This window comes from Onychomys torridus, chromosome 7, assembly GCF_903995425.1.
Source record: "Onychomys torridus chromosome 7, mOncTor1.1, whole genome shotgun sequence".
NCBI lineage: Eukaryota > Metazoa > Chordata > Mammalia > Rodentia > Cricetidae > Onychomys > Onychomys torridus.
In genome coordinates, this window is record NC_050449.1 from 102073716 (window position 1) to 102212411 (window position 138696).

Here is a 138696-nt window from a genome sequence, read left to right on the forward strand (position 1 = left end):
TGTCTTGACCACGTGTGTTTTCCGCAGGCCTGTTCATGTCTTTCCTATCCTAATAAAATTTTTGTTAGTGGATTCTGTCATGTTTCATGACATTTCCTCACAGGGTAAAAGCACTGCCAAATAACTAACAGTAACTTTGTTGGAGGGAGTGTGTCACTGTGGCGGCAGGCTCTGAGGTCTCATATATGCTCAAGGTGGTACCCAGTGTCTCAGACCACTTCCTATTGCCTGCAAGCCAAGATGTAGGACTCCCAGCTCTGTCTCCAGCACCGTGTCTGCTTGCACCCCACCATGATGATAATGAACTAAACCTCTGAAAATGTAAGCCACCCAAATTAAATGTTTTTCCTTTAAAAGACTTGTCGTGGTCATGGTGTCTCTTCACAGCAATAGAAACCCTAACTAAGACAGTGTTTCTGTGTTGGAATCCTTCAGTCACCTTCTGCTCAGGTGTTCCCCCTTGAAAATGACAGCCTGGTGTGGTGGCACACATCTGTAATCTCAGCACTCTGGATCAGAGGCAGGAGAATCTCTGTCTTAGTCAGTGTTCTATTGCTATGAAGAGACACCATGGCCATGACAACTTTGTAAAAGAAAGCATTTAATTGAGGCTTCTTACAGTTTCAGAGGTTTAGTCCATTCTCATTGAGAGGGCCAGGGAGCCAGACCAGAGCTATGACAGGTTTCTAACAGCCCTGCCGGGACCAGGCCTCAGTTACCGTTTACTGGAACTGGCTGGGGCTGAGCAAGCAGTTCTCAGGAAGACCACAATTCAGGGGCAACCAATTCAGGGGCAACCAATCAGCAGGTGCACCACAGCCTTCTGCTGGCTCAGCAGGAGCCCCCCAGCCTTCTGCTAGCTAAAGATAGTTTTCCCTACACTGCAGCTGGAAGGTCCCTAACCACTAGAGCCTCCCACCAATTAGCCCCCAGACTAATCTTTCCTCCACCAATCAGTACCAGATTAATCCCTCCTCCATGGAATTCCCCTAACTCTGCTTAAAAGGAGCTTTCCACCTCCCTTTGGAGTCTCGATTTGCCACCCCAACATGTTGGAAATGAATGCTCTTGCTAATTGCATATGTGACTGACAGTCTTTCTTGGGGACTTCCCTTGTACCCTAACACTCATCATGGCAGGGAGCATGGTAGCATGCAGGCAGACATGGTGCTGAAGAAGTAGCTGTGAGTTCTCCATCTGGATCCTTAGGCAGCAGGAAGAGAGAGAGCCACTGGCCTGGCTTGGGCTTTTGAAACCTCAAAGCCCACCTCCAGTGACACATCTCCTCCAGCAAGGCCACACCTCCTCATCCCTCCCAAACAGTGCCACTCGCTGATGGCCGAGCTTTCAACTGTAAGAGCCTGTTGCGGGCATTCTCATTCAAGACACCACAGTCTATCAATAGATCTCTCTCTTTTAATTTATAAAATTTAACTATTTTTATTTTATGTGTATGGATGGATGTATGCATGGATGGATGGATGGATGGACAGATGCTTGCCTGCCCGTATGTCTATTAACTATGTGCATGCCTGGTGTCCACAGAGGCCAGAAGAAGGCATTGGATCCCCTGGAACTGGAGTTACAGACCGTCGTGAGCTGCCATGTGGGTGCTGGGAACTGAACCCGGGTCCTCTGGGAGAGCAGCCAGTGCTCTTAACCACTGAGCCATCTCTCCAACCCCGGGTCTCTCTTTCTCTCTTTTTGTGTGTGTGTGTGTGGGGTTCTGAGATGGTTTCACTGTGTGGCCCTGGCTGTCCTAGAACTTGCTCTGTAGAACAGCCTGGCCTTGAACTCAGAGAGATCCACCTGCCTCTGCCTCCTGAGTGCTGGGGTTTAAAGACGTGCGCCTCCACTACCACTGCCCTGCTCCAACCCGGGGTCTCTTAACCAAACTCAATGTGGAGTACTCAGGGCTCTTCCTGGGACTTCACTGTTTTTCTTTATTTACATCATGCTGTCCACCTCAACTTTCATTCATACTGATCTTCAGCTAAATTGCTGGCTCCTTAGCCCCCACTCCCACACCGGGCATCCCCATGAACATAGGAGATGGCCATTCCTCGGCACTCACTCTCTTTTTCACAGGACTTCCTCTAAAATGTCAGCCAGTCTTGGCTCTGTCTTCTAAATATGTGCAAAGTAAAGCACTTGCCTACCGTGAGGCCTTAGATGGATACCCAACACCACAAATATGCCAAGTCAATGCAGTAATTGCCCTCGGCCAGTCATTATTGCATCAGGTTCCACAGGAGTGTCCTGGCTTTATTTTAATTTTACCTCATTAATGTCTGTTACCAGGTGAGTTGTAGCCAGAGGCATTATTATCATTTTAAAATAATCACTGAAAGCCTGGAGAGATGGCTCAGTGATTAAGAGCACATACTATTCTTGCAGAGGACCGGAGTTCAGTTCCCAACACACATCATGTTTTACAACTGCCTGTAAATCCAGCTCACCCGCGCACAGGTGGCATACACACTATGTGCATAATTGAAAATAAGATGTTTGAAAGATTCATCTATTTCTGTGTATGTGGGAGTGCCTTCGTGTATAGGCGTGTGTGCTGTATGTATGTATGGTGCCTTTGAAGGCTAGCAGTTATTGGATCCCCTGGAACTGGAGTTCGAGGCAATTTTGAGCTGCTTGATCTGAGTACTGAGAAGCAAACCAGGCTTCTCTGTAAGGGCAGCAAGTGCTCTCACTGAAATCAGATTCTGTCAGAGGAGTGGAGCACATTTCCATTTGTGCCTTGACGCTGTGGCTAAGAATATGACCTTGTTCATTAAGCCTTGGTTCCACTGAGAAGCAACCACCTGACCTCACACCCAGACCTCTCAGACACTCTGAGTCTAAAGTCTCGTCTTCCTGTGTTCATCACTGGCCTGGCCTCCCAAGGTGTGATGTCCTGTTTCTAACACAAGATTGTGCTAGGAGGTGGTGGTGACTCAGTGACCAGTGCCCTGAATCTAACACCATCTGGGTGCCTAGTCATTGGATCCTTACTCAGACCCCAGAGGTTAGACTTAGTCCCCCAAGACTGTGCCTAATTCAGGCTTCAAGGGGAAAAGTCAGTCATCCTTGGGAGTGGCTGGCTATGAATCTTGGGTACCCATAACCCCCTCCACGGGTTCTGATTTATTAGATTCTAGCCATTAGAGTGGTTCACAGGACCCAGGAACTTAGCATTTACCAGCTTATTGTGAAGGCCATGAAGGGTGAGATTCAGGAGAATCTGGGGTTTTGTTTTATGTTCCTTCTTTCCTTCCCTCTCTCCCTCCTCCCTCCTCCCCCTCCCTCTTCCCCCTCCCTCTTCCCCCTCCCTCCTCCCCCTCCCTCCTCTCCCTCCTCCCCCTCCCTCCTCTCTCTCCCTCTTCCTCCCCCTCCCTTCCTCTGTCCCTCCCGGGACTGGCAGGAAGAAAGCTCTTCTAAAGTGACCCTGTATCCCTCCCATCTGGCTATCAAACTACCAAAGAGCTGCAGTTCCCCAAGAATCTCCTGCGGGGAGAAGAAAAGGTTGAAGGAAGCCTGGTCCTGGCCAGAGCAAGAGATGTCTCTCAGTTCTTTCTGGTAACTTGTCATAGCACCTTGCAAGACACACTTGGGTAGGACAACAACTGGACCCCACTCCTTTTCCCTGCTGTTTAACCCAAAACCTCTCTTTGGTACCTTGAAGATGGATTTGGTGGATTGGGGGTGGGGGATCCTGGCCTTCTTTATTTGTTCCTATTCCCAACATGGCCACACAGAGTAAATCTTTTCTGACTTTAATGATTACTTTTTAACTCTAAAAACTGGTCACATGCTCTATCTAAAAACAAACAAACAAATGGAACCAAACAAAAAAACTTGGGGTTGGGGATTTAGCTCAGTGGTAGAGCGCTTGCCTAGCAAGCAAAAGGCCCTGGGTTCGATCCTCAGCTCAAAAAAAAAAAAAAAAAAAAAACCGTTAAAAAAAAAAAAAAAGCCTTGATGACCTCCAAGCCTGTTGATGTCTGACTAGCTATCCAACCTTGCTCTCCTGTCACACTGATGTGTGTGTGGGGTGTCAGAGGACAACCTGTGGGAGTTACCAGGCCTAGCGGCAAATGCCTTTACATACACCCCCTTCTTTCTTTCTGGAAAACTTGAACCCAGGCCTTGTACACAGCTCTACTAAGCAATATCCCAGTCTCCAAGGGAAATGTTAAGAAAGCAGTAGGTCACAAACCATTTTATCTTGAGAACAGGACACCCCAGTCCATCAGTGGGGAATGCAAAGATCTTTTTGCAGGCTTTGGCCTCCTAGATTTAAAAAAAAAAAAAAAAAGGACCAAGAAGGTAAGTTTGTTGTTGTTGTTGTTGTTTTTTCAAATTTGTGTGGAAGAAAAGGCAAGCTGGGAATCTCAGCAGCTGCCAGGAGGAGGAAGCTGATGGGTAAGAGCAGAAAAGCTCTTCTGAGTCAAGAGAGCAGGCAGATTGAGTGAGAGCAGTGTTGGAGCAGCTGCAGGGGGGGTCCCCCAAAGAGAAAGAGTAAGACTGTCACATGTCTGGGCGAGCAGGTTTAGGATGTTAGCTGGAATCTGAAAAGGGGACATGGGGGAAAGTGAGAAGCTTCACAGAGGGTGCCTGTAAACCACGCTGTCAAGGAAGGGGCTCTGGGGGTACAGAGGTAACTCACTAAGCGGGCAGTTATTCCTCCCATCTTTAACGCTTTTTCTTTCTACATTTGTGGGGTGGCAGGGTTGGCCGTGTCCTGGTGTTCCAGTGGACCACTGTGGGGATTGGTTCCTGACTCATCAGGTGGCCCTGGGGACTGAGCAGGTGGCCAGGCTTGGCTTGGCTGCAGGTGTCTTTACCCAGGTCTTTACTGAACCTGGAATAAGGCTTCAGGTATATTACATTTCTTTCCATCTTCTGCCAGTTTCCGTGAGATTGTAAAACAGGGATTTTCTTCTTATCATGGGAGGCCTGGGCAAGGGAACTTCTTGTGTTTTCATGGAAGGGTGTTATCAACAGGGCCATTTGCACACTGCTGATTAACCGCTGCGACTTCAGGAGGAGCAAGTGTAATATTTCCTCTTCTGTCAAGATTATCTGAGACACGGGAGGTAGGGTCCAAAGAGAATGAAGAAGGGTCTAGCCTTGATGACCTCCAAGCCTGTTGATGTCTGACTAGCTATCCAACCTTGCTCTCCTGTCACACTGATGTGTCTGAGGGTACAGCTCATTGGCTGGGCCTGCAGCAAAAGCCCTGGCTGTAGGTGCAGTGGATGCCAAGGAAGGAGTGTCTGACAGACACCATCCAAAATGGATGGAAGGGCCCCCGGTGCTGGGTGAGAGAACAGCTCCTTGGGCTAGCTGTACAGAATTTACCACCCCAGCCACCCTATCCTCTCAGGCCTTTTGAGCATCACTGGGTGTTGTTTTGGCTTGACAGGCCCAGGCACAGTTTGCAGCTACTAACTGTACACTTTTTTAAAGATTTGTATGTATGAGTGTTTGCCTCTATGTATATGTACCATGTGTATGCCTGGTGACCACAGAGGTCAGAAGAGGGCATGGGATCCCCTGGCACTGGAGCTACAGATGGTTGTGAGCCACCATGTAGGGGCTGGGAACCAACCCATATCCTCCACAAGAGCAACCAGAGCTTTTAACTGCTCAGCCATCTCCAGCCCTGGAACCGCGTTTCTAATTGAGTTGGTGATGCCATCCAGACATGCAAGAATGGGTTCATTTTCTCAGATTCTTAGATTTCCTGCCAATTTAAGAATTAAAAGGCAGGAAAAGTTGGAAAATAAAGCAAAGCCCAAGTTTGTCCGAAGTGGACAATTTTATTATAGTTTAAAAGTAAAACCTGGCTGGGTGTGGTGGCACACACCTTTGACCCCAGCACTGGGGAGGCAGAAGCAGGTGGACCTCTATGAAACTGAGGCCAGGCAGGTCTACATAACGAGACTCACTGAAAACTAACAAAGGAAAAATAAAACTCCTTCTGCATCTGAAGAAAGGGAATGAAGAGCAGGAAAAACCACCATTCCCTTTGAGTTAAACCAGCGTGGAGGGCAGATGCACACAGCCATGTAGTAGAGAGTAGAGCATTAGAGGAAGCCCAAAGTATTAGCAAAAGCATGCTTATGTTCTGAAATGCATCTAAAAGTACAAAACAAGGAAAAAGAGAAAGGCAGACTCAAGAGAACCTCATGGCAGCTTGTAGGAACCTGGTGGCCAGGAATTCTGGGAAGGAAAAGTACAGTATCTCATTAAAGGGATATTTAGTCCACCTGTCCTTTAGCACAGCTTAAGGTGAGCCTGTCATGCTAAGGGTGGCCCTGCCTTGCTGACAGAGTAACCCTGTGGCCTGGCCGCCCTGATGAACTCTTTCACATTTTTCGTAGTTCTTCGTGACCAGAAGGAACAAGTTTTTCCGTATAGCGGTTGTGTGGCTTCCTTTCCTGGCTCCCTTGAATCCTATACGCGGGATAACTGCTGAAGACCTCCCAGACTCTCTTTAGGGCTTGATCTTTGTCTACAGCAGTGGCCCAGTCTCAGATGAGAAATATGTGAAGGCACGGAGCAGAGAACGCTCCACTAGCAGACCGTTCATAGATTCAGTCTTGAGTAGGAAATACTAGCTTTTCCTGGTGCTGGGCAGTACACAAACTCCACACCTCCCTTTCCTGGCCATGCTAGGAACTTTGCCCCACACTGAGGGGAAGAGGCAGCCTGTCAGAACGTTGTCAGGAGGTGGCCTGTTTGTGCCCTGGGAGCTTTTAGTTCTTACCCTTGGGATAGGCGCCCTGGGAGAGAGTGAGCAGCTGTCTGGGCTGGGGACCTGGGTCACTGGGGGATGGAGGTGTCATCTCAGGGCTGGGAAATCTACTAAAAGGGACTTGACTTTGTTGAGCACTGTCCCCCACATCACTCCTCATGGTCCTCAGGTGAATCTGTGTGAGGATCCACTGAACCAGCAAGAAAAATCGCAGCTTCCCTGAGGGTAAAGTTGGGACGGGTGTACCAGCTGCATACAGCTGGCGCTCAAGTGTTGGGATAACGGTGCCCCCAGATCCAATCCCAGCCCCTAAGTCAGCTGCAAGGGGGGTCTCCCCACCAAAGTATCCCGTGAGCAGAACTGGCAACTTGCGTGTACCAATCCCTCTAATCCTGGGAAACCTGTCGCAAGTTTTCGCCGACGGGGGCGGGAGAGCAGCAGCCGCGCTGGGAGGGGCGGCCGCTTCCCTTCCCTCCCACCTCTTCCCCCTCCCTCCCACCTCTTTCCCCTCCCTCCTACCTCCTCCCCTCTGTGGCGGGGGTTCCGGGAACAGGCCGGGGCGTGGCAAGGAGGCTAGGGCCCCGCGGGTCGCTGAGGTTGCGGCGGCACGGTGGCCCTGGGCTTGGTCCGTCTGTTTTTCCGTCTGTCTGTCTCGCCATGGCTGCGCCGGCGCCCTCTCCGCGGACCCTGTTGCTGCTGCTGCTGCTGCTGCTGTTGCTGCCGCCGCCTCCAGGTGGTGAGCCTGGGAGGAGGGGGCGGTGTGCGCTGCCCAGGGACCCGGTCGGGTCAGACACTTCCCCTAGCTGTCTGTGGAACGAGCCAGACAGCACCAGCCCTGGAGTGATAACCGTGGGGGCGTCTGCGAACCCCACCACTGACTCCATCCTGTTACCCCTACCCTCCTGAACTTATACTGCCCTAGAAAACTGCCACCTTTGTTGGGTCCTTCATGGTGGGTAGGTCGTACTTGTCCCAGGGGCTGGAGCAGGATTTCCCGCCTGGGGTTAGTTCCAGGTTGGGCCTCAAGGCGGTCCGGCCCCTCCTGTCGAGGTTGTCCCTCACAGCGTGCTTCCTGGCTGGCAGCCCTCCATCCGCTGACTCTACAGCCCTTGTGTTCTTGGAGAGGCTGGGCCCTGAGGCTGGCTTCTTGTGGGGAGGAGATGCCCTTTCCCTTGTCAGTCCTAGAGGACTGACTCACAGGCTTGGGACGGTAGGCTGGGGACCTCCTGGGGTGGGAATTAGAACAGCCGCCTGCCCAGCCATGGAAGCTAAGGATTCGGTTGGGATGGGTGGCTTCCTAGAGGACAGGGGCTGTGTTTCCTGAAGGCTGACATGAAGTTTGGAGGACCTGGGGTGGGAAGATGTGAAGGGAGAGCCCTGCACCGAATCAGCCTACCCCTGGAGTGAGCCTCTGGATAGGTCTCCAGTCTAGAGAGCCTTGTTCTGTGCCTGGAGTTCAGAGTAGCATTTGTGCCTGGGATCCAGCCTGAAAGACCCACTGTGTGGGCACCAGAAGATGATACTTGGATTTAATCTCAGCACTCCAGAGGCAGAGGCGGGAGGATCCCTGTGAGTTTGAGACCAGTCTGGTCAAGGTTGTGAGTTTCCTGGCCAGCCAGGGCTACACAAGAGACCCTGCCCTAAAAGAAAGGAGAGCTCCCTGGTGCAGGCTGTTGGTCCTGACTGGGAGGCACAGCCTGGCTTGTGGCTGTGGCTGCACTCACTTCAGGGCCCAGTTGGTAGAACTGGGCCTGCAACGGTCAGAAATACCCACTCTACAGTTTTGCCCAGAGCAAGGTTCTGCTTGGTGTTACCAAAACAAAACAACAAAAATGAAGCCCTCCTTACCTCCAAGTTATCTTTTCTCAGAGTCTCACAGTGCCTCTGCCTTGAGCCTCATCCTGATAGCCTTGGGGTGCATGTTCTACTAATCTTGCTGGGCCTTCCCACCAGGGTTTGACCAGGGTTTGTGTGCTGGACCAGGACGGCATCCAGGCTGACACTTAAGCGTTTGTCCGCAGATGTCGTCTGATGGCCTTGATGGCTGAGTGTTTCATGTGGGGTGGTGGTGGGGTCTCCTGTGTGTGGCCTCCAGGTTTGCTAGTGTAGCCTAAGGACACACAGGGACATGGTGTGTGGCATCTTCCCAGAGTGTTGTAAATAAAGCTGTGGGTAGCCAAAGCCCTTTGCCCTTCTCCACATCTCTCAACGTGACCTTGTTTATTGAGATTTGCAAGGGTACCACTTGCCCTTAGGCTGAGAGCTTTGTGATGGTTCCTGGGTGTCTCTTGGTGCCACGAGAGCACGAAAATTCCCTAATACCTGCTGTATGCCTAGCCTAGGGATGAGTAGTGCTTTATGGGTACTTGTGTGGGGGATGGCACTGTGCATTGGTTAGGATTCAGCCTGCTGGGAGTGGGTGATCTATGAGGTTCAGGCGCCTCTCCCCCCTCCTTCCTCCTCTCTTTACCCCCTCTTCCCCCACTCTTCCCCTTCTCCCCCCTACCCCCTCTCTTTCTTTCCTCCCCGCCAGCCTCCCCAACACCCCCCCCCCCCCCGCATTTGTGCCTGGCAGGTGAGGCTGCTGTGGAGTTAATAAGGATTAAATATTGGACAGTCCTGTGCCTACAGGTGCTCAGGTGTGCTTCTGTTCACTGTACAACTGTACACCTTCTGGGCTTGGCAGCTTCTGGGAGGTAGCCTGGAATAGGGCCTTGAAGGAGGAGTGGAGTCACAGGTGAGGGACAGGCAAGAATGGAGTCTGTTGAGGTGGAAAGGGTAATCGCCTAGCGCCTTTGCAGTTGGCACTCTGCCTTGAGGTCTTGATCTTAAGGTAGGGGATTCTGAGAGCATCTAGTAGCCCATCAGACTCACAAGTAGGAAGGTCAGCCTTCTACCAGGAAACTGACAGACCGCCAAGGGATGGAAGGCATCTTTCAGAGCACCTTGCTGTGGCCTCGAGGAGAGGGCAAAGGCTTAGTAGGAGGGGTGGTCTCCTGAGGTGGCCTACTGAAGGCTTGTGCTTGGTAGCTGCACTGGGAAAATCACTGTCATTGGTGGGAGTACGGATGGGACCTGGCCTAAGGGACACAGGGGAACTGGCTTGTTTCTCTGCTCCAGCCCATGGTGAGCTGTGCAGGCTCGTTGACGAAGACAACATGATCCCAGAGTCCTGTCCTGATTTCTGCTGCGGCTCCTGTTCCAGCCAGTACTGCTGCTCTGATGTGCAGAAGAGGGTCCAGTGGGATGAGGATACGTGTACTGCGCCAGAGGGCAGGTGGGTGCAAGGTGGGGAGGCAGAGGGGGAGAAACTTCAGTCCATCCTCTGCAGAGTGCCCTGCCCCTCTGGCCTCTCAAGACAGAGGGCTGAGCATTGAGCCTGAGTGTGTGAGGAGTCCTGTTCTAGACAGGGCTTCCTACCTAGAACTACTCACCCCCACACCCAAATCCTCAAGGATTCTGTTTCACTCAGCCTTGGGCTAGGCCCAATGGCCTCAGCTGGCTTTGGCTCTGGGTGTGTACTTTGACCCACAGGTCCTCAGGGTGGGCACCTGGTTATGTCTGTGCTGTGGTTATGTGTATGCTATGCAAGGCTCAGGGTGTGGATGTGTGCCCAGAGTGAGCTGGGCTGTGTCCTGCCAGCAGAGCTTATGTGTTTATATTCCATCTTTGGTGTGGACTGTTGTCATTGGTGAGGATCAAGAGGTGTCTCTCATCATCAGAGTGTTTTCTCTGTGCTTGGCCACACTTAGAGTTGTAACGGTCATACTCAGCTCATAGCAGGTTGCCACCATTGTTTTGTACAAGTCCAGACCACTCCATCTGTGTTCACTTCCGTCTCTCATGGTCATTTGGTCCCTCCCATCCCACGGACGTCCTAGTCTGGATTTGAGGTACATTCTTTTGTTTGTATTCTTAAATGGTCTATATTGTTTTGTGGGCACTTTTTGGGAGTACCCTTACTTTTTGTTTGTTTTTTCTAGACTGTGTTTCTCTGTGTAGTTTTGGTGCCTGTCCTGGATCTCACTTTGTGGACCAGGCTGGTCTCGAACTCACAGAGTTCTGCCTGGTGCCCTTACTTTTTGAGCTCAATAGAGTGTTAATAAGACAGTTGTCTGTGGTAGGTTTTTCTTTTTGGGCCTTCTTTGGGACCGCCAGTCCCCCAGTAATGACACTGAGACTTAGAATTGTGTAAGCTTGGCCTTGGCTTAGGCTTGTTTCCAACCAGCTCTTATAATTTAATTAACCTGTATTTTTTAATCTATGTTCTGCCGCATGGCTCTTGGCCTTTCCTCGGTACGGCACATCTGACTTACTCTGAATCTGCTGGCAAAATCTGAGCACCTAGGTTCCTCCTCCCAGTTCCTCTCTCTGCCCGGAAGTCCCACCTGTCTTCTCCTGCCTAGCTATTGGCCGTTCAGCCTCTTATTAAACCAATCAGAAGGCGCCTTAGGCAGAGACACATCTTCCCAGTGCAGGACAAGATCATCCCACACAGTTGTTGCAGCTGTGCCATTTGGTGTGAGTCCAAACTTGTTAACGTCAGAGGTGGGAGCAGTGGACATCCGTGTACCCCTTCCTCCTGCTTTTCATGAATTTGCAAGTTCTTGGGGATATGCATGGAACTGCCATGTGTCCCAGAAATACCACACAGTCACTAAGAATCATCATTGGCGTGCTCGCTTCGGCAGCACATATACTAAAACTGGAATGATACAGAGAAGATTAGCAAGGCCCCTTCACAAGGATGACATGCAAATTTTGAAGCGTTGCATATTTTTGACACACCTACACACTATTTGCAGAGGATCAGGACCCCATGCTGTTTTTACAAATAAACTTGAGGCAGGATCTGTTTAAAAAAAAAAAAAAAAAAAAAAAGAGGAGTCATCATTGACTGTCCTTACATTTTACAGATGTCTTTTTATTTTTTTTTGGAAGAGGGTCTCATTATATAGCCCTGCCTGTCCTCAAATTCACAGAGTTCCACCTGCCTCTGCATCTTAAGTGCTGAGTTTAAAGGTGTACGTCATGATGCTTGGCTTAGAGATACTTAATTTTTTTCATCAAGTTAACTTTTATTACTTTTTTTAAAACTTTTTTTTTGGTATGTTTTTTCAAGACAGGGTTTTTCTGTGTATCCCTGGCTGTCCTGGAAGTCCCTCTGTAGACCAGGCTGGCCTCGAACTCAGAGATGACCTTTCTTACTCTCCACCTCCCACCCCAATGCTGGGATTAAAGGCATGCAATAATACTGTCTGGCTTAAAAACTTTTTTTTTTTTTTTTTTTTGAAACAGGGTTTCTCTGTGTAGTTTTGGTGCCTGCCCTGGATCTTGCTCTGTAGACCAGGTTAGCCTCAGACTCAAAGAGATCCGCCTGGCTCTGCCTCCAAGTGCTGGGATTAAAGGCGTGTGCCACCACCGCCGCCGCCGCCGCCGCCGCCGCCGCCGCCGCCACCCAGCTCACAGCAAGATCTTGTAGCAAAAAAAAGAAGAAAAAAAAAAAAAAAAAGATGTTGCTATGTTGCCCAGATTGGTTTCAAACAATCTTCCCATCTCAGATTCCTAAATAGTTGATATTGTGGGTGCCTGCATTAAACCCAGCTTATAGTAATTTTTTTTTTTCCAAGACAGGGTTTTTCTGTAGCTTTGGAGCCTGTCCTGGAACTCACTCTGTAGACTAGGCTGGCCTTGAACTCACAGAGATCCACCTGCCTCTGCCTCCCGAGTGCTGGGATTACAGGCGTGAGCCACCACTGCCCAGCAGTAATTTTTTTTTTTTAAGCAGGTACATTTATTTCATTTAGATGTCATAGATCACCGAGGATGTAGCTCATGTACCCTGGGCCCTGGGTTCAATGCTAGCACCTCAAAAAGGGTCATCAAATGTAATGTAGTTGTTAATATTATGAAATTATATTTCTCATTTTATTTAGCTTTCTGTTAGTCTCTTGTCTTGTACTTTTAAATCCCTTGCATTTTGATTTGGTTTTATTCTCTTTATTTTTCTACCTCTGTTACAGACTTACTACTTTATTTCCTTTTCTTGCCTTACTGCGTTGGTGAGATGTAGATGCCCATGTCTTTAAATTTTTTTACTTTTGTGTATATCTGTTTCTGCCTGCTGTATATATGTGTACCATGTACGTACAATGCCCTCAGAGGCCAGAAGGGGGGTCAGGTCCTTTGCAGATGAAGTTAGAGCTGGTTATGAGCTGCTGTGTGAGTGAGTGCTGGGGACAGAACTCCAGGCCTCTGCATGAAGAGCAAGTGTTCGGAGTGCTGGACCAGCCCTCCAGCCTTTCACCCCTGTTTTCTTTCCAATTTTAGGGGTGGAATGCCAGCTGTTTTAGAGGTATCCTGTTTCATGTTGAGGAAGTTCCTTGTTAGTTCTACTTTTCCTGGAGTTTTAATGATGGAGGGATTGGAATTTTTCGAGATGCTTTTCTGCTGTTTTCTGAGATGCTCATGAGCTTTCTGTTTTTATTCTCTTAATATGGTAGATAATGTGTATCTTATTCTAAAATATCATTTTATTTATTTTTATTTCTTGTGTATGAATGTTTTGCCTGCATGTATGTGTGCCCCCTGCATACCTGGTGTCTGCTGAAGTCAGAAGAAGGCATTATTGGATCCCTTGGAACTGGAGTCAACACACAGTTGTGAGCCAGGTTGGTGCTGGGAATTGAACCCAGGTCCTCTGGAAGAACAGCGAGTGCTCTTACCTGCTGAGCTATTGGTCCAGCCCCTAATGAAGTATTTTATATGGGGCTGTTGAGATGATTCAGTGGGTAAAAGTACTTGCCACCAAGCCTGACAACCTGAGTTCAATCCCTGGGACCCACATTGTGGAAGGAAAGAATTGACTCCTGTAAATTGTCCTCTGACCTCCACATGTGCCTGCATACTAAATATAAAATAAAAAACTAAAATAGTATAAATTAGGTTGGTGGATTTTTTTCTCTTGGCATATAGAAAGTTCCATTCTACAGTCTCTCAGTTTCTGTATTTTCATTGCGATATGAGCTTGAAAGTCGGTTTAATTTTCATTTTAATCTCTCAAGAAATGAGAGGATAAGGGATTATTTTCCTTTTCTGGTGCTAGGAAGCCAATGTAGGGCTTTGGACACACTACTGAACTTCATGCCTGGCCAGTCTTAGCCTTTCTTTACATACTTTTTCAGACAGGATCTCTCTGTAGCTATGAGCTGCTTTGTGGGCTAAGAATCGAACCCAGGCCCTCTGCAAGAGCAGCAAGTGCTCTTAACCACTGAGCCATTTCTCCAACCCTGATGTATAATTTTGTTTTGTTTTGTTTTTTCGAGACAGGGTTTCTCTGTGTAGTCCTAGCTGTCCTGGAACTCACTCTGTAGACCAGGCTGGCCTCAGACTCACAGAGATCCTCTTGCCTCTGCCTCCCGAGTGCTGGGATTGAAGGTGTGTGCCACCAAGTCGGGACTACCAGGCTTGAGAATGGTCTCTGACAGGCCTGCCATTGCAGCCTCCCACCTGTGCAGTCCAAGTCTAGTGGGATGGCCATGCGGCTTCCCTGGGACCTGGATTGTCTTTGAGGTCTTTTCTTTGTCTTGGAGAGAGGTGCACAGTTGCATAGCACTATGGTCAGGTCCCATGGGAGCGGAGTCCTGCAGCATCCCTTCAGATCCTGTTTCTGCCTCCTTCAGTTCCACCTGGCAGCATTCCTGCTGGGCTAACCTGGTGTACACCTGTTCTAATCTCCGTATCAGGTGGTTCTTGGACTCCAGTCCTATTGCCTGCAATATAAACAGGCTGAGAATTTTCCATGTCTTTTTTCATTTTTGGTACTAGGGACCTCTCTCGGCTGTCTTTCTAGGGTACTTCAGGTTTTCAGAGTTGCTCAGTCTTCAATCTCTTTAAGTTCTTCCTGGTAGTTCCAGTTTATTCTTTTATTACATTTTGCTTATTACTTTTGGCATATGTGTATATATGTTATATGCAGCATGTGGAGGGCAGATGTCAACCGTCAGCAAGTGCCTTGACCCTCTCTGCCAGCCTCAATGTTTATTGTTTATTCTTTTTTGGTTTTCCGAGACAGGGTTTCTCTGTGTAGCCTTGGCTGTCCTGAAACTCACTCTGTAGACCAGACTGGCCTCAAATTCAGAGCTCCACCTGCCTTTGCGTCCTGAGTGCTGGGAAGAAAGGTGTGCTCTACCACTGCCCAGCCCAGTGTTTATTCTTTAAGTGCTTTAAAAATGACATTATTTTTATGTGCATGGGCTACACCTGACTTTTCTTTAGTTTTGTTGTTGTGTGTGTGTGCATTTATGGATTTTTTGTTTGTTTTGTTTTTTTGAAGTGGTCTGCTATAGCCTAGTTCATGCTGGCTTTGAACTTGCTAAGTAGCCAAGGATAATCTTAGATTCTGATGTTCCTTCATCTGTGTGCTACGGTTCTAGGTACGTATTATTCTGCCTAGCTCCCCGCCTCACCTGCCCTTCAGCCCATCCAGACAGGGTTATAGTCTGTAACCTAAAAAGACCTTGAATTTTAGACAGCCCCTGCCTCAGCCTCCTGGGTGCTGGGATTATAAATCACCATGCCCAGCTGTGGCTTGCTTATTTTTTGTCCTTGACGTATTCTAGCAATGAAGTTCATTTCCTCCTAGGAACTAGTTAAGCTGTTTCCTGACTGTGGTCTGTTTTGTTTGGGATGGGATTTTCTGGCTTACCCTAACTCCTGATTCTCCTGTCTCTACTTCCTGAGCGCCGGGACTGCGGGTGTGCGGCACCATGGCTCTTGCTTGGTGAATCTTGACCTATAATATTTTCATTCCATTTTGTGAAACCACCTCTCCATGTGTCTCCCTTTCCCCCTAACCCCCTCTTTTCTCCCATTTCCTCCCTCCCTTTCCTTCCCTCCTCAGAAAACATCTTGTCATGCAGTCCAGGCTGGCTTCGGTCTTGTGATCCTCCTGCCTCCGTCTCCAGTGGAAAGAGTTAGTGGTGCTCTTCTTTCCCCTGTCTTTTCTTTCTTAATTTTTTTTTTTTTTTTTTTTTTTTTTTTGGTTTTTCGAGACAGGGTTTCTCTGTGTAGCTTTGCACCTTTCCTGGAACTCACTTGGTAGCCCAGGCTGGCCTCGAACTCACAGAGATCCGACTGCGCACGCCTGTAATCCCAGCACTCAGGACCCTGCCTCCTGAGTGCTGGGATTACAGGCGTGCGCCACCACCGCCTGGCTGTTTTTCAACTTTGTGGCAGTGCAGCCTTCTGCTCTCGGTTTCCACCTCCATCCTGTTGTGGTCAGGGCCCGTATGTTGCAGATCTTAAGTTTGAGATTTATTTCCTGGCCTCATAGGCACTGAACCCCGGAGACTGCCTTTAGTGTGTGAAGAGTGTACGGCTCCTGGTGTGTACACCGTCCATTCTTGGGATGTCCTGTGTGCCTTGAGGCGGTGTGCTGTGGGATGCAGATGGGGATCTAGTGTGTTCTTCAGGAGCTTTCTCTCTTCTGTTAGCAGATTTTCCACCCACCCGGAGACACTGGAGCAGCTGGGTTCGGCGCTGAGATTTCGATCCAGTTTTGACAGTGACCCCATGTCAGGGTAAATAAAGCCTTTGGCTCTGTCTCTTTTCCTGGTGGATGTGACAAGGGCTCAGGTGGGCTGCATACTGAAATGGTACAGCATCATTGGGATGGTATCCCAGTGATGTTGTGATCATGGTTGCCCACTGGGACCTTTGCGCCTCTAGGGAGCTGGATTTCCTCTGTGTTCTGGGAGGGAGATGATGGGGTACCTGGTTGGGGGCTGATAGTTGAAGGTGCAGGGGTAGGGTCCATGTTGACCTGGGCACGGGATGGAGTAGCAGGTACCTGATGAGTAGAGGTAACAGGAGAGGAAGTGACATTTGGTGGAGAGTGCAGTGCTGGGAGGCAGTGGGGCGGAGGTAGTCGTGTGGTCGATGGCTGTGGCATAACCATGGCCATGCTGACGGTGGAAAGGTGATGAGTGTGACGTTGGGACAGTGTCGAGGGGAGGTGCTGAGACAGCAGAAGTGCCTCAGCCATTATGTGAAGGTCTGTGGCTCACACTCCCTGTGCTGGTATCTCCGTGTCTCAGGATCAGGGTGACCCCTTCCTGAAGGAGGGGTGCTGTCCTGATTCTTCCCTCTCACACTCACAGAGACCACTCACTCTCCTAGCCCTAAACTTCTTGGCCAGGCTCCTGCCCTGTTTCTTCCTTTTCTTTCTTCCTTCCTTTCTGAGACAAAGTCTCTTGTAGCCAGGGATAACCATGAACTTGGTATGTAGCTGAGGATGTGCTTGAACTTCTGCTCTTCCCCCACACCTGAATTACAGGTGTGTTTTACCACACTTAGTTTATGCTGGGGATGGAACCCAGTGTCTCTTGTGTGGTAGGTGTGAGAAACGAGATCCTCATTTTATAATAACAAATTCAAGAGCCTAGAGAGAGTAAACCAGTTTTCAATAGATGATTCTGCAGAGTAGGGCACCAACATAGAGAAAGGGCTAAAATGACTGTTATGGTCTAGTCTTCCAGCTTTTCCAGCCTACCCCCTTGCAGGATCCCCCATCCTCTTGGTCCAGAATGCAAAGCCTTATCTAGTGAATAGCTGGGCCTTGGTCACAAAGTCTCAGAGTTCTTGGAGAGAGAGAGGCCTTGCACCCCCTGCTCCTTTGTGACGCTTAGTGCTCCAAGCACATGGCATCCTGAAAATAGACCAGAATAATGTATCTCTTCCATAGGCAAGCTCCCTGTCAACTGCGCTGTATCTCCAGCATTTTGTTTGTTTATTTTGAAACAGCCTCTTGCTCTGTAGCCCAGGCTAGCCTGGAACTCACTCTGTCGTTTGGGCTGGCTAAGAATTTGTAGTCCTCCTGCCTCAGCTCCCTGATTGCTGGAATTATAGGTGTGAGTTTCCGGGTTACCTTCCTGAACTGTCCTCCTGTCACCATCCGAGGCCACAAGACAAGTCACTGAGGAAAAGAACACGTGGTCAACATGGCAGGCAGCCACAGGGAATGGCTGTGACTGCCTGGCCAGAGGTGTTGGGAGGCTAGGCTGGAGGTGGGCTGTTGGTGTTCAGCAGCTGCCTGCCAGCAAGGAGCAAGAGAAGAAAGTGGACAGAGGAACAGGCTTCCTTGGCTCTGGAGACAGAGGTCCAGCCCTTCATAGGGATGCTGGAGAGAAGCAGGCCATTAGTGGAACTGGGGAGGAGGGGCCTTGTCTTGAAGGTTTAGGTGAGAAGAACATGTGGAGGATGGTACCAAGGGACAGCAGTATTCAAGGAACAGTGTCAGGGAGAGCCAAGAGGGAGGGCTGGGGTTGACAGCAAGAAGGCAGCTGGTCGCCAGGCAGTGGTGGCACACGCCTTTAATCCCAGCACTCGGGAGGCAAGCGTATCTCTGTGAGTTCCAGGCCAGCCTGGTCTACAGCGTGAGATCTAGAAAGGCTCCAAAGCTATACAGAGAAACCCTGTCTCAAAAAACCAAAACCAAAACAACAACAACAAAATCCCCCAAAATGAAACAACCACCAACAAAAGGAAGGCAGCTGGCCCAAAGCACTGTGGACTGCACTGCAGGGGATTGGCACCCCACACTGGCACACTTGGCAGGAGCCACCCAGTACAGCTTGTGAAGAGTGAATTGAAAGCATGTGTGATGAGTGTAGACAGTTCTATAGAGACACTCGGGCCTGACAGTGTGAGGAAAGGCTTTTTTGGCCATGGTGGAGACAGCTAGAAGAATGGGGGAAGAGGTCTGTGCTAGGAGGAAGAATGGGTTGCTGGGATTACTTTTTCTCCTGTTCTTCGCAGCCCCAGAATTGTGCCTAACACAGGAAGTTGAGGGGTTAGGCTGTCCGTGACTCTTCTCTCGGGAACATTCTTACGCAGACACTCCACTGGACACCCATGTGCTGCCTCTGTGGCTGAGGGCACTCTCTGTCCACAGAGTGGATTCCATAGTAGGGGATCAGTCCCTGCTGCCTGGCCATGGCTCGGGCCCCCAGAGAGGCCCCCAGAGGAAAGATGCTGGGGCCTGAGGTCTGCAAACTCTGTCTCCATTTCCCACCATCGATCTTCTTCTTTGGTTCTCACCCTCTGAGTCATAGGTCAGAACAGAGGTTCGCAAGAGTGCACACCTGCCAAGCCCTGAGTTGTCACATCCTGTATAGGACGGATCCTCCCTCAGTGTGCTCAACATCGGTTTCTTTCTTTCTTTTTTCTTTTTTTTAGTGTTTTTTGAGACAAGATCTTGTCTCACTGTGTAGCCCTGGCTGACCTGGAACTCATACATAGATCAGGCTGGCCTCGAACCCAGAGATCTTCTACCTGTCTCTGCCAAGCAGGCACCACCTCCTAAGCCATAAGTAGACAGGTCTTTAATTATATAGGAGCCAAGGAGTCCGGTGTTTGCATGGTTGAGGAATGTGTTCCTTGGAAGTGATGCGTTGAACTGAGGTCTGAGAGATGAACAGGGATTATCAGCTGGGATTGAGAGTTGTGGGGGGGGCGGGCAGAACACAGCTTGGTGCTTGGTGAGCTGCCTAGAGCAGAGATAAAGAGGGAGGGCAGTCCTCAGCCCCACCTGGCTTGGTGGGTTCTGCAAGGAGTTTTATCTAATTTTTTTGGTTAGGCTTTTGGGGGACAGAGTTTCTCAATATAGTCCAGGCCTGCCTGGAATTCTCTATGTAGCTCAGGCTTGCACAGAACTCATAATCCTCCTGCCTCAACAGCCTCCTGACTTCAAGTATGACCTGTGTGCTAGCACACCTAGCTAAGTTTTTAAAGATTGAAATTAGCTTTTTTTTTTTTTTTTTTTTTTTTTTTTTGTAAGTTTTACTATCTGTTTAGACAAACCCTAGATCTTAGTTGTTAACTATACTTACACTGCACCCACGGAAAGGTAGGTACACACTATGTCACTAGTAACAACAATCCTGTGGTTGCAGGGGCTGGGGGAGCTGTTGGCATTAGAATCAGGGAAACATGATCAGATCTGGCAGGGTCATGTGCAAGCTTGGGAGCAGTAACAGTGGGAGAGGAGGGGCAATGGGGATGAGCTGCTTCTGTGTCAGCCAAAGCCTGCAGGTCCTGCTTTGCCCATGCAGGCTCAGGCCCAAGGGGTGGGTGAGACAAGCAGGATGGCTCAGGGCTGGGGCTGGGCTGCATTCAGAGGCCCGGATGCACAGGGCTGGGAAAGTGACCTGGGGCCTCTGCGGCCCTTCCAGTCCTTCTCAGTAGCTTTCCAGCTGCTGGTGCTGTGGATGGTGCTTGAGTCATGCTGTGTCTTTAAGAGGGTGGCTACAGGGCCTGTGAGTCTGTCCTTCCGGCCGCTGACGTCAGGAATAGGAAAAGCTAAGGAGTAGATTCGATTTCCTTTTCTTTGAAAGGGGAGGAGATTGAAACTGAGTGGCCCCTGATGAAAAGAGGGGAAGTCCTGGGCTGCAGGAGCCCCTTGAGTGAAGGCCGAGGCTAACATGGGGTGAGCGTGGCACGTTCTGTAGAGAGGCAGAGACACTGGTCCTTCCACTGCATGCCGCCAACTGTGTGAATGTGGTTTTGTCCTGCCTCTCCCTGCTCAGGGAGACACCTATGGGTCCACCATCCTGTCTTAAACGCTTGTCCTGGGCCACATGGTGGTGAAGGCTCCTGTTATGGAAGCCTGAAGTGTGGGGGGCTTGTGCCTAAGTCTGTCTCTTGGCTGAGAGGCCCTGCTGAGGCTTTGCTGTTCCTCTGGGCTGTGAGCTTTGGGAGCCTCATGGTAGGGTGGGGTGGCACCTACATCCTTCCTCTCTGACCTCAGAGGGGCAGACGCTCTGGCGTTTAACATTTTGAATGTACCTGTTGCTGTTGCCAAACATTTGTCTTTTAATTGAAAACAGCATGGGCCCAGGGACCATGGGAAGATAATGGGGGCTTTGTATGCTCTTGGGAGTCATTGTGGGGTGGGGGGGGGATTTCCAGCCTATGCTGTTACTGTCAAAGGGCAGACCCTCTATTTTGTGGATGCCTGGGTTGAGCAGGAAGGTGGCTTCTTCCAAAGAGTACTGCTGCCCCCAGTTAGCCTCCCTGTGATGGACCCATGCTAGTGAACCATGGGGCAGCCCTGGATGTCACACAGCTTGTAGTGAGCTGCGGTTCCTCAGCGCTTGGCAGTCTGTTTTGACTCAGATTCCATCCTGCCCGGCTTATGGCGTATGTCTGACCACCTTACGTGCTTGTTTGGTAGGGGAGACAAGGTGCATGGGTGGATACAGGGAGTGGGCATGGGGGAGAGGAGCTTTATATCAGTTCATGAAGAGCAGCCCTGCTGTGTGCATGAGGAAACTGGGGTTGAAACAGATTTATAACACACTGGGAAGTTTCTTAGAGTCTCTTTTGCTGAGAGGGGTGCCCCTGGGAACAAGTGAGGCGAGAGTTGCTGGTCATTGGGAAGAGTAAAAGGTGGTTACGACTGGTTTTCCGGCAGGTTCGGAGCGACTGTCGCCATTGGCGTGACCATCTTTGTGGTGTTCATCGCCACCATCATCATTTGCTTTACCTGCTCCTGCTGCTGTCTGTATAAGATGTGCTGTGACCGACCGCGCCGTAAGCCTGCCCTCCCCACCTTGCCCGCCTGCTCCCCTCCCTGTGAACATGCTGATCCCAGAGAGGGGATGGTGGCTGACCAGGACCCTGTTTTGGCTAAACTGGAGGGATGGAGGACAGGCCTGGCCTCTCCTGGCCTGGGGAGCCATGAGTTCTTGACTAATCAGGATTCTCTTTGTAGCTGTCGTGACCAACACCACAACCACTACTGTGGTTCATACACCTTACCCTCAGCCTCCAAGTGTGGCCCCCAGCTACCCTGGACCAACGTACCAGGGCTACCACCCCATGCCCCCTCAGCCAGGAATGCCAACAGCACCCTACCCGACGCAGTACCCACCACCCTACCTGGCCCAGCCCGGGGGGCCACCAGCCTATCATGAGAGCTTGGCTGGTGAGTACCACTGTGGATTCAGCAACCCTGCCTGGTTCCCCGTCTCCTGCCTCTGCTCCTAGGGTCCCTTCCTGCTAGCTTGCCTGCCCATGTACACTGCAGCCCAGTGTCCCCACAGCTAACCTATGTCCTCTCTACTTTCAGGAGGTCCAGCTGCACCCTACTCCGCCAGCCAGCCTCCATACAACCCGGCCTACATGGATCCCCCAAAGGCAATGCCCTGAGCCTGTTCCCCACCTCTCTGGCTGCCATTTGATTATGTCATGTGTGAGTGAGTGGTATGCAGAGTTCTTTACTGCTCTCTGTGCTGTGTGCCTTGTCTAGACATGTGGCTTCCTCTGATGCTGAGCAGGTAGGCACAAATCCTTACCAGTGTGGGACCAACCTGTTTTCTTTCTCACTTAGAATTATACTTTCTGAAATCTCAAGTAAATTAAAAACATTGGGGTAGGAAGAATTTCCCAGTTCACCCCAGGGTGACCAGCCGTGGCCTGTCACACTTAGGAGTAAGCTTTTTGTGGGCACATGGCCTGCTCTGGGGAGTAACCAGCTAGCTGCTACTCAGGGCCATGGCTTGTGCCCAGGGCTTGGCTGCATTTTGCAGTGAGGCAGGTAGAACAAGGGGCCCGGCTGCAGCTCAGTGGTGGGTCAGCTCCCCATGTCAGCACACCAGGCAGAGCACCATCTGCCCACCGTCAGTTGTCTAGACTGTCCCGGGGTCTTTCCTGGGACTATGTAGAGGGCCCCAGTGGGGAAGCTCTTCCGCTTTGCTGGCCCGGCTCCTGCCACTAGGCAAGGGGCCTCTGTCCACCACAGGCCCATTTCTCCCTGCAGTGGCTTGTTTTACTTTCAGCCAAACATTTTGCCTCTTTTCTGTCTCCAGATGTGTGTTAGTTGGTATGAGATTGAAATCCTTGGTTCCTGGAGGATAACCTGGCCTCTGATAGTCCATTTCCCTTTACACCAGCCTCATAGAATACCTGAGTCCTGTATAGCAGTCCAGTCCTGGCCGCAGGGACACCGGGGCCAAGGGGCTCTCTGGACCACAGGTGGGGGTGGAAGGCGAAGGTGGTAGTTCTGGCTCAGACATGAATACCTCACCTCGGTGTCCCGTCGGCTGCCGTTCCTCCAGATGTCCTAGCTTTGTGTCTATTGGTGTGGTTCTGAGCATCCAGGCTCTGTGCCCTTGTTTATAATAAATGCAAGTATTTGGACCCACTTCTCTTTCTTCAGAGCCTGGGCTGCTAGCCTTGGCTATACACCAAATACTATTTCTATCTACCTCTTGAACTTGTTTCCCCCTACTTTTATTAGCCTAGCAGGTTTGATTATCCTGCTAAGAGAGCAAGGGGCAGGGACTGTGCCTTGTCCCCCGAGTCCTGAGTACAGGCAGAGGCCCGGGCTATGAAGAAGAGGAGGCGGCAAGTACCAATCAGTGCTGTGGGGTCTTTATTGGTCAGGTTTTCCTTCTTGGCTCACTGCCCAGGTGAGGCCAAGAAGAGTCCATACAGTATGGCTACTGCCAAGGTCAGGAAGGCCAGCAGGCTCAATGGGGCCAGCAACTCCTGTGATGGGGCTTCTGCGGCCTTTGCTGGAGGAAGGTTCTTGGGTCGCCTGCTCCTGCTGTGGCTGGAACTTTTGTTGGTTGTGGCCAAGGATGTAGTGGCTGTGACAGCATGTGGCCTTGGGCTGGTTGTTCTGGCAGTGGCTGCAGTATCATACATGGGCTTGATGGTGCTAAAGGGCCGGGCACGTTTATCTACCCACTGTAGCAGGGCCCGTGGCTTCCACTGACAGATGCTGACCAGGGCTAGAACGTCACCTTCAGCAGTGTGTGAGTCCGTTGGGGCTTGCCCATACAGGCGGGTATAGATGCTGCCCAGGCTGTAGCTCTTCCTTGGACCGTGCTCTGAGGGGCTGTTAGGTTGTTCCAAGGCCTTTAGGGCAGCGATGCTATCCACACAGAAGATACCATCTAGAGGGCTGCTAGTGCTCAGCATAGCAAGCTCTGCCTGGAGCAGGGGAAAGTCATAGCGGTCACCATTGTGTGCCACAAGGCAGCAGGGCTGTGGCTGGCGCTGCAGGAAGGCTTGGAGCAGGTTGGCCAAGTTGTCGTCGAAGCATTGACGTCCATTTACTTCCAGCTCAGCTGTGCTCAGACCTGTGATCTCACTGGCTGCAGGGCTACAGGCTTTCCCTGGAGCAATGCATAGAGAGAGCTTGTCTACCACACGGGGTGGTTTGGGCACTGGAGGTGGCTGCCCCCTAGAGATGGAGGTGTTTTCCAGGGCGTATCTGTGGACAGCCAGCAGGCACAGCTCTGTGATCTTGGGCTGAGAGAAAGGTAGGCCAGTGGCTTCCAGGTCCAAGAAGATGAGGGTCTGCATGGGACCATGGGGCAGGGCCTGTGAGCCCATGCTGAGCCTGGGAAAGAACATGGGGTAGATGAGTGCCATCAGAGTCTAAAGTGGGCCAGGACAGGATGTGGATAGGGTGTGGGCAGAAGCACAGCTCAGACCTTCCCTTCAGTCAGACAGATCCAGGGCCCATTTTCAGAGTAGAAAGCTAGAAGATGGGATTGTTTCCTAGTGGGATGGGCACACTACTATCCTTTTGGGGGAGGAGCCCTTCCCCTAGTGCTGACCACCTTCAGGGTGAGGGAAACTGATCCTTTCCTGTCTTCCCCCATACCCTTAAGGTCCACACTTACCGAGAAGCAGGCAGCAAGGCACTGTTGGTTCTGCTGCTGGCCGCTGTGGCTCAGGAAGTGAAACTGCCTGAGTCCGCCCATAGGCCTGCCTCCTGAACAAGGCCCGCCCAGCTAATCAGCGGCCAGGCCCCGCCCTCATTTGCTAAAGCAATGGGCCTCTCTCTCCAAGCACCCCAAAGGCCTTAGATCTACAGCTGTGTGTGCCCCCACACTGACAACCCTGAGTTGTCTCCAGGATTCAAACATGCCTGCGAGTCTGCCATGACTCTGTGCCTTTCCTAGTTCTTGGTCTTCCTAGGAAAACGCTGCCTTCTCTGCTACACAACCAAGGTTTTCCCATGGCCCCAGCCCAAAGCCATGACTCAGGATAATTCCCGAAGAGGGGCAGGGTTTTTCCTCAAGGCAGATTAGTTACCATGGGGACCATCTCAACTCCAATAGGGGAGGGAAGGAGAGGCATCTAATCAAGCTAGTTCCTAGTCTGCTGTACCCCTCCCTCTCAGTCACACAAATTAGACTCAGGAAACAAAGTTGTTCTCAGCAGGAACTTCAGTTTTAATCAGAGGATACAGCAAAGACAGTGCGGTGGGAGCTGGTGCCACCTTGTGGCCGGATGCTCAAGTCCTCAGCTACAGTCCATTTCAGAGTCTTCCAAATCTGTTTCCACAGCACAGAGGTCATCCAGGGCTGCCTCTAAGCCAAAAGGAAGAGGGTTCTGAGGTTAAACCTGATGGTGCTGAGGCTCAGAGGTCTACCATCCTCCCCTAGCAACACAGGAACTAACCAGTCCCTTCCATGCCCGGGCTTTGCTCCCTCAGCTACTGTGAGCAAAAGTGATACAAAAGCAATTCGGACAGATATTTCTGGAAAAACCATGGCTCAGCTAGGCCAATTCAATAGACATGATCAAAGGACAACCTAGCATACTCAAAGAATCAGAGCAGGAAGGTAATGTCCACAGTGCCAGGAATGGCTCTGGTGGTGGGGAGAGAAGACCAGCAAAGGAGTCTGACCCTTCATGAGCATCAGGCAGAGGCATATGAAGGCTAGCTAGGACAGGCTCCTCTTGCTGGCTTACCTTCACAGTCGGTCACATCAGGAAGGGCTCGAATCAGCATACTGACCCCTGGCATCACCTGGTCATACTGATGCAGGACATCTACACAATGCACAGTAAAGCGCTTGTCCTTCTGAGATAGGCTATGCAGCAGCAGCACAGTGTCCCGCAGACAGCGCACTGTCTGCTTCTGCTGGTGGGTCCTTGGACCCCCTACCTGCCGTACAGTCAGCCACTGTCTGTGCAACATCACGGTGAGCACTCTGACTGCCTGGGGTAAGAGAGGGCACAGACTGAGGTCTACGGACTTATTCAGCCACTTCAGGGAAGCAGGACTGAGCTACCTACCCTGTTGTTGGCCCTGGCCACTCACCTCAACGTTGCATTGACAGTCAGAACCAACGCCTGTGGGGCAAGGGTTCTGCACACTCAGCTTGGCCAAGAGCCATACCACCTGGAACAAGAAGAGATGGTTTGTCCCTCGCAGAGCAGAATAGACAGGTCTCCAGGGCTTTCTCAGACATTTCTAAGTTCTCACTACTTCTCCAACTGCTTGCCTGCACAAGTTTGGTCTGAGTAGTGGTGGTCTGAGGCTTTCCGACCTGAATCTCAACAGCTTACCCACACTTCTGGGACTAGGATCAGCCCCCAAACCTAGGCAGCATTATCAGGCAACTCTGCAGAGTCCATTGTAATCCTGGGTACATTTTTATTGCATCTGTGTGAGGAACCCCTAAATTTTACCTGGTGCTCAAATTTGACAAACTAATCAAAATTAACTGTAGCTCCCATTTTCCCACAGGAGGAAAGGAGACCCTGGGCTCTTAGGAAGGGGTTGAAGGGTACGCAGTCTCTGCAAGTCTCCCAGTCTTACCTCTTGTTCCAGCTGAAGCCACTGTTTGTCTGAGGCCACGTTGTCAGGCCTTGATGTAATGTACATGTACAGCCTCAGGAGAAGGCAGCCTTCTGAAAAGGATGCTCAGCCTTACTCAGGGTCTCTCTTTTCACTGTGGCCTGAGGTCCAAGTACAGAAGCCCTTGAGAGGCTCTGAACCTGTCCCCGCCCCGATCCCTCCCTCCCACTCCAGGATAGTTGAGACCCAGCCTGCTCTACTTTACCTGGATGGGAGCACAGCTGCTGTGCAAGGCTGTCATGATCCGCCAGAACTGAGAGCAGCTCAACAGCCAGTAGCACACATGGCAGAGGCAGCTCTGAGCTGAGGCACTGTGGCAACATCGGCAACACCCAGGAGAACCTGAAGGATGGGCATAGTTAGGACACGCTCCAAAAGGGCACTTAATTCAGTGAGACATGTTCAAATGCTGGCCTGGCCACAGCCTACTTGCTTCAAGACTGTCACAGTAGACAGGTACTAACCTTGACTACGGGACTGCTGTGGCTTAAAAATGACAAGTCTTCAGTGGGAGGTGGGGGGCACGTGCCTATAATCTCAGCATTTAGGGGGCAGAGGCAGAATCCACCAATGAGTTGGAGATGAGTCTGGGCTACATGCAACCAAGTCTCACCACCATATCACAACCCCTCATTCACCCTAAAAAAGAAGACAGGCCCTTATGTGGCTTTTTATCAAGTAAATGGGACAGGACTCCCTAGATCTGGGCTGTATGACCACACCCTAGGCCCTTTCCTGCATCTGCTCTCAACAGGGATGCAGGCCCATATCTTCAGCATGAGAAATGTTCTTTGTCTAATACCACAGGACTGGCCAGGGCTCTAAAAGTAACAAACATGGATGTGGCTACTGCTCTGTCTTATGAGGCCATTCACAGAACAAGGAAAACCATTTTCTCCACTTGTCAGAAATCACTGAAAAGGTACCTACTATGGGTACAGTGTGTGTGTGTGTGTGTGTGAGAGAGAGAGAGAGACAGAGAGAGACAAGGGGGGACGGGGGGAAGGGTGAGAGAAAGAGAATGAAAATGAGTGTTATTTCCCCTCAGGTCTCACAAAGGGATGGCTATGGCCAAGGAACCAGGTCCCAAGGGCTAGATTTGCTCTATCCACACTACTTACGTCAGCATGAGGGAGAATTGGTGGGTGGGAGAGAGGCCACCTAAAAGACTCTGAGGCTTTATGTATGTACCAATCTGTACATATACGGCACCTCAGTGTGTCATTGGAAAGCAAAGGCTCACTATTTGAGGTAAACTTGTTTTTTTTCTTTCCTGAGACAGGGTTTCTCTGTGTAGCTTTGCACTTTTCCTGGATCTAGCTCTGTAGCCCAGGCTAGCCTTGAACTCACAGAGACCCGCCTGCCTCTGCCTCCCGGGTGCTGGGATTAAAGGCGTGTGCCACCACTGCCCGGCTGTAAACTTATTTTATAGCACTTTTGTTTTCTTTTTTTCTTTTCTTTTTTTTTTTTGTGGAGCTAAGGATCGAACCCAGGGCCTTGCGCTTGCTAGGCAAGCACTCTACCACTGAGCTAATCCCTAACCCCTTGTTTGTTATTTTTTTTCTTCTTCTATGTGCATTGGTGTTTGCCTGAATGTATGTCTGTGTAAGGGTGTCAGATCCCCTGAAAATAGAGTTACGGAGAGTTGTGAGCTGCCATGTGGGTGCTGGGAATTGAACCCAGAACCTCTGGAAAAGCAAGTACTCTTTTTTTTTTTTCCGAGACAGGGTTTCTCTGTGCAGCTTTGGAGCCTGTCCTGGACTAGCTTTGGAGACCAGGCTGGCCTTGAACTCACAGAGATCCGCCTGCCTCTGCCTCTCAAGTGCTGGGATTACAGGCGTGCATCACCACCGCCCTGCACAACTAGTGCTCTTAACCACTCAGCCACCTCTCTAGCTCCTGTTCTACAGCACATTCTACAAACAGGCGAGCAATTGGGCATTCTTTTGTTGCCAGGTACTGTGGCTCTCTGCCAGGCCAAGTAGGGAGGGGTATGTAGAGAGACAGTCTCAAAACAAGAAACAGAAACAAGTTACACATCGCAGCAGTATACAGAAGTACATGACTCGTGCTCTCTGGTTCAGGGTTGTCAAGCCTGAAGGGCAGACTGCAGGCTTCCTGGCTACTTCTATCCTGCTTGACAGCCCTGACGGCATCCACCCTGGCCTTCACCAGAAGCTGAAGAGGCAGCTGTGTAGTTCATCTTGAGCACATGAAATCTACAGAGAAGTATTTTGTGGGGGCTGTGTTTGAAAGCGATGGGGCAATGGCTTATTGTAATTACTGGCTCGGAACTGCCCTAACGTGTTCCCTATGGCACTTTTACTAAAGCTTTCCTACTTCAACATAGGGTTTATTTAACAAACACTGACTGAGCGTTTAGACTGAGCCAGGCTCTGTGTAAAGTGCAGAATGCTGAGTCAGGAGTATCACCTGAGCCAGGGAACAAAGCATTTGTATCTGGCCAGGAGAAACATCGTTAGATAAGAGTCTGAATACCCTATGGTCAACAGAACAGGAATAGAGTGAGTGGTCTGCTAACAGAATTGGGAAACTGGTTTCTGGTATTCATTCATTAAGCACATAGGAAATGGGCAACTAGCCAGTATAAATTGGGCCTGTGGACGGCAATCCTGCCCCTATGTATTGTCTATACTGTACTCAAGTGCTATGTTCAATTTCATCACTTTAGGACAGATAAAACTGGCCAGAAAATACTATGTGGTAAACATGATCCAGAAGCACTTTTAAGAAACAGGAATAAGGGGCTGGAGAGATGGCTCAGCGGTTAAGAGCACTGGTTGTTCTTCCAGAGTCCTGAGTTCAATTCCCAGCAACCACATGGTGGCTCACAACCGTCTGTAATGACATCTGGTGCCCTCTTCTGGCCTGCAAGCATGCATGTAGGCAGAACACTGTAAACATAATAAATAAATCTTTAAAAAAAAAAAAAAAGAAGAAGAAGAAAAGAAATAGGAATGTTGGGTGGGTGGTGGTGGCACATACCTTTAATCCCAGCACTTAGCAGAGGCAGATGAATCTCTTGATTTCAAGGTCAGCCTGGTTACACAAGAAACCCTGACTCAAGAAAAAAAAAAAGTGAGGAAAAAAAAAAAAGTTGAGCTCAGATGTAAGACTTTGTTTTTTGCAACAGGGTTTCACTGTATAGCTCTGCCTGGTCTCAAACTCAGAGATCCACCTGTCTCTGCCTGCCACATGCTGAATTAAAGGCATAGGCCATGATGCCTGGCAGAGAAGAGACAGAAGCTAGACCTAGGCAGCGGTGTTATTTTAACATAAGAATTGGCCTCTTACAAGCATGCAGGCTGGGCAGTGTTTACAATTCTCCCTATCTTGCCCTCGATGCTCTAAACTCGTTAGGAATTTATAATTTTTTTTAAAGATACATTTACTTATTTTACTTTATGTGTATGAATGTTTTGCCTACATGCATGTATGTGCACCACATGTATGCCTGCTGGATTGCCTGGGACTGGGATAACAGATGGTTGTGTTACCATGTGGGTACTGGGAACTGAACCCAGGTCCTCTGCAAGAAAAACAAGAGCTTTTAATTGGTGAGCGATCTCTCTAGCACCCCAGATTAGTAATTTATAACAACTGTTTTTTTGTGAGCTAGATTCATTATACTATCATCTCCAACAAACTCCTCTTAAGAAGCAAGTGACCTGACTCATAATAGATGTGGACACAAGGTTGACAGACTCCTGGAAAGGTCACCTCATGGCTGCAGACACTCCTGGTACTCTGCTTCTTTACAGAACTCTACCAAATTTAAATATGTTGTGCCATGTTCTTCACCTGATCCACACCTCAGGTTCAAAGGCCTCTTAACTCAGCCTTTGTCATGGCAGGACACTTATGGTTAGCCTTATTCCATGTGCTCTGCTTACTTGGGCCCCTTCCCATCAGAACTCCCTGAATCAAGCCATAGCTGAATAGTAGAATTAAGTCAAGGTGTGAACAGAGTACAAGAGCCACAGGTCAGACCTCAAGAGGTCAGGGCAGACCCATAGGGAATCATGCCTCCTGTGAGTCTATACCTGGGCAAGAAATCAGAGGAAGCGTTTTCAGCTAATTTCACCAAAACTTTGAGGCACTGGCTCAGGACACTGGCTTGAAAATGACCTGATGCTGTGGAAGAGAAAGCCACCAGCTGAAGAAGCATCTTCAATAGTGGGTGCTGGTTTTGGTCATGAGCATCCTCCCTGGAGGCTGAGATCGTATCTGCACAAGTCTGAACTAGGTTTCCTTCCCTGGCAGCAGCAGCATCTGTCCCCACGCCTGACAGTAACAGGCAGACAACTGTTCCACTGTGGCACACCAGGTGCTGAAGGATGCTGAGTGAAGCCACAGAGAAGCTTTCCAGGTGATAAATCAAGTCCTCTGGGCTGGTCTCTACCCCAGAGCTCACACAGGAGGTATGTGTTGGAGAGTCCCCGGGCACCCCACTCTTCTTAGCCGGGGCTAAATCTTGCAGAGCCTGGCAGTGTAAGCCGATGAAAAACTGTACAAGTGGGAGGAGGTGCACAGCTCCAGGAAGCTGGCAGAGTGGGAAGACTCTTCTGCTTCCCTTTCCTAGGTCTCCATCATGTGAGCTTTCACTCCTGGCAATCAGATTTAATCCAGTGAATGCCAAGTTCTGTGCTTCTCTCAGGGCAGAGAGGGAAAATGACCCATCACGAGAACTGATGGTCCTGAGGCCTGAAATCCCAGTCAAGGTACTGGAAACAAAAGAAAACAGATTAGATCAAGGGCCCCAAATCACCTGTCTGCCAAGTTCTCTAGTTTCCCCAAACATGCCATTAATCTCCCATGTTGGCCAGAACCAGAAAGGGCAACTCTTTCTCAAACAAGCTTTTCAGGAGTCTCGTGCTTACCTACTGAGCCCCGGTGGCTGCAAGAGAGTGCCAGTAGGAACTTCAGAACAACTGCTCAGGAGGTGACAAAGACCTAGCGATGACCCTGGGACCAAAGGTTGCTTCAGGAGCAGGTTTATCAAAATAGAACCTGCAAAAGACAAGGTGACTCCAGAATGTTCTTACATGGGAGAGTTCTTCCCTCCCTTCCTTTGTTCTTTTTCTCCCCCTTTGGTTTTTCAAGACAGAGTTTCTCTGTGTCGCCCTGGCTGTCCTGGAACTTCCTCTGTAGACCAGGCTGTCCTCAAACTCAGAGGTCGCCAGCCTCTGCCTCCCGAGTGCTGGGATGAAAGGCGTGTCCACTGCCCGGCCTTTCTCTGTAGGTTGCAGACTCCTATGTGCCTGCACACTCTGAAGAACTGCCTGTGGTGAGGTTTTCAGACGGTTCCCCTAGGCAGCTCTGTGTATCACAGAGGAAAACGGAAGCCACGCAGGCTTATACTGAAAAGCAGGTATTCTGGTACCTTGAGTGTTTGATCTCTGCATCCAGCTGTCAGCAAGAATTTTCTGCTGCACATCTTGCTTCATGGGGTTACCTCTCAGACTGTGGGTTTTATTATCTGAAACTAGAAAAAAATGTGAATCAAAAGCTGAACATAAAAAAACAGGTGTTCCAGAAACTCCTACACACAATATTTAAAAGACTGGATAATCTCTTCTTCAAACTCAGTCAAAACAGAGCCAAAGTACCTTCAGATCCCTAAAAAGAAAATTACTCTGTTTGCCTCACTGTAAATGAAGCAATATGGTGAAAATAGCAATTACTAGCTTTACACATATGAGCCCATTAGTTTCATAGAGCAACCCCATATGCATAGAGGTCATAATTAGCTGTTTTACATATAAAGAACTGAAGCACAGAGGTAATACGCTTGTCAAGATCACATAAGCTAGTAAGCAGTGTTGTTGGGACTTTTATCCAGACTGTTGTGCTCTGCCTGCTTGTAACAGGCAGAACTCTGCTTTTGCCTACAGTGCGGTACACTGTTAGAGACACCAAAAATGTGGCTGCAGTTTCTCAGGAGAGCAGTGGCAGCAATTTGAAAAGGCTGATGGCAGGATGAGCGACAATGTATCTAATTATAAAATAAAATAGCACAGCAGAGTCTCAGAGCCACCTTAAAAGACTCTCCAGACTTGAGAGGTAGAGGAAGGTAGATCTCTGTGAGTACGAGGCTAGCCTGGTTTACAGAAGGAGTTCCAGGACAGCCAGGAGTAAAAACAAAACAAAAAAGACTCAGTATGATCTCCATGTGTCAAACTGCTGGTGTACAGAAATTTTGAGAGCTTGTTTGGAGGTTCTAGCAGGGAAGCGCAGCTACTCGTATACCCTTGACCGAAGACCAGTCCTCCTCTATTCAGGGAAGGTTGTCCTCTTTGACCGAGCGTGCAGCTTTGGGAGGGACGCACATGGAGCGATGAGGGAGGAAGGGGACACCCGCCTAGCAAGCCAGATCAGCCGAATCAATCTTGGCAATCAATGGGGTGACAGATGTCGCAGCCAGATCGCCCTCACATCCCAGAAATTTTGAAAAAGAAAGTAAATACTGTTGTTTAGGCCACTAGTAGGGCAGTCCATTATATAGCAACCAATTACTATTAGCCTGACTTACCCCCTTGTTCCACCGTAAATCTGTATCCTTCCTCAGTCTGGCAGGAATAAGAGAGTGGCATGTTAGCACTAAAAGATTCCTTGGTAGGGAAAGTTGATTTTCCAACATGTGGAGAATGTGCTTCTGACTTTATAACCACAGAAGAGCCTTTCCTAGGACTAGAAAGAGTTAACTATGAGAGCAAAGTTATGATTCTGTTAAAACCTCTTAAAATACTCAGCTATGAAATTTCTAACATCAATTAAACTTTTCATGTCTAGACATTATGACTAGAAGTTTTATCTATTATGGACATGTTAGTCTGTATTAAAGGTAGCATTTATTTTCTTATTCTCTTAGGCATCCCAAAATACTGGCTGTTATTCTTTACTATCTACAATTCCACACACATCCACAAAAATGTTTTTAAATGAACAACCCGATTTTTAGGATCCAAAAACTTTGAAAAGAGCCTATCATAGGTTGGAGATAGCCCAGCATTAAGAGTAAATACTGCTCTTGCAGAGGACCCATGTCTGGTAGCTCAAAAATGCTTGTAACTCCAGCTCTAGGGAATCTAATGCCCTTTTCTGGTCTCTGTAGGTATGCATTCACAAATGCACACCTGTACACAAACATACAGATGTACATAATTTTAAAAAATCTTTAAAACAAAGAGGCTCTAATAGAAAGTACACTGGAAACTGAGTAAACTCCTCAGCACCGATGGATTCTTCACACTAGATGGCAGTCTAAAGCTCTCTGATCATAACACGCAGGCCTTCTTCCTATTACTGATGGGTAAAGAGGTGCAGACAGAGTTCCTCATCTCTCCCATCTCACCTGAAGCACAAGGCAAGGGAAGTTCAATTTCACACTCTGCCCAACATGAGCAAGGGCAGGAGAATGTTCCATAACAGAAAGAGCTCAAATGTCAAGGCTGACACTGACAGACTGCTGTGGGAGGCAGGGGCAGGGCACAGATCATTAACAAGCTGAGCACATCTGGCAGCAGAGGAGGGGCTGTAAGACAAAGGTCCCAGATAACAAATGAGAAAAAATATTTTAAGCAGCCAGGACTGAAAAACTTTTTTGGGGGGTGGGGTGGGAGGTGTTAATTAAACAAATTATATGAAAATGAAGGCTGGTCTGTTTTCATAATTTGAAGGAGGGCCTACCCTGAATGTGGGTGGCACCACACCATAGACTGGGTCCAAGACTGACTAAAAAGGGGAGTGAGGAAACCAGCTGAGCACCAGCACCATCTCTCTCTGCTTCCTGTTCTGCTCAGTCACGAGTTCCTATTGCCATGCCTTCCCCAACATGATGGACTATACTCCCTGAACTATAAGCCAGAATAAACCTTTTTTCCCTTTTAAAAAGAATTAGATATTATCCTTCTAGCTTTTCCTAGTCTCAAGGAATTGTGTCACTGGTGCCCGTGCAGGGTGAACACTCCTGAGTGAGAACATTTAGACTGAATGGCTCAGACCACTTAGTCTCATCCAGTCACCTTTGTATCCTTTAGGAAAGAGGGCCTCAGAAAAATGCCCTTCATTCAGAATAATCCAGAGAGCTGTCAGGCTTTTTACAAAGTTATGCCAACTAAACTGTCCATCCAGCAATGCTCCTCACCTGACATGGGAAGTGGAGGGAGCAGTTAGTTTACTTGTTCGTTCACTGCTCTGAAGCTTTGTCCTTAATTCATTCATTTCTGCATCTTTAAACTGGAGCTCAGACTGCAATGACTGAAGCTGAAAAAGCCGAAGAAAGCTAATTTGTGGCAGCACTATATACACACGGCCCAAAATAAGTGTGTGTGGTGACATATGCCTTTAATCCCAACCCTCCAGAAGCAGAGGCAAGTATGGTTGGTGACTCTCTGAGTTTGAGACCAGCCTGATCTACATATTGAGTTCTGAGGCAGCCAGGGATACATAGTGAGAGCCTGTCTCAAAAACAAAACAAAACAAAACAAAATCAATAATAAACCCCTTAACTTCAAAACTTCAAGCTAATAAAGGAAAACAATAAAAAAAAATTATCAAAGTTGCTGCAATATAAATGTCCTCAAATATTAGCCGATTTTCCCTTGAAAAATACTCTAGAAAGGCATATCAGACTCTACAGTGGAAGCAGTTAATGAGCATTCAAAAACCAACCCCATTACTTGTTTAGACTCTGAATCTCTAACCCAAGTACTTGGCTGGGACTGGGGATTAAGCAAAATGATGACTGAATAGCGCTCAGCATGGAGCTTGGGGAGATGCTCTATCTCAGCAGGAACCTGCTTTGTGGGCCCCACCTCCACAACCATGACATATATTCTGCTCCCCAAACTGCTGTCAAACTCTCAATCCTCTTCTGCTTTCACAGGACTTGGCTGCTCCTCTGTTAATTAACTTGGGGTACAAAATCCTAGGTCTTCTTCAAAGTCTGGGCAGGGTATCTGCCAGTTTTACCCAAACTTGTGTGTATGTGTGTGCTTAGATCTGTGTGTTTGTGTGTGCTTAGACCTGTGTGTTTGTGTGTGCTTAGACCTGTGTGTTTGTGTGTGCTTAGATCTGTGTGGATGTGTGCTTAGATCTGTGTGTTTGTGCGTGCTTAGACCTGTGTGTTTGTGTGTGCTTAGATCTGTGTGTTTGTGTGTGCTTAGACCTGTGTGTTTGTGTGTGCTTAGACCTGTGTGTTTGTGTGTGCTTAGACCTGTGTGTTTGTGTGTGCTTAGACCTGTGTGTTTGTGTGTGCTTAGACCTGTGTGTTTGTGTGTGCTTAGATCTGTGTTTGTGTGTGCTTAGATCTGTGTTTGTGTGTGCTTAGATCTGTGTGTTTGTGTGTGCTTAGATCTGTGTGTTTGTGTGTGCTTAGATCTGTGTTTGTGTGTGCTTAGATCTGTGTGTTTGTGTGTGCTTAGATCTGTGTGTTTGTGTGTGCTTAGTCTGTGTGTGTGTGTGTGTTGTGAAACTAGAAAGAGTGTCATAAGAGGGAGAAAAATCTTAAACAAGTTGGAAATAGAGTAATGGGATACATGTAATAAGAAAGCAGAGGTAGGGACTAACTGGAGGAGGAAAAGGAACCTGTAGCTCAAACGGAAGGTGTTTGCCTAGCATGCACCCTAGATGTAATGTCTCTCACCAAATAAACAGGGCATGGCAGCAATTATGCCTTAATCCCAGCACTCAGGAGGCAGAGGAAGGAAGTTCAGAAGTTTAAGGGCATTCTAGCCAAAAAGTAACTTTAAGGCCAGCCCAAAAACTCACACTTGGGCCTCCCAACAACCTTTGTTCTGTGGTAGGTACAAGTACATGTGCATATAAAACTTGCTGAAGGAAGTAATGGAGGCAGACACTACTCTAGTTACTGTCCACCTCACTGTTCCCTTGTACTTTAAAAGGGGCTGGGGGTGCACATCCTTGGCAGAGCACAGAGGTGTTCTGAAGGAAAGTGGTGGTAGATACTGGATACTACCATTTTCTTTGCAGAACATAACCTCCCTTTCCTACCTCCAACTGGGATTTAAATGATAGTTATCCTTTGGTTTTAGAACTAGTCTGGAAACAGGTACCTGGCTTAATACCACTCAGGGGCATCTTTAAAACTCTTAATTTAGAGTGGTGGTGGCATACGCCTGTAATCCCAGCACTCGGGAGGCAGAGCCAGGAGGATCTCTGTGAGTTCAAGGTCAGCCTGGTCTACAGAGCGAGATCCAGTACAGGCAGCAAAACTACACAGAGAAACTCTGTCTTGATTTAGTTAGAGATGAAGGAACTTTATTCTTTTTGTTTGTTTGTTTGTTTTTGAAACAGAGTCCCATCATATAGCCCAGGCTGGCCTTGGACTTATGGTAACACTGTTGTACCAGCTTCCCAAGTGCTAGCATTACAAACATGTATTTACCAGGCCTGGCTGAGTAAGCCCAAGTCTTAACTATGCTCTGGAGTTTTGAAATGCGTGTACATGAGCCTGGGAGTCTCAAAACATATTCTGGTAAGGTTTACATCATTTGAAGCCCCAGTACATCCCTGTCTTCCTAGACTTGGAAATGATGCTAATATATTTCCTTTTTGGTAAGCCAAGTAACTGAATTGCTTACCTATCAAAAAACACTAATTCAAGCCTATTCCTAGAAATTCTAAGCTAGTGATTTATTCCTGTCAAGACTTAACAACCATAGCAAAGCAGAATTTCATCTTAGTCCGTTTCCAAACCAAATGCAGACCCTGGAAGAAAGGTGCATGCCATTTATTAAGATAAACAGTGGTTGACTATTTCTAGGCAACACTGGTTATTGCTTCTATTTTGTTTTATTTTTTAGAGACACTGTCTTACCATGTAGCCTTAACTGGCCTGGAATTCACTATGTAGACTAAACTGACCTAGACCTCTGCCTCCTGTGATTAAAGGCATGTACCACCACGCCCAGCCTTGGTTATTGCTTCTAGTGGAATTTAGTGAATAGGCAAAACTACTGTCCAGAGCATGCAAAACAAATGTTCTGAGTCACCTTTTTAGAGAACTCCTTTTCTTTTTCACTGAGTGCTTGAGTCTTCTCTTGCTCAAGAAGGAAATGTGATCTTCTCTGTTCTTCTAGAACGGATTCTGTCTGATGCAGTGAGTCACGCAAAATTTTAATTTCTCCATTCTTAATTAGGACGACTTCTTCCATTGATTTCAGCTGTAAATTATGCCCAACCAGCATTCAGCATACACAGTTTCAGAATACACTTGCCACTTACATACAGATTCTTCAGCTTTGATTTAACACTATGGCTCATACACTCCACAGAACTGAGTCCATGCTATATTCCTGGTTTTCTTAGCAGCACCTACAGATGGCCATATGAAAAGTGTCTGACTGCTTACAAAACTAACGAAACAGCAACCACTATGATGAGGTGTTCCTCATATAAAGTCATAGGTTATGGGGGCTAGAGAGATGGCTTGGCAGCTAAAAGCACTCACTGCTCCTGCAGGGGACCCAGGCTCCTTTCCCAGTACCCACATCAGGTGGCTCACAACCAGTTGTAATTCTGGTTCCAGAGGAGCCAACACCCTCTGACTGTCACGGGCACCTGCATGCATGTGGTGCACATAAACTCACCTAGGCTTACATACATACACAGAGTAAATAAAATTTCAGGCATTCTTCCCCCAATCTTTCATTTCAGGGGGATGAATCTAGATGCTTGTTTTAAAACTTTTATATATTTTACACAATGCTTTCTAATACCTTAATGAATGAATTAGCTACAAATAACACAAGTTAGGGCTGGAAGTATAGCTTAGCAGTAGAATGTCTCTGTTTATAGCATGTGTAAAAGTAAAGTCCTGGGTTCAATTCTCAGCACTAGACCAAATAAGCAAGGAAAGAAACCTCACAAGTTAACATACCTTTTCTTTAAGTTCTTTGTATTGTATCTGAAGAACTTCTAATTCAAAATTATCTTTAACTGGAGCATTTTCTCTGTTTTTCCTCATAGGACTATTCGATAACCCATCTAATCTGTGGACATTATGAGTACCTGTATAAAAAATAGTTCCCATTAAGTTGAGTATCATGGCACAGAACTGTAATCCCAGCTCTTGGGAGACTGAGGCAGGGGGAATCTCAAGTTCAAGGCTAGCCTAGTTATAGAGTGAGAACCTGGTCTTGGAAGGAAAAAAAAAATCCCATATACACTTCAGGACTCAGTATATATCATACCTTTGTCATAAATGCTTGTCTTGAAAGCCAAGTTGAGAAAGACCCAGTAAACAATATCAGCACTTTTCAATCTCAGAACATGATATAAACTCATAATCCTTACTAAGTAAAATGTCTGAACATTCTCCCTTTACACACTCACCCAATATCAAGAGTCTCAGCTAATAGCTGAGATTTCACGGGCTATAACTATGACATATCATTAATATTATTTACTGTAATATGCTAGGCATAGGATCTGCTGGTCTTTAAAGACACAATGGTGAACAAAATGGATATATTCCATGGGAGACGTGGGACTCCAGGGATGGATTAAGGTAAAGTGATTCAGGGCCAAGGAGAGGAGGAGCTGCCCATGCCGCTGAGTGGAGAGTAGTGCTAACCAGTGCCATGTAAAACATCTGGTCATCAATAAGTGTTTTCTAATGCCTGGTTTTCCAGACAATATTGCTGGAGAGATGGAGGTCCACGTTTCCAGGAATAATGCTATTTTTTCAGATGCTTTATTTAAGTGTAAGTACAGATGCAAAGGGCCCATCAAATCCTTCTGACAGTTCAGAGATTTCACTTACTCTTTAGGTAAAAATGTAAGCTCTGAGAAGGAAAGTTTTGGTATTTCTTGCTCACTGCCTGTGGTTGTTGCAATTCCTAACCTTTGGGGGGTAACTAGATTATTGGTTGTGTAAGAATCACTTTTTGCCTCTGCCAGACACTTCCCATGATCATGCTGTCCAAGGGTTACAGTGGGCTGCATAAAATCTAAATCCTCTCACATGGGTTGTGACAGTCCTGAGGTGGTCGTGGTCACGTTTCAAGGAAAATAAATAATAATCAAGGTGTATATATTTCAATTCTGGGTATGTGAGGTCTTTTGGCATTCTGTATATTTTAGCACCACATCAAAAGACCTTCTGAAATAGAACGCGCTGAGATCGGGGTGCTCCTGCGTCTTAGAAGGGGAATCGGAGCACGACACCCGTGCCGAAGCCACCCTGTTGAAGAGGTATGCACACCCCGGGGGAAAGGCCCCCATCAGCACTCACTGGACAGCTTCCGAGGCGCGACCGGACACTGGCTCAGGGCCTGTGACGCGAGGATGTCGAGTTCCTCTAGGTCGTCCGCGGTGAATTCCGCGTGCGCGCCGAATGGGTCTTCGGGGTCCGGGACCGTGGTCTCCGAGAAGCTCCGGGCCCGCTTACTCGGAGGGTTCTCGAAGGCCCGCGGTAGACCAGGGAAAGGCGCCGGGCTGCCGCTCTGCTTCCTGTGACTGTTGGGTGCGGGTGTCCCAGCCATGACTTCCTTCAGCCCGCAGCGTCCGAGGACGCCAAGCACAGCCTGGTTCGCGGAGAGCCCGAGTTAGCCTAACCGCCCGCGCGCCGCCGCGCTCCTCAGCTACTAGCGGGCCCCAGCCTACGGGCCAATCAGCTGTCAGCTAGCAGACGCAGAGGGATGACGTTTACAGAGCGCGCTGTTCCTCCTGGCTGGTTCCTGCCTGTCTGGACTGTACCGCTCCGTCGCGGTGCAACAGTCCGGTTGTGCCGGGACTCTAGTGCTGTCGGGATTACCCGAGTTGCGGGATTGAGGAGCGTCTGCCCGACCGCACCCGTGGCTGTCCCCGGCGGCATTGCGTAGAATACAGAGCCTTAGAGGAGCAGTTCGCCTTTCTTGAATCGAGACAGGCAGCATTCAGGCATTAGCTGTTTGACCTCACTCATGCTGACCCACGTTTCATGTATCCGGAGAGACTTTTTGGGAGGAAGCTGGAAGAGTACACTTAGGGAGGAGAAGGAATGCAGCTGTTCTCTTGGAAGCAGGGATCTTCCAGAATAGCGAATGTTTCAAGGACGTGTGTATTTGAGAAAAATCTGGGAAGGCTGATCTCGAGAACGGTGTGCCTGTTCAGAATTGCCCCGACTGTTAACTTTCATTTGTTATGTCCCGAAGGCTGGTTGAATAGAGGTGAACGAAGCTCAAGGGGTCAAGGAAGGCTCCCCGTTAGTGGTCCTTGAATTGTCCAACAGGTTGAGGAAAAGTTGGCAAGAAAAATGGGTAAGAGGCTGACGCATGATGTTGCTGAGAAAAATTCAGCTTCGACAAGGATACCAGGTGGAAGTTACGACGGCACAGAGAGGAGGTAAAACTTCACAGAGGAACAAAGATTTGGGTTTTGCTTGGGTGCATGACAGACTTTTATGAGCAGAAGTGGTGGGCGGGACAGTTGGCAGGCATGGGGAAATCGCATTGGAGAGCAACAGGATTGAGACTTTTCTACTCTGCTTGCTCGGTGCCAGACTTAGCTTGTGAGTCTGTCAGTCTAAGACACTGGATGAAAAGAATAGTGCTTAGGCATAGAATACCTTAGGTCTTGTGTTTTGTTTCGAGGTTTGTTATTTTTTATGTATATGAGTGTTTTGCCTGATGTATGTATGTGCACCACATGTATGTCTGATGCCTACAGAGGTCAGGAGGCATTGGCTCACTTAGAACTGCCTAAGTTTTTTATTCAGCTGCGGTATTCTCCTAAGCTGCCCAACATAATGTTGGCTGCTTAAGCCTCCCAGCCCCATCCCCCTCTTTTTGACAGTGTCATGACATGTAACCAAATCTGGCCTAGAACTCAGAAATGTCTTTCCTCCTCCCCTGAGTGCTTGGATTATAGACATGAACCACCCTGTCCAGCTGTTTTGGGTTTTGAGATAGCCTCAAACGTTCAATCCTTCCGTCCTGGTCTCCAATTGCTTAAATTGTGAGCTGCCATGCCTGGCTGAACACCCAAGTCTTAATAACCAAGATCTGTGGTTCTGAAAAGAGGCAGGACTGTCCATTGTCAAGAGGAATTAGATTCCACAAAATAAAGGAGAAAAAACTTCTATTTGGGGAGAAGGAAGCTGTGACTGCCGACTTATTTTCAGCAGCATGGGGCTGCTTTTTGGAGATGACCAAAGCAAGCTGATTAAAAAAAAAAAAAAAAAGTTTTATGTGTCTTGCTTACATGTATGTCAGAGGCCAGAAGAGGACATCATCTCCCCTGGAACTAGAATTACAGTGAACCTCCATGCGGGTGCTGGGAATTGAACCCTGGCCCTCTAGAAGTACAGCCAGTGCTATTAACTATTGAACCATCTCTCTAGCTCCCAAGTTGATGTTTTAAAATTTTGATTCTCGGGGTTTGGTGATTTAGCTCAGTGGTAGAGCGCTTGCCTAGCAAGCACAAGGCCTGGGGTTCGATCCTCAGCTCAAAAAGAGAGAAAAAAAAAATTCTCCTGCAGCAGCTGCTGGAGTGCTGGCATCACAGGTGTGCTAGCTGCGCTTTGGTGTGCAGACTTGTAATCCCAACAACTCAGGAGGCTTAGGCTGGGGAATCACAAATTCAAGGTCTGACTGAAGAGTTTAGTGAGACCCTGTCTCATAAAAAATATAATTATCTTCAGGGAAAGTTTATTATTATTTCCAGTTGTATAAATGGTCTAGAGGGCAAATCAGAAGTCTTGTGCCTCTCAATTAGGTGTTTCAGTAAATAATATGGGGTTTGGACAATTAAAAGTATTTGCTTAGAATGCTTAAGGCTCTGGATTTGATTTCTAGTATCCTGTTGCCCCTAAAATAGGGTCACATTTCTGGGCATGACGGCACAAACCTGTAATGCTAGCACTATGGAGGCTGAGGCAGGAGGATTTTAAAGTCAAGGCCTGTCCAGTCTACAGAGTTCCAGGTCAGTCTGCACAAATAGTAAGACCCTATCTCAACACCCTCCTCCCAAACAAGACTGGCTTCTGTTCTGGATTTTTTAACTTGGTGGTTGGTGGCAGATAACATCTAGCAAGAACTGCCACTTTACAGAGTATGATCAGGGAAGAGTCACTGTAATTTTCCTTCCAGAACTGGGGTCTGAAATCTAGGGCTCTTCGAAGGTATCAGGCCCATACTCTTATCATTAAGCTACATCCCTGCCCCTTTTTACTTTTTTGTGACTGTTACCCAATCATGTGATCTTCCTGCCTCTGCTTCCCAAGTAGTTAGGATTTTAAGACATAAGGAATCAACTTGGGAAAACACAGCGAAGGGCTTGGGCTTCCTCACTGCTTTGCAAGAGGGTCTTTATCTGTGTGTGTTTGCTATATGTGTATTTCCTCACCACTAATAAAATGCCTAGTATAAAATCATACAAACAGAAAACAGAGCTGGACATAGTGGCTCATGCCTTTAACCCCAGCACTCAGGAGGCAGGCCTGGTCTACATAGAGTTCTAAGACAGCTAGGGTACATTGAGAGATCCTGTCTCAAACAAACAAACAAACAAACAAAGCACAGTGAGGCTTGTCAACCTCAGACCACTGTGGCTGCAAATGGGCTAGAGGGGGAATAGTAGGCATCAGAAGGAAATGGTGTCCAGACCACTAGAGCAGTGGTTCTCAACTGGTGGGTCACCACCCCTTTGGGGGGTCACATCAGTTACTTACACTATGATTCGTAACAGTAGCCAAATTACAGTTAGGAAGTAGCAATGATAAAAATATTATGACTTGGTGGGGGGAGGTCACCACAACATGAGGACCGTACTGAAGGGTTAAAGCATTAGAAAGTTGTGGTGACAAGATCAGCCTTTCCCCCTTTGCATGTGTCAGGTGTGTGAGCACACATGCAAATGCATGTTGAAGCCCAAGCCTGGTAGTCTTGAGGCAGGGTGCCACAACTGAACTCAGAGCTCGCCTATAGGGGTAGGCTAGCAATCCAGCTTGCTCCAGGGATCCCTTGTCTCTGCCTGAATTAAAACAGTTTGTCTTTAAACACACAAACATATGGCAACTTGGATGTCATGAAAGATAGGTGGTTTTCTTTACAAAGTATATTTCCTTTTACTAATCTCTGAAAAAGTGCACCATTAGAAAACAACCACACAAGAATGATAGCCTTTTAATGAGTTGGTTTAATTAATTCAAAGTGATACAGAATTCAGAGTACAACAAAGATGAAACAGCTCTGGTAGGATTTCGGACTGAATTTACTTTAAATTCACAGCTGAGGTAGGAATTGCTGAACGCTAGAGACAATGAGCCATTGTATTATTTATTATTATAATTTTTTTTTTTTTTTTTTTTACAAAAGTTTATTACAATGTACAACAGCCTCCAGGATAACACTTCATTCTAACTATAGGTGGCAAAGATGTTATAGTAGGGAATCCAGATGTTTAACAGGCTCCAGGGTAACACTTCATTCTAACTATAGGTGGCAAAGATGTTATGGCAGGGAATCCAGATGTTTAAATAGGAATGGAAGAGGGTCACCATCATCTCAAATATGAGGAACAGCTTACTTTTTGCCAGATTTCTTAATTCCACCTGTGGCTGCAAAAAGAAAAGTTGATTAGGGAAAAATACCGTCATGGCTAAAAGGCCTCGGGGTCCCAGTAGTACTTGGCTCTTGACTGGAGTTTACTCTGACAGACATGCACGTTCCCTTTTCAGTACAGTCTCTCCTAGGCAAAGGCAAAGCATGGCCAAGGCAGGGCAAGGCAACAGCTGTGCACTCTCTCCATCTACACCACTGTGTCCTTCAGATTAGCTTAGTAACTCCAGCCACGGCAACCCCTTACAGATAAGTAAGTCTGATGTTTGTTGTTCCTCAAGGTTAGAAGCTAGTATGTGAAAAGCCTCAACTCTCATCTGGTACTTTGACTGTTCTGGTTTTCTTTTGTTATGGTAAAGTCTTATTAAACAGTACTGGTGGGCTTCAAATTCACCACCTTTTTTTTTTTTTTTTTTTTTTGGCGGGCCTTTTTCCCCCTACTGTTTTTTTGTTTTGATTTTCTTTTCTTTTTTTGAAACAGAGAAAGAACACAGAAGTTGGTGTGTAGGGAGGTGGAGAAGATCTGGAAAGAGTTGGGGGAGGAGAAAACATGAGCAAAGTATATTGTATGGAAAAAAAGGGTTTAGCCAGGTGTGGTGGTGCATGAGATTAACCCCAGCACTTGGGAGGCAGACGTAGGAGGATCACTGTGAATTTGTGGCCACCTTGGTCTACAGAGTAAGTTCCAGCACAGCCAGGACTATATATAGCAGTGATTTCCTACCTTCCTAAAGCTGCAATCCTTTACTACAGTTCCTCATGCTGTGCTGACCCCCAACCATGAAATTTTGTTGTTACTTCATAGCTGTAATTTTGCTACTGTTATGAACTGTAATGCAAATATCTGTGTTTTCCAATGGTCTTAGGCAACTCGTGCCAAAGACTGGTTTGTCCCCAAGGGGTCCAGACTCAGGTGTGAGAACCACTGACAGAGAAACCTTGTCTCAAAAAATTCATCTTCCTGCCTCAGTCTCCCTCAGCCTCCCCAGGTGTTAGGATTAGTGGTGTACACCACCACACCAAGGCTCTACCTAAGTAGTCTAACCTCTAATTGCATACTTTTTCCCCTTCATATTTTATGTGTGTGCAGGTGTGCCTGCATGTGTGGGCTATAAGCTCACCCCGGTAGTGTTCCCCATCAACCTTGGTTTGTTTTTTTTGTTTTTTTGAGACAGAGTATCTCGACAGCCCAGAGCTTGCCAAGCAGGCTAGACTGGCTGTCAGAGAACCCTGAGATCTGCTTGTGTCTGCCTCCACAGTGGTGGCATTGTAAGCAGACACCACTATGCCTGACTTTTCTGATGAGAGTTATAGGTACCCAACTCAGGTCCTCACGATCACCAGGCAAGCACTTCACCACCTGAGCCATCCCTCTAGCCCTTTATTGCATATCTTCAAAACAATCATTTCTTTTGAATTGTTTTTAATTCTTTTCAAAATTTATTTTTACTTCTGTGTGTATGAGTGTTTTACCACAATATATGTGCACCATGTGCATGCCTGGTACCTGCAAAGGCCAGAAGAGGGTGTCAGATCCCCTAGAACTGGAGTTACAGATGGTCATGCGCAACCATGTAAGTCCTAAGAACTTACAAGAGCAGCAAGTGCTCTTTACTGATAAGCCATCTCTCCAGCGCCTTTTTTTTTTTTTAATTACATTTTACACCAGGCAATGGTGGCACATGCCTTTGATCTCAGCACTCAGGAGGCAGAAGCAGGTGGATCTCTGTATGTTTGAGGCCAACCTGCTCTACAGAGCTAGTTCCAAGATAGCCAGGGCTACACAGAGAAACCCTGTCTCAAAAAAAAAAAAAAAAAAAAAAAAAAATTCTAGATGTCAAATTACATTTTACTTTGTGTGTGTGTGAGAATATATGCTGTAGTGCACAGGGAGAATCCCGAGGACAATTTTCAGGAACTAGACAATTCCACCACATAGATCCCACAGACTGAACTTGGGTCCTCAGGCTCAGATGCAGGTTTTCACCCACTCAGCCATCTCATTGATCCCCTCACAACTGCATATTCTTAACTGCCACATTACAACACACTATATCCTATCTTCTGTTCCTGGAGACTGGCTTATTATGCCTTCATTTTATTCAATTTAAAAAAGCCAATACATCTGCCACTCAGTAGATAATTAGTGAAATGTTTGTACAATTAATTATGCTAATATAAGAATGAGGTGCAGCAGAGCAGTGATGGTGCACACTTTAATCCTAACACTCAGGAGGTGGAGGCAGGTAGATCTCTGTGAGTTCAAGGCTAGCCTGGTCTATATAGTGAGTTCTAGGACACTCAAGGCTATACAGAGAAACTCTGTCTTGGAAAAAAGTGCGGGTGCAAAAGAACTGTGACAAGGCCGGGCGGTGGTGGCACACGCCTTTGATCCCAGCACTCGGGAGGCAGAGCCAGGAGCATCTCTGTGAGTTCAAGGCCAGCCTGATCTATAGTGCAAGCTCCAGGACAGGCACCAAAACTACCCTGTCTCGGAAAAACAAACAAAGAACTGTGACAAAATAAATCTTTTCATAAACCAGGCACAGAGTCACATCCCAGGATTTGGAGTCCAAGGCAGCTGTAGGATAAGGAATTCAAGGCGCGCTTGGTGTGTGTGTGTGTGTGTGTACGTGTATCAGGAAACCTTGTTTAAAACAAATAAGAAACCCAAAATAGATGGTGTTCAATGAGAAGTAGTACTAGTTGTTTTCCCTCATCAGAAGTTTCTGGGATCAGAAATGTTTGGGGGACGTTTGCATATACATATTTCAGGGATGGGACCAAATTATGAACAAAACATACATTTATGCTTCACCCCCACTGCCACACACACACTCAATGCATACAGCCTGAAGTTAATGTAATATAACACTTCCACTTCCTCAGCATTTTGACTCATCATCCAAGGCCAGGAGTAGAATTTTCTACTTCTGGTGAGGTTTCAGATCTGGAGCATTTTGGATTTACAGATTATAAATGCTCAATCTGGATAGGATTTCACCAAGGGTTGACCTTCTTATACATAATCGCAGATTAAAGGAAGGCTCCAGTTACCTGACCTCATTCTAAACAGCAATTTCAACAGCTAGAATTTCATTGCTGTGTGGATAAACAATAGCTCAAACCTACTGCAATAGGTCTTGGGGGTGACAGCTCCAGTATCTGTGCCACACTGATAACAGGCAGAATAACCACTACTTAGAAAATGCAAAATAGTGCCCTTACAATGCACACAAAAGCCAGGCTGGTGGCACAGGCTCTAATCTCAGCTATCTGGGAGATGAAAGCAGGCCAATCATAAACTCAAGGCCAGCCTGAGAAACTCAGCAAAAACATGTCTCAAAATAATAATGATGGCCGAGGTCTTGTTTAGCATGCATGAGGTACTGCAATAAAAAAGAATAAAAGGAGGCACAGCAATTACAACAAAGGAGTTAGAGTGACAGCTTAGCCGTTAAGAGCACTGGCTGCCCTTCCAGGGGACCTAGGCTGGATTCCCAGCTCACAACCATCTGTAACTACAGTCCCAAGAGATCTGACGCCCTCACCTGGTCTCTCAGGGCACTGCACACACATGGTACACAGACAGACATGCGCGGAAAAACACCCATACACATAAAACACAAAAGTAGGGTTTTTAAATGTGGAATTGGAACTGCTGGGCCTGTTATTCATCTAAGAGGCAAAACCGTGGGGGGGGGGAGGGGATGGGGTGGAGTGGGGTATTAGGTTAGCAAGGTGGAGAGAGAGAGCATGAGGCATAGGACACAGCTCAGGGGAGAGTTGGCCTTGCATAAATGAGTTTGCTCCCTGGCATAGCACAGATAAACATAAAAACAGCACCCAGAGTAAAATACATGTTAAGGAGCCTGGACTTTTATCTTTTAGTCAGACACACCCAAAGGTGATTCAGGACTCAATAAACAGATAATTCGAGCAGCAAGTAAAAGTTCTATGTTTTAACATAACAGACTATAAAGACGCAGCGAACGACTAATTTGGAGCCAGAAACTGGACGATATTCAGAAACTTGGTTATATGCATCTGTTCAGAGTACATTTCCGTGTTTCCGTCTCTGTAGCTTCCCTACGGCCTGGAAGTCCAAGGCCGTCTGCAGAGGCAAGAGATTTTGTTTCCTGGCCACGTTTCCACCCCAATCCCTCAGTACTGCTGCAAACCCAAGACCGGCCAGGGGGCTCGGCCAGAGTGGACACTAGACTAGGACCCTGCAGTCCACCAACGACGCCGGGGACAGACCTGTCCGGCCTCGGCCCTACACTGGCCCGGAGCATCGGTCTCCCAGGGTTGCGCTCGACCCTCACTTACCCAGGGGTCCCTTGCCCGCGGCCTTGGCTTTTAGCTCCTCGAGTTTCTTCTGCTCCTCTTTCTGTTTCTGCTTGAAAGCCTTATCTTCCTGCGGAGAGGCAGAGCAGGTTCACTCCAGGCCAGTCGCCCATTCCCTCAGCGCCCGCCCGCGCCTCCGCTCCCGTCCTCACCTCGTCCATCTCCTTGGCCTGCTTCTTGGGCTGTTTCAGGGGCTTCTTTTTGCCACCTGTGGGCGACACAAGCATGCTCGGCCCATCCCTGCCACCATCGCCCTCCTCCTGGTTCCCCGTTCCTCCGTCCCCCCAGACCCCACACGGCCTTACCTTCGCGGCCCGACATGGCGCCTACTGACAGCCCCTTCACCAGACCCCGATCCGAAGCCGGAAGCGGAGCTACTGCCTGCGCCTATGCCGGGCGGCGGACCCACTGATTGGCTTCTAGGCAGGAAGTTGCCCTCACGTCTTTTAAATGACGCGTTCCCCAGGGCGGGTGTTAGCCGGTCAGGGGTCGTGGGAGTGGCCGACGCGGGGCTTACGGCTGCAGCGTAATAGGCTTAGGCTCTTCAGGTACGAGGCGGAAGGCTCGTTCTGCCTGGGGACGATCGGGAACCTAGGGGCTGGGGGGTAAGGTGTCCGCCAAAGGCCTGTAAGCCCGCGCTGACAGAGAGCTTGCAGGTGCAGGGGAGGGCACGTGCAAAGCGCCTTTCGGGAACCGAGGGAAGTACAGCGGGCCGGAACGCTGTAGGATGGGAGGTGGCAGTGGCCACTGTCACCTGGTCCTCAGCTTCGGAAGCCGCGGGGAAAAGTTTGGACTTGATGAAATAATGAGAGTAACTGCAAATTCTTTCTTCTTCTAGTTCATTCATGTACTATGTAGCGAGATAGAACTCTGCACTGGGGATTGAGCAGAACTGACATTGTAGCCAAGCAAACCTGCAGCAAAGCAAATAAGTAAACTATGTATCACACTATGTGACCTGTGTAGGGAGAAAAAAATCGGCAGAGAAAGTGGTTTAGGAATGTTCCCTTGGTGGTATGTCGATTCTTTGTTTTGGTTTTGGTTTTTCAAGACAGGGTTTCTCTGTGTAGCTTTGCGCCTTTCCTGGAACTCGTTTTGGAGACCAGGCTGGCCTCGAACTCACAGAGATCCACCTGCCTCTGCCTCCCAAGTGCTGGGATTAAAGGCGTGCGCCACCACCGCCCAGGATGTCGATTTTTGATAGGGTGCTTAGAAAAGACCTCTTCAGGGGCTATTTGAGCAGGACTTGAGGAAGTCCGGCAGCCAACTATAAACAGGGAACCAGTGCCAAGGCTGAGGTGAGCGACTGTCAAGTGTGTTCCAGTCCTTCATGTGATTGGAAGAAGGAGAAAAGAGGAAGTGCGGTCCGAGGAGTGAGAGTCAGGGCCCCCCTAAGCCGTGACTTCTGCCTTGAAAGCCGTGCAGGACTGTAGCAGGGTTTGAGCACAGAGAGACCTGCGGCCGCTGGTGCCGGAGAAGACCACTGACTGCTCTGTTCATAGCTGACCTCGGGCTGGAGTAGAGAAGCAGGGGCCCATCAGCAGACCAGGAGAGATAGTCCAGCCTGGGGTGTTGGTCATTGAGACCACTGTGTAGCCCTGGCGGAGGCAGAGGGGAGGGCCCGGGGTTTAGGGAGTCAGTGCGATTTTGATAATAGATTACATTTGAGATAGGACAGAAGAATGAAGGTTTAGGGTGATGTAGGTTGTCAGCCTAACATTTGTACTTGAATTACCACTAACCACAGTGGAGAAGAATATGGGAAAAACAGTTTGGTAGGGAAAGATAGATTGCTATTAGATTTTCAAGCCGTGATATGGGTTGGACATTTAGATAATATAGAATCCTGACGAAAAGTCTTGACTGAATAAGTCACAAATATGTGTGTGGGGTGTGCATGTATGTGTGTGTGTTCGTGAGTGTGCACGCGCACAGTAGGGATTGAACCAAGAGTCTTACACATATTAGGCAAATGCTGTACAATTGAACTATACCCCCGGCTTTTGAAAAAAAAAAAATTTCTAATTATGAGTGTGTGTGTGTGAGAGAGAGGGAGAGAGAGAGAGATCGAGCTCAGAGGCTAGAGCCATCAGGTGCCCCAGAACTGGAGTTACAGGCAGTTGTGAACTGCCCAGTGTGAGTGCTAGGAACCAAACTCTAGTTTATATTCCCTCTTAACCTCTGAACCATCTCTCCAGCCAAGTTACTATTTTTTAATAGCAGCTTTACTGATATAAAACTTACTATATAGCTCAGCTATTTAATTTGTACAATTCAGTGATTTTTTTTAGTACATCAAAGATTATGCGAATATTACTACAACCAACTATAGAAGTATTTCCTCTTGCTCTCTCTGAGTTTGAAACAGACTCACCAGGCAGTGGTGGCACACACCTTTAATCCCAGTACTTGGGAGTCACACGCCTTAAATGGCTGGGTGGAGAAAGGTATATAAGGTGTGAGGAGGCAGGAACTAGAAGAAGCCTTTTGGCTGAGGAAGTTCATTTGGCTAGAGGCCTGTCGGCTGAGGGTTTTTTGGCTGGAGCCTTTCGGGTGAGGACTCAGAGGATTTGTGGAATTGGTGAGGTGAGACATGGCTGTGGCTTGCTCCTTTGTCTCTCTGATCTTTCAGCATTTACCCCAATATCTAGTACCAGGTTTTTGTTTTTGTTTTTATTAAAAGACCTTTAGAAATTCGAGCAACAGTGGCATATTGGGTGGCAAATTTGTCTCCCCTGCCAGAGCAATATGGCTTTTTACCACTGAGCCATCTCAGCCCCTCAGCTTTTTTTTTTTTTTTTTCTTTTTCTTTTTCTTTCTTTTTCGAGACAGGGTTTCTCTGTGTGTAGCTTTGGAGCCTATCCTGGAACTTGCTCTGTAGACCAGGCTGGCCTCGAACTCACAGAGATCCGCCTGCCTCTGCCTCCTGAGTGCTGGGATCAGAGGCATGTGCCACCACTGCCTGGCCTCTCTAGTATTTTAAATCCAGAGAACTGTATGAGGAATCTAAGCATGCATCTTGGGCTGCAAGAGGGTCTGGCCATTAGGGAGATAAAGGCAAATGGAGCCAAGTGAAATGGCCTTTGAAGGAAGAGGGAGCTCTCAGAGGCACAGGCTGATGAAGAGCAGAAGAGATGAGGATCAAGAACTGGCCATCCTGTGTAGTGGTGGAGGTGATCTGGACAAGAACCGTGTGACATTTGAGCAGCTGCGTGTCTGGACAGGGGTGGGAGGCACAGTTGGAGACCGAGTCCCGGCAGTCTGTCAAAGGGGCTGATGGTGCCTCTCAACCGCTGAGCAGGGTCTGAGGTTGCCTTGCTCTTCCTAAGAAGCATGTGTTTTTCATCCTTGAGGTCAGGAGAGAAGGTGAGGACCGGCTCTAGATCACTGGTGGAATGCTTGCCTAGCGTGGGCAAGATCCTGGGTTTCACCCCCAGCACTGCCACAGGGACTGGGGCTGGGCAGACACTGGCAACTGAGAAAGTGCGCTAGGAATCGTCGAAGTCCCCTCCCCATTTCAGTTTTCTTGGTTCGAGACAAGCCAACTCCCAACTACAAGTGAGGGTACGATGACGGAAGTGTGAGGAGAGCGGTGGAAACAGCCATCCGGTGGCAGTGGGAGATCCCATCCGAAAGGGCAAGATTCTGAACTTGGTCCCTAGGTTCCTGCTTAATATGGCCACTGTCCATCTGTCCAGCCTCTCCCTCAAACCCTCTCTGCCTTCCCTTCTAGCTGCATTGGCCACTTTCCAGGTTGGAGACAACTCCAGGAGCTTCTCAGCTTTCCCTCTGCCGGCATCATCCTGCCCTTGCTGGCTGAGGGGCCTGAAAGACACGTGTCTGGATGTTCCTGGGATTGAGAGACAGGCCAGTGCATGATGGGGTGGCGAGGAAGGCTGAGAGGAGGGAGTCGGCAGTGAAACAAGCTAGGAGTTATGGACACCTTTCTCTGTGAGGTTTCCGCTGTTACCAGGTGCATGTTCATGCTAGGAAATACATATCTGGTACAGAAGGCAGGAAAGGTGGCGAGTAATGGGTGGCCAAGGAAGGCCTTCCTGAAAGGGGACATTTGAGCTGACATAGATGAGCCACATAGGCTTGTGGACAAAGAGGGATGTAGTTGGGGAGATGGCAGGGCACAGAATCAAGCGGATCATGCTTAGTGTGTCAGGGTGGTTGGAGCAGAGTGTGGCTGTGGAAAGGAGAAAGGGTGAGGGCTGGGAGGGCCCTAGCTTACCGGCTTCTGCCTGATCTCTTCATCCAGGTGATCATACAACACTCATGGCCCAGTGGTTGGGAACCATAGGCTGTGCTCTCACTCGTGTGTTAACTGACCCTTGGACTGCTGTGTCGGAAACAAGCTGTAGGTCCCATCTCTGCCAGGTGTCGGTGATGTTCCAGGGAACTGAGAGCACACAGCTAGTAGAGGACAAGCCAGGAACTGGGCTGAAAGAGCTGGAGGGAGTTGGCAAGGAGCAGTGACTTCAGGGAGATGGGGGTTTTGAAAGCTGTCGGGAGATCAGAGATGTCTGAGTGCCTCTGAAGTCGGGGGCCTCTGAATCACAGAGCAGGATCAGGAGAGAAGGAAAGCAGCTGTGAGTGCAGAGATACAGGGCTTGTCTGGCACGGGTCAGGCTCTGCTAGGTTCCATCCCTTACTCAGAGGGCTGCCAAGGGAGATAGAGGGAGGTGTGAGGCAGTGGTAAACGCAGTGGCCAACCCATTTCTGCCAAGTGGTGGTGGTGGGGAGAGCGGGTATTGTGTTTGGCTGTGATGAAAGGTATACCTACAGAGCTGTTGTGGGGTTGTAACCTGTGTTCTGTGCGCCCCGGTATTGGGGCTTGGGATGCTCACCCAACCACTGGGCCATGAGTGTTGTATGCTGCCTTAAGCATGCTCCTCAGCTGTATGAAGGGGACTCAAGAGTTCAGGAAGAGCACCAGCTTGGAATCAGTGTCACAGAGATGCCCTCTTCTGTGGCTCTCAGCTCGAGTCACTTTGACCAGAAAGCATGTCCCTTTCTGTCAAGCTTTGTTTTCAAAAGGGCCCAAGAGTGCCACTGATGAGGACAAGCCTGGGATGCTTTGAGCAAGTCTGTATATGAGGAAGCCCCTCATACCAGTGTTTATTTATATATATCCTTTTCATACGATCAAGTTAATATGTATACAGAGAAGAAATTAAAATTATTCTGCCTTTTCCCAGTTGCCACCCGTGAGAATTTTATGCCTTGACACTAAGGAAAGAATCCCAGTAACAGTTTGAGGAGGCCTTTTTGTGTTCTCCACGTGCCCTACCTTGCCCTCTGCCCGCTCCCTTTGCTTTCTCTGGTTGGCCACCAGGTGTCGCTCTGGTCAGGGCTTTAAGCTTCAAGGTTTAAAGTTGTTTGACCAGAGGACATTGCCAGGTTTTTCTGGGATTCTGGGTAACCTGGCTCTCCCTTCAGGGTTATGAGTCCCTTCTGATCTTGGGCCAGGGCAATGCCTGACTCTGTGTATTCCCTGTCCTGATCAGATCAGAGGAAGCAGGTGTTGTTAGGGCCCAAACGTGGAAGCAAGACTGAAAGGAAGCAAAGAAGCCTGACCTGCTGAGTAGTGGCCGAGGCTGGGGAGGAAGCAGGGAAATGTGAGACAGGGACTTGGTAGCCTGAAGTCAGGTGGGAGGGCAGAGGGATGGTGTGACCTGAACCTAAGACAAGCACACTGCGGCAGAGAAAACAGGTTTTTTCCTTCCTCTGGAATTGTCCTTTTGAACGACAGCTAGTGGCAGCCTCAGGAAGTCTCAAAGTTAGGTATGAGGGTCTTTTATAGAAATGACTCTGGAAGTTAACTCTCCTCCACTCACCCTCAGTTCCATCACTCCCAGGGGGGCTTTGTTTGTGTTTTTGCAGTCTGAGGATTGAACCTCCGATTGCAGGCATGCTAAGCAAGTGCTCTGTCATCGAGCTATATTCCTGTCCTTTAAAAGCATTATTACTTTTTGTTATTATTATTATTGTTTGTTGTCGTTTGAGACAGGGTCTCACTAGGTAGCCCTGGCAAGACTGCAACTTGCTATGTAGATGAGGCTGCCCTTGAACTTCAGTCCTTCTGCATCAGCTTCCCAAGGAGCTGGGATTACAAACCTGGACCACAGCCCAGCCCACTGGGCCTTTGTTAATCTTTTTGTCATCATGGGCAACCCAGGTTTGAGGATTTTCTCTGGCCTTAGCAGAAAAAGCAAGCACCAAGAGTCTCATCAAGATCCTAGGAGATGGTGTGGGGGTGGGGGAGGCTGGTTTGTAAGGCATCATGGGAGGGAAGGGAAGGCATGATGCCCTGATGAGCTTTTCCATAAATGTGTTCCCTTGTCCTGCAGACCCATAGGAAAGCCTGGCCTTCCTCTTGCTGTAGAGACAGAAATTAGTCTGTTTAGCACTAGGTGTAATGTTTGAGAACTGCCTGATGTCTATCCTTTCTCAGTCAGGGATTCATCTCTCTGCTTTCTTCCTCATAGCCGCTCCAATGACGGGGTGTAGCCCTGTGTTTGCCATGCAGCACATTGTGGGTGTGCCCCATATGCTGGTACGAAGAAGCTTCCTTGGAACGGAGCTCCTTATGACAAGGACTCTGTGCAGTCCAGGTCCCAGCCAGCCCAGAGAGAAGCGACCAGAGGCTGCAGCCTTAGGGCTGTATCACCGCCTCCCAGCTTTGGGAAGAACGCTGGGCCACACCATTCAGCAACAAGCAGCCTCCACCGCCAAGGCTTGGTGGGAAAGATATGAAGAGTTTGTGGGACTCAATGAGGTCCGAGAAGCTCAGGGGAATGTGACTGAGGTGAGGCGGGAGCCAAGGTGGCTGGCTTTGCCTTCGTCTTGGGAAACACGGCTGGGTCTAACAAAAAAGTTCCCAGCTGCCTATGTGGTGGCAGTTGGGAACTGTATGGACACTTTGGTCTTTTGTGTTTGAGACAGGGCCTTACATATCTCTGGCTGGCCTTGGAATCCCTAGGTAGCCAAACTCCTGATCTTCCTGTGTCTACCTCCTGCGTCTTGGGATTGCAGATCGGTCCATCACAACCAGCCTTTCTCCTTTCTGAGACAGGGTTTTATCCTGAAGTCCAGGCTTGCCTGGAACTTACAATATATTCCAGCTGGCTGTAAACTTGTGATCTTCCTGCCCCAGAGCTGAGATTATAGGTGTGGGTCACCACACCCAGCTCAGACTTGCCTTTTCTTAAACGTCACTGGTAGAAATATTTGACTCTTCCTCATGTGGTAATCTGGATCTGTGCTACTGAGGTGAAATGTCTGTCTCTAGTAATTATACCCACTGCTCTGTGAGAGCACTCAAGTACTGAAAAGTGCCTGGCTAATGACTCCCCTTGTATTAGACCAGCGAATCGTCCTTCGTGGACTGCTTTCCTATTGCTGTAAAGGCACAGGACTCTGGGAAGCATCGTGTTAGGAAGTGGACAGCGCTGCCTGTGGTTTTCAAGTCCTTGGTGGCAGCAGGAATGCATCAAGTCACTGGTCTCCACTCAGATGCAGAGCAGTGTAGCAAGGTGGGAAAGCTAGGGTTTAGGCACGTGGTTGTCTCTTCTCCTTAGAAACTATCTGTACCAGTGAGTTTGGCTGAGTTGAAATTTCCAGGGCCATCAGCTGGAGCCTAGAGGGTTGCTTTGATGGTGGTACCGTAGGCCTCAGCAACACACTGGAAACAGCGTAAGAACATGGGTTCCTCGGGTGGTTCCCATCAGACAAGAGTTGGCTGGTTTGGGACAAAGATTGTGCCACTGTTTGCTTTTTCCAAGTTTCTCAGGGGCATGTTATTTCTGCTTGAATGAATAAACCCAGTGCTTTGCATGGGCGTGGCCTGCGGCTGCATGTTGAGCATGCCAGACCAGGATTATCGTCCAAGGACTGTGTCTACCTTTCACAGTGACACCCCAGTGACCTCTTTTCAGCTGCTGCCTCCTTAGCTATGGAGCTGAGCCTGTGTGGGGATGGACAGAAAGGGCTGATGGCATCTGACGTTCTCTCTGCAGGCAGAGAAAGTGTTCATGGTGGCTCGGGGCCTTGTCCGAGAGGCCCGGGAGAATTTAGAGGCGCAGCAGGCTAAGCTGAAGGAGGTAAGGGACCGTTTGGACCGGGTCTCCAGGGAGGACAACCAGTACCTGGAACTGGCTACTTCGGAGCACAGGATGCTGCAGGTGAGCCCCTCAGGAAAGAGCCCTCGCTCACCGGCACAAGGCCCCAAGCATGGCAGGGTGCCGAGGTGTTGATAGAGGCTCCTGTGGTGGTCATGGCCCCAGGCTTCCAGAGCCTGTCTGCCTGCTCTTTCCTGAGTACTGCAGAGTACTGACTGACACCCAGACTACTGAAGAGAGAGAGTATGGAGGTCCTGGCTCAAGGAGTCCCACATGCTTATTTCCTATAGACATGTTCTGCATGACTGCCCAGGGGGAAGATCATGTGGCTCCCTTTCATGCTCCCTTCATTCATTCACGCAGCAGGTGTTTGTGGACCAGGGGCAGGGGCGTGGCTCCTGTGCCAGTGGCTGCCGTCACAAGGCTCCCTGTTGATGTCTGACACCACTTTGCTCCCACAGGAGGAGAAGAGGCTCCGCGCAGCATATACACGTGCAGAGGACTCCGAGCGGGAGAAGTTCTCTCTCTTCTCTGCAGCTGTGCGGGAGAGTCACGAGAAGGAGCGCACACGGGCCGAAAGGACTAAGAACTGGTCCCTCATTGGGTCAGTTCTCGGAGCTTTGATCGGTGTGGCCGGCTCCACCTATGTCAACCGTGTCCGCCTACAAGAACTGAAGGCCTTACTCCTGGAGGCACAGAAAGGGCCTGTGAGTCTCCAGGAGGCCATCCGGGAACAGGCTTCTAGCTACTCCCTCCAGCAGAGAGACCTCCAGGACCTTATGGTGGATCTGAAGGGCCTGGTGCATGCTGGGCAGGGCCAGGGCTCTGGGTCATCAACAGGTACCTCTTCTACCCGAGGAAAAGACATAGATGTCCTTTCAGCTGCCATGAGAGAGCAGCTCAGCCATTCCCAGGAGGTCCGTTCCTGCCTAGAGGGTTTACAAGAGCAGCTTGATGGCCTGGAAAAAACTTGCAGTCGAATGGCTGCGGTGGTTCAGCTTGTAAAGGCTACAGCACATCCGGGCCTGGTGGAGCCAGTAGACGGGGCCCTGCCTAGCTCTGTGCTGGAACAAGGGAGCATGATCTTGGCCCTGTCTGATGTGGAGCAGAGGCTAGGAGCCCAAGTCAACAGGAATACTATCTGCAGCACACTGGTCACCTGTGTGACTTTTGTGGCCACGCTGCCTGTGCTCTACATGCTGTTCAAGACCAGTTAGCCCTGGGATCCCTCTTCAAAGGGGCCTAACGGTGAATGTGGCTTTTGTTGGTGGGATAATGAATCTTGAGGTACACACAACCTCAGACTGAGTACCATCTGAGGGGCTCACCAGCAGGTACATTTTATTGTGTAGGTAATACTTACATTAATTGTCAAAACTTTGTGCAAATGTCCAATTAAAATATCTAAGAATTTGTATTATTTAGAAGAGTTTTACAGCCGGGCAATGGTGGCACATGCCTTTTATCCCAGCACTCAGGAGGCAGAGGCAGGTGGATCTCTGTGAGTTCGAGGCCAGCCTGGTCTACAAGCAAGTTCCAGGACAGGCTCCAAAGCTACACACAGAGAAACCCTGTCTCAGAAAACCAAAAAAAAAAAAAAAAAAAAAAAAAAAAGATTGTTACATCGGACTCAGTTTTGTCATTGACTCCAGAAATCTGGGATTTGGGGTTCAGCCTGGAGTGACAGAACTTACCCCTTTAGTTCCTTTCTTATCCCATCCTGGTCCTGGCTCAGGACTGTGTTAGACGAGGTCATCCCTGAGGTCTGGATTCTCACTTCGAATATCCCGATTTGCCCTCCGCTTGTTTGGCCTTCCTAGCCTGGTGCATAGCTGTCTGCCTGGGGTAAGGAAGAGAGGGACTTCCTGGTTCTGATGCTAAAGTGTGCTCAGAGGGAAGGAAGGAAGGGATGGGGACATCATTACAGATCCATGGCTTGTCTGCATCCCTTATGCTCTGGTCCCATGCAGCCTGGGACCCTCCAAAGGCATGGGCAGAGTTCAGACCCATGCTGGTAGCAGCGTGGAGAAATAGTTAAAGGTACAGCGAAACATGGGTGTGGACCGCCCTGAGAACCCTGACCTCTCTTTTCAGAGGGAACAGTGACCCTTGACTTCCTCAGCTAAATGGTGTGGGAGGCCTTGTGTAAACAGAATTTGTGGAGTGTTGCTCTGTGCCTGAGTATTAGAGGTCCAGAACCATAGTGGAAAGTCAGTCTAACAGCCTCCCTGGAGTGTACCCCCACCCCAGCGTGCACCAAGGCTGTGTGCTTGGGGGGGGTGCTTGTTTGTGCCTGTGGAGCCACAAGTGTTTCCCACGAGGACCCCTATTCTCTAAACAGTAAATGTGGCCCAAATGGCTCCTCAGGGTCTTTGAACCTCTGAGAACCTAACCTCTCAGTCATTTGGTTACTTCATTCTCAGTATACAGGGGTTCCCTAGGCGTGAGACAACCCCAGCACCCAAGGGTGTGTTCATACTCCTGAAGGTCCAGGAAGCACCACATCTGTGTACAGATGAGGAAGGCTGTGGAGAGTTCAGGCTCCCCTCTGGGATAAAGTTAGTTCCAACGGGTATACATTGATGAAGTGGGTGTGAGGGGAGCGGACTCCCCACATGTGAAAGGGACTCTTAGAAGCTGTAGAAGTAGGAAGTGGGAGTCAGGGTAGACTGTCCTAGCTGAGGTGGGGATAGACCTGGGAGGCCTGTGAAGCATAGGAGTGCGGAAAACAGGTTGTAGGGCCGGGTTGTCACAATGATGATGTCCTAGGTGACTGGAATCAGGTGCTGAAAGTGGGGGGTGGAGGAAAAAGAGAGGTGATCTGAGACCCAGGGGAAGGATATTTTGGAAACCAGGAAGATGAGTGGAAGGACCCTGTCTTAGTCAGTCTCTATTGCTGTGATGAAACATCATGACCGAAAGCAAGTTGGGGAGGAAAGGGTTATCTGCCTTATGTTCATCATGACAGAAGTCAGAACAGGAACTCAAACAGCGCCCGGAACCTGGAGGCAGGAGCTGATGCAGAGGCCATGGAGGGTGCTGCTTACTGGCCTGCTCCTCATGGCTTATCTGAATAAGCCTGCTTTCTCAGAGAAAGCAGGACCACCTACCTAGGGGTGGCTCCACCCGCAATGGGCTGGGCCGTCCCCCATCAATCACTAATTAAGAAAGTGCCCTACAGCACCATCTTATATGGAGGGATTTTTCTCAGTTGAGGTTCCCTTCTGTCAGCTAACTCAAGCTTGGTCAAGTTGACATCAAACAAGCCAGCACAGCCCCCAACCCCACCCTTGAGATGGCAGTGGAACAGGAGTGTGGCATCAGCTCCGAGTACAACCTCCTATGTAAGGCTTCCCTGCTGGAGAGCCCTCTAACCTTAGAGGCTTCTGTATATATGGCAGATTTTGCCTTTCGGGATGTTGTGCCGATGGCCTTGAGCTAAAAACCTCCAAAAGCCCTCAGGACGGGTCAGGTGCTGGCTTACAGATTGCGTAGGCAATGCGCCTCGGGGAGAGGACCTCTGCATAAGGTTTCCTGCCCAGGAAGACCCAGGTGTTTTCCAAGGAGGGAGTCCAGACTTGCTCAAGGCTTCTGATTTCTGGATGGCTCAAGGTACAGGCCTTGGAGGAAAGGAAGGGAGACCCCACTTAACGCACCACGCAGCCAGTGTGCCCTGCTTTCAGAGCCCAGCTATGGGTGGTATCACCCCCACTTGTGGGTGAGCAAATAGGTCGGGGGAGGGGTGTCAGGTTACAAAGGCTTAGTGATGGCGCAAACTAAGTCCAAAGCCCGGGCTCTCCTCAAACAGCTAGGGGTGGGGACCGGAAGGAGAGGTTGGGGGTTGCGGAGTCCTGGGTGAAGGAAAGGTGGGCCGGGCCAGGTGAGAAGAGGAGAAAGCTGGCGCCTAGGAGTTCAGGTGAAGAAAGTTGGGGAAGGATGGCCACTAGCGCCAGAACTAGGAGGGAAACAGGGCGCTCGGGGCGCTGGGAGAGGCGCGTTGGAGGTAGTGAAGATGGTTAGAGAACAGGCCGGGCAGGTGAGGGCCACGAGTCCCATCGAACTGTGGCCGGGCGAAGCTCCGGGGCTGTATCGCTACACCCAGGAGGAAGGCAAGCAACCATGGCCGCGGCCTCCTGCGTTCGGGGAGTGGGGCTAGCGGCTGGTCCTGAGCCGCGCAGGTGAGGCCCCGCTGGGCGGGGCGGACCGCCCACGCTCCGGGCTAGGCTCCTCACCCCACACGTCCGCGTAGCCATGGCTACCGCCGGGGTGCAACAACCCCCACTTAACGAGAGGGGCTGATCATCCCCTAGGCCCTTCACAAACTCGGGTCCCGCGGGCCCGGAATGCGGGGTCCCGGGGGGCTGGGGCAGCGCACCCCGCTCTCCCGGCTGCTTCCGGCCTGACCCGGGCGGCGCGCGGGGGGAGGGCGGCCCGACGGGAGGGGAGGGTGGAAGGAGCGGAGCTCGGGCCGGCCGACGCGGCTTTGTCTCCTTTGTTCCCAGCGGTGGCAGCGCCGCGGCGGGAGGGGCGGGCAGCGGGCGCAGTTTTCCGCCCCTCGGTCTCCGGGTAACAGCTGCGGCTCCGCCAGACCCACCTCCGGGGGGAGGGAAGGTCGCCGCGCGCAGATCCCGAGCGAGCCCGGAGCTGCCCGCGGACGCCTCGCCGCGCGCATCCCGCAGGCAGGTTGGGCGGTGAGTTGCGGGGCTTGGGCTGGGAAGGCGGGGCCGGGGCGAAAGCCGCGCGCACCCAGGTGGAACGACCCGAGGCCTCGGTCCCGCTGGGCACCGGCAGCCCGAGTGGAGTGGTGGGCGGCTTCGGTCCAGGGAGTCGGGACCACGCTCGTGCGCGCGAAGGCAAACTCTGGCGGCACCGCCTGTAACGCGATTGGGAGACAGAGGAGGTGGAGCTGCTCCTCCGCGCCCCCTCCTCGCTGCCGCCACCGCCGCTGTCGGGACCGGCCGGCCCCTTCCCCGCCCTCCCAGGGCCACTGGTGGGGTCTTTGTCCCGGGGCGCGGTGGAGGGAGGAGGGCTGAGGATGAGTCGAAGCAGGGAAGTGGAGGCTCCCCCATAGGATGACAGACCCTTCAGGCTGAGGCTGACAAAGGAGGACCACGAGCCTTCTGATAGTCTTGGTACCGACGTACCCGGCGTGTGCTTGATGAGCGCCTTAATTTATGGCGGGTGTCTGGTAAATAATGGCTCCCCTCTCCCCCACACAACATCCAGAAAGCAGGCGTGCAGTGCTCACCATTTCACTGTCAATGAGTAACTCTCCCCTTTAAGTGGCTACTGGGACGGGGACTCAGAAAGGGAAGGCTAGTTTCCCAGCTCCCAGGCAAGGTACACGTGCAGGTGCGGATGGGCTGAATTTGTGAGCCCTCTTGGTTAGTGAGAGCAGGCTGCAGGAGGGGGTCAGGTGGTGCTTGCCCTTTGCAGAATTCAGGCAGCCTTTGGCCCCGCTGAAGGGTTTCAGGGAGTGTGGGCTCTGAAGAGGCCTGTGGGGCAGGCCTGGGCACAGGCAGAGTTAGACTTTGGCTGTGAGCCTGGACAGAGCCTGAGATGTGGGGAGTAGGGAGGAGACGCTGGCAGTACAAGTTCGGGACGTGAGGCTTGGCTCCAAAGAAGTGTTTTCAGTCTGCTCTCGTCTGATCATTAATAAAACTGGGCCAATTCCTAGTCTTTTGAGAGGCCAAAGGCTTGGAAAGCAGTGTGTAAGCTCCGTATTACCTCCCACTGGCTGGATTTCCTTGGCAGTAAAATGGGGGGCGCATTCACCATGTAGGGAACACCTGCTCTTCGTTGGGGTTGCCGGTTGCTGGGGCCTCTTAATTAAAAGTGGGAACTCTCCGCCTTGTCCAGGGTGGGCGGGTGCAATGGAAGAAAATGGTCTTGGGGGCCGCTCATGCCAGGTCCACTACCACATTTACTGGCCAGAGCAGCCCTGCCTCCCCTCCCACCAGTGGGAAAACTGGGGCACAAAGCCCAAGGAAGGTGTGTCCATTTCATCTACCACACAGGGTCACCTCCTAGGAGTCTGGGAAGCCTAGGAAGGCTCCCCAGGGAGGTGATGGCTGGGCGTGGGAGGTAATGGGAAAGAGAGGGAGTGGGCATTCCAGGCCGAGGGAACAGCCCTTGTGATGGCAGGGAGGAGTAGACCAAGTTTGAGTTTGGGCAGGAATGAGAGGGGCCTGACCTTTGTCTCTCCAGCCCTAGGGTCTCCCAAAAGCTTGAGGAGTGTGGACACTCCATTTTTGTGTAAAGACAATCCAGTGAGGTCCCTGTAGATTGGGGGGACTATGGATGCCTCTGTGGCATGTAGCTCAAGTGAAATCTGTCTGCTAGCATGTAGGAGAAAAATGTCACTCCCCTTTGTCCTGCTCCTGCGCATGGTATGCAGGCCCGATTGACGTAGTTCCTCAGAGTGGGTTAACCTCTGACCTGTGTGCTGAGCTCTTCCGAGCCCTTGCTCTGTATGTTCTCTTCAACACAATTGTAATTTCAGTTTGGGGAGTGGTTTTGTTACTGCCCCTTGAGGGCTGAGAAACTTTGGCATGCTGTAGGCTCTGAGCAAATATTTATAAGCTAATGAAACAGCCAATGGTCTCACTATGGGACCCTGTGCCCGAGGCGCATCTGTGGCCTGAGGTGGTAGGAGGGTTGGGCAATAGCCATCTAAGAGGTGGCTTCTTCCTTTCCAGGGGAGGAAACTTGGTCTCTCTATCCCTCGGAAACAAGGTGGGGGGGGGGTGCTCTTTAGTAGCCTGGCCTTGCTGCAGTCCTGGGCTTCTGGCTGCTTTTCCCTGCTGCCTCTTCCCCCCCACCCCTTTGGGTAGCAAACAGAGGCAGCCTTGTTCCCACTCCCATAGAGCTGCCCTGTTCTCTGCACACTAAAAATGGAAACCCCCAAGCTATTTTGGGAGCGGTGCCCAGCCAGACTGTGGCCATGGCCCCCTGCTCCCACTGGGCTGTGACCACAGTGTCCTTGCTCCCACCAGGCTGCTGGACCTTCCTCTTAGCCTTGTGCCCAGCTCTGCTTGTGATAGGGCAACCTCAGGAGCGCCCTGCTGAGGCCTCTGATAGTATGGGCCAATCCAGGCACAAGAAAGGGAACTTGGGGAACATTCTGCATAGACAGCCTGGCAGCTAGGTGGTGGGAGGGGCTGGGCAATGTGGCCTGGGCACAGGTAAGGAGGGAAAGTTTCTCAATGTAGGATGGTTTGTCCCATAACCTAACCAAACTTTGTGTTCCTGCTTGAGGACCAGTGGAGTTTGGGAAAGGTAGTGTTGCCATAGTTACTTAGGTCTGGGATTTAGGGGCCTCAGCCAGGGCCTGCAAAGTGGGAAAAGAGGCACTGAAAGTCTGGGGAGGTCCTAGGGTTGGACTCGGGTTGCAGGGCACAGCAGGCATGGTCACTTCCTCAGAATACCCAGCCTACCACTTACACTGCGCTCTGGGTTCTACAACCTGCAGGGAGAAAATTCCAGGAGACGGCCTGCCTTCCACAGCTTTCTAGGACTTAGTGCTGGAACCAGGGAAGTGTGCGTGAGTCTGTATGTGCGGGTGTCTAATGTGGGTGATGTGTATGTCTCTGGTGGGTAGGTATGATGTGTCAATGCAGTGTCTGTAGGGGGCAGAGTTTTGTATGACTGTTCTCATGTGGTGTCTGAATATAGTTGCATGTGTCCTGTGTGGTGTGTTTAATGTTTGTGTGTGTTTACTGTGTGCATAGGTCATATCTGCATGCATCACCATGTGTTTATCTGTATGTGCAAGTGCTCCTGAGTCTGTGGAGATGTATGCATCAGGGTAGGTGGTATGCATATATCTTAGTGTGTGTGAGTGTGTACCTGCTGGTGTGCTGGTGCCCATTTGGGTTAGGGTAGCCCCTGGTTTGAGTGAGTGGTGTATAGCTGGGCGCCTTGACAGAGCAGAGTTAAAGCAGAGGGTGGGATGGGAAGTGTTGAGAAGAGACCTCAGTGCCGGGGGCCTGACTGCGCCCAGATGGCCATGGGGCGCCTTTCTAGTTGACCTTTCCCAGGCCCCTCGGGTGCCTGGCTCTGCTGTCCTCCCCCTCCCTGTGTGGGCTCTGAGGAGGCGTCCTCTGTGGAATGTGTTTGGTGGCTGAGGGCCAGGCTGGGCTGGGCTCTACCAGCGGACTGGGGAGTGGGGAGTGGGGAGGAGAGTCCAGGGCTCCCACATGCCTGCAGCCCAGCCCCCAGCTTCATTCTCTGCTTTCCCCCACTGGCTAGGTGACTCCTGCTCAGGTCATGCTGTTATCTCCTGATCCAGCCAGCCCTGCCAGGTGAGCCAGACCTTACCCTAATAGGGGACAGTGTGACTGTCACTGCTACTCAGGACTCCCCAAGGTGGGGCGCTGTCCTCCAGCCCCCACGAGTCCCAGCATAGCCTATAGCCTATTGGTTATCACCCTTTTGGACTCCTGGCCTGAAAGGCCCTTCATCCAGATTCTTTTTCATTCATTTCTTTTGTTGTTGTATTGAGACGGGGTCTGTCCTGGAACTCACTATATAGACCAGACTGGTCTCAAACGGACAGAGAACCACTTGCCTCTGCCTCCAAAGTAGTAGGATCATCATCACACCCATCTCTGCATCCAGTTCTTGCATTGTTAATGACATGCTGGTGTTCTATAAGAACTCATCATCCCTCTCCCTCCTCAGAGACATCTTCAGGCACTTGAATCAGAGAGCAGGGTCTAGAAGGAACGAGGAGACCGAGTGTGGAGCTAGGGTGGAGTATGGGTAGGTGCAGGTCTGAGAGCATAGTGTCTACAGAGAAGGGGTAGTGTTGAGTTTTCCAAGGACAGTGTCTTCTGTTTCTGCCTCAGTAAGTGTGTAGTCCTGGGATCACCCCGGGCATCTCAGCCTAGTGAATACTGGGAATCTCTGAGTAGCCCAGGTTAGGAGGAGCATCTTGATAGCCACAGTCCTATCCCTTATCAGTAATTCCCGAGTATCCTCCTGGCCATGTGAGCCTCACCTAGCTTTTCTCTCTGCCAGGTGACCATGCCTGTCCTCGGCCCAGCTCTTCTTCAGGTGCTCTGGGCCGGGTGTGTCCTCACCCTCCAGTCCCCTCTGCCAGCTGCTTTTACTGCCAATGGCACACATCTACAACACTTGGCAAGAGACCCCACCTCAGGTACCCTTTATGTAGGGGCCACCAACTTCCTGTTCCAGTTGAACCCTGAGTTGCAGCTAGAAGCCGTGGTGTCCACAGGCCCTGTGAATGATAGCCTAGATTGTCTGCCACCTGTGATACCTGATGAATGTCCCCAAGCCCAGCCTACTAACAACCCCAACCAGCTGCTCCTGGTGAGCCCAGAGGCTCTGGTGGTGTGTGGGAGTGTACATCAGGGCATCTGTGAGCTTCGGAGCCTGGGACAGATCGGCCAGCTGCTGCTACGGCCAGAGCGGCCTGGGGACACCCAGTATGTGGCTGCAAATGACCCTGCAGTTAGCACAGTGGGGCTAGTTGCCCAGGGGTTGGCAGGGGAGCCCCTCCTGTTTGTGGGGCGGGGGTACACCAGCAAGGGTGTAAGCGGCGGCATCCCTCCCATTACAACCCGGGCCCTGCGACCACTGGACCCCCAAGCGGCCTTCTCTTATGAAGAGACGGCCAAGCTAGCTGTGGGCCGCCTCTCTGAGTACAGCCACCACTTTGTGAGTGCCTTTGTACGTGGGGCCAGTGCCTATTTCCTGTTCCTGCGGCGAGACCTGAAGGCCCCTTCTAGAGCTTTCCGTGCCTATGTGTCCCGAGTGTGCCTTCAGGACCAGCATTACTACTCTTACGTGGAGCTGCCCCTGGCCTGCCAGGGTAGCCGCTATGGCTGGATCCATGCTGCAGCGGTCGCCCCATCCCAGGAGGTGGCCCCTGGGGAAGTGCTCTTTGCAGCCTTCTCCTCGGTGGCTCCTCCCACTGTGGACTGGCCCCTGTCAGCATCTACTGGGGCATCTGGAACCTCTGTGCTCTGCGCCTTCCCCCTGGATGAGGTAGACCAGCTTGCTAATTATACTCGAGACGCCTGTTACACCCGGGAAGGCCGTACTGAGAATGGGACCAAGGTGGCTGGCATTGCGTATGATGTCCTCTCTGACTGTGCACAGCTTCCCGTGGTGAGTCCAAGCGCTGGTCACCAAGCACCTACTCAGAAAGGCTGAGGGAGCTGTTGGGGGGAGGAGTGGTTCTCATGCTAGCTGCTAGGTATGTCCTTTTAGGCCCAAGCAGGAAGACTGCCTTATTGCAGTGGCCGAGGCAGGTGACAAGGAGCAATGGGGGGGGGGGGCTTTGCTTGAGTCAGGTGCTTAAGAAGTGACTGGAGAGGTCGGCTGAGGCTGTTTGGGCTGGAGGCTGAGGGTGAAGGTTGGAATGAGCACTCTTGTTTTAAGTTCTGGAGCAAAAGCAAAGGTAAAGAGTTGTGTGGCTATAGCCTAGGGAGGATAAGGATGGAGAAACTGCTCTCTGAGCCCAGGCCAGTGTGCCGGGAATTGAGCCAAGCTGTGAGAGCTTTAGGACATGGCTCAGGAAGAGGCGTTGGGTACAGCAGCTGGAGGAAGTGGCTTCCAGGAAGGGAAGGCAGAAGTTGGGGGCCACGAGGGAGGATCAGGATGAAAAGTGGAAGGAACCACTAGAAACTGGAGGATGGAAGTCACCGAGGTAAAACTAAGGCTGGGTCTGGAAGAATGTGCTGCCCAGGGCGGGACTGTCAGGGAGGCCTAGCAGAGATTGGGGCCTAGGAGAAGGCTGTCCAGGCGGTTGCCCAGGCAGGGTCTCCGTGATGCCTTTTGCTGCCTCTAGGACACCCCGGAAGCTTTTCCCTGTGGCTCAGACCACACACCCAGTCCCATGGTCAGCTGTGTCCCGTTGGAAGCCACACCAATTCTGGAGCTGCCAGGGGTTCAAGTAACAGCTGTGGCAGTCACCGTGGAGGATAGACACACCATTGCTTTCCTGGGTGACAGTCAAGGACAGTTGCATAGGGTATGTTCTTGGGAAGTACTGAGGCTGGGATGTGTGACGTGTGACATACTACCTGCCTCCCATCCTTGCCCCAGCTCTGTCTGTGCTGCCCCTCCCAGGGTTGGGTGGTATTTACCTAGGATTCTCCCTGCGTACACATAACACCCTACCCAAGGCTGGTTGCAATAACCTGTCTTGCCTGGAACTCACAATGTAAACCAAGCTGTTCTCAAGCTCACAGAAATCTGCCTGTCTCTGCCTCCAGAGTGCTGGGACTAAAGGCGTGCACCACCACACCTGCTCAAAGAGAAAACTTATTCATAAATTGTGTCAGTTCTTAGGGGAGGAAAGTTTGGAGTTTGTGGTTTGGGGCTTGGGGCTTGGTGCCAGACCTTGTGGTCTTTCGTCTTAGGTCTACTTAGGCCCTGGAAGTGTCGTCCCATACTCTAAGCAGAGCATCCAGCCGGGGTCTGCTGTGAGCAGAGACCTTACCTTTGATGGTACCTTTGAGCATCTGTATGTAGCGACCCAGACTACTGTAAGTCCTGGACACAGGCTAGGGGGTGACTGCTGGGAGGGGTCTCTGGGCAGGTACAGGGACCCATATGTGGGTGAGCCACTGGTTTTTGGATTGCCAGCCTCAGGTCCTCTTTGCTGTCACAGCTTGTGAAGGTTCCTGTGGCCCCTTGTGCTCAGCGTCTGGACTGTGACTCTTGCCTGGCCCACAGAGACCCTTATTGTGGCTGGTGCGTGCTCCTGGGCAGGTTAGTGCTCCACAACTCCCGACCTGGGCTTGTGCTGCCTCTGAAACTGCTTTATACAAGATGCTTGACCCTTGCCCATCGACTTTCAACCTCTCACCTCTGGATAGCCCACCCGTCTCTTCATCCCCACTCAGGGCTTCGGTTCCCTGCCATAGCAGACACAAGAGCCTGGTATCAACCCAACGTGAGGGCTGGGACCAGGGCCTCAGGACTAAAGATGTATTTTCTTTGTGAATTCTTGGTGGCTGCTTGAGGGTCCCAGTTACATGTTGGTTCTTCTTAGATGCAGTCGCCGCTCAGAGTGCTCAAGGGGCCAGGGCCCAGAGCAGTGGCTGTGGAGCTTCCAGTCGGAACTGGGCTGTCTTCGAGTGGTGGCCCTGAGCCCTGCCAACATCAGTCGGGAGGAGACGAGGGAGGTAAATGCCCAGAGTAGGTGGGGCCCCATGGGGAGAGCTCTGGGGATGGGTAGAGACCTTGGATTTTTATGTCGTTGCATCAAACGCCACATGGCCTTGCTGCCACATGGCCTTGCTCAGCCACTTCTCGTGGGCCTTGGATTTCTCTGTTACAATCAAGGTCAGAGGGTGTTGTGAGGGCTCAAGGGCTACAGGATGCTAGTGCCAGCCTGTAGTTGGTGTCCCTTAAATGAGAGTCCTTGGTCTACCACCCAGAGGTCCCCGAGCGTGCCCCCTGGCTTTCTCGGTAGGTTTTCCTGTCGGTGCCAGGCCTGCCGTCTCTTTGGCCAGGGGAATCGTATTCCTGCTACTTTGGAGAGCATCAGAGTCCTGCTCTGCTGACTGGTTCTGGTGTGATGTGCCCCTCCCCAGACCCTAGTGAGGCTCCGATGCTGCAGAGAGGAGCCGGTGGGTGAGAGAAGGGGCCAGCCCCGGACCTGGGAGCCCATCCTGCTTCCATTTTGCTCTAGGGGGTTTTGTTGGGATGAGAGGTAAATCCAGACATAACCCTGGTCATGCTCGGAGTCCATTTACTGGCTCCAGTACCCCCACAGTGTCCACGCTATGTCCTGTGGACTTTGTTCTCTGGCCCTAATTCCTGTCTCTATTTGGGGTGCCAGCCTCATCTGTATGGACCCCATGCCCTCCCCACTCTTCATTTCTGGCTTTCTCCCCCATGTGCAGATCATATCTCTGTGAATGTGGAGCTCAGGTTTGGTGCCGTGGTGATCGCCAACACCTCCCTCTTGTTCTATGACTGCATGGCAGTTACTCAGTTTTTCCCGTCTGCACCGTGAGTTCCTTACCTTGTCCGTCCCCAGTACTGGGCTCCCTTCTTTCAACCTCCATTCCATGACTGCACTATGTGCAGGTGCCGGGCCTGTGTGAGCAGCCGCTGGGGGTGTAACTGGTGTGTGTGGCAGCACCTGTGCACACACAAGGCCTCGTGTGGCGCTGGGCCTATGGTGGCAAGCCAACAGGTGAGTGGGACTCCAGGATGAGGCGTGTTGGGGGTAGGGCTGATGGCTCCCCAGGGTGAGGTTCTCTAATGGCCTGGGGTCTGTGCGCCTGCCAGCCTCCTGTGAAGCTCTGTCTGAGCACCCCAGACAGTCTGTCTGCTTTGTGTGACAGACTCCCTGGAGAATGGCTGCTTGTCCATTCCGTTTTGGGAGAGGACATTTAAGCCGAGAGGCAAGAGGCGTGGCTTTGGTTCCCTAGCTCAGCACAGACCCCTGGAGCCTGGCCTCTGTGTTCCTGCTTTAGAGAATTAATGGGATGTTTTTGTCTCTCTTTTCCTTGGTCTTCTTCCCTCTTAACATACCCTTGCCTGCCTGCTCCTGCACCTGCCTGCTGAGTGGCCCTTCCTGTCTTTCTTGGCTCCCCCCAGAGCCCACTTCTCCCCCTAGTTCCTCCTGCAAGGGATGTACTCACCCCCTTCCCACCCACAGTCCCCAAAGCCACGGTCACCCCTACTCCCAACACCTTCCCAGTGGAGCCTGCGGCACCCTCCATAGTCTCAGATATCCTACCTGGGGCCAGGCCTTCCCGGCTCAGTCTCTGGGGCCCGTGGGCAGGTCCTGGCCCCATACTTTCCCCTACCTCCACAGAGTCACCTCTCCATGAGAAGCCCCTCCTTCCTGAGCTCCCCACCACACCTGGGACCACTGTCCCTGCCCCTACTGACTTGGGAGCAGTGACCAAACCTGAGGACCTCTCAGCCCCCTACCCATTCCCCTCAGATGAAGCCACCATGTCCCCTGCAGAGCCTGGCCCCGAGGCCCTGCCTTCCATGGTGGCTCTGGACCAGCCCCCCGACACTGCCCCTGCCACCACTTTCCCAGGGGCCACTGGCTCCATGAAGCCTGTTCTGGATTGGCTCGTGAAAGAAGGCAGCGAGCTGCCCGAGGTGGATGAGTGGCCGGGGGGTGACACACCCGCCTTCTCCACTTCCACACTGCTCTCAGGTGATGGCGACTCAGCAGAGCACGAGGGCTCTCCGGCCCCCCTCATCCTGCTGTCCAGCCTCGACTACCAGTACGACACCCCCGGGCTCTGGGAGCTGGTGAGGTCCAGCCCAGGAAGGAGGCCTCGGGAGGGGATGGGGAGATGCAGCCATGCTCACCCTCTGGTTCTGGTCTGGGGGGGGTGGGGACAGAGGGTGGCCATTGGAGAGGGCTAAGGTGGGTAGGGTGGGAGCCGCAGACTGCCTCACTCTTGGTGCCTGCAGGGAGAGATGAGTCAGAGGGTGAACTCCTGCCCCTGTGTGGAGAATGTCCAAGGCTCCTTGCTGATACCAGTCCACGTGGAGCGAGAGATCCAGCTTCGAGGCCGGAATCTGTGGTTCTTCCAGGTGTGTTTGCCGGTCCGGCTAACACCTTTCCCTCCAGACTGCTGACCAAGTCTTCTAAAACAGGGAACCGGCATCGGCAGCCTCAGCTTTCTCTCCCAACTTGGGCTGGTCCAGGGCAGGGCCTAGCTTCTAAAGCCACCTGAAACACAGCATGTCCTCTGCCTCCAGGATGGCCCAAAGAACAGCGAATGTGTGATGGAGCTGGAGGGCCTTGAGGTGGCAGTCGAGGCCCAGGTTGAGTGTGAGCCACCTCCAGACACCTGGTGCTACATCAAGTGCCAGCAACACCAGGTGCAGATCACAGGAGCCTGGGGGGGCATGGATGCACTGGCCACAGGCTGGCTGGTAACTTCAGCTAGTTGGAGTACTTGTCACAGCCCAAGCTTTGACACTGGAAAACAGATGGACACCCCCAACTGTGCCATATACCTCACGAGGTCCCCAGATCCCAGTCACCTCTTAAGTTGATATCCCAGGGGGTTCTGTATTTTAGTTCCATTGCTAATCTCCTGCCCTTTAACCCTGGGATCCCAGAATTCCAATTCTGACCTCCAACACTGCTCCCATAACTAGTCATTTTGGTCTTTTCCTAAGCCACGCCCTCCCCAGGCCTGGCCCAAACTCTAGGCTCTGACTTCTCTCCCATTTTTCCAGTTCAGCTATACAGCGTTGCAGCCAGAACTCCAGGTGGGGCTGTTCCTGCGTTGGGCTGGTGGTCTGCGTGTGGACAGTGCTGATGGGCTGTACGGTAAGTTGCCTAGGGACCACAGGGCAGGATGGCGGTATCAGGGCTCCACTGGGCCTCCCCACCACATTCCACTCCTGCTGTCTCTAGTGAGGCTGTATGACTGCTCCGTGGGACATGGGGACTGCAGCCGCTGCCGAACTGCCATGCCTCAGTACAACTGCGTGTGGTGTGAGGGGGAGCATCCTCGTTGTGTGGCCCGTGAAGCCTGTCACGAGGCTGAGACTGTGGCCACTCAGTGCCCTGCACCTCTCATTCACTCGGTATGTTGGAATGCTGGCATGCCTCCCTCTTACTGCTGCCCTTGGAGGGGAGTTGTCTGTGTCATGGATACACAGGACTCAAAATAGGAAGCTGGGCTGCCTCAGGCCACAGAGGTTGACAAAAAAGTCAAAACACGGGCGGTGGTGGTGCACACCTTTAATCCCAGCACTCGGGAGGCAGAGGCAGGCAGATCTCTGTGAGTTCGAGGCCGGCCTGGTCTACAGCGTGAGTTCCAGGAAAGGTGCAAAGCTACACAGAGAAACCCTGTCTTGAAAAACCAACAAACAAAAAAAGTCAAAATGTTCTTGTCCTGGAACAGGTGGAGCCACTGACTGGACCTGTAGATGGAGGCACCCGTGTCACCATTAGGGGCTCCAACCTGGGCCAACAAGTACAGGATGTGCTGGACATGGTCAGAGTAGCTGGAGTGCCCTGTGCTGTTGATACTGAGAAATACGAGGTCTCCAGTAGGTGAGCTGGTTGGACCCAACACGAAAGGGCAGTGTGGCTAAATGGCTTCCTCTCCAGGGCCTCCCTCCTCTGTCTGCGTGACGCTCTCCCATCTTTAATTATGGTGTCAGTGTCTCAGTGCTGACCTACCAGAGGCCTGGGACTCTGTCTTCCTCTGCACACCTGCTGTAGGTCCCTGGCTTGGGCTGCTTGGAGATTCTAGTCTGTTGGGCAGAGTTACTGTCTGGAGCTTACGGAACTCTGCTAAGATGTACTTCTTGACTCTTCTAGTGGCCTTGGAAATCCCTGTAGCAGGTTCCTCAGCAGCCTTCTCCCCAGCACTTCTCCAAAACCTAACCCTGGCAAGGCTCGGGAGGGGCTCCTGTGGTGAATATGGAACATTCTCCAGGAGATACCCATGAGCAACAGGGCCCAAACCTGGCAGAGTGTCAGGGTGACCTCTTCACTGCACCCTCAGAGGAACTGTTGCGGAGCCCCATAATTTCTGTTTTAGGAGTCACTCTGCAGAAGCATGCACTTTCTTCCAGATGTTTGGTAACTAAGAACCTCCAGAGCCTCTAGACTATTAATAATTCTAGAAACATCAAACTTAGGTGATTTATGGAGTGATTTATGAGTGTAAAATGTATTATGGCTGGAGCCTCCCTGGCTAGTTCACACCACTTGCTCTGTTTTGCTAGGGTGTGTGGTGACCGTGACAAGGTTAGCCACCGTAGGCTTAATATTCTGGAAGTTAATGTGCCCCGGGCTTCTGTTTTCTGGCTAAGAACCAGCATTCTGCAACTGCTCACATCTGCCCTGAGTCCTGACTAGAGGCTTTCAGGGACCTTGTGTTCAAGATCAGGTCAAGTTTGCATCACTCTGCAAGAGGTTGCTGACCACAGGGTGATGGTGGGGGTTTGAGGTGGCTGGTGAGCCCTCTTACCCACTTAGCTGCCCACTGCAGTCAGCTCTCCAGGGCTTCTTTGTAAATGCTTCTCACATCAGAGAGATGCACTCCTCCTTGTTGGAGGGTATACCTAAGTGACTAGACCAGGAATAGGACTTCTCTGATGACAAGGCTTGCTAGTGTGCCACAAGGTACTCCCTCCAAAGCTAGAGGGGATGCTGGCCCACCTTGTGGGGGATGGGCACGTCAGACCACCTGGCCGTGGCAGGAAGGAGATCTGCCAGGTCACTTAGAGGGAACGTCTGTGTGGCCTGCTATCCCCTGTCTGTCTTGTGCCCTCAGTCTTGTGTGCATCACTGGGACCAGCAGGGAGGAAGTGACTGGCGCTGTGGCAGTAGAGGTACCTGGAAGAGGACATGGTGTCTCAGAGTTCAACTTTGCCTATCAGGTGCCTGACTGCTAAGCCACCCCCCAGCTGCCAGTAGGCCTCGCCCTCTGTGGGTGTCTCAGCCCATTTGGTGTTTTTGTTTTGTTTTGTTTTGTTTTTTGTTTGTTTGGTGTTTTTTGTTTGTTTGTTTGTTTTGGAGCTAAGGATCGAACCCAGGGCCTTGTGCTTGCTAGGCAAGCACTCTACCACTGAGCTAAATCCCCAACCCCGCCCATTTGGTTTTGCCTTCACCCCTGAGGCTGCCTTGTTTGTCAGAGGTGCCCCTGGCCTCTACCTTGGCCTGACTTTGTCTACCCCTCCCCTTTCTCCTCCTCCCACAGGATCCAAAAGTACACTCCATCTCCCCAGGCCGTGGCCCTAGAGCCGGAGGCACCCGCCTCACCCTTCATGGTTCTAAGCTCCTGACTGGGCGCCTAGAGGACATCCGTGTAGTGGTTGGTGACCAGCCTTGCCACTTGTAAGGGCTGCTTCCTTGTTCTACAAAATCCATGTGCTCCAGGGAGGAGATGGGGTGGTGGGAAAAGCCAGTGTGGCATGGGTCAAGTCTGCCCCACATGAAAGTTCGGGCCAGCCCCACAAAAGCCAGGGCTACCTACCTGATGGAGACCACGGTTGGCGAGGAAGCAGAGTGAGCCAGTTTGGGAGCAGGGCGCTGGCTCCTGGATCTGGCCTATCTTCTACCCCCACCCCAGGCTACTGGATCAGCAGCCTGAGCAGCTGTGCTGTGAGACCAGCCCGTACCCCGAGCCGGCTGCGCTTCCCGTGGCCGTTTGGTTCGGGACCACTGAGCGGAGGTTGCAGCATGGTCAATTCGAGTACACGTGGGATCCCAACGTCACCTCTGTGGGCCCCACCAAGAGCTTCTTCAGGTGTGGGGCCAAAGCACGTGTGCAAAGTGTTTATAGTTCCCCTCACAGTGGGGCGGATGGGGTTCTGGAATGGGGGCTGTTGACATGAAGTTTGGGTTTGGGACTGGTCTGTGCTTTGGGTCCGGGTTTGTGAAAGTCATGAGTAGCTCCCCGGCTGTGTTTCAGTGGAGGACGTGAGATATGGGTCCGAGGCCAGAATCTGGATGTGGTGCAGACACCCAGAATCCGAGTGACTGTGGTCCCAAAAATGCTTCAGCCTGGCCAGGGTCTTGGACAGAGGCATCATGTGGCCCCTGAGAAAGTACGTTATTCTGGAACATCATCACAGAGCATGCCCGTGAGCCGCCCCTGCCTACACCAGGCTGGCCATCTCTCCCCTCACCCATACCACAGTCTGTGGGCAGCCGTGGGGTAGTGGGTACCAAAGGAGATGCTTTCCACCTCTGCTCAGCCGTCCATCTCCTGAGGTACCTTGGTTGATCTGCTCTCATCTTCGTCTCCAGTTTGAGGAGCCATGTCTTGTGAACTCCTCCCATCTTATCATGTGCCGCACACCTGCTCTCCCGGGCCCGCCAGAGGAGCCCTGGGTCCAGGTGGAGTTTATCCTGGACAACATGGTCTTTGACTTTGCTACACTGAGCTCCACACCCTTCTCCTATGAACCTGACCCCACTTTGCGTTCCCTCAACCCAGAGGATCCCACCACACCATTCCGGCACAAGCCAGGGAGTGTGTTCTCTGTGGAGGTAATCTAACTTCTCACGCTCTTTGGTAGGAGAACAGTATGTGTATGCTGGAGAGGTCAGGGTTGAAAGAGCAGGCCCTGAAGGGGGTTGGTACAGCAGAGGTGCCAGCCTAGGTCCTGGCAGGGATTTGATGGGTGGCCTGGGTCCCTATACTCCACCAAGGTATCTGTGTTCGATTAAGTAATTGGTTTGTCTTGTTAGTAATTGGGTAGTGTGGTACACATTAGGTGACTGGCTGATCATCATTTGGCAACTGGGCTTACATGGATGACACTAGCTGTGTGTTGTGACACACATGGTAAGTAGTGTGTGGGCACTTGGACAGGCCAGAGTCAGAGATCCGTCATCACCTAGCTGTGGGTAACTCAAGAGTTGGTGATCTGCCTAGGGTGTGGGGAATGGTTTTAGGCTCTGCAGAGTTTCAGCCGTGAGAAGAAAGGAAGGAAGCACAGAGGAGGTTGTGGTGAGCAGTCTAAAGGACATCTCTGACCGTGGGCTCCAGGAGGCAGGTGTTCTGAGTAACCAGTCAGTGACCCACTGTTCCAGGGGGAGAATCTGGACCTTGCCATGTCTAAGGAGGAGGTGGTGGCCATGATAGGAAACGGGCCCTGTGTAGTGAAGACACTAACTCGGCACCACCTGTACTGTGAACCCCCTGTGGGGCAGCCCCTGCCGGAGCACCATTCCATCCAGGAGGCACCAGACGCTTTGCCTGAGTTCACGGTCAGCGGGCAGGACCTGGGCAGGACTGGGCAGCATGGTGTCTGGGGCCTGGCTCACAGGTAGCTTCCCACACAGGTACAGATGGGGAACCTCCGCTTCTCCTTGGGTCATGTGCAGTATGATGGCGAGAACCCCGTGGCTTTTCCTGTGGCGGCCCAAGTGGGCCTGGGAGTGGGCACATCTCTCCTGGCTCTGGGTGTCATTATCATTGTCCTCGTATACAGGTAGGTGTAGCCAGTTATGGCAGGCAGGGAAATGTGGCTGGACAGAGAAGGGAGAGACTAGAGCAGGGGTCTGCAAAAAATTGTTTTGTAGCCCTGTGTGTCCTGGAACTCGCTGTGTAGACCAGGCTGGGGCCTCAGACTCACAGAGATCCACCTGCCTCTGCCTCCCGAGTGCTGGGATTAAGGCATGCACCAGGACTGCCTGGCATATTTTTTTAAGATTTATTTATTTTTATTTTTATGGGCATTGGTGTTTTTCCTGCATGTGCGTTTGTGTGAGGGTGTCAAATCCCCTGGAACTGGAGCTACAGACAGTTGTGAGCTGCCATGTGGGTGCTGGGAATTGAACCTAGGACCTCTGGAAGAGAAGCCAGTGCTCTTAACCACTGAGCCATCTCTCCACTCTGCAAATATGTGACAGGAAGGATCAGACCTCTGGCTGCAACAGGCATAGTGGTCTCCCACAATCCTCTCTCTGTTCTGCCCTCAGGCATAGGAACAGCCATGAACAATACAGAAACCGTTGGTTATAGCTGAGTTCTAACAAACCTGTGTTTGTAAAGATAGCTAAGGGGCCCTGTATGACATAGTCAGAGTTTGCTGGGGACAGGAGTGAGGGGTAGATGTGCGTTGATGGGAATGGGACAGGGTGAATTGTTCGGGGTCCTGTTCGAAGGGGGTCGGCCTGGAGTAGAGTTAAGCAGGCCTGAGCCAGGTCCAGCCCAGCAAGCACTGCTCTTTCCCTCCTGCCCTTGGTGCTGAGTAGGAGGAAGAGCAAGCAGGCCCTGAGGGACTATAAGAAAGTGCAGATCCAGCTGGAGAATCTGGAGAGCAGTGTGCGGGACCGCTGTAAGAAGGAGTTTACAGGTGAGGCTGCAAGTGGGAGTAGCCTGCAGGGCTCTGCCCAAGGCTGCTCTGCTCACGGGTTGCACTGACATTCCTCTGCCTGACAGACCTCATGACCGAGATGACTGATCTCACCAGTGACCTCCTTGGCAGCGGCATTCCCTTCCTTGACTACAAGGTGTATGCGGAGAGGGTCTTCTTCCCTGGGCACCGGGAATCACCCTTGCACAGGGACCTCGGTGTGCCCGACGGCAGGCGACCTACTGTGGAACAAGGCCTGGGGCAGCTCTCCAACCTGCTTAACAGCAAGCTCTTCCTCACCAAGGTGCACTCCCAGCCAGGCCTCCCCACCCCTTCTTGCCCCTCACTGGACTGGCCTAGTCTGCACTGTCCGTTTCTGAACCCACCCCTCATCCCCATGCTCTCCCTGACCTCAGTTCATCCACACACTGGAGAGTCAGCGTACCTTCTCTGCTCGGGACCGTGCTTATGTGGCATCTCTGCTCACTGTCGCACTTCACGGGAAACTTGAATACTTCACTGACATCCTCCGTACTCTGCTCAGTGACCTGGTAGCCCAATATGTGGCCAAGAACCCCAAGCTGATGCTGCGCAGGTGTGTGGCTGTCGGGGTGTAGGACAGCTGTAGCCAGGGGTAGAGCCAGGGTCTTGGGTTTTGCGGGGGTCTGTGGAATAGAGCGCTGTAGCCCCCTGCTGACCCTGGTCTTCTCTTGGTTGCCATCTCAGGACAGAGACTGTGGTGGAGAAGCTGCTCACCAACTGGATGTCCATCTGCCTCTACACCTTTGTGAGGGTGAGGAAGGGCAATGGCTCTCCACTAGGGAGAGTCGGGCCCTTAGAGCCCTTAGCACTAAATCTCCAGCAGTCCATGTAGCTTGCCCACTAATGCCAGAGGCAAGACCTCGCCCAACAACATGCCCCGTGTACTCTGGCCTCTTGCCAGAGGCCCTGACTGACCGCACTTTGACAGGACTCTGTAGGAGAGCCTCTCTACATGCTCTTTCGAGGGATTAAGCATCAAGTGGACAAGGGCCCCGTGGACAGTGTGACTGGCAAAGCCAAATACACCCTGAATGACAACCGCCTGCTCAGAGAGGATGTGGAATACCGCCCCCTGGTGAGGCTGTGCTCTGGGCAGGTGTACCTGTGTCTGGTCTGCACCATCAGTTTCCACGGGCTTCTGGTGTCTCTCCCTGGGTATAGAGCCTATGTGACCTCTGGCTGCCTGCTGGAGAGGCCATTTAGTCATTTATTATGGTAGGAACACATGACCTCCCGCATGCTACAAGTGTTCTTCCAGCACTGAGCTACCGCCCTAGCATGGTAGCATTGGGATGGGAGTCTCAGAGGGTCCCTGACTTAGGAGGGAAGCACAGATCCATGCTGAGGCAAGGTTTCTTTCTTGCCATCTCACCAGGATGCAGTCTTGTCTCCTAAGCCAGTAGCCACTTGGCAGGCAGACCTGCCTGGACCTTCCCTGTCACTCACACGGGTTCCTGTGGAGGTCCCGGCTAGACTCCGCTCAGCAGCTTCTCCATCAGATTGCAGGGGCAGTTCTGGCTTGTGCTGACTGCCTCAGGCATGAAGGAGGGTTATGTGCTCATTGGGGATTCTCCCATTCACCCCATGAGCATTTGCATAGGGGCGGGGAGAGGGGAAGATGGGTGAAGTGTTATGGACTGCTTGGTACCGGGCTGGGCTCCGAGACTGTACCCTTTTCAAGCCCTGCCCTGGACCTGTGTCTTGGTCATTCTGCATGTGGAACCAGTCCTAAAATCACTCACATTTCTTGTGTAGACCTTGAATGCTCTTCTGGCTGTGGGGCCTGGGGCAGGAGAGGCCCAGGGTATACCTGTGAAAGTCCTGGACTGTGACACCATCTCTCAGGCCAAGGAGAAGATGCTAGACCAGCTTTATAAGGGAGTGCCTCTTGCCCAGCGGCCAGACTCTCGAACCTTGGATGTTGGTGAGGATCAGAAGCAGGGTGGCTTGGGGACCCTAAGATAGTGTTAGGCCTGAGCTGGCCCAAAATTGGTCCTGTGAGGACAGGTGGGATGTTGGAAGTTGCTACAAAAGCTGGCTTGAACATTACCAGATGACCTTTCACCTGGAGAGGGTTCTGCTCCAGCTCTGTGGGGAGGGTGGGTGAGGCTCCCTCCAGGTGGAAGGGCCTTGTCTCCTAGGATGAGATGGGCTGCATGGCAGAAAGAGGACTCTGGAAGCCCTGAAGCCGGTCCTCTCTTGTCCTTGTAGAATGGCGGTCTGGAGTGGCCGGGCACCTCATCCTTTCTGATGAGGATGTCACTTCTGAGATCCAGGGTCTGTGGAGGCGTCTAAACACCCTGCAGCATTACAAGGTGGGAGGGGTGAGGCTAGGGCTGGATAGGGGGACTAAGCCTGATGGGAGGATCACCAGCTGTGGTTAGCAGGTCCCAGATGGAGCAACGGTGGCCCTAGTCCCCTGCCTTACAAAGCACGTTCTCAGGGAAAACCAGGATTACATCCCTGGAGAACGTGAGTACCCACCTCCTCCTCATTGTGGTTTTCTGCACTTTGTTGCCTGGTCCTGGGTGGCGAGGGAAGGTCCTTTGGACTGAGGAAGGGCCAGTGCCTCTGTCTTCTCAGAGGAGCCTCAGCCAGGTGCTCTCAGTCCTGTACATGAGTTCCTGAGAGGTGGCAGCAGCCTGTGTGGGGGGGGGGGCACCCAAACTCTTACATCTTGGCACAGGGACCCCAATGCTGGAGGATGTAGATGAGGGGGGCATCCGGGCCTGGCACCTGGTAAAGCCAAGTGAGGAGCCGGAGCCTCCCAGGCCGAGGAGGGGCAGCCTTCGGGGTGGGGAACGTGAGCGAGCCAAGGCCATTCCTGAGATCTACCTGACGCGCCTGCTGTCCATGAAGGTGGGCTGGGTTACCCAGGGAACATGAGGGCGGTGTGGGGCTTGTACAAGGGAGCGGCTGCTGCTAAGATATATCCTTCCTAACTGGGCTCTCCAATTCCTTTTCTCCCCACAGGGCACACTGCAGAAGTTTGTGGATGACCTGTTCCAGGTGATCCTTAGCACTAGCCGCCCCGTGCCGCTGGCTGTGAAGTACTTCTTTGACTTGCTGGATGAACAGGCCCAGCAGCATGGCATCTCCGATCAGGATACCATCCATATCTGGAAGACCAACAGGTGTGGGAAGAGCAGGGCTCAGGACCTATGTGGGGGTCTCCTGCCTCCCCAGCATGGTTATTGACCCCCTTCTCCCCCATCTGCAGCCTGCCACTGAGGTTCTGGATCAACATCATCAAAAACCCACAGTTCGTGTTCGATGTGCAGACATCTGATAACATGGACGCGGTGCTTCTCGTCATCGCCCAGACCTTCATGGATGCCTGCACCCTGGCCGACCACAAACTGGGCAGGGTGAGCAGGCTCAGGGGGATGTGACAAGGGAGGATGGGGTCACCGAGGTGGCCCAAGTGGGTGTGGACAGTGTTGGGTGCAGAGAGCTTCAGGCTCTTCCCATAGCTGGCAAGGAAAAGATGGTTAGGGGCAGCCATTAACTTAAGGCATTTCCACACCAGGCTTCATCCCAACGTCTCTCTAGAAGGTGGCCAGGATCAGTCAAGGGATTGGCCAGGAGGGAAGGGCATAGGGCACCTGTGTCAGCTCAGATGGTAGTAGGTGTAGCCTCCTATGGTTGGGGTGGAGTGTGGTGACAGACTGACAGCATAGTCATACGTAACCAGCGCCACTGGATGAGGGTTTCCATTCGGGCAAATGGGTGGCCACAGGAGGCTTGGGGACAGGGACTAGTGTGATTTGGCAAAACATCCTGGCAGTTACGTGTAGGTGGGCTATCCTGTGGTCCAGTGGCGAGCTCAAGCCAGCAAAGGTACAGGTGTGGATTGAAAGTATGGGATATTGAAGGGTGAGGCCAGTCTCCCAGGCCCCAGACTGTGGTGAGCTCAGGTTTGGGGGTGAGCCTGAGGAGTTGCCAGGGGTCACCAGTAGTCTCTGGTGGAGGCATGGATTCTCCAATCCTAGAGCAATCCGCCAGGATGCCTGGCAGATTTGGTTTCTTGGGGTGTTGTCTTTTGTCAATGGTTTGAAAGAAAGAGTCCAGGGAAGAGCCAGCAGTGTGCAGGGAGGGGTGTGAGCATGGCAAGAAAGGTGGAGTCAAAGCCCAGAGTCTCCTGACATATGGGTCCTCTGGGACCCACATGGTGTAAAAAGAGAACCAGTTCCTACAAATTGTCTTCTGACTCCACACATGCATGCACAACAGAAAAAGAAAAAGAAAAAAACCCAAGGAGTAGGCTAGGGTGACCAATGGTCCTGGTTTGTTGGGAGGGTCCTGGGATGTGGGTTGCTTAGTTATAAAACAGTGATGATGCTGATCACCTGTTGAACTTTGACTCTTCCTTCCTTCCCTGCTACCCTCCCCCTGGTGTCCAGGATTCTCCCATCAACAAGCTTCTGTATGCTCGGGATATTCCCCGTTACAAACAGATGGTAGAAAGGTACTGGGGAGGGAAGGCGTGGGTCTGGAGAGGCGTTGGGGTGTGTGTGCAGCTGAGGCCCTAGGGACGCCCTGGTGGGACCAAGGAAGTGGGCTTTGCTTATTTAGCATCTGCTGTCCCTGGCTTTCTGGCAGATACTATACAGACATCAGACAGGCCGTCCCGGCCAGTGACCAAGAGATGAACTCAGTCCTCGCGGAGCTGTCCCGGGTAAGTCTTCTCCTTCATACGTTTCCACTTATTACCTCTGGACCTCTGTGATCTGACTGGGAGAGGACACACATCCTGTCACCATATGGACAGGGTGTTCCAATGTTACTGCAAAAGGCCAGCCCTCCTAGCATCTCAGTAAGCAGGGCACCCATTGTGATCTCTGTCACCTGTCTCATCTAGCTAGGTACTTGTGTAGCTACAGCCCTGCTTAGGGTCTGTAGAGTGGGTGGGATTCAGCTTAGGCCTTTGGAGTCTACCTGCTGTACTATCCACTGTTCTGCTACCATGTGGCATCCTCAGCACCCACTTGAGAACTTTAGAAACTATGGACAGTGTTCCTTAAGTGGTTATAAAGACACCCACATTACCATCAGCAGCTATGTTTTTGGGGTATAGCTGTGTCAAGCCCTTCATGGGGGTATGCTTCTACATGTGGTCACCCTAAGAGCTCCATGAGTTTCTAAGGCTGCTGTCCAGAAAAGGAGACTGAAGGTCTGATGTCTCCATGGAAGGCCTTGGATTGGCCACAGGAAACATTTGAGTAAGATCAGAGCAAAATTACACTGAGTTCCCAGCCAGTCCATGGCCCCGTGGTCACTTAGAATGAATGGGAGGAATATCCAGCTATAGCCTTGCCTGGAAGAGGCAGGCAGGGTTCCAGAGGAGACTCAGACCTGCTGAAACTAGTCCTGGAATTTCTTCCTATCATGGAGATCTTTGGCCTCAGCCTGTCCTGAGCTGTAGCCATGCCTTGCCTTGGGTCCCTGCCCTATAGAGAGGCTCTGCTTCCCACCACAGGGCCCATTCTCTGGGGTCCTGGGCCTCTCCCCCACTTCCTTCTCATCTCTCTTGTATTTGCCCCCTTCCCTAGAACTACTCTGGTGACCTTGGGGCCCGAGTGGCTCTGCATGAACTCTATAAGTATATCAACAAATACTACGACCAGGTGAGTACAGCCCGGGCCCTGACTGCAAGGCTCTTGGGGAGCCGAGTAGGGGTTCCGTAGGCTTGTTCAGTGATGTTGGCTCTGCTCTCCTTGTCCCCACAATTCCCCATCCTGGGTCTGCAGTAGGGCTTCCAGGCATGGTGGTAGTGTTTATGGGTACCTAGAGAGTCTGCCAGGATCTAGGGATGGTGTGTGGCATGTGCTGGGAAACCACCTAGTTGCCATCCCTTGAGGATTCCAGGGTTGGCTTTGTCCTGGATATTACCACTTCTCAGGGTATGGATTGGGCTGGGCTTCATGAACCAAAGGATGAATGAGTGAGGTACAACACAGCGGGCGAGAAGGGGCTGTTTTCTGGGCCCTCTCTTGACCGGGCCTGTTGTTCGAAGTACCTGTTAGTCATTCTAGGAGTGCCTAGTAGAATTACATTCATGTGGCACCAGTGACGTGCCTGTCACTGTTGAGACTACAGGAACCTCTATGATGGCCCACAGCCTAGTGGCCTGGTAACTGCTAAATGATACATGTGTCCTTCAGTGTCATGTGAGTGCCAGCAGAGGTGATGTAGTCTCGCCCATTACAGTGAGAGGGAGGCAGCCCCATTTGTGGTTCTCTGGTTGTACACTTGCCTACCTGTCGCATACTGTACCTCCTGGTCTTGGCACACAGAATCATGAAATGCCCTGAGCTGGCAGGCGGAGCAGCGGGGATGGTTACGGCAGCCCTTGTGAGAAGGCCAGCGTGTGTGTGAGGCTGGCTTCCACACAAAATGAGCTGGGCAAGGAAAGAATGCTAAGGAGTAAAGTATGTCAGTCTTTAACTGCCTGTTCTTTACCATCTCTGTGTGATGTGCATGACTGTATGTATTCTCAGCACTCTCCAGAGAGGCAGGAAGTTTATGTAAGGCCGTACTGAGACCCTGTCTCAAAAACAACAAACTCTAGAAAAGCAACCCATGGTGACTTTGTTCAATGTTCATTCACCCTGACAGTAAGTGATGTGATTCACTGGGTTTCTCTGTGCTTACCCCAGACTATGCTCCGGCCTTTAGGCCTGTGTAGTCTGCCTGCGGTGATCGTGGGGTCCAGAGATGTCTCCCCTGATTGTTGCTTCTGCCTTTCAGATCATCACAGCCCTGGAGGAGGATGGCACCGCCCAGAAGATGCAGCTGGGCTACCGGCTCCAGCAGATTGCGGCTGCTGTGGAAAACAAGGTCACGGATCTATAGGGACCAGGGAGTCCTGGCCTGCTGTGTCTCAGCACCTCCTGGGCAGCCCTGGAAGAGAGAGGCTACCTTCGTAGATGCCTGTAGTGACTGACAAGAGGAGTTTAATGAAAGGTGCCTCCCAGTCTCCCACTGGCTTCAGCCCCGTTGGACCCACCTTGTAGGCCTGGGACCTAGTGGCTCAGTGGGTAGTGCCAGGCCTGCCCCAAGCCTGGTGACTCTGTGACATACTTCCTGGGTGACGCCAGCCTGCAGGGAGCTGGGGATTTAGCATTTCCAGAGAATGTCTGGTAGGGCTTCTGGGCCCCTGGGGAGACTATCCTGTTCTTGAGCACTGGCCTACATCCCATGAGGAATCGCAAAGGAAGGAAGAGAGTCTCCCACTTCCTGTCCTCCTCATCCATCCTCCTTGACCTCAGTTTAGCTTCCTCTGTCCTTGTTCCCTGTTGCCAGTTTCAAGGCCTGGGGGGGGCGGGGGAGGCCTTTCTAGGCTGCTGCTGCTGCCTAAGCAGGAACAGTGCCTGAGGCCCACCCTGTCTTCAGGTGGCTGGTGGGGAGGGAGAGCAGTGGCCCGCTGAGATGCAGCGCTTCATTAAAGGATAACACATGGTGTGGACTCCGACAAGTGGACTCTCCGGCCCTTCTGCTGCCTGGCAGCTGTTGGGGACATGGGCACAGTCACGTTCTGAAGGGTCTCCTGACCCCTAGGAAAGGCCGTACACTGCAGGCTGGCAGGCTCTGCTTACTGGAAAGGAGACCCTGAAGCACAATAGGACTCGGAGATCTGGGGCCTGGTGGGGAGAGCAGGTTCTCCATCTTCAAGGGGTCCACCTTGTTTGCAGGTTGTACTGACTTCTCCATTCATGTTCCTTGATTTGGAAGGAATTGGGAAAGTGTGGCCTCATTAAAGGTGACTGCAGACACTGTGGGTCTCAAGGGTCCTTGTCCTTGGCCCTGTTTCTGGGGCTCAAAGCCAACCACCTGCCTGGGTAGTGGCCCCCTTGCGTGGTACTTTCCTGTTTGAAGCTGCAGGTGAACTTCAGGACCACTGTACCAAGGTTTCCTGTGACTGCCTGGGTCAGTAGAGCTAGAGGTGGAGAATATTCTAGGCCTCACTAGATGAGAGCCTTAATGTGCTCAGAGAGCGTCCCCCACCCCCGCCTTCTTATGGTGTACAACCAGTGATCCTGCCACCTCTGGGGTCTTTCCTAGGGTTTGAAGAGATGGGCCGATACAATTAATTCCAAGAAGAGTCCTTTGTTGTCTCTGAAGTCCTTTTGCTCAAGATAGCAGGAGCCATGTTGGTTTTCAATCCAGGGGTAATCACAGCTGCTATTTCTGTCAATTTGACATCCCGTCTTGCCCATGCCTGCCAGATGTGGAGAACCACAGTTATAGATGGGGTCAGGCCCTCATTTGGGACCATGAGAACCTCAGTACTAATAATAGGTGTCTTAGTCCAGATTTTATCCTCACTCAGACTGTTTCTGCCTCACCCATGGCTAACCATGGGGTTGACAGTCTCAGAGAACCGGGCTGACAGGAGAATGAGGTCCTGGCTAGACTTCAAACAGGCAGAGAGGGAGGCAGCTTAGGTCAACACGACAGACAGTGACAGAGCTGCCCTTCTGCTCCAGGCTTGGGCTTCTGTGGTCTTTGGGAGTCCTGTGAGGAGGTGAGGGTTCCTGGGGAGGAAGGCCAAGTACCTACATGCTTCAGCCTGCGCTCAGGGAAGGGCGAGGACGGGACATGCTCTGACTCACTCATGTCTCACCCTCACAGAACACTGTGATAAAAGATGTCATGAAAATAAAAACCTTACCACATAAGATAGGAAGCTAAGTCTTCACTCAGACACCATGGCCAAGAATGCCAGTGCCAACAGGGCTTGGTGATGGCTCACTTGGGTCTAGGCCAGTTTCAGTATAGAACGTTTACAGTGCAGTTCGATCAGTCTTCTTTTTCTCTCCAAGTTTGCAAAGGTGTGCCCCTTACTGTTCTCCACGAACTTGTTAGTGTACAGAGGCCCTTGTTTCTCACTTTCCCCAATTTAAATATTGGTGTGATTGTCCAGATAATTTTATGTATATAGTTTTATATATATTATATATATATATAGTATATATAGTGTACATGTGTGTATGTGTGTATATACACACACACACACACACACATATATATATATATATTTTTTTTTTTTTTTTTTTTTAATTATTTAAGACAGGGTTAAGACAAGTTCTCCCTGGCTGGCCTGAAACTTGCTATGTAGACCAGTCCGGCCTTGAATTCAGAGTCAGACTCTGCCTCCTGAGTGCTGGAACTAAAGGTGTATACATCACACCCAGCACATTATATATATATTTTTTTTAATTTAATTTAATTTAATTTTTTTGTGGAGCTGAGGATCGAACCCAGGGCCTTGCTCTTGCTAGGCAAGCGCTTGACCACTGAGCTAAATCCCCAGCCCCATATTTTTTAAATATTTTTTTTTTTAACAGAAGAATGGCGCTTGTGGGTGTAACATCTAGATCTGTGCTGATTAGTACCAAGGTCACTTTGAAGGTTACTTGAACCTTGGGAAGGGACAAACACTTGAGACTGTTGACTGATATCCTGAGTCTGGACTGTGCTGGGCCACAGCATAGATCTACCTGGTCTTTCCTCTTGGGCAGTAATGCCTACTAGTCTCTGTTATCAGGCTGCCTTTGGAGAACACTCAAAAGCACACATCCAAACCACCTTGGTCAGATAAGGCATGGGTTCATGGCTTCATCTGTTTTCAAGATCCTGTGTCAAAAATAAAGGGCTGGAAAGACAGTGCAGTGATTAAGAGCACTTGCTCTTTCAGAGGACCTGAGTTCAGTTCCTGGGTACCCACATTAGATGGTTCACAACTATAATTCCATTTCCAGGGGATCTGATGTCCTCTTCTGGCCTCTGTGGGCACTTGTCACTCACACACACTTTCCCATGACACGAATGCACATGACTACAAGTCTTGGTAAATTCTTGTATCTACATTTAGATTTTTTTTTTTTTTTTTTTTTTTTTTTTGAGAAAGGGTCTCTGCCTAGGTTAGCCTGGTTTTTACAGTTATACCCCTGGCTCAGCCTCCCAACGACAGATTACAGCTCAGTGCCACCAGGCCTGGCTGGAGCTCAGAAATTTTCTGCAGAGGACCTAGATTTTATTTCTAGCACCCATATGGTAAGGCCTAGGAGATCCAACATTATCTTCTAGCCTCTATGGGCACCAGGCGCACACACACATGTAGGCAAAACTCATTGTTTTGTTTTTCAAGACAGGGTTTCTCTGTGTAGCCCTGACTGTCCTGGAACTCAGATCTCCCTGCCTCTGCCTCCCAAGTGCTGGGATTAAAGTAGTGCACTACCACAGCCCAGTTCATTATTAATTTTAAAAAGTTTTCTGTTTTTGCCAGGCATAGTGATGTGCCATACCTGTAATCCCAGCACTTGGGGACAGAGATAGGAGAATCATTCCAAGTTCCAGGCCAGCCTGGTCTATTTTAATTTCTATATGGATTGGTGTTTGACCTACATGTCTTTGTGAGGGTGTCAGATCCACTGGAACAGACAGTTGTGAGCTGCCATTTGGGTGCTGGGAATTGAACCTAGGTCCTCTGGAAGAGCAGCCAATGCTCTTAACCACTGAGCCATCTCTCCAGTCCCTACACAATGAATTATAAGCCAGTTATGAGTAGACTGGGATCTTTTCTCAAAAAACAAAAACAAAAAATCCCCTAGGATCTGATAGTTTATCCCATTCCAAACTTACCAAAAATTGAAGGAAAAGGTATCTATGTGATGTTTGAAAGGAAATTTCTTCCTTGGCTGCAAGATGGATGGGTGAGAGGGAGATCCTCTTCCCGGTGCTTAGATTACCTGGCTGACGTGTTCCTGAGACTGGGCTATCTACTTCACAAAGAACCTGCAGAAATAGTAATGTGCCATCCCATCGCTGGTGTCTGGCTTTACACTGCCATCCTCTGGTCATAGTGTGGAATTGAGACGACTCCACTGTTAAAAGCACTTAGCTGTTCTAGAGTAGCTTGGTCCTCAGCCCCCATATTAGATGTGACTGACACCTCTGGCCTCTGTGAGCACCTGAACTCAGGTGTACATGTAGACATAAACGTCTACACATAATCACAGTGTACTCTAATGCCGATTCCAAGCTCCAGAATCTAGGTTGAGAGCAAGCTACATTTAAGGACAGAAAATGATAGTGTAGCAGTGAGTAGCCAGTTGGTGTCCCCAACAGTGGTACTGATTGTACGCTGTTGGAAGGGCCAAGAAAGAGAAGTTGGAGGTTAGTCGCCAACAGAAGGGGCCTCAGTTGCTTCCAGCCTGCAACTGCTTGCTACAACCCTAGGGGCCGGAAAGCTGACACCATGCCCTCGGCTCGGGCTTGTGATTTGGTAGGTTGGCGATGCCAGGATGCTTTGCTGCTATGGTGAATATTTGCTACCAAGAGGGAGAGTCAGGCCCCTCTTACTTCAACCTTCCCTCCACCCCGACTTCACTGCCTTCCCAGATACCAAGACCCATGCCCTGGGCTGCAGTGACTGGAGCCCTGAAACAGGAGGCAAGAGACCCGGGCTCTGATTTCACTTCCCTGAGTGGCTGGGTATAAGTAGAGGAGAGAAGCAGCATTCTGGCGCATGGCAAAGGCTGTCCTGTGTTGGGTTACATCTTATGCTGGCATCTGGAAGGGTTTAATGAGGAAACAATAACTACTAGATTGGTCCAAGTCCAGGCAGGGCATTATGGCATATCCCAAGAAAGAATTTGTCCAGAGCCCTGCTTAACAGATGCTGGACATTAGAGAAGCCAGCAAGGGGTGAATTATAGCTGTCACCAGTCCAGGCCTCAGAGTATTAGAGATGGGACAGCTGTCACCAGCCTTGAGCTTGAAGAGGCAAGGACAGGCAGTTGGGATACGTGGGGAACTGTAGCTGAAGGAGACACTACGCAGGTACCACATCTACTACAGGTGGCTGCTACAGGAGGATGCTGGGGAATAATGACCCCACTGCCAGGGGCCCACTTGCCAGGCTTTTTAGTTGGTTGGGAAGCTCCAGGGCGGCTCTGCGGTGCAGAGCAGGGTGGGGAGCAACAGAAAGGTAAACGGTACGACCAACCTGAGCACCTCCTTGTGCCAGCTCTGTGAGTGATCCGTGGGATCTCCGCACGCGGCTGCGCTTCCTGCCCTAGGAGAATTAGCCCCAAGCCGCCTGGCTCTCAGGACCCTCCCTCTGCCCCATGCCCTGGTTCTCCTTGGGAGGAGCCATACAATCTACCTGGAGGACCTTGGGAGGTCCAACGTTCGGGGCTGGCAGTGTCCCTGTGCTGTCTCTCCAGCTGTGATCCAAGGACAACTCCACCAAGCTTCAGGCCGTGGAAGACAAGTTTCTCAGCTTCATCTTGGCACCAAAGAATTCAGCCAGAGCAAGGCGGAAGCCACCCGAGAGATGTGAAGGCCAGTGTACCTGCATGCCTCACACCCACTGAGGTCCATGCGGGCATTTGGAGGCCCATGTAAAGTGCCATTTCCTCCCAGCCTCACCCAGGCTCCTCACTGTGTTTGAATGTAATGGCACACGTGATGTGGTCATAGGTCAGGCAGAAGCTCTGCCCTGGATGAAGGGTGGCCTGGTAGAAAGCCCTGTGGACTGAGAGCATAAGAACTGGGCTTTCAACCTGGCAGTGGTTACACAGAGAACAGACTACTCAGCCTCTTGGATAAGTCACACCCTAACCACCTGCCAGAGATGTCACCCTGGGAAAGCTTTCATTGCAAGGGCAGAAGCCTGGTCATCTCCAGGCTCTCCTTGCCCAGAGGCCAGGCCTGCTGGATGATCCACTCCACACAGGTTTCTCAGAAGATGAGGAAAAGGAGGGGGGAGGGAGAGAGTACAGAAGGAGTAAGTTCCACACTGGCCTCTCCTGAGGTCACATGGAAGGGCAGAAACTGGGAGCCAGAAGACCTGGGTACTTGCTGGGACTCAGTGTCCCCATCACATACTACATCGGAAGCCCTTCTGTCCTTAGGGCCTGTCACAAGCTGATTTTGTAACCCTGAAACAGAACATTAAAACCTAATTCGGGTTGGGGATTTAGCTCAGTGGTAGAGCACTTGCCTAGCAAGCGCAAGACCCTGGGTTCGATCCTCAGCTCAAAAACAAAAAACAAAAAACAAAAAAAAAACCTAATTCATACCCCCCTCTCTCTTCCCACCACTCCTTCTCCTCTTTCTCTTAGTACGACTAACTTCCTATTTAACTCCGCCTGACTTCCTGTTTAACTCCACCTGACTTCCTATTTAACTTCTCTTCCACAGTAATAAGATGAAGTGGGGTTTTTGTTTGTTTGTTGTTGTTTTTGAGACAGGGTTTCTCTGTGTAGCCTAGCTGTCCTGGAACTCACTCTGTAGACCAGACGGTCTTTGAACTCACAGAGATCCACCTGCCTCTGCCTCCTAAGTCCTGGGACTAAGGGCGAGCACCACCACTGTGTGTTTGCTTACCAGACATGGGCCTCTAGGCAGCTACCTGCTCTAGCCTGTCTACTGTGTGCCAGGAACTCTGCACAACTAATCAGTAAGAATAATCTGAAGAAATAACCATTTTGGCAAAAATAATTACTGTTTTTCTTGAGATCTGCAGAACTGAAAAACATCTATGATCAGTGAAGAGGTCAGTTCTTTATACCTGGCCACCGACTTCACCAGTCTCCAGTCACCTGTTTCTAGAAAATAATTCAATTCCTGGCAGCATTGTCCTTTGACTGATCATTTTGTGATGAGCTAGTTCATCAATTAATAAAGTTCTTTGTCATGCACTACCTTGTTCCTTGCCTGGTTGGCTTCTTCACCCTCTAAGCAGAATGTGTCACGATGCACATGTGGTCAGAGGAAAACTTGAGTGTGTGTGTTCTCTTCCACCATGTGGAAGAACAGGTTATCAGGCATCTCTGTAGTCTGCCTGCCCTCTAAAAAGCAAACAAACCCACAAATGCACACAAGCATCTGGCTTTCTATTAAGTGGGATTTCTGTTTGTTCTCAAGACAGGGTTTCTCTGTATAACAGCTCTGGCTGTCCTAAAACTTGCTTTGTAGCCCAGGCTGGCCCCTGCCTCCTGAGTGCTGGGAATGAAGGCGTGCACCAGCACCACCTTGGTGGGATTTTTTGCAGTGTCAAGGCGCTCAATAAAATGGTTGGTTTTTATTCACTTGTCGGTACAGCTGTTTTCCCTCTGGGCCCAGCAGACAGAACTGCAGGCTGTCCAAAGAAAACTCATACACCCTTCCCAACACAGACAGCCCAAGGTCAGCATAGCTCTTAGATCACAGAGGTACCCCAAGTCTCCTTATCATTGGCTATGGGGAGAAGCATTTGCTGAGTGCCAGCCACCTGGAGACCCCTGCTCTCAGAATATCCTCCTCAGAGTTCAAATCCCTGGTAAGACAGTTGCTAAGCTGTCCCAGTTAAGTTTCTATGTCTGTGATAAACACAAAAGCAACTTGGGGAAGAAAACGTTTATTTGGCTTACAGGTCACAGAGTCTATCACCAGGGAAGCCGAGGCAGGAACCTAGAGGCAGGAACTGAAACAGAGGTCATGGAGACCAGTACCATGAGCTTGCTCAGCTTCCTCTCCCCACACCCCCACAGGGTTTCTCCATATAGTTTTGGTGCCTGTCCTAGATCTTGTGCTGTAGCCCAGGCTGGCCTCGAACTCACAGAGAGCCACCTGGCTCTGCCTCCCAAGTGCTGGGATTAAAGGCATGCTCCACCGCCACCCAGCTCAGCTTGCTTTCTTATGTCACTCAGGACTACTGCCCTGGGGATGGAGGTGGGGGTGGCACCACCCACAGTGAGATGGTCCCTTTCACGTCAATCATTAATCAAGAAAATGTCTTACAGTCTTGCCTACAGGCCAGTCTGATGGAGGAATTTTCTCAATTGAGGCACTCTGTTCCCAGATCACTCTAACCAAGACAATAGCTAACTGCAGATACCAGTTCTGGTCCTTCACAGTTCAGAAGGGCATTTCATACCACCCACTTTGCCTTGTCTTGTTTGTTTCCAGATAGAGTTTCTCTGTGTAGCCTTGACTGTCCTGAACCCCTGAGATCTGCCTCTGCCTCCCAAGTGCTGGGATGAAAGTGTGTGCCACCATGCCCAGCCTACTTTGCCTTGTTTTTAAACATTGACTACTGATGTCATTTACAATGTCCACAAATCTTCGAGCAACTGGTCTACCCCAAGGCCAATAAACTTAAATGGTGCTAATTGCTGATCCTTCTGCACCTGCAATCAGTATTCAATTACGGTGCATAGCCATCACGGGGAAAAAGCACAGTGTGTGCACAAGCTGCAAATGCCAACAGACCCAGGCAAGAGGCAGACAAACCAGGATTTCAGACTGTCATTTGATGGGGGAACTTCTTGCCTGCAGAAGCATGTTTCTGGGTGGCAGCAAGACCAGTGGATCCCTACAATCTGTGCTAGCGGAAGGGGACTTATGGAGTGAGGACAAACACAACTTAAGCTAATGCCTGCTTGTCTCAAGCTAATATCAAGGATGTCAGGGATGGTCCCTACCATTGCTGGCACCATGTATGTGGTGTAAAGCTTCACTTATCCCAGTGGTTTGACTTAGTTATTGTCCAATGGGAAACAACAGGAAGAGACCAGACCACAGTGGTTAAGAGCACTGGCTGCTCTTCCGAAGGTTCAATTCCCAGCAACCACATGGTGGCTCACAACCATCTGTAATGAGACCTGGCGCCCTCTTCTGGCCTGCAGGCAGACATACAGGCAGAACACTGTGTACACAGTAAACAAATCTTGAGGAAAAAATACAAGATGCATCAGCATGGCTAGCTAAAGCATTCATCTATATCCCATTTCACAGGAGATCAACAGTTAGGAAAGTTAGAAAATTGAATTATCACTGCAGAACTTTGTTATAGAAAGAAAGAAAGAAAGAAAGAAAGAAAGAAAGAAAGAAAGAAAGAAAGATGGATGGAGCATGTGACAGCTCACCTGCTCAGAGGGTAAAGACACTTGCAACCAAAACGCATGACCTGAGTTCAGTTCCCAGGACCCATGTCATCGAAGGAGGAAACCAACTTCAAAGTTGCCCTCTGGCTTTCACATGTGTGAAAGTCACACCATGGCAAGTGTGTCCCCAGTCAATAAAAAAAAGTGACTAAAAATTTTAGTCGAGCGTTGGTGGCACACAACTTTAATCCCAGCACTCACAAGGCAGGTGAATCTCTGTGAGTTCGAGGCCAGCCTGGTGTACAAAGTGAGTTCCAGGACAGGCTCCAAAAGCTACACAGATGTCTCATCAATTAAGAGCACACACTACTGTTCCAGAGCATATGAATTTGTTTCCCAGCACCCACATCCAGCTGTAAAGCTTACAACCACCTGTAACTACAGATCTAGGCTCAAGGGCACCCAGAATCATGTGCATATGCCACCCCCATATACATAATTAAAATACTTTTGAAGCTTTTTAAATGAAAGACAACCTGGGCATGGCTGCTCTTGGCTATAACCTTGGTGTTCAGCATGCTGAGGCAGAAGAATTATTGTACCCAAAAGTAAGTTGAGTCACATAGTGAATTCTGTCTCAACACTACTCCCAAACCATCCTTAAACCAAATCAAAATGTGGAAAAAAAATCCAGCCAGACAATTGGAGCAAAGTAAAGCTGGTTTGTTAGTCACATAATGGAGGCCACCCACCAGAGGCCCTGTTGTTAGCAACAAAGCAAGGCAGGCACCTTCAAGTGCCTTCAAAATGTCCTTTTAGTTTCAACAAAAACACTTTGGAAAAAAAGCAGATGTCTTTTTGTTTACCTTCATAACCTTTGAACATGTGCTCCTTGAGCTGAGCTCACCAAGAAATACAGACCAGAGGAGTCTGTGTCTCCTGGGTTAGGACTTTAAATTGAGCACACTCAAGAATGTGCCTGACCCTTAAGTGCCTTCCCATGTGAATATGGACAGGAGCCCTGAATAAACCCACATCTCCTCTGTGTGATGAGGGCACTTCTCTAACATGCTCTTCGCTGTGTTCATTCACACTGGTTGATACAGTGTGACAGTTTGTCCCAGAAGGCAGGCAGTAAGTGACTTATGAATGGGTAGTGTATAGAGTGGGCACATGTTGGACAAAGGGATGATTCATGCCCTGGATGGAACCAAGCAAGTTTTCAACACACTGCTTAGAATGATGGAGGTGGTGGCTAATGTCCAAGGTCAGCCTGACTGGAATTGGAATCACCTAGGAGACACACCTCTGGGCAAGTCTAGGAGGCTGTTTCCAGAGAGGTGTAACTGAGGGAGACCCACGCTGAACTCAGACAGCACAATCCCATGAACTGGGGTTATTGACAGACTGAAAGAGACAAAGGAGCAGGAGTGTGTTCACCTCTGCTTCCTGACTACAGATACACTGTGACCAACCTCTTTCCAGTCCTGCCATGTGACTCCATTGGACAGACTTGCCTCCCAACAGTCAGCCCAAGCAAACGTCCCTCAAGTTGCTTTTGTCAGATATTTTGTCACAGTGATAAGAAAAGTAACCAATACAGTATGTTTTTACTTTTTGAGACAGTTTCTCTGTGTAGTCCTGGCTATCCAGGAACTCACTCTGTAGACCAGGCTGGCCTCCAGCTCAGAGAGCTGCCTGCCTCTGCCTCCCGAGTGCTGGGATTAAAAGCTTGTTCCACTACACCAACCCAGCATAATTTTTTAAGATTTTATTTTATTTTTTTTTGTTTTTGAGACAAGGTTTCCCTACATAGCCTTGGATGTCCTGGAACTTGCTATGTAGATCAGGCTGGCTTCAAACTCACAGAGACCCACCTGCCTAGACCTCCTGAGTGCTGCTGGGATTTCAAATGTGTGCCACTGTGCTCAGCAGGTTAAAGATTTTTATTTTATATATGTGTTTTCACCTACATGCATGCAGTGTCCACAGAGGCCAGAAGAGGACCTTGGATCAGATCCTATGAAACTGGAGTTATAGACTGTTGTGAGCCACTATGTGGGTGTTGGGAATCAAACCTAGGTCCTCTGCAAGAACGCAAGTGCTCTTTACTGCTGAGCCATCTCTCCAACCTCCAGTATAAAAATTTTAAAATTTATAAATATTATCAATAGGTGTGTGTGTGTGGGGGGTGTTGACAGGGATCAAACCCAGGGTTCTGGGCATGCTAGGCAAGTACTTTACCATTAAGCCATATCCTCCGTCTAGTTTCAGAACTTTTCATTTAAGGTTTTCAGATTGTTTACCAGGGGTAACTGAAATAATGGAAGCCAATTCTGTGCCTAGGGAAAGACGGCTACAGTTTTTCTTTTTTGAGCTGAGGATCGAACCCAGGGCCTTGCGCTTGCTAGGCAAGCGCTCTACCACTGAGCTAAGTCCCCAACCCTTACAGTTTACTCTTTTGTATGTTAGGAACAGGTCCAGATGTTCCCAAAGTGCCTGTGACACAGTTTATGTAAATAAGGATTCCTTTCCCTGTGGAATGTTTACTGTATAGAATGCACTAGTCAAGTCTGGGGCTGGGGAGATGGTTCAGTGAGTAAAGTGCTAAGTAAAGCAGGGGTTCAGATCCCCCTCAAGCCTTGTAAGAGCCAGGCACAGAGGTGTCTATAACGCCAATGCTGTGGGGGGTGGAGGTGGACACAAATGGATTCTATGGGTTTGCTGGCCGGCCAGGCAGCCTAGTGGAAAGGGTGAGCTCCAAGTTCAGTGAGACATCCCATCTCAAAAAAAAAAAAAAGGTGGAGAGCTAGCAAGACATCTCAGTCAGTAAAAGTGTTTGTCACCAAGCCTTTGGACCTGGGTTCGATCTCTGGGACCCAAAAAGTAGGAGAGAACCTACTCCTGAAAGTTGTCTTCTGACTTCCACATGCACACTGTGGCATGTGTGTACCCCACCCCTCAATAAATGTGATCATTGTTTTTAAAGATGTAGGGTAAAGGAGGGAAACACTACTCTCTGGCCTCCCTGTGCACACTCACTCACAGGCGAGTGTACTCACATCCAGAACTTTAAACCATTTACTTATATTTTTAAAAGTCAGGATCTTTTTTTTTTTTTTTTTTTTTTTGGAGTGGAGCATCGAACCCAGGGCCTTGCACTAGGCAAGCACTCTACCACTGAGCTAAATCCCCAACCCCAAATGACTTTTTTAAAATTTTGTATACATTGGTGGTTTGCCTGAATGTATCTGTGTGAGGGGTTGGATCCTGGAGTTACACATAGGTGTGAGCTGCCATGTAGGTGCTGGGAATTGAACCTAGGTCCTCTGGAAGAGCAATCAGTGCTCTTAACCACTGAGCCATCTCTCCAGCCCTGGATTAATTCTCTATAATCTACAGTTTGCCCTATAAGTGATAACATGAAGTCCCAGGGCATTCTGGGGAATTGAGAAGGTGAGAGGTCTCCTTTAGTCAGCTCCTACAGCCTGAAGCACATCAATGTTGCATGTTAGCAGAGTATTAACACACATGGTAGGGAAGGTTTGATTAGTTCCCACCAGAGGTGCCAACTGACAGGGCTTCTGTGAGGAAGAACCCGGATCGGGCCTGGACTTCTAGATCAGAAGTGGGCTTCATAGGTGTGCTAGACTACAAGGATGTCTACAAGATCCCAATAGGCTTGATATCTGCGACTTCTCAAATTCTTTTCAGGCTAGTCTGTGTGTGTGGTGAACACATGCAAATGCTTCCACTCATGTCAGGTCATGTGGAGTCCAGAGAGCAACTTGAGAAGTTAGATCTCTTTCCACCATGTGGGTTCCAAGGACTGAACATTCAAGTTGTCGGGCTTGAACTCTTCTTACCCACTGCCATGTCACTGGCACAGCTTTTGTTTTTAAATCCGTGCTTCAAATTGTCTTTTCATAAAACCTTCCTCAAATTAATTCATGACACCTACCTTGCTGGGATCTCAGCTGACAAAGCTGGGGGCCAAGAATGGCATCTTTATTGTGTGAACCGTCATTTCTGGTTTTGTTCAGTCTCCGAGCCAGCCACCACCATCACCCTTTTCCAATGGCAAGAGGCCCCTCAGTTCATCTACAGGAGTATTACTTTTCCAAGAGTCTGGTGTCTGAGTTCTAATATGAACTCCGATTTTGTAGAAATCCTGAATCTCATGAAATTCCTTAGAATTTTATAAAGACATTGTTTTCCTGCTTTTTTCCCTTTGTATTATTTTCATTCCCCAACTCAGAAAATTTCCCTTCTGCTTTTGCCACTTAGTCTTATTTAAGGGTTTTATTATATAGTCCAGGCTGCCTTGAACCTGTGTGATCAGGCTCAGCCTCCTGAGTGCTGGGATTGCAGGCATGTGCCATCCTTCCTTAGACACCAGGGGCCTTGTTTTACCTGACTGAATGTATTTCTGTGCACCAGAAACATATGGGCCGTTGGAGGCCAGAAGAGGACATTGGGTCCCCTGGACCTGGACTTTGGTTGTGAGCTGCTTTGTGGGTACTGGGAATTGAAACTGGGTCATCTGGAAGAACAGCTATAGTCTTAACTGCCAAGCTACTTCTCTATTCACTTGGTCTTATTTCTTTTGAGACAGGCTGTCATTTAACCCAGGCAAGCTTTCATCATCATGGATTTGAGGACTCCTTTGCTTTCACCTCCCAAGTGGCTTAGCTATGGACTTTTTGTATGTTGTATGTGTGTGGTGTGCATGTATGTGTATGGTACATGTGTGTATGATGTGTGGTAATTTGAATGAGAATGTACCCCCCCCCCTCATTCAATTGTTTGAATACTTGGTCCCTAGTTGGCAGAACTATTTTGGAAGGATTAAGAGGTGTGGCCTTGTTGGAGGTGGTGTGTTATTATGAGCTTTAAGGTTTCAAAAGATTTGTGCCATGCCCAGTGAGCCTCTGCCTCCTATTTACAGATCAAGCTGTGAGCCCTTAGCTGTCCTGCCTCCATGCCTTGTCATATTGACTCTAATCCTCTAAATCCATAAGCCCAATTAAACTTTTTTGAGGGGGAGGGCTTCAAGACAGGGTTTCTCAGTGTATGTAGCCCTAGCTGTCCTGGAACTCACTCTGTAGACCTCAGACTTAGAGATCCACCTGCCTCTGTCTCCCGAGTGCTGGAATTAAAAGCATGCACTACCACCACCCTGCTTTTAATAATTATTTTGATTTCTTTTTAAGATTTATTTGTATGTGTATTGGTGTCTAGTCTGAACGTATGTCTGGGTGAAGGTACCATATCCCCTGGAACTGAAATTAGACAATTGTGAGCTGCCATGTGGTTGCTGGGAATTGAACCCAGGTCCTCTGGAAGAACAGCCAGTGCTCTTAACTGCTGAGCCATCTCCCCAGCTTATATACCCCAATTTTAAAAAATGGTATGAAGTAAAAAGGCTAAGAATTCAAAAGAGAGCAAAGCAAGGCGGGCGGTATAAGGGAAGGCTGAAGGAAGAAGGAAATGGGAAAATCATATTACAGTCTCAAAAAATAAAAAATTTCAAAGAGGCTTTTTTTTTTTCAAGACAGGGTTTCTCTGTGTCGCCCTGGCTGTCCTGGAACTTGTTTTGTAGACCAGGTTTGCCTCAAATTCAGAGATCCACCTGCCTCCACTACTACTTGGCTTTAAAGGTGCTTTTTTATCCAGAAAAGCAACGCTCTTCATCTGAGCACAGCTTCTGCAGCGATAAGCACGGAGAGGTGGGCAGCTGCCCGCAGCTGCCCGCACAGCCCGGTCAGCCTAACCAACAGAATGACAGGCACCACGGCCAAATTGCATGTACATCTAGCCATGGGTTTTGTTTCGGAGATAGGGTCTCCTGACATAGCCTTGGTCATTCTATAGACCAGGCTGGCCTCGAACTCAGATCTGCCTGCCTCTGCCTCCTAGGTGCTGGGATTAAGGTGTGCAACACCTTATCTGGCCTCATCACTTCTTAGCAACACTAAAATCACCAGTCTGGTCTTGCAAACAGAGGTTTATTATAGTGAGGAAGAGGACACGCAGCCCATTCAGTTAGTTTTCAAGAGCAGACTTTCAAAACATATGCCATCATAAAACAGCAGTTGGGGCTTTTTGTCACCACTCGAATTATGCTCACATTATCACACAGTGTTTTGGGAGCCATGCTGCCAAGGGGGAAAAAAAACAAGACGTCAGTCAGAGCACAGATGGGAGAGGGGTACCAACTGATAACGGTTCTTTAGTCACATGCCTACTTCTTCAAAACTTTCAAGCATTTATTTATTTATTCACAGTGTGTGTGTGTGTGTGTGTGTGTGTTACAGAATAACCTGTGGGAATCAACTCACTCAACTCAGGTTGTCGGGCTTGGAGGCAGCTACCGTAACCACTAAGCCGTCTCAGGTTATTTTTGTGTAACTGCACACACTGGCAAAGGTAGACTGTCAGTCACAGTGTGAGTGCTGAGCCCAGCTTTCTGTGATAGACTTCTACAGTTCTCGGTTCCTTGATAGGTTATCTAAGCGTAACAAAGAGAAGCCTGGGGTGATACCACATGCCTCCAATCCCATCAATTTAGAACAGACATGAGTTTGAGGCAGTTTGAGGTTAGTCTAGGCTACATAGTGAAACCTTGTCTCAAAAACAAACAAAAAAGACTTTTGATTTATAAATTAATTTAAAATTGAATTCTGCCCTTGGTCTACTCAAAGTGAATATAGCAAAAGCAGCAACACCTTCCTTCCCATTAGGTGATATGGAGATGGTAGGGCGCGGGATGTCAGTCATTCTCATTCCTTATTAATGAGGGGCACATTTATTCTGCTCTCTCGGGAGCTCATAAATGTCAGACCTGCCCTGGGCCAGTCCAGGTCCACAGCTCTCCTGCTCCTGGCCTGTCATCCATCTCTTCCCCTGCACTAAGGTGAGTAAAAATGGCAACCCCCACCTCTCCCTCCCTTTACCAGGCATGTTGAGATCACACCAAAATTCCCTAAAGTTTTGGGGTAAAGCTCATTAGCAGAACACATACTTTACATGTGCAAGGTCGGGGATTCACTCCCCCAGTACAAGAAAGACAAAATGCCTCCCCAAATTGGGAAATCCATGGAGTCAAAAGCTGATCCAGCCCAAACACATTAAATTTCAAACATCTACACTAGATACACCATAACCAAATTTCTGAAAACTGAACAAAAGGGGCTGGAGAGATGTCTCAGCGGTTAAGAGCACTGGCTGTTCTTCCAGAGGTCCTGAGTTCAATTCCCAGCAAACACATGGTGGTTCCCAACCATCTGTAATGAGATCTGGCGCCCTCTTCTGGCCTGCAGGCTACATGCAGACAGAACACTGTATACATAATAAAATCTTAAAAACCTGAACAGAAGTCGGGCAGTAGTGCACCCACCTTTAATCCTAGCACTGTGAAGGCAGAGGCGGCAGGTCTCAGAGTTCAAGGTCAGCCTGGTCTGTAGAGTGAGTTCCAGGACTACAAAGAAACCCTGTTGTGAGAGAGGGGGCAGATAGAGGGGGACAACGTACGACACTTAACAAAACACTTGGAGTCACAGGGACAGTACATCTGGATTACACCTGGATCTACAGAATGACAGACTCAGTGACAATAGCTCTCTCAGTACATCATAGAAGGCAGAAGGACATAGTAAAGCCCTTTTCAAATACTGAAAGAGAATAAACTAACACCAGTTAAAAGACTGGTACTGAGTGGGGCAGAAGGATCAGGAGTTCAAGGCAAGCTTTAGACAAAGATTTAGGCTAGCCTTGGCTACACAGCAAGTTCAAGGCCAGCCTGAGGTATACAAGATATTTCAAAACAACACACACACACACACACACACACACACACACACACACACACACACTTTAAATAGCGAAGGCCTTCTGGACCAAAACAACTAGAGGTATCACAATACCAGATCTTAAAACATGTCACACAAAGCTACTCTGATCAAAGCAGAATGGCATGCCATATAAACAAAAAACCCAAGAGCATGAAGAGAAACTCCACAGAGTGGGGGAAAAAATCTTTTGAAGTAAGGTTTCACTATATAGCCCAAGTTATCGTTGAATTTGAATGTAGCCCAGGCTGGTTTCAAACTTGAGGTAATCCTCTTGCCTTAGTCTCCCAAGTGCTATAATTATAAGTGTGTGCTACCATAGCCAGGAGGAGAAAATATCTTTAAGTCATACATGCAATATGAATTATATTGTTTTTTTTTAAATAAGATTTTATTTATTTATTATATACACAGAAGAGGGTGCCAGATCTCATTACAGATGGTTGGGAACCACCATGTGTTTGCTGGGAATTGAACTCAGGACCTCTGGTAGAACAGCCAGTGCTCTTAACCTCTGAGACATCTCTCCAGCCCCCCCAAAATTATATTGTTAAATTGTCATGTGCTGTTGATCCTTATTGAAAATGTACTCTGGGCTGGGAGGTGGTGGTGCACACCTTTAATCCCAGCACTCAGGAGGCAGAGGCAGGTGGATCTCTGAGTTTGAGGCCAGCCTGGGCTACAGAGTGAGTTCCAGAACAGCCAGGGCTACACAGAGAAACCCTGTCTCGGAAAACCAAAAAACCAATTCAAGGCAAACGTTTTCCCCTCCTCTTTTGGAGATTAGGGGTGGGGCGGGGGTGTTTTACTAAATTGTCCAAGATGGCCTAAAACTTGCAATCAAAACTTGCCTCAGTGCTGGGATTGGTGCATGTACCACCACACCTTGCTCACTGAAAATAATTTGGATTAAGATAAGTAAAACTTAAGGGAAATATTAACCAAATGGAGATAAAGACAACTATTGAATGAAAAAACCCAAGTAGGTACTGAACTCAGAGTCCATCCTGCCAAGGGCCTATGAAGGCACAGTCTCCTCACTTGTACTGTGAGATTGAAACTGTTGACATGTAGCTGTGTGTGCCAAGATCATAAGAACTATCAATTCTCTTTTCCTGAGACAGGGTGTTTGTGTAACAGCTCTCTGGCTGTCCTGGAACTCACTCTGTAGACCAGGCTGGCCTCGAATTCACAGAGATCCATCTGCTTCCGCCTCCTGAGTGCTGGGATTAAAGACGTGCACCACAACTGTCTGGCTTTCTTTTTAAAGACAGTCTCTCTCTATAGCCCCGACTGTCCTGGGACTGGATATGTAGCCCAGGCTGGCCTAGAACTGACAAAAGATCCATCTGCCTCTGCCTCCCAGTGTGGGATCAAAGGTGTGCGTTATGCTTTTCTTTTTTGAGATGGTTTTGCAATTAACCCAGACTGTCCCCCAAACTCCCTAAGCAACCAACGACGATGACCTTGAACTTCCCGATCCTCCACACACCCACACAGCATAATACCTGGTTTTATGTGATGCTGGGATCTTAAACCCAGTCAGATCTTTTTACAGAAAGTATGTTTTTTTCTTTTTTTAAAAAATGCATTTTTATGCAGCAGTTTCTTTTTAATTAAGGTAAAATTTAAGTCGCAAAGCAGAGCTTACCTTTGTCGCCCCATATGTCTCGTGTTTTGTAGGTGGTAACACTTCTTGAGGTATGGAGTACTCTCCTCCCACATGTATACCTCCAAAGAGCCATCTATATATGTGACGATGACACGGAGGGGATCCTTCAGAAGACACCCAGATGTGAGTGGACAGGAGTCAAGATTGGGTCAAAATACAGGGAAAGAGCCAAGGAGGCCATCAGGAAAGGCCTTCGCTGAGCAAGCCCGGCACTCTGAGCACCGTTCCTTGAGCCCACGTAAGGGTGGAAGGGTCAGAAAGTTGACTTCCAGCCTCTGCACGTGCACGTGCGTGCACACACCTAACAGTAACAAGTTAAAAAATGTAAATTTAGCCGGGTGGTAGTAGCATATGCCTTTAATCTCAGCACTCTGGAGGCAGAGGCAGGTGGATTTCTTTGAGTTTGAGGCCAGCCTGGTCTACAAAGTGAGTTCCAGGACAGCCAGGGCTACACAGAGAAACCCTGTCTTGAAAGAAATAAAAAGAAAATAAAAACAAACAAAAAATCCTAGAAAGGAAGCATACCAAACATACCACCAGTAATCTTATGATCTCTGCTGGGTAGTCTTGAAATCTCTGCAACTGGAAGCCATTCATGCTGTAGACTAATAGAGATGTCCCACTTGAACACACAATCACATCCTTCTCACTGACTCCCATCCATTCTGGGCTTTCTATGTCATTTGGCAACGTGAAGCTTGCTACTAGGCGTGCTGTTCCATACAAAACACACACAAAACACACGGGCAATTTTTGAATCATTTAAGTCAGAGCAAAAAAAAATTTTTTTTTTTTTTTTTTTAATGTGGAGCTGAGGATCAAACCCAGGGCCTTGTGCTTGCTAGGCAAGCGCTCTACCACTGAGCTAAATCTCCAACCGAGCAAAATTCTTAATGCTGAGTGAAAAGCATACCCCTACTTCCATGGGACTCTAGTTTGGTAAGAGACCATGAAGACAGTCCAGTGGACTGACCATGTCCTCGACCATGGAAAGGCAGGCTATGATGCAGTGACAGTGTGGACAATCAGTAATAGCTCAAGCACTGGAAAGACACCTGTACTGGGAAAGGACATTAGAACCCAGGCCCTAACCCATAATAGAAACGGAAACATGTTTGAGCAGGGAGAGTGTAGTGGCCAGGTGAGGTCACCAAACAGGCATTCACAGTTAGTTAAGGAGCCCTTCTGCTTCCTTTACAAAGACTTCCATCACCACAAGGTGACAGACGCCTTTAATCCCAGAGTCTAGTGGATCTCTGAGTTCAAGGCCAGCCTGATCTATAGTTCGAGTTCCAGCACAGCCAGGGCTATAGAGAAACCCTACCTCAAAACACAAAACAAAGTTATGCATTTGTGGCTTAATATGAGTACTTGTGGGAGAGGAGAAAATAGTGTTTCTTTTAAAAATTGTTTTTACATGATTATTATGTTTGTGTAGGTGTTCATGCCACGAGTACACATGTGGAGATCAGGGGACACATGTTGAGGGACATAGTTCTCTCTCTCCCTTCCACCATGTGGGACCCTAGGAATTAAACAAAATTGTCAGGCTTCATAGTTAACTGTCCCTATCTCTAAGCCACTCTTTCTCAACCTTCCTAACACTGTGACTCTTTAATACAGTTCCTCATGTTGTGGGGACCCCATAAAGCCAATTTCACTGCTACATCATAACTGATTTTTCAGTCATAATGTAAATATTTGGAGATAGAGGTTTGTCAAAGGGGTCATGACCCACAGGCTGAGAACCACTGCTCTAGGCCATTTTTGCCAATCCCACAATATAGACTTTTTTTTTTTTTTTTTTTTGGTTTGGTTTTGTTGTTTTTTGAGACAGGGTTTCTCTGTGTAATAGCCCTGGCTGTCCTGGAACTTGCTTTGTAGAGAGGCTGTTATTGAACTCACCTGCCTCTGCCTTCAGAGTGCTGGGATTAAAGGTGTGCACCAGCACTGGACTTTTTAATTTTTTAACCATCATTAGAGTGTGTGTATCTGTGTGCATGAATGTGCACACGCTAAGCCATCTCACCAGCCTGATCTTTGTTTCTGAGACACACCTCTATGAAGCTTTTCAGCCTCAGTCTCCTGATTTGGGACATGTGCTTGAGAAATTTCTAAGGTGGTGAGGTTTACCTTTAGCATTTATTCCGTTCTCAGTCCTTTCCAGTTCTATGTCAAATGTGACAAATCTCGAGACTTTATAGGGCCCTCTCTGGGACAGCAACGTTATCCTGTCTTCCCTCCGTGGGGTCCAGAAGGCTCTGAAGCTTAATGTATAGTTGATAATGGTACACACAGGGGTGGGGTACTCTGACGGCCTCAGCAAGCTGTTCAGGAGAAACACCTGCAGAGAGAGCATGGTGTGGCGGTGTCAGTGAAGGGTGACGCTGCAGCTTCTGGCATCTGTGCAACTCCAGCAAAGGACTTGAGGAAGAAGCACCCACGCGGCTGCCTCTGTCCTTCACTGCAGACAGGGCTGAGCAGTCATTGCTCCCACTTAATGTGGGAGGAACTCACGGTCTTCCTGTCTCTCCTGCCATTTTCTGAGACACAGATAGAATAGAGTCCCTGACCCAGGTCAAAGTGCAACTCAGTCAGCCTCGCACAATGGACTCCTGGACAGACAGAAGTACAAGTTTCTGTGCAGAGGACTAGTCCAGGGCTGTTGGATGGTTTTGTTTTTTGTTTTTTTTGTTTTTTTTGTTTTAAATGAGGAGGCATTGAGACTGTCTTACTGTAACCCAGGCTGGCTCTCAAAGTACAGCAACATACAGAAGCAAATAAATATGCATGGGCCCTGAGGAAGTACTTGGCCTTGGAGCAGACCATCTGCCTCCCAGTGCCTCTGAGCTAGGCCCCAGAGAGCAGGGAGTAAAGAGGGAATGGAGTATGAAGAGTACTGGGTATGTGTGGGTCCTCTTTTTCCCCTCCATCCATTGTGGGCCAGAAGGGCAGAAGTGGCAAGCAGGGCCTTGTCCCGCCTGTGAGCATGGCAGAAATAGCCTTCCTGGGGACTGCTTTAGTGTCACAGCTCAGCTTTATTCCAGAGCACAGGAAATATACAGGGTGGGGCAGTGGCTGGGGCATCACCCAGTTTGCACTAGACAGCATGCTCCTATCATAAGACTCCAAACGTGGCAGCAGGGTCCTAGCATAAAGCTCCTACCACCATGTCTGATTACCATATGGGCAGCAGGAGGGAAGCTTCTGCCAGGGACTGTCAAGGGTCACACCTGAGATAAGTCAGGCATCCCTGCTTATTCTCCATATAAGGTTAGGTGGAGAGCAGGAAGCCTTCGCTGGGGGGGGTGGGGGGAGGGATGGGGAGGGATGAGGAGGGGGAGGGGGAGGTGTCCTCCATATTGTGCCCAGCTTGGAGAGATATGCCAGGCCATGATAGACTGCAACATGTGACCAGCAGGGCCTCCCAACATATGGTGGCACAGTCTGAAATCCAGCACTAGAGGTGGATTCCTGGGGAAGGTAGGAATGTAGTCCATCGACAGGAAGATTGCTGTGAATTCAGGGCCAGCAAAGTAAAGAAGGTTTCCAGGGGGCCTTATTCCACCTGCCTTTGGCTGAACCAGGTCCCAAGGACACTTCACTAACAGACATTTGCCATTGGGAGTGGGCATGACTGCTTCCCAGTACATCCCAACTGTGGGGACGACTTCTGCTTGTGGTGGGGATCAGAAGAGAGGGGCAATCTGCTTGGTCCTCCCCGAGGCCTGGACCTTCCTTGACTCTCCCCGCCCTGGAGTTGAAGTTGCTGGAACAGACCTACCTTTGGCAGGACATGTGGGTGCTTCTTATTCAGGAAGACCCATTTCCTCTGAGGAGAGCAGCTGAGTTGGTTAACAGCAAATGCAAATGCATGGACTCTAGAAATAAGGTGTAAGTCAGGAATCCTAAATGTGTGGAGGTTACCGGAAATGTCACCAGCCTGAAATCAAAGGACCACAGCCGATCAGTAGGAAAACCGGAAGTATGAAGGACGCGGCACTACCAGCTCTGAGAAGCATTGGCCTGCCTCCAGAGAGGTTGAGATGATCCGTCCCATGGAGTAAGACTCTCCAGAGCCCGGATGGAAAGACAGCTCAGTGGGTAAGTGCCTGCTCCCGTGTCTCACCCTTGCTGGCTCCAAGGGGTCCAAAGCTCTCTCTTAGACTCTGTGGGCACCTGTACTCACATGCACACACCCACACAGTCAGTAACTAAAAATACAGCTTTTAAAAATGAGACCTTCTGGGGCTGGAGAGGTGGTGCAGAGGTCTTCCCCCCTTCCTTTCCTTCTCTCTCTCTCTCTCTCTCTCTCTTTCTCTCTCTCTCTCTCTCTCTTTCTCTCTCTCTCTCTCTCTCTTCCCCCTCCCTCTCCTCTTCCCCCTCCCTCTCCTCTACCCCCTTCCCTCTCCTCTACCCCCCTCCCTCTCCTCTACCCCCCTCCCTCTCCTCTACCCCCCTCCCTCTCCTCTACCCCCCTCCCTCTCCTCTACCCCCCTCCCTCTCCTCTACCCCCCTCCCTCTCCTCTACCCCCCTCCCTCTCCTCTACCCCCTCCCTCTCCTCTACCCCCCTCCCTCTCCTCTACCCCCCTCCCTCTCCTCTACCCCTCCCTCTCCTCTCCCCCCTCCCTCTCCTCTACCCCCCTCCCTCTCTCTCCTCTCCCCCCCCTCCTCCCTCTCTCCTCCCCCCTCCCTCTCTTTCATCCTAGTCCTGGGGAAGCAGAGGCAGGTGGACCTCTGGGTTCAAGGCCACCCTGGTCTACATAGTGAGTTCCAGGACAGCCAGGGCTATACAGAGAAACCGTTTCAAGACCCAAAACCAAACCCAAACAAAGAACTTTTGTAGGGCATGGTAGCGTATGTCTTTAACCCCACCACTCAGGAGGTAGAGCCAGGCTGATCTTTTGAAGAGTTTGAAGATAGCATGATCTACACAGTGACTTCTAGGCCAGCCAGGACTACATCATGAGACTTTTACTAAAAAACACACATATGAGAGAGATTTTCTAAGCCCTAAAACACTCTTCCCCAAGGCCTCACTTGAGTATCAACATTATCCTTTTTTCCTTAGTATCTGATAAAATTCGTATTTTTCTCTCCACTGTCTCTGTCCAAGTTATGGACTCCACAATAATAAACATTTGAAAGAAGTAAAAATGTGAAATCATTTAGAAAAATTGTGTTATATGTGTGTATGTGTATGTAGATATGCATACCTGTGCATACATGGAGGCCAGAGAAGAATGTCAGAAACCCTGTTCTATCACCCTCCACCTCATTCCCTTGAGATAGTCTTATTGAACCTGGAGCTAGGCTGGCTAGCAGCCAGCAAGCCCCAGTTTGCTGTGGAACAATCCTTTTCTATACTATGAATATGTATGACTCTCATTGGTTAAAAAGCTGACAGATTGGTAGGTAGGCAGGAAGTTTGGCAGAAAAAGCCAACTGAGAATGATGGGAAGGAGGGTGGAATCTTGAGAAATGCCAGCTGCCGAGCAAGCAGGACATATAGAAAATAAGGTAACAAGCCATGAGCCACTTGGCATAGCATAAATAGAAATATGGACTAATTTAAATGTAAGAGTTAGCTAGTAACAAGCCTGAGCTATTGGCTGAGCATTTGTAAATAATATTAAACCCCTGACTTGTTATTTGGGAGGAAGCAGTCAGGACAGGGAATGTCCATTTATACCAGTCACCCTTTTGTTTCCAACCCCAACAACACTGGGGTTGCTGGCACATTTAACTACATCCCACTTTTTATGTGAGTGCCAGGGATTTGAACTCAGGTCTTCATGCTTACACAGGAAACATTCCTATCCATTGAGCTATCTCTCCCTAGGCCCCTAGGAATTTTTTTTTATTGTTTTTAAAAGAATTGCTTAGGAGCAGAGTGAGGGTGGCACATGCCTTTAATCCTAACACTTGAGAGACAGAGGCAGGCAGCTCTCTGAGTTTGATGTTAGTCTGGTCTACCAAGCAAGTTCTAGGACAGCAAGGCTGCACAAAGAGACTCTGACTCAAAACCACCACTACCACCCCTCCAAAAAAAAAAAAATGGCTAAGGAAATGTATACGAGGTTAGAGCAAAGGCATGGTCATTTTTTGGTTTTATTTGTTTTTTTGAAACAGGGTTTCTCTGTGTAGCTTTGGAGCCTGTCCAGGAACTCACTCTGTAGACCAGGCTGGCCTCGAACTCACAGAGATCTGCCTGCCTCTGCCTCTTGAGTGTGCCACCACCACCTGACTAGTGGACATTTTTAAAAAAATTTTCTTTATTTATGAACATTGGTGTTTTGCCTACATGTATGTATGTCCTTGTGAGAGTGTTGTGTCTCCTGAAATTGAGGTTACAGACAGGTGTGAGCTGCCATGTGGGTGCTGGGAATTGAACCCAGGGCCTCTGCGAGAGCAGCTAGTGCTCTTAACTGCTGAGCCATCTCTCCAGTCCCCATAGTGGACATTTCTATAGCCATTATTTATTGGTGTATTGTGATTGACTCTCAGGGTTTGCAGAGATGACTCCAGGAGGCCGAATTGAGATTTGACAGTAATGGAGCCTCAAATTAGCAAGTGTTTTGTACTGTATGCCCACTCTAGATTTGGGGATCACTTACCAAGACGATTGGGCCATCTTTTGTAAGGACAGCTTTCAGTGACTGACAGGGCGAGAACATGCTGTTGGTTGCCAGAGCATCTTTGTCATAACAGTTCCACACTTTGATGGTCGCTTCCATATCCACAGTGATAGCAAGGCACAGCTCTGGGAGGGTGGCCAGTTTCATGATAATGGCAGGCTGTACTGGGCTTGCCCAGGTCACGACACCCTAGGGGACAAGAGCAGCATGTGTCTGAGGAACTATTTCCATTGCTTCCACCCACCAACTTTATTTGGAAGCCTTTTGCTTATAAGAAAAGGATACAAAAATTCTAAGCCTCTCTAGCTGGCCATGTGGCGCACGCTATCACCCCAGCCTAGGGAAGGAGAGGCAGGAGGGGCACTGCAAGTTTAGGCCAGCCTGGGCTACAATATCAAGACCAGTTGGGGCTATACTACAAGACTATCTCAAAAAAGAACAACAGACACAACAAAAAAGAAAAATATAAACATCTAGCAGGAGCAGACAGGAAAACAGGACCATATGCACTATGCTCAGAGGCAAGCATTCACTACACAGACTGCCTCCCAAGTGCCGGGATTAAAGGTGTGCACCACCATCACCCCGCTACCAAACTCCTTCTGTGAAGCTATTATCACCACTCAATACCAAAGCTACATAAAAAACAAACAAAAAATAGCAAAGGCAAAGTAACAACCAATCCCCCTGATAAATACAGAAATTCTCAACCAAATACTTGTGAACTGAATTCAAGAGTACACCAGGGGGCTGGAAAAATGGCTCAGTGATTATGAGAATCTACTATTCTTCCAAAAGGCTCAAGTTCAGTTTCCAGCTCCCACCTAGGGTGGTCATAATTTCCTGTAACTTCAGCTCCAGGGTAGCCAATGCCCTCTTCTGGATCTACAGGTACCTGCACTTGTGTGCATATACTTCCCCTTCCCATATAAACAATTTAAAAATAATAAAAACAAATCTTAAACCGGGCAGTGTCAGTGCACGCCTTTAATCCCAGCACTCAGTAGGCAGAGGGAAGTGGATCTCTGTGAGTTCAAAGCCAGCCTGGTCTACAGGGTGAGTTCCAGGATAGCTAGGGCTGTTACACAGAAAAACCTTGTCTTGAAAAACCAAAAAATAATTTTTAAAAACTTAAAAAAGAATATACCAAGCTGAGCGGTGGTGATGACCCACGCCTTTAATCCAAGCACTTGGGAAGCAGAGCCAGGTAGATCTCTTGAATTCAAGGTCAACCTGGTCTACAAAGTGGGTTCCAAGACAGCCAGGGCTACACAGAGAAACCCTGTCTCTAGGAAAAAAAGGAAAAAGAAGGAGCATACCAAAAAGATCACTCACCATGACCAAGCTGGCTTTATTACAAAGGTGCAGGCATGGTTTAATATATGTAAAAACAATGTTATACATTACATCAACAGACTCAAGGATAGAAATCGAATGACAATAGGTGCAGGAAAGGACAAATCCCACATCTCCCAAGTCCTGAAGGAACAGAACAGAAGGAACACATTTCAGCACAGTGGCGGCCTTACTTGATCAACTGCCCTCGTCAGTTTTTGTTTTTGTTCTTCTTGGCGGCCATTTTGTGGGTGAGTGCGCGTGTGGATGTAGGGTGAACTTAACACAAGCTGGAGCTATCTGAGAAGAGGAACCGCAACTGAGAAAACATCTCCGTTAGAGTGCTTCTAAGCAAGTCTGTAGGGCATTTTCCTAATTAATCAACATGAGAGGACTTGGCACGGAGGGTGGTGCCGCTCCTGGGCAGGTAGTACTGGGTGGTAGAAGAAAGAGCTGAGCAAGCCATGGAGAGGGAGCCAGTACGGAGTGGCCCTTCTCTGCCTCTGCTTCAGCTCCTGCCTCAGCCTCCTGAAAGTCTAAGCCATGAGCTCTTCCTCCCCAAGCTGCTTCGGTCACTGTCTTTATCACAGTAACAGAAAGCACACTCGCACACAAACCCGGAGCCAACCTATGTTAAATAGTAAATGTTAGGTCTCAGACTGTCCAGGGATGCAGAGATGAGCTCAGGCTGGGCCATAGGACTTCTGGTGGTTAGAGAAAAGCTAACACTCGCCAGGAACTTCTGAAACCAGCTCCCATCTGCCAAAAGGAGCTACTTCCTGCTGGTTGAAGGGGTATACAGCTCCACTGACATACTTACGACTGCATATCAAAGTGGCCCCCAGGCTCCCTCGGCCCCTCTCACAAGTACTTGTTCTAGATTCCAAAGCCTCCATGCAGTCTCCCAGGCCTTCCCTCTCACAGCTACTCGCCCCATAACTCACTGCTCTCTCGTTATTTGTTCTCACTGGGCTCCGTTCTCGGTCTCCTGCTATCTCCACCATCTCTCCGGTTCTCCCGCTTCCCTAGTTCTGGCCAAGTCCAGTCTGCTGGCCATGTCCAGTCTATTTCTTTCTCTTTCTGCTCTGGACTCTTCCAGATGTGTCTGGCTGTTCTCTCATATCTACAGTAAAAACTGTAATCATGTCTTGGAGTGATCACGCTGGCAGTTTCTTTACTGTACCCTCCTGGATTCAGAAAAAAACAACCTCAAAGCATTTAGAGAACATCAGAAACAAGACACTCTTACTCCACTCTTAAGACAATACAGTATTGTTCTAGTTAGAGCAACAAACCAAGAGAAGCAAACGAAAGGGATGCCAGTAGGACAGGAGAAGTTAAAGAAACCTTATTTGAAAACGCTGATGCTGTACTTAAGAGATTCTGAAGACTCCACCGGAGAACTCTTTCTTTCTTTCTATTTTATTTGCATTGATGCTTTTGCCTTCATGTATGTCTGTGTGAGGCTGTCAGATCTTGGAGTTACAGACAGCTGTCAGCTGCCATGTGGGTGTTGGGAATTGAACCCGTGTCCTCTGGGAGAGCAGTCAGTGCTGAGCCATCTCTCCAGCCCCCAGGAGAACTTTTAAGACTGATAAGTTTCCAGCAAATTGACAGGCTGCAAAATTAACATAAAACAAAAACAAACTAGGGGCCTTCCCATTACCAATAAACAAAGTGAAGGAGCAACCAGGGAAGCAATCAGGGCCACAGCAGCCTCAGAACAAGAACAAAACCCTGGAGCAAGGGGCGTCAGTGATGGGTCAGCCATAGAGAGCAACCACTGCTCTTGCAGAGGACCCCAGCTGCGTTTCCAGAGTCTATACAATATCTCACAGTCACTTGTAACAAATGAACACTCTCTGGGCTCTGCTGGCCCACCAGCCATAAACTCTCACGGGCACATATGCATATAAAATAAAAAATAATTATTTAAAAAATGAAAACTTTAAGACACTGAGAGGCACTGGAGGATGATTCAGCGGGGAACCCGGTTCAGTGCCCAGCACCCACAGTTTACAACCATCTGTAACTCCAGTTCTAAGGGACCTGACACCCTCCGGTGACCTTCACTGGCACTGGGCACACATGTGGTGTGTGTATATTCAGGGAAAAACACTCCTACATATAAAATGAATAAATCTGGAGAAAAAAAGGGGGGGCAGAACCAGGAGTGTGGTGCACACCTTAAACCCAAGCACTGGGGAGGCAGAGGCAGGTCTATCTACATAGGGAGTTCCAGGACAGCCTGGGCTGTACAAGGAGATTCCGTCTCAAAAACAAGAAGATGAATTGAGGACTCAGGTCCAGGTCCTGGTCACGTGCTACCCCTCTGCCAGACTCACCTCTCGAATATCCCAGGTAGTAAGCCGAGTCATGGAAGTCACCACACAGACAATTGATTTTCCTTGTCCATTATATGTTAAGCCACTCCCTGAGAGATAGTACGCTGTTCCCTGAACTCCTGCAAGGAAACCCCAACATTATTTGGACACCAGAGAGTTGAGGGGTGACCCAAACCAAAACAAGGTATGTTTTCGTTTCTCTCTCTCTGTGGGAAGGCTTGGACAACAGCTGGAGAAGGATGGAGAGTCAGCCAGACAAGCCGCAGGTTGGCCTCTGGCTCAGGTATTTTTACTCTTTAATCTGTTTCTATAGATACAACACGGGTACTAGGAGCTAGGAATGTAACTCGGTCAGTAGAGTGCTAGGTTCTATTCCTCCAGTCCCATAAATCCTAATCCCAGCACTCATTTGGGGGCAGAAGGATGTGAAGTTCAGAGCCATGGTTGTTTGCTACATGAAGAGTCATTGCTGCCAGCCTATGGTACATGAGACCCTTCCTTTAAAAAACAAAAAAAACCAGCCAGGTGTGGTGGTGTACCTCCAGCCCCATCGAAGGCAAGAGGCAGATCTTGGAACATATTGAGTTCCAGGCCAGTCACAGCTATGTAGTAAGGCCTTGTCTCAAAATGAGAAAAGTTAAGACTCTTCCCATCAGGAGAATGGATTCCACAAAGTTGTCTCCTGATATACGCATGATGTGGCATATACATACATCACATATGCACACACTAAAAATTGTAAGTGTAAGAAATTTAAAGTATCTCTCCATCAGAGAACTGTCACAAGGAGGTTTTAGGGAAAGGTAAATAATAAAGCCTATGCTATTTAGTAATTTCCCCATTCAATTTTCTGTGTATTCTGGGGAGGGTGGGAAGCCTCTGGGGAAACGGAGTGATGGTGCTGGGCTGGCTTTAAGCTGTTAAGCAATCACTCTGGGTCTTCCATTCAGATCACAGGAGACAAGAAACAGGATTGGTTCCATGGCTAGACAGCAAGCCCAACCCATTAAAATTTAATGACCCTTCTATTAAATGAGAGTGTAACACTGTGTAGAATGGAAAAAATATCAAGTGGGTGTCTCTCCTAGGATACCCACGCCCATACCAAAGTCCCCAGACATTTCTTTGTAGATGAAGTCTTCTGGCTTTGCCCGAGACATAGAGTGTTCTTGCCTAGCTTTGCGAAGGAAGTACTCCTTCCACGTCTGTGCACCCAGGGTATCTAGAGATAAGTCGCAACAGAGCCATCTCTTCAGACACAGCTTCCTGCAAGGCAGTCACAACCCCAGTCAGCTCGCCTCCTCGGTTAAAGTGCATGAATTTCTCATCACATTCATCTTCCTGGGTGTATCTCACACACCAGGGGTCCAGGTGCACTTAGAAGCCACCGTCTGTGTCCCGCCCCCCCCCTCGCCCCCCCTTCCTTTCCAGACCCCATCCGGCCCCTTTCCTTACCTCCACAGGGAATTGCTGGCTGCAACCAAATTCCAGCTCTACAGGAAAGAAAGGAGTCCTTAAGCCAGCATGCTCTCATGCTCTGGGCTGGGCCCACACAGGTTCATCAAATTGAATCCCAGCTCTCCAGGCCCAGCTAGCCTAGGGAGACCTACCCCAAGCAAACACAAGTCATCTTGTGAGAGCTTGGAGGAAGGAAGACCAGTCTATTTGACATGGGAGCCTCAAGGGCCTCACATATCAGCAGCACAATTCCACACATCAGCTCGTTCCTTTCATTTAACAGAATTTTGTTGGTGTTGTTATTGTTATTGTTTTTTGAGGTAGGGTCTCTAGTAACCTAGACTGGCTTTAAATTCACTGTTTAATTAACTATGACCCAAACTCCTGATCCTCTTGCTTCCACCGCTCATGTGCTTGGATTACAGGCATTTGCCAATACTCCTGGCTCATTTAACAGGATTTGAGGTCTTATGAATGATGCTAGCATAAGCTCTCAACGTATCCCTTGGCTATTCTGCAGCTTGACACTCCATTGGTCAAGAGAAGCAAATGAGTCCCCAAGACGCTAGGGTGTCAGAGCCCAGTGGACAGGTCTGAATAAGGTAAGTTTAAGGAATGAAGGAAGGCTATGTGAGTTAGCTGGGGTAGCTAACTCTGCGGCTGGGATGAAAGGCCAATGGGGCCTTTTATAGGAATATACAAAGTGGAGGCATTCAGGCACAGAGCTGGTCAATTAGACCGCAGTGAAAAGTGGAGAGTCTTTACCTTGTTTACTTGGGCAGCCTGTAGCAAGCTGAAGGCATCCAGATAGGAGAAGATTTTCATCACCGGCACATTAGGCAAATAGATCTCCTCCATCTTATGTGGCCTAAGCCCACATTCGCTCTTCTCCTCAGCTTGCTCTGATTTTAAAGGTTTGGCCAAAGATGGCAGCATTAGCGGGGTTGCCACCTGCACCTCATCTGCACCTCATCAGGCTTTGATTGGCATGAGCTGCAGGCATGTAGACTCTCTCAGCCTGACCCCCACTCCTGTCTTCCCTGGAGCCAGATGCACACAGCTGAGAGTGTTCACACTGAAATTCACTCCATAGTGTTACTCATTGCATAGATGACCCCAACACCACCTTCCTGGATCTGTGGACCAAAGGAACATGAGCTGGGGAAGCCCTGATTGCTGATGTACTTGTCAGAACTTTCTAGAAAATATCAAGTAACACACTCATTTTCAGTGGGTTCGATTGTGTGAAGCCCATCAGGTTGCTCCAAATTACTAGCATAGGTAATCTGCTTTCCATGTTTATGTCTACCTTGAGAACAAAATTAAATTGGTAGGGCCTACTTCTCAGTGCCAATACAGTCTCTGAGACTTTGCACTTATGTATTTAGCTTTCTAGTAGAAAGGGGCACCTGAGGAAGACACCTAATGCCTGCTGCTGGCCTCTGTGCACACACATTTGAGCACACACACACACACACACACACACACATGCACTCATGCATATAGACACTTGCAAATGCACTACAAGTGAATTCCAGGCCAGCCTAGGCTAAAGAATGAGACTTTGTCTCAGAAAAAGAAAACCAAAAGCCTTGTGCTGATTTTATCCAAGCATACATTACTAATCAGAAATCAGAATTACACTCTCCTGTGCATCCATAATGTAGAGTTTGTGTCCCGGATCCTGGGTAGCTGGACTTCTTTGTCCTTTAAGACAAAAGCTCACCGGGCGGTGGTGGCGCACGCCTGTAATCCCAGCACTTGGGAGGCAGAGGCAGGCGGATCTCTGTGAGTTCGAGGCCAGCCTGGTCTACAGAGAGAGATCCAGGAAAGGCGCAAAGCTATACAGAGAAACCCTGCCTCGAAAAAAAACCAAAAAAACAGAAAGAAAAAAAAGACAAGAGCTTAAGGAATCCAGCGTTGAACTAGAGTGCACACATGCATAGACATGTGCATATATACAAACATAGACACATGCACACATACATAGACATGTGCATGTATACACACATAGACACATGCACACACATACATAGACATGTGCATATATATACACATAGACACATGCACACACATGCATAGACATGTGCATATACACACATAGACACATGCACACACATACATAGACATGTGCATATATACACACATAGACCCATGCACACATACATAGACATGTGCATATATATACACACAGACACATGCACACACATACATAGACATATGCATATATATACACACATAGACACATGCATATATGCATATACACTATGATCATATGCATATGTACATGTAGACACATGCACACACATACAATGGTCATATGCATATATACACACATAGACACATGCACACACATATACACTATGATTATATGCATATGTACTTGTAGACACATGCACACACATACAATGGTCATATGCATATATACACACATAGACACATGCATACACACATACACACAATCATCATATGCATACACACACATAGACACACTTTTTAGACTATGTTGTCCACTGACTCAGACTGAAACCAGTTTTGAAGGCTGCAGACGCCAGCACTGACTTTGTTATCAGATTGGAGGTTAAAACGTGAAGTTCTCTGAAAAGCTAAGGCACCTGAAGACAAGGCTAATGCCTCCTTGTGCTACAGTTTTGTCAGTTTCCCTCCCTCCCTCCCTCCCTCTCTCCCTTTCTCTCTCCCCCTCCCTTTCTCCCTCCCTCCTTCCCCCTCTCTTCCTTCCTTCCTTCCTTCCTTCCTTCCTTCCTTCCTTCCTTCCTTCCTTTCTTTCTTTTTCTCTCTCCTTTATTTTGAGAAAGGATCTCACTATCTAGCCCTGGCTGACTAGCCTGGAACTTGATATATAGGCCAGGCTGGCCTCCAACTCATTAGACTCAGAGACCTGTCTGCCTCAGCTGAGATGAAAGGTGTGCACTAGCACACCTGGCTTTGGATTCTATGTTTGCTGAGTCAGAGGATGGCCCTGGCCTCCTGCTCTGAGTACCTAGCTTAGATGTTCAGATGAGAAGCTATTATCACTCCTTACAAAAAAATGAGGCTTTGCTACCCCAAACCCCTTAACAATGGACATTTTCCATCCACATGGGAGTTGTTGTTGTTGTTTTGAGACAGAATTTCTCTGTGTAACAGCCTTGGCTGTCCTGGAACTCACTTTGTAGACCAGGCTGGCCTCAAACTCACAGAGACCCACTTGTCACTGCCTCCTGAGTGCCCTCCAAGTGCTGGGATTAAAGGTGTGTGCCACAACTGCCCAGCTGATTACTACTTTTACAAGAGGTGTTTTTTTTGGTTTGGTAGTTTTTTTTTTTTTGTTTTTTTTTGGTTTTTTGTTTTTGTTTTTGTTTTTGTTTTTTTTTTTTTTGTGTGTGTGTGTGTGTGTGTGTGTGTAATTCATTGAGACAGGGTATCCTATGATCCAAGCTGGCCTAGAATTCAAACATGAAATCCTCCTGCCTGCAGAAGCCAGAGAGGGCATTGATCTCTTGGTACTGGGGTTACAGACAGTTGTGAGCCACCATGTGGGTGCTGGGCATTGAACGTGGGTCCCTTGGAAGAGCAGTCAGTGCTCTTAACCACTGAGCCACCTCTCCAGCCTCTAAAGAGATACTTTTACTGGTTGTGTGGAGACCAGTAGTTCCACTAACGGCCATCTGGCAAAGTGACCATCAAGTGGCTAGTATAGAGATGGGCTGAAAAACGTTTTTGGAGGCCCCGATATTCACCACACAGTGAGTGTGCCACGCCTACGACGGTGTTGCCTGCGTGACAAATGCCTTGGATGAGGTAGTTACGTGGGAAAGGGGGGCTCGCGGCCCTCGGGTCTATGCCCCCGGTGACCCCTCATCAATCTGCCTGAATCAAGGTGCCAGGCTACACGGAACCACACAGATCTGCTTGCCGAGGCTGGCTGGCACTCTGCCTTCTTCTCTTTGCAGCTGTAATTATTGCTGTTTCCTTGTGTATTAATTCCAAGAAGTTAACTCTTAATGTTCCTGATGTGCCCCATAAAGAGAGTAATGATTCCTCAAAAGTGGCTTCAATACCCCCACCTATGATTCAAACTCTTAGACAAACAGTTCAAGAGGGTCCCTAAAGTTCGGGGGAATTCATGAATAACTTAGAGCAGAAAGAACTTATGATTCAGAAGGACGAAGATTCTAGAGAGGAGAAAATGAAAGTAAAGGTACAGGCACTCATAGGCAATCCACATGCACAGCCGACAGCAGCTGCGAGGAAGCAGTTACAGGAATTAGTCATTCCTACAAGAATTATCCAGGGACAAATAGAGTTTCTCATCAAGGGTCGATGGTGGCAACCCCCTAACTTTAATCCTAGATATAATAATTATTTAGAGCCATTACCTTTTACAGGAGCTTATGACGTACATGGGAACCGATGTGTGAATCATAATGGTATGAAAACAGAATGGCATAAGTTACAGTTCAGGGAAAGATTAGCTAGGTACCGACCCCCCTGGTGCCTTCTCACCAGGCAAAGGTTAAAATATTCTCACACAAATGAGACCATGGTTAGAACAATGATGGAAAGGGTTTAATTTTGATACAGAACAAAGGTGTAGAAGGAAAACTACAGCTAGGGCCGTAATGTTCTCTGTCCGGATGAGGAACCACAAAAGACAAAGTAAAGGCTATACTCATGAGATCTGTTAGTCATTCTGAGAAAATTGTGTACTACATTGTTGATTCTATGTCTATCACCCTACTGGCCGATTGCCGTGTTTCCTCAAGTCACTGTATAAAATTCACTGCTTGGTCTGAGTAAAATTGCAACTGCTTCACAACATACTCTCGTGTCTGTGGCTGTCTGTCACTCACCGAATCCCACTTATCCTGAGTACCTTCACCCCGTTCTCCCTCGGTCTGGTGGTCTAGCTGAGATCCAGTCCTCGGCATGAGTGAAAGATGATTATTGTACCAGAGGCACATTACCAACAAGTATAAATGAGATGGGGTATATGGGAAAATATATTCTCTCCCAGATCTAGTCATTGCTTGTCTAAAATTGACAGGACCCTTTCTCTGCAGAGGCCTAGAGATAATCCACTCCTTGTCTCTGCTAGTTCCTGGTGGCTGCCCTGGCATTCCTGGACTTGAAGAAGCCTTATGCCATTCTCTGTCCCTGCCATCAGTCACACTCCTATCTAAGGTAAATTCTTCTTTATTGTCTTGTTTTTGAGAGAGGGCTTGCTATGTAGCCCTCGCTGACCTAGACTCACTATGTAGACCAGGCTGGCCTTGAAATCACAGGGATCCACCTGCCTCTGCCTCTGAGTGCTGGGATTAAGGGGGTGGGCCAAGAAAACCCGTAACTGTATTCAGAGCTCATCTGGGTAAACTAAATTCCTCATCTGAGAGCGATAATCCAATCACATCTTTATATTTTATTATGTGCATGCAAATTGGAGTGCAGGTACCCACAAGGTCAGAGCTGTCGTAGCTCCCCAGTGCTAGAGTGGCAAGCAGTTTTGAGCCGTCCCCAGTAGGCACTGGGAACAGAACCTGGGTCTTCTGTAAGAGCAGCATATGCTCTCAATTGCTTACCCACCCCCCTTTCCCCCCCCAACCACATATTTTATCCTATCAAGGGATATTCCCACCTTTGTCATCAAAAGTAATACATGTTCCAGGGATTGGGGTGTGGGTGTATCTTTTCATGGGCATCATCAGTCAATCAACTGCAGTTATTGAATAAAGACCCATTTGCACGTTCACTTTGGTTGGGATTCCTATAATAACCACTTTAACAATATCAATGAGGGGCTCCAAGCAAGAGTGCTCCCAGGTTCTTAACCAATTCCTGATGCAAACAGCTCTGGCCGTGCTGGTGGCAGCAGAAAGATGTCTGTGCTGTTGGTAACAGACTTGAGGGCGCTACCAAGTTGTTACCTCCACAATCTTCAACTTCCATGTGAGAAGTTTGACTACTCTGCGGTTCCATAAAGGAGAAAATCAAGAGACACTCAGAGAGACAGAGGAAGGAGGATGCCTGAGCAGCTCAGATCCTGCAGCCCAGGCAGCAGACCTGTGAATACAGAAGGCACTAAAGATGACTGCAGCCAGCCAGGGATACCACTGGACTGCAACCACATCAGACCCTGTCCTGAACGTCAGCTCGACACAAGCTTGAGTCATCTGAGAGGAGGGAACTTCAACTGAGAAAATGCCTCCAAATTATCAGGCTGTAGGCAAGCCTGCAGGGCATTTTTTAAATTAGTGATTCATGGGGGAGGACCCAGCCCAGTATGGGTGAAGCCATCCCTGGGCTGGTGGTCCTGGGTTCTATAACAAAGCAGGTTAAGCAAGCTATGATGAGCAAGCCAGTAAGCAGCACCCTCCATGGCGTCTGCATCAGCTCCTGCCTCCAGGTTCCTGCCCTGTTTAGAGTTCCTGTCCTGACTTCCTTCAATTATGGACTACAATCTGGAAGTGTAAGCCAAATAAACCCTTTCCTCCTCAACTTGCTTTTGGTCATGGTGTTGGATGGAAGTAATAGAAACCTTAACTAAAACAGACCCTCAGCAAACACTCTCCTGCTCTGGCCTGTCAACTGCCAGACACAGGCAGAACGATGGTGTAGCCAATGTTTTTGGAGTGGTGTGCCAATAGGAATGAAATATTTTGAAGTTAAAGTCAGCTGGATTTGGTGAGGGACTAGGTATGTAGCAAGTGAGAAAAAGACAAGATGACTCCAAGAATTTGGGTCTGAGCAGCAGGTGCAATTACTCACATGGGCAACTGATTTTCAATAAAGGTGCCAAGGTCATTCCATAAGGCAAATGGTAATCTTTTCAACAATGATTCTATTAAGATTAAGTATGTATACGGTTAAAACTAGGACCCAAGTGGTGGTGGCCCACACTTTAATCCCAGCACTCAGGAGGCAGAGGCAGGCAGCTCTCTGAGTTCGAGGCCAGCCTGGGCTACAGAGTAAGTTTCAGAACAGTCAGGGCTGTGTAGAGAGACCCTGTCTCAAAAAACCAACAAACAAAAGGAAAGAAAGTTCAGGCATGGTGATGCATACGTATGATCCCAACACAGGGAAGGCTGAGACAGCAGGATCAAGAGTTCCAGGCTAGCCTGGGCTACATAGAGACCCTCTTTTAAACAAAGTTTAAAAAGATTGATATTTACATGGGTGTGGGTGCCCACAGAGACCAGAAGAGGGCGCTGGATCCCCTGAAGCTGGAGTTACAGGAGGTTGTGAGCTGCCTGAAGAGGATGCTGGGAATGGAACCCTGGTCCCAGGCTGTCCTCAAACTCGTGATCCTCCTGCCTCAGCCTCCTTCAGCAAATCCTACCAATGTGCGCCACCACAACCGGCGGAACCTGGGTCCTTCCCAAGAGCAGCAAGTGCTTTTAACCACTGAGCCATCTCTCTGACCCTTTATCCCCCCCCACCACCGCCCACTTTTCCTTTTTTTCTGTTGTAAATCTGTGACTCATTGGGAATTTGCTTTTCTGTACAGACATCCAACAAATCTAACACTGTATGTTCTTTATCGCATTTCACTGAGCTCGTAGATGGGAAGTGAGTTGATGGTGTACATGCTGATCTATTACAGGATTTGCTGTGATGTTCTAGTAATCCATTTCAATAATAAATGTATTTGTCTCTTCATCAAGATGGGACAAAGGTGATCTTTTTGTTTGTTTTTTCCAGACAGGGTTTCTCTGTGTAGTCTTGGCTGTCCTGGAACTCACTCTGTAGACCAGGCTGGCCTTGAACTCATAGAGGTCCTCCTGCCTCTGCCTTCTGAGTGCTGAGATGAAAGGTATGTGCCACCATGCCCGGCCCAACAAAGGTGATCTTAATGTCAAGCAAATCTGCAGTTTCAAAGTTGGGCTTCTTTTCTAAATTTTATTTTTAGTACTTATTTATTTTATGTTTATGTGTATTGCCTGAGTGTATGTATGAGCACAGGTGTTGGATTTCCTGGAACTGGAGTTACAGATAGTTGGGAACCAAACCTGAGTCCTCTACATGCTTTTAACTTTGAGTTCTCTCTCCAGCCCCTTGAATCTGTGTGTGTGTGTGTGTGTGTGTGTGTGTGTGTGTGTGTGTGTACACAAATGTGCTAGTACCTGGGGAATACAGAAGCAGCATCTGATTCTCTGGAGCTAGTTACATGAGGCTATGAACTGCCTGCTGTGGGTGCTGGGACATGGACTCCAGTCCTCTGGAAAACTAGCAGGAGCTCCTAACTGCTAAGCGATCCCTCCAACCACCAGCTATGTGCCTCTTAAGATCTTCTGGGTCACCTTGATGTTACTTCATTATGTGAACGTGAGCTGTCTCAGCCCATAAAGAAGTGTGTTTGTAGGCCAGGTATGGTGGCATGTACCTTTAATCCCAGCACTTAGGAGGCAGAGGCAGGTAGATCTCTGTAAGTTTGAGGCCAGCCTGGTCTACAGAGTGAGTTCCAGGACAGCCAGGGCTGAAACACAGAGAAACCCTGTCTCAAAACCAAAACAACAACAACAAAGAAGTGTGTTTATGGTGCTGGAGAGATGGCTCAGTGGTTAAGAGCACTTGCTGCTCTTCCAGAGGACTCAGGTTCAATTCCCAGCACCCATACAGCAGTTTATAATTATCTGTAACCCCACCTCTAAGGCCTTTTTCTGGCCTCTGAGGGCACCAGGCATGCATATGGCACACAGACACACATGCAGGCAAAACACCCACGCACATAAAACACAATAATAAACATAAGAAGTGTCTTTATTGAAGTTCCTCTTCTTGGTTGGGTCTTGGAACCCAAAGTTTTCTTCTTTGGCCCTGGGAACCTGGAACATATTAGGGCTTTTCACCCACAGCCTTGTTCCCTTTGCAATGCAGCAGTGATTGGATGAAAGCCTTCAAGGGAAGGGGCCTCACGTGGGATGTCCGGTTCCACCCTTTCGTCTCCTTCCATGGAATACTGTCTCCCGGAGCCTCGCCTTCCACAGCCCACTCTTTCCACTTATTCGGCTCTCTTCTCCAGTTGCTCAGTAGTCTCCTTAGAATGGGAGCTGAGCAGCCTTCGTATTAACAGCCAGATGCATGCGGCAGAAATCAGATAAAGAAGCTTGGCTCAGCACTCTGGTTCCTTTCCTTTTCATGCTCTGCCCACTCAGATCCTAGTTAACTAGGCAGCTCTCTGAAGATATCATAAAGACTAATTTTGGAAAATCTGATTTCCTTTTTAATCTGTTTTCATGGGAGCATGCATTTTCCACAAGTCACACCACTGTATCCAGCAAAGGAAGCCTGGCACCCTGTTTTAAACCATGTCTGTACCCCGAGCCCTCTCATGTGTCCTCCTGACAACAGCTAATGTGGACTAAAAACGAATCCCTTGTCTCCTCAACATCTGTATTTTGATTTTTAATTTTATTATTTTATTTGTATGGGTGTTTTGCCTGCATGTAGATGTGCACACAACATGTGTGTCTGGTGCCCAAGGAGGCTAGACAAGGACATCGGATCCCCCGAGGCTGAAGTTACAGGTGTTTGTGAGACACGTGTGGGTGCTGGGATCTGAACCTGGGTCCTCCGTAAGAACAAGTGCTTGTAACCACTGGGACATCTCTCTAGCCCCTGTATTTTGACTTTTTTATTAAACTGTTATTTATTTGTTTGTTTGTTTATGAGTGTGTCTGCATGTGTGCATATGTTGTTAGGTGTGAGTAGGTATCCAAGGAAGATAGAAGAGGGCGTTAGGTCACCTGGAGGCAGAGTCCCGGGCTAAGCCTGTGTTTTGATGTTAAGAGGCAAATCAGGGGGCTGGAGAGATGGCTCAGCAGTTAAGAACACTAGCTGTTCTTCCAGAGGTTCTGAGTTCAATTCCCAGCAACCACATGATGGCTCACAACCATCTGTAGTGAGATCTGATGCCCTCTTCTGGCCTGCATGAATATATGCAGACAGAACACTCTATACACAATAAATAAATAAATAAGCAAATCTTTAAAAAAAAAAAAAGGGTTGGGGATTTAGCTCAGTGGTAGAGCGCTTGAGGCAAATCAGCCGTTAAGAGCACGTGATCCTTTAGAAGACCCAAGTTGGATTCTTAGCACTCACATGGCTGCTCACAACTCCAGTTCCGGGGATCGTTGCCCTCCTCTGCTCTCCATAGGCAGAGGAGGAACATAGACACACATACAAGTGAAACACTCGTCTACATAAATACGAAAAAGGGGTGGTTTTTTGGTTGTTCTTTTCTTTTTTTAGAGGCATCTCAAGGGCTGCAGAGGTGGTTCTGCGGTTAGGAATATTCACCATTCTTCCAAGGACCCAGGTTCAATTCCTAGAACCTATATTAGGCAGCTCACAACTCTTATTACTCCAGCTTCAAGGGATCCAATGCCCTCTTCTGGCCAACATGGGCACCTGCACACAGAGACAAATACACATAACGTTTAAATAAAAGTAATAGTAAAATAAATGTAAAAAAAAGAGAAGGCTCAAACTTTACATGTTTTAAAGCAGAATTCTCTCTGGCCCCACAGATCATTTTCTCATGTTCTTCCTCACAGCCAAATGCCACTCATATCTGTTCCCTGCCTCCAGCTAAAAACCTCATTTCCTTTGCTTGTGACACTGACTCCCTTCGTTTTCCTTGAAATCCTTCACGGTTCAAACGCCACTGCCCTTCTTACAGAAGGCCCCATCCTGCTCTGGCCTTCACGCTGTTCTGTTTGTTCTCATTATGCTTAATAGCACCTGTGATTAGATTGTAAATAAATTATTAAGTACATTTATTTATCTGTTTATTATGTTTCCTTTTATGCGATACCATTTCCGTAACGAGAGGAGTCTGCCTCTGACTCACTGGTGAATCAACATAGTCCAGACTTGTCTCTGGTGCCTGAGATTTAATTATGACCTGATGGATGAGGGACCAGGTTAATCAATCCTAGCTGTTGAGAAGAGAAGCATGCCGAGTACCATGGTTACTAAAGACCATGGCTGACCCAGAGGAGCTCTGCTCAAGGTACGGGTGAGGACAGGTTGAAATGCAGCTCAAGTCTCCCCCTGAATAACAAGGGAAATGTTTTCCTCCTTTTCTTTGTGTTTCCTTCAGAAAAAAAAAAAAAAGTTATGTTCTTTCTCTGTCTCAAAATGTGTATGTGTTCCTTTAAATATTCTGTCCACTCAAATTCTAGTCGCCAAGTACTTCTCTGAAGATGTCCTTCAGATTGACTTGAAATCTTATTATACAGTATGTATAAACCTATTACATGCTTATACATGAATTTATTATTTTATATTAAATGTCTTCTTACTATGAAATATATCATCATATTATAAAATGTTTCATTACATATGTACAGAGAGATACATAACTGATGGACTCTAACAGGGCCTTGTCTCCCAGTTTCTGTGGATGGTTAGGAGCCTGACTTCCGTGAAAGCCTGGCTCCCAGTTACAAAGCTACCTCTTTCATTAAATAAACTTTTTTTTTCATTGTATAAAACCAATTAACCAATGCAGATGGTGACCTAATTATCAGGTGAATTCAGGATAAACCAATGGTGTTGTCAAATTCTCTTACTGGAGGACCAATTAAGGGTGAATTACCAGGGCTCCAAAGAACATCTGTGTAATGGGTTGTACTTGTGTGGCAGCGTAAACGGGTGAGCTCTGCCTGTGTCTTCCTGGTCTTGGGGTCACGTTCTGGCTTAAATCCGTTTTCTTTCTGATTTACCTTTGTAAAGGTTTCTGGGTGGAGAAAACATCCTGTTTTAAGCTGGGAGCTGGTGAGAAGGCTCAGCAAGTAAAGGCACTTGGTGCCGAGCCTGAGGACCTGAGTTCAAGCCCTGAGATCCTCATTCATCCACTGAGATGAATGTCCCCAAGTTATCCCCTGATCTTCACACACATGTCATGGCATGTGCACTCCCACACACATATAATAAATAAATGTAAAAAAATTTATCTGGTCATGGAGGTACCTGCCTATAATTCCAACGCTTGGGAGACTGGAGTAGAAGGATGGGTTTGAGGCCAACCTCTACATACTCAGACTCTGTCTCAGAAGATGGGACAACGCTGTATTTTCTCAATACTGACCAAAGTAGGAACAATTATTCTTCTTGAGGACAAAATAAGTATTAAGCACACCCAGCAGAAACGAAGATGAAATAATAACCAGAGATCTATACTCATAAATTGGAACGGTTCGGTTGTATTTTGTATTTTTTTTTATCATCTCATAAGGAGAAAAAAACAGAACTACAGAATTAAATAGATTTAGTAGAATGTGATAAAACATTTTTAAAAGGTATTGATGTACAATTTCATACAACCTGCCTCCTGCTTTTTTTTTTCTGGAAAGATTTACATTTTTTTCAAATAAATATGTTCAAATTATTTAATGTGTTTTGTATGACATTTGTAGGAGGGGACAGTCCCAGCATGTGTGTGGAGGTCAGAGCACAAGTTTGGGAGGCAGTTCCCTTTTTCACTGTGACTTGTAGGCGCTGAACTTGGGTTGTCAGGCCTGAACAGCCAGCACCCTTACCCACTGAGCCACCTTGCCAGCTCCTCATAAATGTTTTGATAAGCCTGTAACGTTAAAGAGGAAGCTTCCTGGGTGCTTTCTAAAGTGACTGTGGACAGTTACCAAACAGCATCATAAAGGGAATTGATCTTTCATTGTTTGAAGGGCAGATATGAAAATTAGCAAAGAGTTGATTATAGGCAAAAGATACAAACTGAAGTTTCTCCAAGTGAGGGGAAGAAAAAGTTAGACTTGGAAGAGGTTGTAAAAATGGTTGCAAGCATCCATGCCTCTTTGTAAGCATACCTCTTATTTTATGTGCATTCATGTTTGAGCACGTGTGTGTACATGAGTATGGAGGACAGCCTCAGGCTGTTGTTACTCAGGTACTATTTACCTTATTTTGGGACAGTCTCTCATTAGTCTGGAGCTCAATGACTAGGCTAGGCCAGCTGGCCAGTGAGCACCAAGCATCCACAAATCTCCAGTGCTGGGATTACAAGTGAGGGCCTGAAAAATGCCTGGCTTTCTTAGGAGGAGGGTACCTCTTTACAGTGAGACCCTGTAGCTCTCCCACCCAAATTATGCCTATCCCTCCTTCCTCCCAACTTGTGACCTCCCCATACCCCGCACTCTCTACTCTCTGGTGCTGGTGACTGAACCCCAAGTTCTAAGCATGCTCAGCACTCCACTTCATCACTGAAATGCACCCCGTCCATCTATGCCTTTAGTCAGGTCTGCCGCTGTGACTTTCTTTGGCTAATACAAAGCAGCAAACTGCGGAGCCTATGCCTCCAGAGACCAGGCTGGCTTCTGGTCTCTGGGGATTGTGCCTAGGCAAGTAGACAGTCCTGGGCTAGTCTGACAACAGAGACTCATGGCCTTGTTAACTCATCACCATCCGCCAGACACACAAGAGCCACCATCCAGATGAGTAGCACCTGAGTGACCTGCCACCTGGTGGTCGGTACGAGCATTAAACCCAGCTGAGTGAAGCTAAATCAGAAACAGATTAAGAGGCAGCTGAGTCAAAACACTAACCTGGGTTGGGGATTTAGCTCAGTGGTAGAGCACTTGCCTAGCAAGCACAAGGCCCTGGGTTCGATCCTCAGCTCAAAAAAAAAAAAAAAAAAAAATGGAAAAAAGAAAAAAAAAGGCAGTCAAAAGACTAACCCACAAAACATGAGCTCAATGGTTCCTTTAGGTTGTGAGGTTTTGCAGGGTGATTTGCATGCAGTCATGTGTAACTGATAAATTATCCAAAGTTAATCAGTTTCTGTTTTATGACACAGGGTCTCATGTAGCTCAAACCAGACTTGAACTTGCTAAGTAGCTAAGGGTAATAATCTTGAGTTCCTGATCCTCCTTGCCTTCACCTCCCAACTGCTGGGATTACAGGCATGAGCCACCTACCACATCTGTCTATCAAATGCTTTCAAATATCGATATGCTCCTTTTATAAATTTTGTGTTCAAATTTACCTTTCAGCTAAGGCTTCACCATGTTTTGTTTTAATTTTATGTATGTTAGTGCTTTATCTGCATGTATGCCTTTATGCCAGAAGAGGGCATCAGATCCCATGATAGATGGTTGAGAGCCACCATGTGGTTGCTGGGACTTGAACTTAGGTCCTCTGGAAGAACAGCCAATGCTCTTAACCTCTGAGCCATCTCTCTAGCCCCTCACCATGGTTTTGAAAGAACTGTGTTTCAAAAATATAGTCTGCTTGTGTGGAATATGAAAACCCTGCTGAGAGTCTGTAGGGTCAGAATTAAGGGAAAGAAAAAAAGAATAATGGTTCAGTACATACAGTTCTTACTGTGCACGCATAAGGACCTTGGTTCAATAACCAGCACCCACAGCAGGGACAAAAACATGCCCATTCCAGCACTGAGGAGGCAGGTCCCTGGCTGGTCAGAAAACCAGTCTAACTGGATCAGATTGGTGAGCTCCAAGTTCAGTGAGATCCTTGTCAAAGGTAAGGCAGGGAATGAGTAAAGAGGGTACCCATATTGCCCTCTGGCTTCCAAATGTACATGCATACATGACACACAAGTGCATATGAACATACACACACACACACACAGAGAGAGAGAGAGAGAGAGAGAGAGAGAGAGAGAGAGAGATGTATGCTGACTAGATTATAAAAATAAATACATGGGTTGGGGATTTAGCTCAGTGATAGAGCGCTTGTAGCAAGCTCAAGGCCCTGGGTTCGATCCTCAGCTCAAAAATAAATAAATAAATAATTACAAACAGAAAATAAGAGCAAATCTATATTGTGTCTATGGCGTAATTACTAGAGTCAGACCAAGAATTTGATGTTTCTCTTGCGGTCCTCTCCACATGGGGGCATGTTGACCTTACTGAATTACTACCTAAGTTAGAATCCAACATCTATTATCCTGAGTTGATATTTTCCGTGTCCACAGGGGCTATTTCTGATCAGACAAAGTAAATACTTAAGTTCTCCAGTGAACCAACATACAGCATCTACTTCCCACCTGCCCAGAAGCCCACTGTGGCCACAGAGCTCACCTTACAGAGTGGAAAGCAATGGTGAAACCCAGTTACTCTGTAAACACTCCAGGGCAAGAGTCACACACATGACCGCCTCAGTGTGGGTGGCAGTGGGTAATGGCATGTGTGATCGTATTCAATGTGATTCTACCTAGACACAAAAGGGAAGCAATGCCTCTCTAATATGGAGGAAAAAATGATTCTTCCTCCATATCATCATATAGCATTTACTCGTCTGTTGAATTTTAATTTTACCTTTTTCTTTTTCCGTTTTTTTTCATATTTATTTATTTATTAAGTATTCAGTGTTCTGTCTACATGTATGCCTGAAGGCCAGAAGAGGGCACCAGATCTCATTACAGATGGTTGTAAGCCATCATGTGGTTATCAGGAGTTGAACTCAGGACCTCTGGAAAAGCAGCCAGTGCTCTTAACCTCTAAGCCATCTCTCCAGCCCATCTTTTTCTTTTTTTGAGTTGTGGTTTGAAACCATAGTCTCACAAATGCTAGACAAACACTTTACCAATGACTCATTAATTTACCTTTCCCCCCACTGTGGAAAATTCTATCCCTTCATTGCAAATTGATATTTACAAGAAGTTGACTATTTTGGTTTTCAGGATTTGATTTGAAGATGTGGGGAGTTAACAGGATACTGAATGTGCAGACCTTGTGTATCTTCTCTGCTCATGATGAAAGAGATACCAGGGAAGCAGAAGTATACTGTGTTTTTCCCAAGACCCTTGAACTGCCCAGATTCCTTCAAAACTCTCCTTAACTTTGCTAGGTGAAAACAGTCTCCCACCCTGTGTGTGTGTCTCTCTCTCTCTCTCTCTCTCTCTCTCTCTCTCTCTCTCTCTCCCCCTCCCTCCCCCCCCACCCCCACCTTACTCTCCTCAGTTTTTTTGAGACAGGGTTTCTCTGTGTAGCCCTGGCTGTCCTGCAACTCACTCTGTAGATCAGGCTGGCCTCTAACAAAGAAATCCTCCTGCCTCTGCCTCCTGAGTGTTGGCTGGGATTAAAGGCGTGCGTCATCACTGCCTGGCTCAGTATCTTGTCTCCTTAAGTGGTTGCTTCATTGCAGGTTCCACCCTGTTTCTCCATGTGGTCTCTCCAGACCAGTAGTAATCAGGCTTGTATCTCAGCAGAGCCTGGGTAAGGGAGTAAAGCTACTGTTAGGAAAGAAGTGAGCGAGCAGATGAGTCACATGGTATGTCTAGTCTGTATTGCTGGGAACTGAGGGAACAAGTCCAGAAGTGGACTGAGACTTGTTACCTTCTGTGAACTCAAGGTTGAGGACAGAAGTGTTCATAATGACTTGGGATTTAACATCCCACAAAGATACAAGATATTCACCCTTAATTGTGGCTATGGGGCTTGTGGGGTTCTTAAAGAAAATGGCCCCCAAAGGAAGTGGCACTATTAGGAGGTGTGGCCTTGTTGGAGGAAGTGTGTCACTGTGGAGGTGGGCTTTGAGGTCTCATACACACTCAAGCCTCTCCCAGTGAGACAGTTTCCTGTTGCCTTTGGATCAAGATGTAGAGTTCTCCAGCACCAAGTCTGCCTGCTTCCCCCTCATACTCCCAGCCCCAGCCTCCATGTTCCCCCCATGATGATAATGGACTAAACCTCTAAAACTGTAAGTTGCCATCTCAGTTAAAGGTTTTCCTTTATGGGACTTGCTGTGGTCTTAGTGTCTCTTCACAGTAATAGAAACCCTAACTAAGACAGGGCTCTTTGGAGATGAGACATGAGTTGCCATAATGAATGATGTGGAGATGCTGTGGTTAATGCACAGGGTCAGACATTTCAGCAAAGCCTGTAAGAACTGAACATGAGTCCCTGCTAGCCCATCATGTTCCCAGACAGATCATAGCCACACCTGTCACAAAAGCAACACAGAATGTACTCTGAAAATGAGTAGAGCATCCTTGAGATGGCTGTCATCTAATGTTGTCTTCAGATGAGGGCAGGAGAGCTACTAAGAAACTAAGCTCCCTGGGTACCAGTGAGATGATGGAATTCTATCTAACAGGGGCCTGGAGGTAACATCTCACTGTCAGAAGTGAGAGAGGTGCAGTTGCTGAAACCAGAAACAAGGCTGTCTTTGCAACTTGTGGGGCTTGAGCTACAAGGATTTATGTCAATGGCAAACAGGCCTTGCTGTTTCTAGGAGAGATACTACACAGCTAATGATGATAATAACATTTATGACCTACAGCCAGAAGCAACAAAGAACAGGGGTATAGAGTACTCATGTCAGCCACCAAGCAGAAAATCGTGATCCTCCGGACAATTTTGATATGGATTACACACAGGTCTTACACACAGAGCCATTATTTGGATGTTCTTGAGAATATAGAATGTTCTTTCGAGTATAGAAAACATTTATCACTTAGTCTTTGCCCAGTGGGACCTATGGGACTATCCACTGGAGAAAGGAATAATCCTAGACCTATGGAGTACAGTTGGATTTAGACAATGAGCTCCCTCTGGTGACATGGTGATTTTAAAAAAGTCAGTTATAATAAACTTTCATAATAAACTAGGAAACACTGAGACCTGAGGAAAAATGGTCCAAGTCCATCTTATGTAGTTCAGTGGTCCTGTGAACTCGTCATTTTCCTGGTCTATGATATAAACTTATGACAGATGTGCAGGGCAGTGGCAGATGAATGGTAAATTGCCTATGGAGTAGGCCAAACATTGACTTGAAGGATCAAAGCATTGTAAAGCAGCCATGCTTCATTGGGACAAAACTGTAGCCTTGAAGAAAAGGGTCACCATGTCCATCACATCCTGTATCTGACCCAGATCCCAGCAGGGGAGAGTCAGCTAGCGTGACCTGACCTGTGGCTATCCCTGGTGGCCGCTGTGCACCTGGGTCCCCTGCCTTCAGGAGCAGGTGAGTTCTTTGCCACTAGTTAGTTATTGGAAGAATGTGTTCTTGTCCATCTGAGCAGGAGAGAGGATCAAAAGCAATTTCCATTTTCCTGGAAAAGAAGGCCACTCACATTGACCCTTCTACAGCTCTGATCATTTTGTTCTCTGGCATGTCACAGTATAACCTGGAGGAATCTTAACTCTGACCCTCTATTCTGAAAATGACATGTTCCTAAGATACCACAAGCAGTGTAGGAAGCTATCTGGTGATCTGGTCAAGACAAATGGGTGCCAGAAAGCATAATAAGATTTAAAAAAACAAAAAACAAAAAACCTTTTTTTTTTTCATTTTACATACCAATCCCAACTCAGTTTCCCCTTCCTCTTCTTCTCTCATCCCCCACAACCTTCCCCATCCCACCCCCCCATCTACTCCTCAGAGAGGGTAAGGCCTCCCTTGGGAAGTCAACAAAATCTGGTATACTAAGTTGAGGCAGGACCAAGCCCCTCCCCCCTGTGTCAAGGCTTAACAAGGTATTTCACCCTAGGGAATGTGTTTCAAAAAGCCATTTCATGCACCCGGGATAAGTCCTGGTCCCACTGCTAGGGGCTCCCCAAACATATTTAGCCACACAACTGTCACCCACATTCAGTTCAGTCCCATGCCTGTTCCCCAGCTCACAGGCCAGAGTCCATGAGCTCCCACCAGCTTAGGTCAGTTGTCTGTGTGGTTTTCCCCATCATGCTCTTGACCTCACTTGCTCCTGTGGTCCCTCCTCCGTCTCAGTTGTAGTCTAGGAGCTCAGCCCAGTGCTTGGTTATGGACCACTGCATCTGCTTCCATCAGTTACTGGATGTAGGTTCTATGATGACAATTCACTAATCTGATTATAGGGGAAGGTAAGTCAGGCACCCTCTCCATTATTGCTAGGAGTCTTCACTGGGGTCATCCTTGTAGATTCCTGGGGACTTCCCTAGCACCAGATTTCTCTCTAACCCCATAATGGTTCCTTCTACCAAAATATGTTTTTCATCGATCTCCCTCTCTGTCCCTCCCTCCGCTGGGCCATCTTTGTCTCTCTGTTCCCATCCCCCATCCCTTCCCTTCCACCTCCCCACCCCCAGCCAGTTTACCCAGGAGATCTTTACTGTTTTCCCTTCCTTGGGCGATCCATGTGTGTCCCTCTTAGGGTCCTCCTTTTTACCTAGCTTCTCTGGGTTGTGGATTGTGGCCTGGTTATCCTTTGTTTTGTGTCTAGTATCTATTTAAGAGTGAGTACGTACTGTGTTTGTCTTCTGGGTCTAGGTTATCTACTTGGGGTGATTCTTTCTAGTTTCATCCATTTGCCTGCAAATTTCATGATGTCATTTTTGTTTTGTTTTGTTTTGTTTTGTTTTGTTTTTACCACAGAGTAATATCCCATTGTGTATATGTACCATATTATCCTTATCCATTCTTTGGTTGAGGGGCATCTAGGTTGTTTCTAGGTTCTGGCTATTACAAATAACGCTGTTATGAACATGATTGAGCGAGTGACCTTGTGGTATCATAATAAGAATTTAAATTCTTCTTTCTTTTCACTTTTAAAATGTTAATAGTGGCTGTTGAGATGGCTCTTTGGTAAAGGCATTTGCTGCCAAGCCTGACGACACAATAAACTTTTCTGTTTTAACAAGCGTTGATGGAGGGGGGAAGTGATCTTTATCTACTTCTTCTTGCCAACTCCATTACACACTTTTAAAATGCACATATACTTCAATCCTACTCACCCCTCCTCCCTCTTCTCCTTCCCCCATACCCATTAATCTCTTTCCTTTTCCCAATTAGCCCCTGGAATTAAACACATACACCAAGCTGGACGGTGGTGGCACACACCTGTAATCCCAGCACTTGGGAGGCAAAGGTGGGTGGATCTCTGTGAGTTCGAGGCCAGCCTGGTCTACAGAGTGAGTTCCAGGACAGGCACAAAGCTACACAGAGAAACTCTGTCTCAAAAACAAAACAAAACAAAAAGCTGGGTTGGGTGGGGAACTGTTATACTGTTGACTATACGCATTCAGTTTCTTGGTACTTGTTGCTGGGTGCTTCCTTTGGGGAAACACGGTAAAGCATAGAGGGGTTGTGTATTGTTTTTATAACTGTAATAACTACATGAGAATCTGTAGTTACTACAAAGAAAAGTTGAACTTAAAAAATAAGAAATAAAAAGAGAAATAACCCAATTAAAAATACTTAACACACACTTCAACAGACAAGATAAATGAGTTGGGTTCCCAGTACCCACACCAGGCAGCTCACAGCTACCTGTACCTCCAGTTCCAGGAGATCCAATGCTTCCTTCTTGTCTTTGTGGGCACGTTTACACACATAAACATACCCCCATATACACATACACGTACTTAATAATAATAAATGAACCTAAAAGAGTCAACAGCACAATGAGGTTGTCGCTGACCTTCCTGACTTGTCCTGTCACTGCCATCAAATACCCTGACACAAGCAACCTGAGGACATGTTTATTCTGCCCCACGGTTCCAGGCACAGTCCATCACAGCAGGGAAGTGAAGCGTTTATCTAATTATTCTCTATTAATAAAAACTTGGAGTCAGATATCTGGGTGAGAACCTGAATGATCAGAGAAGCGGCGAAGTGGCCAGTGACCTCTCCTTCCTCAATCCAAAGGCCAAGACTCTTCCTGAACCCTCCCTACTACTTCCTGTGTCTCTTATGTGTCCTCTGTCCTCCAAAACCTCTATGGCTAATTTTGGTCAGCTAGTACCTAGCTCCTCCCTCTGATTCAAAGTAAACTTTATTGGGAGTCTTGGGGGTGTCAGAGTGCAATCACAATATCCTACAAGAGGAAAGGCATGGTGGCAGGAGCTCAGCACATCTGGTCCCATCACATCTGTAGTCAGGAAGCAGAGAGGAGTGCTGGTGTGCAACCTCCTTTATTCAGCAGGATCCTTCAGGCCCAGGGCATGGCGCTGCCCTCTTTAGAAGGGTCTTCCCACCTCAAGATAATCCCTCACTAAACCCAAATAACCCCTCTCAGGTGCCCGGAGGCTTGCCTCATAGGCAATTCCAGACCTTCTCGAGTTGACAGTCAGCACTAACCATCTCACCTCTGTGCAGCTACTGAAATGGCTAATAACATGATTGGGAGCATTGGATCCTGAAGGGTCGTGACAATGTAGTTGTATTAGTTACATTTCTATTGTGCTGATAGACACCGTGACCAAAACAACTTAGAGAAGAAGAGCTTGTTTGGGCTTATGATTCCAGAGAGAGAGAGTATGACAGGTGCCGGCCGTCATGGAAGCCCAAGTGCAAAGCTGAGGGCTCACATCTTGAGCTCTGAGCAGGAGGCAGAGAAAATAAAGAGCTGGAAATGGTATGTAGCTTTGAAACCTCAAAGCCTCCCCTACAGACATACTTCCTCCACCAAGACCACACCTTCTAACCTACACAAAAAGCACCACCATTCAGGTACTCAAACAGCTGACCTATGCGGACATTCCCATTCAAACCCACCATAGTCAACCTAGCCTCTGCCAGGGCTCTGTGTCTAAGACCTCAATTCAGAATCTTTCCTGAGAGTTCTGGGGACTCTCCCCCGTGAAAGTGATGATGATCGATTGATCGATCGATTAATAGATAGATAGATACATACATACATAGATACATAGAGAGATATTCTTTCCTGTGATTAACTAAAACCTGGCTACCTGCAAGTCTGGAGATACCCGATGCCACTATCACTTGAGTCTCATTTTCTTCCAGTATCAAGTGAATGATTTGGACTAGATAACACCAAAGCAGTTTTCCAGGTCTGATTTTCTTTCTTTCTTTCTTTCTTTCTTTTAAGATTTCTTTTATTAATTTATTATGTATACAGTATTCTGCCTGCATGTGTCCCTGCAGGCCAGAAGAGGGCACCAGATCTCATTACAGATGGTTGTGAGCCACCATGTGGGTGCTGGGAATTGAACTCAGGACCTCTGGAAGAGCAGTCGGTGCTCTTAACCACTGAGCCATCTCTCCAGCCCAATTTTCTTGATTTTATTTGTTTGTTTTTTTGGGACAGGGTTTCTCTGTGTAGCACTGGCTGTCCTAGAACTCACTTTGTAGCCCAGACTGGCATTGAACTCAGAGATCTGCCTGCCTCTGCCTCCTGAGTGCTGAGAATAAAGGCATGTGCTACCACCGTCCAGCAATTTTCTTGATTCTTGGTAATTGTATAACTTAATATAATTTGCTTCATCACAACATTAAATTTGAGTAATAATTTTACATCACATAAAATTTTATTTTTAAAAATTTTGCTGTACGTTCATGATACCATGCCCATTCCAGAGAGTCTCACCAACCCTCTCTCTTCATGCTGCCTTTGTTATGAGTTATTTGCACTGTAATAAGCTAGGCAATGTTCTGATTATCTCATTCATAGGAAAACTGGTCCTGCTGCACTGGGGAATTTTCCTGTAAGAACCCCCAGGGACGCCCTGTGCTTCCTCCTTGACCTCCACTTGCCTATTTGATTGAACACACAGATAAAAGGAGACTTGATGAGAACATGAAATGATCTAACTTGAGATGTTTTTCATTGTTACATTTATTTACTTTGGGGGAGGGAGCTGGATGTGTGTGCCATAGTGCACTTGTGGAGGTCACAGCTCTCTCCTTCCACCGTGGTAGATACCTCTCCTAGGTACTGAACTCAGGTTATCAGGCTTGGTGTCAAGTGTCTTTATCCACTAAGCCATCTTGCTGAATTTAGCTTTTTATTTCTATTGTGTAAAGGGAGATTGTGTATGGTTTGAGGGGGTGGGGTTCAAAGGACAACTTTGTGGAGTCAGTTCTCTCCTCCTACCTTTATGTGGATTCTGGACATTGAACTCAGGTCACCAGGCTTACAGCCATCTCTTACAACCAGGCTCTGAACCATCATGACAGTCCGGGACTAACTTTAAAAAAAGATTATATTATCATTATTATTATTATTATTATTATCATCATCATCATCATCATCATCATTACTATTATCATTATCATTTTTTTTAGTTTTGTTTTTCAAGACAGGGTTTCTCTGTATAGTAATCTTGGCTGTCCTGGAACTCACTCTGTAGAGCAGGCTGGCCTCAAACTCACAGATCCTCCTGCTTTTGCCTCCCAAGTGCTGAGATTAAAGGCGTGCACCACCACTGCCAGCCTATTTTTATTTTATGAGCATTTGTTCACATGTATGTCTGTGTACCACATGTGTCAGGTGCTCACAGAGCCACCATGCTGGGAACCAAATCCAGGTCCTCTACAAGAGAAGAACTGTTCTTAAAAGCTGAGCCATCTCTGTAGCTCCCAGATCTAACTAATTAAATATATATATGAATTTGCAATCTTAGCACTAGGAAGACAGATTCCTGGATCTGGATGGCCAGCCAGCCTGTTCTACTTGACAAGCTACAGTCCAGTGAAGACATTTTTTCAAAACACAAGATGGGGGGGTGGGGTTCAGAGTGGGTAAAGGGATAGTTCTGTGATTAAGAACACTTGCTACTCTTGCAGAGGACCTGGGTTGGTGCCCAGCACCCACACAGCAGCTCACATCAGGTTGTAGCTCAGCTCCAGGGAATCCAATGCCCTTTTCTGGCATCCATGGATACTGTTTGCCTGTACATGCAGACAAAACACTCGTACACATAAAATTTAAAAAAAAAATCTTTAAACCAAAACAAGATGGATAGTGTCTGAGGAATAACAACTGAGGCATCCATTTATAAACTTGCCCTTGTATGCACCTCCACACACACACACGCATCTACACACATACACACATGTTCACATGCAGATTCTGTTAGGCTATTATAGAAATGTTGTAAGTAAATGCTTCAATAAGGAAAATGTTCAAGCTCCAGGCCAGGCTGGCCTGAATCAGACCCTGTCTCAAAATCTCCCCCAAAAGATGAGTATGTTTTGACTCTAAATAAAATAATTAACTCCCTATGTGTGGATGGTAATTAATATGATATTTAATTATCTGAAGCCATCCTGAATGGTAACTCATGCCTGTGATCCCAGTCATTGAGAGGCAGAAGCAGGAGAATAGAATTTCAGCTACACACTGAGGCTTGGGCTACAGAGGAAGACCTTGTTTCAAAAAACTAAAACCAGGGCCAGAGAGATGGCTCAGCAGTTGGGGAGCTTCCTGTTCTTCCAGAGGACACAGTTCTTTTCCCAGCACCCAATTCCTAGCTCACAACCACCAGTAACTCCAGCTCCGGGGG

The 138696-nt window shown here is 48.9% G+C and overlaps 6 protein-coding genes, 1 long non-coding RNA gene and 1 other non-coding gene across 22 annotated transcripts; 4 read left to right on the top strand and 4 right to left on the bottom strand.

The window, feature by feature from the left end:
* Nucleotides 1-7293: 7293 nt before the first annotated feature.
* Shisa5 (shisa family member 5) lies at nucleotides 7294-22954 on the top strand. 4 transcript variants are annotated; one of them, XM_036194227.1, is made up of 6 exons: nucleotides 7294-7490; nucleotides 9875-10031; nucleotides 16249-16335; nucleotides 21228-21346; nucleotides 21528-21740; nucleotides 21885-22954. In XM_036194227.1, the coding sequence occupies exons 1-6, from the start codon at nucleotides 7412-7414 to the stop codon at nucleotides 21962-21964; spliced, it is 735 nt and encodes a 244-aa protein (XP_036050120.1). In that variant the 5' UTR covers nucleotides 7294-7411; the 3' UTR covers nucleotides 21965-22954. The 4 variants fall into 4 exon arrangements, with proteins under 4 accessions (XP_036050120.1, XP_036050121.1, XP_036050122.1 ...); XM_036194228.1 differs by having other exon boundaries at nucleotides 16252-16335; XM_036194229.1 differs by having other exon boundaries at nucleotides 7305-7487.
* Nucleotides 11430-11535, top strand: LOC118588194. Its single transcript, XR_004945582.1, has one exon. It is a non-coding gene; the product is annotated as a U6 spliceosomal RNA (small nuclear RNA).
* Nucleotides 22955-23124: 170 nt separating the features above from the next.
* Nucleotides 23125-24509, bottom strand: Trex1 (three prime repair exonuclease 1). The gene is made up of 2 exons (XM_036194226.1): nucleotides 24451-24509; nucleotides 23125-24164 (listed from the first exon to the last, which is right to left on the bottom strand). Exon 2 carries the CDS (start codon nucleotides 24155-24157, stop codon nucleotides 23216-23218), a length of 942 nt encoding a protein of 313 aa, XP_036050119.1. The 5' UTR covers nucleotides 24158-24164; nucleotides 24451-24509; the 3' UTR covers nucleotides 23125-23215.
* Nucleotides 24510-24947: 438 nt separating this feature from the next.
* LOC118587981 (ATR interacting protein) lies at nucleotides 24948-40065 on the bottom strand. 5 transcript variants are annotated; one of them, XM_036194220.1, is made up of 13 exons: nucleotides 39700-40065; nucleotides 38344-38474; nucleotides 37457-37627; nucleotides 34588-34706; nucleotides 32974-33131; nucleotides 31825-31926; nucleotides 31322-31451; nucleotides 30485-31165; nucleotides 26626-26762; nucleotides 26382-26470; nucleotides 25881-25961; nucleotides 25529-25778; nucleotides 25005-25143 (listed from the first exon to the last, which is right to left on the bottom strand). In XM_036194220.1, the coding sequence occupies exons 1-13, from the start codon at nucleotides 39947-39949 to the stop codon at nucleotides 25076-25078; spliced, it is 2367 nt and encodes a 788-aa protein (XP_036050113.1). In that variant the 5' UTR covers nucleotides 39950-40065; the 3' UTR covers nucleotides 25005-25075. The 5 variants fall into 5 exon arrangements, with proteins under 5 accessions (XP_036050115.1, XP_036050113.1, XP_036050112.1 ...); XM_036194219.1 differs by having other exon boundaries at nucleotides 26382-26473; XM_036194222.1 differs by lacking the exon at nucleotides 25529-25778 and having other exon boundaries at nucleotides 24948-25143; nucleotides 26382-26473.
* Ccdc51 (coiled-coil domain containing 51) lies at nucleotides 40017-57898 on the top strand. 2 transcript variants are annotated; one of them, XM_036194225.1, is made up of 5 exons: nucleotides 40733-40790; nucleotides 48090-48900; nucleotides 54847-55166; nucleotides 56377-56541; nucleotides 56940-57898. In XM_036194225.1, exons 3-5 carry the CDS (start codon nucleotides 54855-54857, stop codon nucleotides 57693-57695), a joined length of 1233 nt encoding a protein of 410 aa, XP_036050118.1. In that variant the 5' UTR covers nucleotides 40733-40790; nucleotides 48090-48900; nucleotides 54847-54854; the 3' UTR covers nucleotides 57696-57898. The 2 variants fall into 2 exon arrangements, with proteins under 2 accessions (XP_036050117.1, XP_036050118.1); XM_036194224.1 differs by lacking the exon at nucleotides 48090-48900 and having other exon boundaries at nucleotides 40017-40790.
* Nucleotides 43564-48743, bottom strand: LOC118587986. The gene is made up of 4 exons (XR_004945491.1): nucleotides 48658-48743; nucleotides 48505-48560; nucleotides 48335-48422; nucleotides 43564-44004 (listed from the first exon to the last, which is right to left on the bottom strand). It is a non-coding gene; the product is annotated as an uncharacterized LOC118587986 (long non-coding RNA).
* Nucleotides 57899-60978: 3080 nt separating the features above from the next.
* Plxnb1 (plexin B1) lies at nucleotides 60979-85089 on the top strand. 7 transcript variants are annotated; one of them, XM_036194372.1, is made up of 39 exons: nucleotides 60979-61169; nucleotides 63950-64285; nucleotides 64729-64781; nucleotides 65500-66612; nucleotides 67295-67477; nucleotides 67869-67994; nucleotides 68120-68220; nucleotides 68504-68636; nucleotides 68927-69083; nucleotides 69360-69468; nucleotides 69547-69655; nucleotides 70063-70737; nucleotides 70903-71025; nucleotides 71194-71316; nucleotides 71680-71773; nucleotides 71861-72033; nucleotides 72354-72505; nucleotides 73737-73842; nucleotides 74163-74299; nucleotides 74535-74711; nucleotides 74877-75012; nucleotides 75215-75457; nucleotides 76004-76180; nucleotides 76256-76404; nucleotides 77171-77271; nucleotides 77358-77575; nucleotides 77688-77866; nucleotides 77998-78064; nucleotides 78242-78388; nucleotides 79069-79237; nucleotides 79525-79628; nucleotides 79701-79785; nucleotides 80000-80172; nucleotides 80287-80447; nucleotides 80534-80681; nucleotides 81717-81781; nucleotides 81916-81991; nucleotides 82866-82940; nucleotides 84064-85089. In XM_036194372.1, exons 4-39 carry the CDS (start codon nucleotides 65506-65508, stop codon nucleotides 84166-84168), a joined length of 6363 nt encoding a protein of 2120 aa, XP_036050265.1. In that variant the 5' UTR covers nucleotides 60979-61169; nucleotides 63950-64285; nucleotides 64729-64781; nucleotides 65500-65505; the 3' UTR covers nucleotides 84169-85089. The 7 variants fall into 7 exon arrangements, with proteins under 7 accessions (XP_036050265.1, XP_036050266.1, XP_036050267.1 ...); XM_036194373.1 differs by having other exon boundaries at nucleotides 63950-64021; XM_036194374.1 differs by having other exon boundaries at nucleotides 63950-64017.
* Nucleotides 85090-99243: 14154 nt separating this feature from the next.
* On the bottom strand, nucleotides 99244-115348 carry Fbxw12 (F-box and WD repeat domain containing 12). The gene is made up of 10 exons (XM_036193658.1): nucleotides 115256-115348; nucleotides 114488-114525; nucleotides 114138-114298; nucleotides 113033-113151; nucleotides 109332-109541; nucleotides 106498-106656; nucleotides 104847-105057; nucleotides 103248-103426; nucleotides 102693-102817; nucleotides 99244-99349 (listed from the first exon to the last, which is right to left on the bottom strand). Exons 1-10 carry the CDS (start codon nucleotides 115346-115348, stop codon nucleotides 99244-99246), a joined length of 1401 nt encoding a protein of 466 aa, XP_036049551.1.
* Nucleotides 115349-138696: the final 23348 nt, after the last annotated feature.

Bases quoted from the DNA above. Each gene is read 5' to 3' on its own strand.
- Plxnb1 (XM_036194372.1), top strand. From the start codon at position 65,506: ATGCCTGTCCTCGGCCCAGCTCTTCTTCAGGTGCTCTGGGCCGGGTGT. The intron at 71,774-71,860 runs GTAAGTTGCCTA...TGCTGTCTCTAG, and splicing joins CAGTGCTGATGGGCTGTACG to TGAGGCTGTATGACTGCTCC. The intron at 78,065-78,241 runs GTGAGGAAGGGC...GCACTTTGACAG, and splicing joins GCCTCTACACCTTTGTGAGG to GACTCTGTAGGAGAGCCTCT.
- Shisa5 (XM_036194227.1), top strand. From the start codon at position 7,412: ATGGCTGCGCCGGCGCCCTCTCCGCGGACCCTGTTGCTGCTGCTGCTG. The intron at 10,032-16,248 runs GTGGGTGCAAGG...CTCTTCTGTTAG, and splicing joins TGTACTGCGCCAGAGGGCAG to CAGATTTTCCACCCACCCGG. The intron at 21,347-21,527 runs GTAAGCCTGCCC...TTCTCTTTGTAG, and splicing joins GTGCTGTGACCGACCGCGCC to CTGTCGTGACCAACACCACA.
- LOC118587981 (XM_036194219.1), bottom strand. From the start codon at position 39,949: ATGGCTGGGACACCCGCACCCAACAGTCACAGGAAGCAGAGCGGCAGC. The intron at 31,927-32,973 runs GTAAGTCAGGCT...ATTTTTTTCTAG, and splicing joins ATTTACGGTGGAACAAGGGG to TTTCAGATAATAAAACCCAC. The intron at 25,144-25,528 runs GTAAGCCAGCAA...CTTTTGGCTTAG, and splicing joins TGATGTGACCGACTGTGAAG to AGGCAGCCCTGGATGACCTC.
- Ccdc51 (XM_036194224.1), top strand. From the start codon at position 40,721: ATGATGTTGCTGAGAAAAATTCAGCTTCGACAAGGATACCAGGTGGAA. The intron at 40,791-54,846 runs GTAAAACTTCAC...TCTTCCTCATAG, and splicing joins TACGACGGCACAGAGAGGAG to CCGCTCCAATGACGGGGTGT. The intron at 55,167-56,376 runs GTGAGGCGGGAG...TTCTCTCTGCAG, and splicing joins CTCAGGGGAATGTGACTGAG to GCAGAGAAAGTGTTCATGGT.
- Fbxw12 (XM_036193658.1), bottom strand. From the start codon at position 115,348: ATGGAGGAGATCTATTTGCCTAATGTGCCGGTGATGAAAATCTTCTCC. The intron at 105,058-106,497 runs GTAGGTCTGTTC...CTCTCTCTGCAG, and splicing joins ACCCACATGTCCTGCCAAAG to GTGTTTCTCCTGAACAGCTT. The intron at 102,818-103,247 runs GTATGTTTGGTA...TGTCTTCTGAAG, and splicing joins AGATCATAAGATTACTGGTG to GATCCCCTCCGTGTCATCGT.
- Trex1 (XM_036194226.1), bottom strand. From the start codon at position 24,157: ATGGGCTCACAGGCCCTGCCCCATGGTCCCATGCAGACCCTCATCTTC.